The sequence below is a fragment of the Denticeps clupeoides genome, chromosome 2 (genome assembly GCF_900700375.1).
Source record: "Denticeps clupeoides chromosome 2, fDenClu1.1, whole genome shotgun sequence".
Lineage (NCBI taxonomy): Eukaryota > Metazoa > Chordata > Actinopteri > Clupeiformes > Denticipitidae > Denticeps > Denticeps clupeoides.
The window spans coordinates 9,483,266-9,626,369 of record NC_041708.1 but is presented as its reverse complement, the minus strand read 5'-3'; the positions used below and the strand labels follow the sequence as shown (position 1 = coordinate 9,626,369).

The following is a 143,104-nucleotide window of genomic DNA, read 5'->3' as shown; positions in this document are numbered from 1 at the left end:
ACTCCCCTCTTCCGCTCCACAAACTTTCTGAACTCTAAATCACACAAACTGACCATGCACCAGTCACTCTGTGCAGCTCTGGTCTGCCATCTACCTCACTTTCACTTCGTCACTTTAAACTTAAAACTCTGTTGCACTATTGGTTTTTGCACTCTCCTGATGTTGCACTCTCCACCATGTGCCCTTATTTGTACATGGTGTTTTTAAAATTGTATATTGTGCCTTTCTTTTTAAATTGTATTTATACTCTGTATTCGTTACTGTTACTGTTTTTGTATTTAATGTTATTCTTATGGGTCAGAGAGTAACGTAATTTCAATTCTCTGCATGTCCTGTACATGTGGCAGAATTGACAATAAAGTTGACTTGACTTGACTTGACTTGACTTGAAAGCGCTGCAGAATTTCAGCTCAGCACTGAACACAAGAGTGTCCTTTATTGTCTACATAAGAGGATTAAATTAACAACATGTTTCCAAATTAGATCTCACATAAATGATTAATCACGTTTGTACTTTCGAGAGTTTAATGTGTCATTAATTGCTGTTTATTTTCATTTGCCCAGCTGTATGAAAATCATTTCATCACTGTAGATAAGCCGTATCTGTGCCTGTCGCTGCAAATAAAAAAAATTAAATACAGCATGCAAATTAGTCTCTTCTCTTATAGGCAATTAAGAGTTGCAGGAGGACATTGTGCTGCAGCATGATGCTCTTTAATTACAGAAACAAAGCTGGGGTGGTTTTTTTGGGGGGAATCAAATTAAACCAGTAGCACGGTTAACGTAGGAGACATAAATTCTGTCAGTTCTGTCTGCTGGCAAGCAGATGGCTTGTGAGTTGGAGAGATGCCTGTGATCATACACACACATACACACACGCCACACTTGCACATTCTTCTGCAGAACCCATACACACTTACACTGATGTGCGTGATATGCAAAATTAATCATAATGATTCGCTTCATTCATTTCCCCTAACTAACGTGTGACTGAGTCACATTTTTGTCTGTTATTTTTATGTTTGATATTTATGTACACCATATTAAGCACTAAGCCTCTATAGATTTTATGGCTGGTGTGATGGCATCAGGTGGCACCGGTTCGCTGTTTGCGTTGTCCCTTATTGGCCACTGTCAGGTGTAATTGCTCTACAGTATGGATGTTGCGGCTTCCACTGTTGTGGCCCCACTGTGTGTTTCATTTGTTTCTGTTTTGAGCGTTTCCGGCCATCGTGCCATGTTTTCTTTTCATTTATTAGCAAAACCCACACTTTTCCAATGTCTCCTCTTCACCCTGTGACAGGTGTTCACGGGCTCTATATTGCAAGCACATCATCTAACAGGGCAATAGTTGGCCAGGGCAGTCTTTAATAGTCTTTATTAGTGACATCTCTACTCATCTAAGTATAGTCAATTTTCAGTTGACAAGAAGTCTGAGCATTTTAGTCATATTATATTTTAGTCTTAGTCAATGAAAATTTTACTTTAGTCATTTTTTAAGTGATGCAATTCTATTTAAACCAGTATAGACCAGAACATAGTAGGACAGACAAAGCAACATTTTCTTTTAGTCAAACCAATTTCATAATAAGAACAATGTTGTCTTATTATTATTAGCGTATAGCCTGTGCCACTGAACAAAGCACCGTTCCCACACACTGCGCCCTGGGCGTCTGTCCACAGCCCACCAAGGGTGATGGTTAAATCCAGTGGACAGGTTTTGTTGTGTCACCGTGTGCTGTATTTCACAATCACAATCACTTCACTTTTACTTCACTTTCAATACACGACATCCATTGCAGACCTGGAAGACGCTCTGATTTGATTCATGTATGTTCGTGTTTTTCCACTTCCTTGTAAAGAACAAAGAAATGTTTTGTTGACTAAAACAAGACTAGCGCTACCATGTTTGCTATATAGGGCTGTGTGGACACAACAAAAAAAGATGCAAAGACAGTCTGTTTTTGTCTATTATTCCCTATATAGGACAAATGCAACAGAAATCATAGTCTGTAATTAGAATGTATCAGTAAATAGACAAATGAAAAAAAAGAATTAAATAAAATGTAAAAATGATCAATTCAAAACAAGTAATTTAAAAAAGAACGTTTTTAAAAATCTGTTTTTAAATGATTATAGTTTGGGCAAAAATTACTTTAAAATTAATAACTTAATAAGAGGCTGCATAAACATCTGATGTTAGATGCTTTAATCATTTTGGTGCTATATGTTTCATATTCAAAAGCATTCACATTCTTATCCTCAGTCATTGTTGATTTTTTGTTTTAGGTCCTACAGTCTGGATTGTTCACACATACAGAGCATTGCGTTAACACTGCATTACTGCAGTACTATTACTGTTCAGGATATTGTTGCAGTTTCCCTTACTCTACTCTAACAGAATAACACATGTTGTCTGTGGTACCATGGAAACTGCAAATATCCAGAAACTGACCCTTTGTTTTGTGTCTCAGCTGATGAACTTACAGCTAACTGGGACATTGTGGTGGGAGCAGTTTTGGATTCTGGAATGTCCCCACAGTGAAGATGCAGCTTTTCATTTTATGTGCATAGGAAGAAGCCAAGGCAGACACTTTTAGGTCAACATTAGTCTCTCTTTTTTAACAGTTAAATTATTTACATAACTACACCGCTTATCAATGACCATAATTTCTTAATATATTTATTTCATATTTTACATTTTGAGTAAAACTATTATATTCACTGTATAAAGTAACCCTCTTTACTTTTGCCATAGTGAAACTCAGGTTTTGTCACCATTTTGTACTCAACTTTACATGTAGGGGTTCAAATCATTTTTCCCTGACTGTAAATGTACGTTAGAGTTGATGATTTTAGATGTCATATACAAGAATGAGCAGACATGAATACACAAACACACTGACACGTACATCATGATGTGCACAGCCTTCAGCATTCTTCACATGCCCAGATGGAGCACCATTCTCACCATCCAGTTCCTCGTTTTTTGTGAAACTCTGATAGTTGGAAGTGGTCATACAACCGGCGTGGTTGGACATTAAAAAGAAAAAAGTGCAGGACACAATGAGTCAGTGCTCAGTCCAACATCCTGGGAGGCAGAGGCCCATGGAGAAAACCTTTTCCCACAAGCCCAGTCACACGTTCTTAACAGCCAGCCAGCAGCCATCACCCCCTGTCAGACTACTGAGTCATTACTGATTCTCTGTTTTCCTTTTTGAAGTCCTTTCTCACTCCTTCTCTTCACTTCTCCAGGTGAAACATCATTCACCTTGAGTCCCGCTAATGAACATTTTTGCAACGCCCTTTGCCTTGAGTGTGGGGTGATTTGCAGGTGGGGACCTGCGGGGACCTGCGGGGACCTGCGGGGACCTGCTCGCTCAGCGCTGTAAACAGTGGTGCAGGAATGGGTCAAAAGAGCTGGTCTGTGCATCAGAGAAAAAAGTAGCCACCCCTTCGTACACAAGTACCAAATGGTCCAGTCTGCTAATGAAAGGCCAACAGGACATAGCAGGGCTGTTCACCTCTTCTGCGCACTCAATTTCTCCAATTATTGACAGCACTGGTGCTTAATTAGACTCACAGTGCTACTGGCACACTTGACTCACAGAAAAAAGGAAGCGCACAAATCACTGGTACCTGAACCAAGCTTTGGCAGCAGTATGTTCTCGTCCACTATAAAAGCTGACTTCTTTGAGGAAAATTTCATTAGAAAAACAAAAGGTTGAAGGAAGCTGTGCATTTCATTGTTTGTGGTGAACTAATGCCCTCATTGATGGAATATCAATTTGCCAGGTTGAAACAAATTGTGACGCATTGCACCTTTTACAAATATGTCACATTACCCTCAGAACGAGAATAAGGATCATATTTTTTGCCCAAGTATGTAACACATCAAGCAACACAATGCATAACTTAAAAAAAGGAACAAGTGATCTGTAATAACAGTTTTTTGTTATTTGTGAGTTTTCATGACCATCCATCCTCATTGAAAAACCATTCTGAGGGCAGCAAGCTCAGTCATTAGAACATGAGACTCATTGTTGTGTGTCCAGTGACATAACTCTGGTCCAGTGGTTATGTCACTGGGCTCGGCCGCGGGAGACCAGGGTTCTAGCCTTGGCTGTCCCACCTTTGGGGCAGTGGATGGCTTAGATGATAATGAAGCAGACTCGTGATTGGAATCCCAAACCGCCAAGGTGCCACTAAGAGCAAATTCCGTCCCCACACACTGCGCCCCAGGCTCCTGTTATGGCTGCCCACTGCTCACCAAGGGTGATGGTTTAAAAGCAGAGGACACATTTTGTTGTGTGCACCATGTGTGCTGTGCTGCAGTGTTTCACAATGACAATCATTTCATTTTCACTTTCATTTCATTAGCGTTCCCACAAACAGCTGCAGAATTCCAATATAACCACTGTCCTCAGTTCACATGAAGGTCTCTATTAACTCAGCTCCCTGTACCTCGGGCTTCCAGTGGGGTGACCTGCTATTCTGACAGGGTTACCGTCCCACACTGTGACATGATATCATTAACAGGACCTGCAAATGAGAGACCAAAACAGCATAAATGTCACCATGTCACATTTAGTTAAAGATGAGGACCCAAGTATGAATCTGAAGTACTATTATAGAACAAGATCTAGAGGAAGCGCTCAAAACAAAGGGACCCCACAACATTTACTAAAGGGAACATGAAAAGATAGCACAGAGAGTTTAGCACAAGTACTACACAATATACATACAAAGCACAAGTAACAGGTAACCTAACCAATTACTGTTTCCATCGTTACAGCTCTATTACTGTATTACAGTACGGCATTTAGTTACAGTAATGTGAAGCGTCGGTGCACAGCCATTTTAACATCTCTCCAGAGATGTTTAAGTCTGGGCTCAGGATGGGTCACTCAAGGACATGCACAGAGTTGTCTTAAAGCCACTCCTTGGATATCTTGGTTGTGTGCTTAGGGTCGTTGTCCTGCTGAAAGATGAACCATTGGATGGAGCAGGTTTTCATCCAGGATGTCTCTGTACATTGCTGCAGTCATCTTTCCCTCCATCCTGATTAGTCTCCCAGTTTCTGCAGCTGAGAAACATCGCCACTGCATAATGCTGCCACCACCATGCTTCACTGTAAGATAAGATAAGATAAGATAAGATAAGATAAGATAAGATAAGATAAGATAAGATAAGATAAGATAAGATAAGATAAACCTTTATTAGTCCCACAAAAAAAAAAGGTTTATTTAGTAGGGATGGTATTGGCCCAGTGATGAGTGGTGCCTGGTTTCCTCCAAATGTGACAGCTGGCAATCAGACCAAAGAGTTCAGTCTTTGTCTCATCAGACCACAGAATTTTGTTCCTCATGGTCCGAGAGTCCTTTAGGCAACTTTGTTGAACTCCAGGCAGGCTGCCATGTGCCTTTTACTAAGGAGTGGCTTTCCTCTGGCCACTCTACCATACAGGCCTGATTGGTGGACTGCTGCAGAGATGGTTGTTCTTGTAGAGTGCTCCTGTGTCCACAGAGGACCTCTGGAGCTCTGAAAGAGTGACCATTGGATTCTTAGTCACCTCCCTGACTAAGGCCCTTCTTCCCCAATCATTCAGGGTAAGAAAACAGACCTGTAATCAGAAGGTTGCCGGTTCTAGCAGTGCTTTTCATCTGCTGTGCTTTTCATCTGTGCTTTCTCAATGAAAATCACTTCACTTTCACTTAGGTGGTCTGATTGTTTTAAACTTGTTCCACACGATGGAGGCCACTGTGCTCATTGGGCCCTTCAAAGCAGCATCAATTTTTGTGCAATTTACCCCAGATTTGTGCCTTGAGATGATCCTGTCTTGGAGGTTTACAGACAATTCCTTTGACTTCATCCTTGGTCTAACATGAACTGTCAACTGTGAAATATATACTGGTGTGTGCCTTTCCAAATAATGTTCATTTAACTGGTTTTCCACAGGTGGACGATCAGGATGATCAGGAGAAACAGGAGGCACCTAAGCTCAATATTGAGCCAAGGCTGTGAATACTCATGTGCTTCCTCAGTTTTTTTTGTTTGTAATAAATTTTGCCATTCTGAAATGTGCCCAACACTGCACACCACTTTGATTTTTCATGGTCCCCATGTGAACAGTGCCTGAACCTGGCAATGGCTTTACAAGAATGCCTCAGCAACCTACGTTTCCTCATAGGAAAGTTCAGGACAAATAAATCAATAATAAACATACACCTCTTTCAGAATGCAAAACACACACCACCTAATATGTCTTATATAGTAAATAATGTGTAACTAAAGACAATAAAACATTGAAGATTATTCACTTATACTTCACTTTTAAGGTATTTTCTTGTTTTCTTACTGTTAAAGTTTTGAAAAAGCATCCTCTACCTAGAAGCACGTTTTGATGATCAGACAGCAAAAAAAAAAAACACATACCAGTTGGTTTTTGAAACCATTGCAGTTGAACTAAAAAGTTTAAAAAAATAGCAGCAGGTTTTAATGTGATCTCCCTTACGCTCTGTTAAATTTGACCATAGAGCATAAATGCTGTTTTTGCTGTTTCACTTTGTAATCTTCTTCGGATCAGCTGCGAAACGAGGTGAGGTCACCTCCTTCGGAACCTGGCTCTGCATATTCAGTGGCTTCCAAATTCAATTTAATGTGTTACCCTTTACTAATTCCATTAACCTCGAGCCATTTGAGTCATAAAAACAGAAAGAAAAATTTTACCCTGTGTTCAATAAAGGCCAGATTTTATGTGATTGAATTGCAGCTATTAAAAGAGGCTCCGCCAATTATTAGAAGTTTAAGATTTTATCCAAGCAGATTTTCATGTGCGACTCCTGGGCTGTAATGACTGTTAAATAGGCAGCTGCATTAAGAATGTGCCGTGTTTGTATGGAATCACTCATGCCTCGTACTCCCACACACTGGCAGGGTGTGTGAGAGCAAACATTTACTCTGCATTCTCCATGGCGACGCTAAGACTCACTCACCAGAACTGGCCTTTCATTACCGAGTCTCGATCACATGTGGGTGTCGTCCGGTCACAACGCTTACACACCATGGAGCATCATCCCTTGTGTCTATGCTTCATTCTCAGTGTTTAGCATTAACAAGGAATTATAGTGGCTGAGCCCTGTTGTGCTGTTAGATTAATACTTATTAATACTTAAGTATACTTATAGAATCAGTTGCGTCCCGCAGATTGTAGTAACGCTTTCTTTTAGAGAGTCCTCTCATTCCTAGAACGAGTTTACTCGAACTTAACCAACTGCATACTTAATATGAAACTCAATGTAAATTCGCACCATGACTTCACTTTGCAACAAATGCAAGTAGACAGGTTGGATTGCAAAAGTATTTCATATTTCTTTTTGTTTGTTTGTTTGTTTGTTTTGTCTCTGTTTAATATCTTAGGTTTCCTTGGAACTCAGGCTCCCTCTAGTGGGAAGCCAGTTTCATTCACTATAAGTAGACTTTCAGTATTCAGTTTCCAGTCATTATATAGGTTATAATTTTCTATTTCTTTCTTTGTTACTTGTCGAGAGTTGGCTGTGGATCTCAATCAATTTCACATTTACAGCATTTGGCAGACGGTTTTATCCAGAGCGACTTACATACAGTACAGGCCAAAAGTCTGGACACACCTTCTCATTCAATGTGTTTTCTTTATTTTCATGACCATTTACATTGGTAGATTCTCACTGAAGGCATCAAAACTATGAATGAACACATGTGGAGTTATGTACTTAGCAAAAAAAGGTGAAATAACGAAAAACATGTTTTATGTTCTAGTTTCTTCAAAATACTGCTTTACTGCTCATCTTGGCATTCCTGGATGGTGTGCGAGGGCTGAGAGAGGGGGGGGGCTGGAGTGCAGCGATGCAGCACCGGGTGAGGGTGCAGAGGGCTGCGAGTCGGCGGTGAGAGCACGTGGTGTGGTAATAAGTTCAGTCTTTACTGTGGCTGATAAGGGGGCAGGCGATAGAGAGGACTTCTGGTGAGGCTCAGCAACGGCGAGGCCCAGAACACAAAAGAGATTGAGCATAGACGGTGTTGGGGCAGCATGCGGGCGGTCGGAAGCATCGAGATGGAAACAGAAGACAGGCAAGGACGAATCCAAAAGACTAGTCAAACAAAGAAAAGTTGACGCTATGCAGTAGCCAATACGGGGAAAAAGGCCAGCAACAACAAAGGGACAAACCACAATGATGAGCGGACAAGGATCCAAAATGGCCGCCACTTATTTAGAGAGGACGCCGACCCCTTCGCAGGCACCCATGCGCCCCCTTCAGATGGGGAGGTGGAACGGGAGCCATGACAGCAAGGAAGGTTGAAAACAAGTCATACTGCAGTGTTCTGGATCATCTGGAGGGGTCGGGGAGCGCTAAGAGGAAGACCAGCCCGGAATGAGTTCGTCCGAGAAGTCTAGTCCAAGATGACCAGAGATTGGACAAGTATCTGAGTAGCCTCTGTTGATAAAAATGGACGAATCCTCCGAATGTTGTAGAGAAGGGACAAGTCGGAGAGGGAATTGTCTATAGTCACATGCGTGCAGTGCCAGAGGGAACGATTTGGAGAACTGTCCGGTGAGATTTTAAGGTCATGTTGAGCAGGGATGAATAGTTTTGCCCGGGTTGAGTTTCAGGTGATGCCATCCAGGATGAGATGTCGGGCTGGCAAGTAATAATAAGTCAATAATAAATCATAATTATAATTGGAAGAAAATTGTCTCCTGTATATCATGTATTGGAGCAAGTTGAAGGCTGAATAAATTATAAAATATTTTTGTCTTGACCCTGAACGTAAGACAACCACTTTCAGACTAATCTTTGAGAAACAATGTCTTATCCATGCCAGTGTGGTAGTTTATACGTATGCATGTACTGTAACAGAATGCATTTCTGAATACATTTATGGCAATGTATTCAGTATTGAATAAACTATTTACAAGTATGTCTCCAACCATGATTATTTATGTGTAACTGTATTTGTGGTATAATGTGTGTGTGTGTGTGTGTGTGTGTGTGTGTGTGTGTGTGTGTGTGTGTGTGTGTGTGTGTGTGTGTGTTTGTGCGTGTATACGCGCCATGCCTTGAAGCACTTGCAGGGTTTTGTCACTGATTAATCCCTGCATTTTGTCACTCTGATAGTGCTTTTGCAACATCAAAGCTGCTGCCAGCCAGAGTTTTAGCAGAGCTCTATACCTATGCTCATGTGAACTCTCTCTCTCAACCCACCACACACTCCAGCCTTCTCCACCCACTGCTCCTGTCTTATTGCTGAGAAGAACCCTCTGAATTATGCTCAATTTGGACTCGCAGAGATCTTTTTCTCAATCCTCCCTTCACGCTTTGAAGAGCCACGGTGCTCTCCACCCTTAGTGGCTTAACAGTGCTGTCCTTTCAGACTCACTAAAGAGGCTGTAGAATAAGATCAATAATGAAAATATGTGGGTCATACCATTTCAGTGTTGACGTTTGTGACCCCTGCACAAACCAAAGTTCTATGTACAGGAGACATCTATGGTTCTGATTGCATCTTTGATGTGAAGGGATTAGAAATCCTAATTTACCCATGCAAACATGTTTATTACTAACCTAGCTCAAGCATCGAGTAAGAAAGCAGACTCCTAAATGAGCACTTGCGGGTTCAGATCCACTGAGGTCCCTTTGAGCAAGTTACTGTCCCCACACACTGATTACTCGGTATTATAAATGCCAATTAATGTAAACCATATTCTCTGATGTGGATTAGCACTAGCATATACCAGGTACTAATGTACTACCGAGTGCTTTAAAACTAAGGCACATCTTGGTCTCAGCCTAGTTAATAGGGCCGCTGTCTCCCTCACTTCTTAGCATTGCTCGGCTGTTACCTCTTCCATGTAAAATTAATATCCATATTAAGAGGTCGTGTGTGGATTAATTTTTCAGATCTGCTGCTCTTACGCCTCCCTTCCTCCATCCTTGTCAATTTAAACTCTGTTTATCCTATCCATGTTTATCGTGTGATAGGTCTGATAGAGCAAAACTTTCTGTGCATGAATAAAATTGTGAGAGGGCAATTTTTTCTAAATCTGGCACACCCGTTCAAGTATTACAATATTAAATATTTTTCAGTTTGAGACTTTATTGGATGCATTTTTGATCATATGCCATGCATGGTCTGTATAAAGGGCTTTTTTGCAACAAAAATATCTACCTCTTGGAAGAACACTAAGAGACCCTGCAATGTGTGAACTACACTTCTAAATAAATGAACACATCCCTCACTTTTCCGAGCTTTCTGGTGATCCAGTCTTCATCCATCTGCTCATTGCCCTTGATCCCATCCCAAACCTGCTCTGGGACCGCCAAGCCTGCAGGGGGGGGCATAGATGGAAGCAAATCCTGCAGACGCACCAGACTTCAAAGTGCGTTGGGTAGTCAGGAGCTCACAGCAGATGTGGCTTTTCTTTTCTCGTCTACATTTATTCATTTAGCCAGACAACGTAGTCCTCGACCACTTGGCAGCTACCACGCATTACTTAAGTAGAATTTCCAAGTTCAAGTATAAGAGCAATCCGACTGCAAAAAATAAAAATATACATATTATAATATAAAAGAAATAAATAAGATTGCACAGAAATTGAAAACTTTTTACAGTATTTCTTTGCGGTATTGCTGGTGCATGTACTCATAAATGAACACTCTGTATTCATGATGGGCGGCACAGTGAGTTTTAATCATAGATCGGACCTTGTGTGTGTGTGTGTGTGTGTGTGTGCGCAGAGAGCAAGCATGCTCTCCCCATTTTGATGTGGGTTTCCTCCAGGTTCTTCAGTTTCCTCCCGTCTTCCAAAAGCATGTACACTATGTGGATTTGGCAACTCTGAAATGTCTGTTGGTATGTGTGTGTGCGTCCTGTGGCCCACTGTGATGTTATACTAGCTTGAGCACAATAATGTATGAGAACAAAATCAATAGGGGTGCGGCAAAATCTGGGATACTTTCCTTGGTGACACATTATAGACAAGCTGGAACCCAGTATTGATGTATCGCTTCCTGCCTTTTGTATCGAAACAAAAGGCAGGAACTGAAGCTTGTTTTCACCAGACAGCAGAAATGTATACATTTCTTCATGTTGAGTTGTGCACATCATACAAACCGTCCTGCAGCGTATCACGTTTTATCATGAACAATATATCAATATTTGATCTTATCATGTGTGAATATAAATATACAAACACACACTAGAACTAACATTAAAGGTCCCCTGACATGAAAAGTTCACTTTGTGATATTATTTGACATTAATATGTTCCACTAGTCTGTCTATGGTTCTGCAGTGGCCAGTGATGGCAATAGGTATAGATCATGCTTTGGTCATTCTGCTTCGCTGTTATTTTTATCTGCAAACAAAATATGTTTCTGTATTCAGTTTTCTTGATATGTTGCATGTAATGAATGGTGAAAATAAACCATTTTGGACCTTAAATGTCAGGACTGACTGCAGCTGGGCTCAACACCTGTGGCCAATCCTAACGGCGCATAAAAGTCGGAGATTTCCACCCCTTCGGGAGGGCCGACATCCTAGTGAACTTTCGTGGACTTGGTGCACGAACTTGAGTTTCTGTTCTATGTTTTGAGTTCTGGCAATCGCCACACGCCTGCGGGCTCATTTTTGTAGTTCCCCTTTATTTCCCTTTTCGGCCACTGCGCCATTGTTTATTTGTATTTATTTATTGCTTATTAATAAAAACTCCCTTCCCAGCATGTCCTGCTTCTGCGCTTCCCTCCCCCGTCAGCACGTCGGCGTGACATTAAACATAAACCTAAATTTATTGATTTGATCTCATCAATTGTTCTCTATAGGCTTTTCATCCAAATCATTGCTTCCCTTCTGTGCAATTAATTGTGTTTCAATTAGTAACAAGTAAAGAGTTTCTCTTAAATGCTAATTGGGCATGTGTTGGTCCACTAATGGACAGAAAAGATCATGGTCCTTGAGGAGATAAATACAATTATTCCAAACATTGCAGTCATGGACACTTCAGGGCAGGTCCACAATGGCACCTCTAGTGTTCCGTCCCAGCTGCTCATTCCCAGGTTCAGATGGGTGTACCTTATTGGAGCAACTCCAAAGAAACACTCATGAACATTTATTTCCAGCGTCTTCCAGACTTCAGCTACGGGCATAAAGGAAAGGGCATGACAATGTGCCCACTCAAGTGATTCCAAAAGATTTTCTCCCATCATACCGACTGCTCTGTTGTGACTTCGGGGGGGGGCTTCTCATTTCAGTCAGGTATCCTCTCCTGGTAACCTGAATGGTTCCCTCAACTCAATCAACGGCACCTTTCTTCTCAGGGAAAGAGCCATTGTCTGACGCAGAACCCAGTCCTCTGACATTTACGTTCAAATGGGGTTTTCATTAGAGTGGCTCATCCAGACAAAGTGTGTTGCACATTTAGCGCAGCAGAGGTGAGCAGGTCCTTTTTCCCTGGCAGGTGGAGGAATCCAGTGCCCAAGGACATTCTTTGAGAGCATGCGTATTGGTGAGTCTTTGGCCAAGGACATGTGTGTCGGTTGTCAAAGGTGAAGAAAGGACTCTTTTTTACTTTCAACAAAATAAATTATATTCATTATTGACAGCAGTTAACTGGGAAATGGATGGCAAGATGACCCGACTGTCATGTCTTTCAAACATGCCTACAATATGAAGGTAGAAATATTCTGTTTTCTTACTTCACCAAAGGAACCATGCCTCCACAAAGGGCCACATCAGTCCCCTAATATTTAATTTTAATAGTCCATTGCAGTAAAAACGCATATGAACACCAATTATATGAACACCAATTATCACACCAATACTTATTTGATTATTTACAGTTAAATCATTATTTTAATGATATAATAAAATGTTGTTGCTTTATTTCTGAATAAGACCTAAACTTGCTTAATGTGGGGTATAATAAAAATAGGATTAAGCTCAAATAGAACGTAAGCATAACTGCATTATGTAATTGTCCCAGAGGTTTACTATCATTTCCACCTTTGTGTAAAACAGTATTCTGTGAGTATTGTGTGTATTTCATGCTATAACAAGCATTAGCAAATCATCATAAAAATATATATTACAAAATGTCATTTCCACATCCTGTCAATGTTAGATTAAAATGTCAAATAAATATGTATTATATAAAAAATGTAAATCACAGCCACTATCAGGGTGTGTTTCTAGATACTGACTATACTGCACTGTAATTGTGTAATTAAACTAAAAAGTGGTGGTAAGATATGTACAGGAACAGGAATTTTGCATAATGTGATTCAGGTTGATCACTCCGCCCTGAAACATGTGGGGTTTATATTACGATCAGCTCATTACTGTATGATGAATGAGTTACATGCCAAAGCACAGTCTGCTGCTTTAGTGAAATCTTGCTCAGGCATTCTGATCCCGAACCTTGCAGCTTTGGAACAAAAAAGGATGGACAGCATTGGATTATGGATATGTTGCTGCTTCTGGGTTGGAAAATGAGACATGCATGTAAAATTTTCAGGTTTTAGTAGGATTCATAATTTCACTTTATCATTAAATCACAAAAAATTAACAAGGTCGCCAGGAAAAATGCAATTCTTAAACCCATAAATCCTTGATAAATCATCCATGTAAAAGTACCAACAGGAAGAGTCAGAGGTGGATGCAAATGTGATAAATGAAGATAAATCAGTATAGTAGAATACAGTGTAGTAGACTACAGCTCTACAGTTGTGGAACAGCTTGCCGGTCAATGTACAAGACAGTGTTTAAATCTAAACTGAAAAAACTTCTGTTTACTCTGACCTTCTGTTAAAAATCCCAGACACAGTGTCAATTATTATGTTCACTTTATTACACAGTCATCTCAAAAAGCAGAGGATCTTCAAATGGACCAATAGCATCATAATGGACACGTAATGTACACCATGACAGTGTACAACTACTCTGCACTGTCCAGTATCTCCAAACATGGACTTATTCTGTACTGCACTTTGGATTTTTCCACCACTACAACTGTAAGACTTTTTCTCTTCTTGGACAAATTATCACCTGCACTGACACCATTTGCAGGCTCACTCTACCCTGGAAGGATGTCCCTCTCAGTATCACTTCTTCCCAAGGTTTATTCCTTTCTTTTTTCTCTCCCCTAGAGTTTTTTCTTGTATTCAGAAGGATCGAGTAGGGGGGTGTCAACTGTAGGGCCGGTGAAAGCCCATTGATACATACTGTATGTTATTTTTGGCTATTTAAGAAATAAATGTTCCAATCCTGACACCTAGTGGTCAATATAAGAAGTGAACTGCCTCGTCTAGTTCTCTTTTACTCACATTCATTTACAATAGTAGCAGTCATTGGAATCAGATGTTTCATATTTGCTGTTTACTACACTGGGTTTTAAATATAGACTATGTCACTTCCTGTTCTGCTCTATAATTTGCACCCCAAATGGCTTGTGTTTACGTGTCTGAAAACCGATGATTATAAACGTCTTGACCTCAGCCGGGAATAAAGGAAGTTGTCTGAACAACAGAAAAGGTTCTTTTTATAGTCTGAACCATGCAATAATAATTAATTCCAGTGTGCACGCTGTAATTATGGTGATTATAGTAACGTAGCATTAAGTTTGGCTCTAAAATCTAATTGGCTGAGCCGTTGTATTGGCAGAACATCTGAACTCCACATTAATGCGCCCTTCTGGCTGTGCCATAATGCAAAAGAATTTAGTTTCATTAAAATTATGTAGTATATGAGCACATTATTCCAAAACGTTTAACAATAATGACAACAACTGATTCATGCTGCTTCTCCATAGCTTGTGTGGACAAAATGGACGGCAGGCTTTTCGTCATTTCCGTCTTAACAATTGATTATGCTTCGCTTTATCTTCTTTTTAAACTTTTGCAGAGGCTAATTTAACAAAAATGACGGTGACAGTTTAGTTTGGCAGACAAAGCACTCAATATTTTCTAAAATAGGCCCTCTACTTTAAGGCTCTTGAATTGTTACAAACAGTTGTGCAGCTTCAACACACCGTTACATAAAGTTTTATTGCTCTTTTGGCTTTAATCTGATGCAATTTGAGCATTGGCTAACATAAACTGCCTATATTGTGTGAGAAAATGTAACTTGCACAATCCAGTTTTAGAATAGCGATAATGGTATACGGGTGGAGCTGAGGTCCAGGGTTCATTCAGGGAGTTTAACACCATCCAAGCCTGGCATAATTCTAGCAAGTGTCATATATTTTAGATTTTCTAGATGTGTTTTAAAAAAGGTTTACAAAAAAAAACAGGAATGGTTTAGAAGAGAAGCTTCTCTTTGATTTGAAGGAGCAGTCCACATGCAGAAACATGCAAAGTAATAATTAAAGGACAACCTGAACCGCAAATCTTGCGGCCCATTTTGACAACATCACTGTTTTACTGCCATCTTTTTTAAAATAACAGTAAAAAATAACTTTCTGTGCACGTTTCCGGGTTTGATCATGAATAAGTTGTTTTGTGATCAGTCGGCTAATTAAAGGTTGTGAGCTGACCAGAGGTCAACAGAGGTCAAGGTTCAACGTCATGCACGTTATGACCTTTAAAGAGGTGCTGAGGGTGTGACCCCTGCTGTCTCGTCCCTCCTCATCTCTCCTGGGTATTGGTGGTCCAGGGCTTGCTCACCAACGTCTGAAAAATCGGCACGGGAGTAGGAATTGTTCCAACAGAACTAAACGTGGTTCATGGTGTAAACTGAAGTTCAGCCAATGGCCTGGCAGTGAGAACTGGATATTACTAAGGGTGAGAAATTGGACTGAGTCAAGGATTCACGCGACAATTTGACGGAAGTTTTGGGGGCTCAGCTGCGGCTCCTGCTGCGCCCGCCTAGTGATGGTGGGTGAATCGCACACACTCCAGCCATCTGCGGGCCTGGCAACGGCACAGGAAACGTTGGCATTTCCACCGTCTATAAATATCCCCTCTGTCTACCCACCACGCTCACCAACACTGAGCCTTTCAGCAGGGAACAGACAGGAAGTGATGCCATTTCCTTTCTCTCTCTCTCTTTCTGTGCATACTGCACATTGCTTTCCCTTTAATCCATGCCCAGGAGCTCTGGTAAAAGCACATTGACTGTAGTAAAGTGTAGTTTCTTCGCGGCCCATGCAGTAGCTATTTTAGAGGGAAAGAACATAGGTTGGTGAGAAGTGGGAATGTTCCGTGAATCAGATTGAAATTATTTAAACTCCAGCAAAATTCAAGGCCCAAAACCAAACGTTGACCTTGCTTATACAAATTACTGACTTACAAGTAATCAACCTTCACACATTTACATTTTACATATACATTTATCAGACGCCCTTATCCAGAGCGGCTAACAATCAGTAGTTACAGGGACAGTCCCCCCTGGAGCAATTTTAGGGTTAAGTGTCTTGCTCAGGGACACAATGGTAGTAAGTGGGATTTGAACCTAGGTCTTCTGGTTCATAGGTTCATAGTGTGTTACCCACTAGGCTACTACCACACAAACTATATAGTCATCGTGCCATATTGCAACACATTGCACACTATCTCCGAATGTATAAATATTAATTTTATTTTGTGTCTGTAAGCATGAATGAAGCTTGTCACAGAGGAATGTATGTGAGAGCACACACACACACACACACACACACACACACAATGCAGCACTGACTCCGAGTCAAGAAAAAAGAAAGAAAGAACAGGATGTAAAGTCAGCATGAGTTCACTTTACCAGAACACACACACCTCATGCACTGTTCCTGCTGTATCAGGAAAGTCACATCTGTCTTTTTTGCTGTTACAATTCTGGCGCGAATGCTGTGCTAGTTTGATCACATCCAGTTCTTTCACAAGGCAACGTTCCCCTTCTGGTTCTCATTAGCTAATGCTCGTGGAGCGGTTGGGGTGTCAGCCTTAACTTCTGCAGGTCGCTCGCTCCTTACTCATCGTTTTTTCCGTGCGCAGATCGCAGATGTCACTTCCTGCAATATTCCTTCAGGAAATCCTCAACATCAGTCGGCTTCTGTGAATATATTTCGTTTCTGTAACTTACAACACCGACACATTCCAAATTTCAGCAGTGGTCTCTGTACAGTTAACCACATAAAGACCCCAGTGTTCTCTGCAGCAGTGATATCACCCTGCCCAAGAACTGCTAATAAGTTAGTAGATGTGTGTGTGTGTGTGTGTGTGTGTGTGTGTGTGTGTCTCACATAGTGTCCACACACAGAGTCTCAGTTCAGTTCATACAAAAGGCCACATACATTTTTTGTTTTATTTCACAGTTCAGAAAACTGGTTCAAACCAGGTGGTTTCAGCAGATGCATCCGTTCCTTCTAGCACCAGTCCTGATGGAGCACGATCTGTACAGACTGCCTAAAATCGGCAAAGAATCCATTCCCATTCTGCCTCAGTGGTTGATCCGTTCCAGATCTTTCTCTCATGTGCAAGCTTGGATCTCTCAAACGATAAGGCAGGCTTTTCCATTTTACAATTGCAGAGACAACATATAAGCACCATTGTGATCTATGTAAAGATTTAGAATAGACTGCTAAAGAAAAGAAAGTATGCTTTATTTTCTTGTACATTTAAATAAGGTACAGGCCAAAAGTTTGGACACACCTTCGTATTCAATGTGTTTTCTTCATTTTCATGACCATTTACATTGGTAGATTCTCACTGAATGCATCAAAACTATGAATGAACACATGTGGAGTTATAAAAATAAAGAAAACACATTGAATAAGAAGGTGTGTCCAAACTTTTGGCCTGTACTGAATATGGTTTTGACATTTGCAAAAGTGCACAGGTGGTATGGATTGGGTACCGACACCAAGCGGTGAACTCACGTTCACATTCGCGCTTTTGCAAAATAAGTCATTCATTTTGTTCGGTAGCAACGAGAAGCCAGATGGAGTTAGGCAGACAGGGCGTAATGGAACTTCTGTTTTGACAATGTTCAGGAAATGTCTCGGTGCTTAAGTCCTTAAGGCAAATACCAGGGTAAATCTAACAAGGGCAAATATTGTCTAACTCAGGCATCTGCTTCAGTGGCCAAACGTGCTAAAGGGACGTCAGATAACTTACTTACTGTGCCAGAGAAAACATCTTCTATAAATGTTATGGTATGAACTCTGTTAATAACATGGCAGAGCAGAAAGAATTCACCAAGGACAGACGGTCAAAAAAGGAAAAAGAATGAAGGCTGCGGGGTTGCCATTTTAGGCAATCCACTCAGAACAAGAACATGTCTGAAGAGAACTTCCACATCCCACCTCAATCTTACTTCCCACTTCCTGTTTTCTGGGTGTGTATCTGGAGCTCAGATGTGTGTATGAGAGTGTTTTAGGGGGATTGGGATGGGGGGGTAGGATCCAGCTTTGAGGAGCTACTGCATGAAGACCACTAGGTGCTGGGATGGAGTTAGCAGATGAGCATGCGTCCGTGAGGGGTCGGGGATTTCTGATGGCTTCCAGATGTTTCTCGGAGGTAAAGGTAAGGGTGTCTGGACAGCAGGGGAGAGCCCAGCATGCTTCCGGCTTCTACTGGAATACATGCGTTCTTTACCGTAAAAAACACGCCTCCCTTTAGTATTAACCGTTTCATTCCTATGTCAGATGAATAAACACCACAGGTTTTCACAGCATTTAGATGGAGGTGTATTTTAAACATGAATTTCATTCATTCAGAAAGGCCAAAGTATGCTGGTATGTGAGTCCAGTGGCATGAACTGATATCCTGGTGTTGCTTTTCATATGGCAATGACATCAATTCCTCTGGATTTTGGCTGCAGGTGCAGGTTTGTTCCACACACATCAGTGTTTTTCACAGAGGGAACTGTCTGATAGTAGATGGCCTAAAGTCACCTGCAAACAAGATGACGATAAAATTTCATCTTAGAACCTCAAACAGGGTTCTTTCAGAAGGTCTGCCAATGTAATTACAATATGTAGCAGGATGAATCTGGTCACTCCATGATCTGGATCAATTGATCGGACAATTCAGCAGTGCTGGTCATTCTTTGCACACTTTTTCAGAGCAAGTGACATTTTCAGCAAATCTAGAAAGTCCATTATTCAAGATCAAAGTCCATTATTTCTGAAGCTTTCAACACTGAAGAGAGAACCAGAGAAATTGAAATTGAGATAAGGATATCAAATGAATGGTCTTTCTACTGCCAAATAAATTCAGCAAAGTTATCAAGTTGGTGAGAAGTATTCATCCATCAGCATGGAACTCCTAATTAATAACAATGCAGACAGATCATTCTGGTGCTCTGAGACTCTCGGATTTATTAAATGTGGACAGATTTTCACATTATTCCACCAGAATATTTTTTTTTTTTTTTTTAAAGGGCTTTTTAAAAATTTGCTTTACTTATAAAAACACACACACAGCGCTGTTATAAAATATCTATTTAGATAGGTATCTGAGTTACGAGGACATTAAATTACTGTATACATTTATATATAAAACTTTATATAGTCAACAAACCTGAAGGCCTGAGAGAAGGATGAATGCAACCCAATGTAGAGGGGAAAAAATGGATATATGATAAGTAGTCTCTCGCTCTATCTCTCTCTTATGTTCTTATTATAGGTTAAGGGTTCCTGTTGGTGTTCCACCGCCATCAGACAATGGTCTGCTCCCCCCGGCATTTCCTGATGATGCTGTAGACGGCGGAGAGCAGGTATGCGAAGGCGCACAGGCCGGTGAACACGGTGGCCGTGAGGTAGACCTTGTAGAGGCAGTAGTGCTTGTACTGCTCCAGGTTGCAGAAAGAGTTCTTCTCCGTCTTGTGGACCATGACGCCGATGGCCGGCAGGTACAGGACAGTGGCCGCGATGTCGTGCACCATGTTGCTCAGCAACCAGCGTTCCCCACCCACCAGGGGCACCAGGTCTTGCTTGTCCAGTAGCGTGACGAAGTACAGGGCCAGGGTCAGGAGCCAGAAGAGCACGGCCACGAAGAGCACAAAGTGGATGGAGCCCTCATACTTGTTGGCGGCGATGGTGACCCACAGGCCGGCTCCCAGAAGGATCTGCAGAAGGCGCACTATGCCCACGAAGCTCCTCGCAAACTCCAACAGGCCCCTTCTCACCTGCTGTGGAGGCTGTGGAGCCATCTCCCTCGGTCAGTGATCTCCCCGTCTCTCTGTCTCCCTCCCTCCTTTCCTTTTCACAGGGTGGAGGCTCCACAGGCGCTGACAACAGGGGGTCAAGAATGAAAAAAATGGGACTTGAAGAAATGGCAGAAGAACCTCCTGAGGAAGCGAAATGAAGCAGACAGAAGTGGTTCTCTCTCCCAGCGCAGTAGTCCCAGGGTTTTGAAATGAGAACTGTTCCTTTCGTCTCTTCCGTTTCCCCTGATCGCCCTCCCCCTCCCTCTCAGTCTTTCTCACTACTGAGCTGGAAGAGGAGGGAGCCCACAGGGGACACTGGGGCCGGCCGAGACATGCAGCCCCCTCCCCCGTCTCCACCTCCAACGGAAGGGAGAGAAGTAGAGGTTTATGGTGTGCGGTGTAGCGTGCCTTCGGCTGCACTCTTTTCTTTCCACCTGATGTCTGTAGTACAGTCTGTCTGTCCAACTTCAGGTCTGAGCTTCAGTCAGACACTTTTTTGCTTCATACCCAAATATCCACTCTGTTACGTCATCTGCGGATTTGCTTTTCAGTGTGTATCTGAGGTTAATGTACATTTTCTGCACATGTGATCATGAACTGAAGAGTTTGAAAGAAATTTAGATTTTATTGACATTGAATAAATTCTAATCAGATATGATTCTTTCTTAACCAAATTAACCAAAGAATTTAATCATTTTCACTAGTAAATGCAGAGCTCTCCTTCTGTTAGGGTGTGTGTGTGTGTGTGTTGAATTTCTTTTTGTTTTATGTTTCATACTTCATGCAGAACTGTGAAATGTATAGTTCTGTGTTAGTTAGAAAGAATGTGCAGAGCTCTGTAACCTGCTGAATACACGATCCTGAGTGGAACCCACACTCCATAATTCCTCCCACGGGTCAACAACAGGAACAAAATGACGAGATTTCATAATTTCCTGACGTCACAGCTCGCATCCGGCGCAGTGATCTCTCAAAAACCACATAATACGTGGCCAGGACGTGGTCACGCCCCCGACGCGCCCCTTGATGAATGGAGGGGAGGGGTCGAGAAATTGCTTGTTTCCTATTGGACCGAAGAGCAAAGCGCGCACGCACAAGCTCACAGGAGCGCCAGTTTTTTTCTTGCTGGGACATTTCGAAAAACATGTTTTTATGTGTGGTTCGGACCTTTTCATACATTTTGTGTGGATTCTCTGCCTGTTCAAAAATTTCAAACAAGCAGAAACACTTTACAGTAAGAAGAACTCATCTGAAAGTGAAGTTCTCTAGGACAGAAATTGGGGAGCAAGTTTTTTTTTCTTATATATATCATTGTATTTTTGAATGTGGCCTGAATAGACAAAGCATGTTGCAGTTCACACACAATCTATTTTATTATTAACATTAGTCAAAACCCACATGGACATTACCACAAAAAGACATTCTTGATGTTGTAAATTACTCTGGTAACTGGAAATGGCTTTTAATGGTGAAATATCTACATACATGTAGAGAGCAACTTTAAAAGCTTCGATCATTATTGGAAACATTATAGTACAGTATATAGCGCATCAGTAGATTTGGTTTCAACTACATCATTATTTCAAACTTTGTCAATGACTATTTCTTATTGTATTTTGTTGTCTATTAAAACTCTTTTGATATTTTTACATTTATTAAGTACAGTAGTGAATAAAAGTTTCTTGTCGCTGTGAGGTGGAGATATGCTCCGACAGAACCTTTTCTGTAAAAAGGTTGAATATATGTGAAATACAAGTTTTCAAGTTACTGTTTTGAAAAGAATTTGAAGTGTAAAATGAACCACCATTGACATGATTTAAATTGATGTTTAATGCGGCAAATCTTTCTGCTCTGTACTTCACAGCCACAGTTAAGGCTGCGATCATCTCTGCAACTAAATCGACAGAAGCAAATAGCTCGGATCAAAGTCTACAAATTCTCCTGTGATTGGCCAACACTGATGGCCCTAGTGCAAGATGCCAATAAGGCCATTCACTAGCATAGCAATAGGTGACGCTCACTTGTGAACCAGAAGTCACAGACCCTGAGCAAGACACATAATCCTGAGTTGCTCAGGATTCTTCCTGTAGTTGCTTTAGATGAGCGATAAATGCCATAAATACTACCTGTACATAATTTTTATACAAATATAAAAGTATTTACATTTACAGCATTTATCAGACGCCCTTATCCAGAGCGACTTACAATCAGTAGTTACAGGGACAGTCCCCCTGGAGCAACTTAAGGGTAAGTGTCTTGCTCAGGGACACCATGGTAGTAAGTGGGATTTGAACCCGGGTCTCCTGGTTCACAGGCGAGTGTCTTACCCACTAGGCTACTACCTGTTGGACAATTGCACTATAATTCTGTTTGCCATTTACATTTGTGAAGGATGCATGATGGGACAGATATTTTATGTACTCTTTATGACATCTTTGAACTAAATAAATACCTTGTTAAACAGCAGAATTGTGTCTAGTAGGGAAATTCTACTTTCAAACATACTCAAAAATGTTCACTTTTCCTAAGGTCAGAACATTAATCAGCATTGGTATACGTTTAGTGAATATTTGTGCAGCTGGATATTTAATATGATGTTCCTTAATAATTACGTTTTGTAATAAAGTGTAACGGTGAATGCTTTGTGGTCTTGATCAAGGAAGGTCACGCAGAGGAAGCCACTTCCTGGAACGGCAGCTCGGCACAGACTTCTATTGGCTTATAGAGCTGTGGGCGGGGCCTAACGCGTTACGAATAATGAAAACCCTCCAATCAGAAGCCGGCGTGTTCACTCGCTAATCTGCAGCACACAGTTTCACCATTGCTGCATGAGCACCGCGTCCGCTTCAGCGTTCTTGCGCCGTTACTAAACCGGACTCGGGAACCCTTGTCCTTTTAAAATGGCGGCGTACAAGCTGGTCCTCATCCGCCACGGCGAGAGCTGCTGGAACCAGGAGAACCGCTTCTGTGGCTGGTTTGACGCGGACTTGAGCGAAACGGGGGCTCAGGAGGCGAAGAGAGGTGGACAGGCCCTGAAAGGTGATTGATTTTTTTTCCTTCTTGCTCAGTCCCCCATTAAATTGTCAATGTATTCTGCGACATAGTTCAGAAATAGATAAATATGAATTATTTCACTGTTTCGCGTGTTATGCTTTCATTAAGTTATATATTTTAATGACAATCATCCCGTTCCAAAATAGCTATTTTTAAACAAATTAAACAAATTACTCTTTTTCTTTTTTCGAAAACTATTGCTACAAAACAGTGAGATATAATGTAGTTTGGAATGACCGGGGGCGTGGTCGTTCATTTTAGTCACGCCCCTGGACCAATCAGAAGCCAGACATGCTAGACGTACGTTTTTTTTTTAATCATGCGAACGTGCAGGAAGGAACGTGGCGCCCGATGTAAAAAGGAAGATGATAAATGCCTAAATGAATCACTCAGTGTGTGTTCTAAATGACTCAATTTTGCCAAAAAGACAGTTTGCAATTAGCGCACTGGCTAAACCACAAAATCTTGCATGTCCTGAAAATTCAACAGAAAATTTTGATTGTTTAGTTGTTTTAAGTGACCGGCAGTAGGTCAGATTGCAAAACATCTTTCTGATGACACTTCAGATAACAAAAGTACTGTATTAGATGAAAATGACACTCACCTGATGTACGCTGGTTCTGAACGTAACTGTTCTCCTGCTGTAGACGCTGGGTATGAGTTCGACATCTGTTACACGTCCGTGCTGAAGAGGGCGATCCGCACCCTCTGGATCGTAATGGACGAGATAGATCAGATGTGGCTACCGGTGCACCGGACGTGGCGTCTGAACGAGCGCCACTATGGTGGCCTGACCGGGCTGAACAAAGCCGAGACAGCCGCCAAGCATGGCGAGGCACAGGTTAAGATCTGGAGACGCTCCTATGACATCCCCCCGCCTCCCATGGATGCTGACCACGACTATTATGGTGTCATCAGCAAGGTGAATGACTCCGGAACAGCCAGCTCGTTTCTTTCCTGCATCTACACACACAGCTTGTGATCAGCAGATAGAATTTGTAGGTCTGGCAAGGTTTTATATAAAAAATAGGTCCACCCTGAAGAGGTTGGGACAAGTCTGAGGCTTTTGATTGGACAGATCCTGTAACTGTGGTGGGGCAGAGGTGGCCTAGGGAAACACTCATCGCCAAGGTGCCACTGAGCAAGGCACCGTCCCCACACGCGGCTCCCCGGGCGCCTGTCAAGGCTGCTCACCAAGGGTGATGGTTTCTCAATGACAATCACTTTCACTTTTGTGGGTGCCTCACTGATGTACTGAGGTGGACTAGCGGTTAAGGAAGCGGCCCTGTAATCAGAAGGTTGCCGGTTTGAATCCCGATCCGCCAAGGCGCCACTGAGGTGCCACCGTCCACTGCTCACTCAGGGTGATTGGTTAAATGCAGAGGACAAATTTCACTGTGTGTGCTGTGTATCACATGTGACAATCACTTCACTTTACTCCCTATTTCCATATTTGTCATTTCCTGAAGGTATGAAGTCAGGGGTTCAGAGGTTAAGTATTTAGCATAGGCCTGGCAAAATAAAATGATATTTGATAATCATTGTATAAGAGCCTTTTCATGGAAGGCATATTTTTTCCCCTCCTATGAATTGTAATGTCATCCCACAGATCCAGATCCATTCCTGTCTCTGAGTCCACATGAGGGTTAATGTGTAGTAAAAAGTGTAGGGGCAGAATCCAAAGTGCAAGACTATAATAAATCAATTATTTAGCACAGATCTTCAGTTTTTTTTTTACCTAAATATGCAAATGACTGATATTGATCCCAGAATAATATGAACCTATGGCTGAAATATGTTTACATGTTCTCAGACAGCCCAATTCAGAGGTTTTTACATTTACAGCATTTAGTTGATTCACTTACCCAGTGTGTCTTACAATCAGTAGTTACAGGGACAGTCCCCCTTGAGACACTCAGGGACACGGTGGTAGTAAGACTTGTGAACCTGTGACTTTGTGATCTTCTGGTTCCTAGCTGCATGTGTTACCCGCTAGGCTGAATTACATCTTTTTTTTTTTTTTTTTTGTTTAGTCAGTATTTCTAAACGTAGACCCTTTCTCAGCACTCCTAGAAAAATTAATAAATGGGATCACTAATATATAAATATATAAACTTTTTTTTTTATATAATTTCTTCAACCCTGACTCAACATAATTTCTTTTTATAGGATCGCCGGTACGCTGACCTGACTGAGGACCAGCTTCCATCTTGTGAGAGCCTGAAAGACACTATTGCTCGTGCGCTGCCATTCTGGAACGACGAGATTGTGCCCCAGATCAAAGAGGGCAAGAGAGTCCTCATTGCAGCCCATGGAAACAGCCTGAGGGGCATCGTCAAACACTTGGAGGGTACGACTTTTTTGCTTCGTTTTTTTGTTTTTTTTAAAGAATACTTTCTCTGCTCTTAATTCAGCTTAAATTGAATTACAGTAAATTAGTCTTTTTTTACTCTTAAATATAGTCTTATCAAATTTAATTCCAGTATAATGCCCGCTTCATTCTGGTTCAGTTTATTTGTCCCATACAGGGTACAACACTCAATGAAATGTATCCTGGACTGTGCAACTTAAACTGTGCCTACGCTTAAATCATGTGAAATTAAATGAAGTGCAAGTTACAGCCTCTCTTCTGCCTACAGGCATGTCTGAGGAGGCCATCATGGAGCTGAACCTTCCCACAGGCATTCCCATCCTGTATGAGCTGGACAAGAACCTCAAACCCATCAAGCCCATGCAGTTCCTCGGCGACGAGGAGACTGTGCGCAAGGCGATGGAGGCTGTGGCGGCCCAGGGCAAGGCCAAGAAGTAGAGTTAGACACATGGTGGTGCTCCAAACACCTTGCAACACCTGAACCTCGATACTGCGGAGTGTGTGGTGTGCGTGTTTGTCTGGGTGTGTGAATATTCTATCACTGCATGGAGAGTAAAGCTCTGATTTAGAGTAACATAAAGAGTATTTATTGACCAACTTGTGTGAAGTAGTGCGGGACCACAGTGTAATATTTAACAAATGCTAGTCATTCCCCTGAGCACTTTTTAATTTCATTTCCATATTTTGTCAGTCCACAATGAAATGAAATGTGTTATTTGTTATATCGATTTATCTCTGGAGAAAATCTGAATGTAAAGAAATGGCCACAAATTAGTACGCAATTTTGCCAGCATCTTATGTACGAAGTTGAAAGGGAAACTTTGAAAGGGATGGTGTTAAACGGGATTCTGATTATTCTCCCTCTGTTCAGCACTGCTGGTCCTTCGTTTCCCATAAACAATGTTGTCCATGTGGTTGTGTTTCTGCTTCTAATTAATTTTACGATCAGTGGCATCCCTGTTCCTGCTAGCTTGGTGTCGTCTTTTTTTTTTTTTTTTTTTTTTGACGTGCTGCTGTGCCTCCCGTCTCTGATGGTCCTTCATCTTACCAGCGCAAAAGGCCGCTTGTGTCTGTAGCAGCTTGTTGCCAGTTACTGACTGAAATCTGTGTGTGTTCTACACTGTTGTACCACTGTATCCTGGACTGGAAGAGTTCCCATTAAAAAGCAGAAGAGAGCAGGCTTTGTTCATTCCGTCACTAACACATTAGGCCTCATTTTAATTGCAATCGTTAATCGGATACAGATGACTAGACAGAATTTGTGAGTTAAAATACTAATAATCTGAGTGATTGGATAGTGTTGTTCACTGATTTATAAAAAGAGGTTACTCTTGTGACTAAAATTGTCCAGAATGAAGAAGAGAAAGCAGTCAGCCATTCACACTGGCTTTTCCCATTTTAAAGTTTTTGGAAAAACATGAGTGCTTAGCTGCTCCTGGAAATGTGATATTAGCAAATTCTCTTCATGTGTCATGTCTTTAAGTATTTTATTTAAAATGGATTTACATTTCTCAGTTCATCCTACCAAGTGATCTGTTCTACACGGGCCACACGGTGGGCTGGAGCCTATAGTTTTTTGTTTTTTTTTATACCAGCAGTGTTTAAAAAAAATTTTTTTAAGTCTCTGATTGGTATGAAAATATTTTATTACACATCAGTTCTTGTCCCACAATGTTCCACCCCCACCTGGTTTTCTTCACTTTCCCACAGACGATCCAGTGGATTGTATTACCGTCAGCTTTTTTTGAACCTCAGAGACACAACGTGCCTCTGGAGTCCGGTCTCTATGTCCTTCAGTCGTTTCACCTCTAAGACGTTCCTCTGGACCACAAACGTCTCAAACAGGTGTAGTCCTCCACCTACCCCAAAATAGTGTGATTTGGTGGACAAATAAACAACACCGTTGTTGGCCAACAGTTGTTCAAATACATCATGCAAGGCCTTATAATATGATGTGTTGTAGATGGTCTCAGAAGTGAGGATCATGTCATATTTGGGAGGTGGTTTCTCACTTAGCAACAGTGGCAGGAAAGACGTCCAGTCACCAGAGAAGAACCTACACCTGGCCATGTCTGGGGGGGGTGCAAGGTCCAATGCCCTCTTTTTGCTCGGTGGACTACCATGCTTTCCATCCTTCTCTTCATCGCTGTCATCATCATCATCATCATCATAGTCACAGTTCAGGAGGACGTTGGGCACAGTCAGCTGCTCGATCACTGTGCTGTTATAGTCCTGGAAGTGCACCCGAGAAGCTCCTCTCTTCAGGGCCAAAAGACCCAGGAGCCCGGCCCCACAGCCCAAATCCAGCACTCTCTTCCCAGAGAAGGTCTCGCCCTCCTGCTCTAGGTAGTCCAGGAGATCGTAGGTGCACTCCCAGACCTTCAGGCCGCCCTCGTACACCCCGGATATGAGGTCCGAGTGTTGGCCGATGGTCTGCGACAGGATGGCTTCGTCGTCCTCCCGTTCCGGAGCGGTCTGCTCGAACACGAACTCGTTTAGGTGACGGAGAGGCGGCAGCGCCCCGATGGAGAGGGTCTCGGGTACGGCATTGGCGAGCAGGGCTGCCGGGTCACGTGGCGCACCGTGCTCTTTAGCTTCTTTAGGCTGTTTCGGTGCACTGCCATGCTCCTCCTTTAAAACATGACCAATAAAACTAATATACCATGCAAAACCATGAAACTAATTCTGATTTTACATTTGATCATTTTTAATAAATTTAAACCTCATACCAACTGACAGAAACACCGCTAAATGCCGTAAACATCTGCTAGATGTAAATGCTAAAGGCAGAGGCACGTACAGTTCTTGTAGAATGTCCGTTTTCTTTTTCAAAGGTTTGTTCTTCTCCAGGAAGTTCTCCCGTCTCTGCCTGGATAGTGAAATTGAAGCTGAAAGCCATAAGGTTCAACAATGTAACAGATATGCTAGCACGCGTTGACACGCTGTTCACGAGGAAGAGTGAACTACGTTTCCCAGAACACTTTGCGGCGCTATTCATCTATATATTAGGGTTTTGTAGTGGATATTTTCTGAAAAAAAAATCAACTCACGACAGCATAATAATTATGGATTAATTAAATAGTTTTGAATGATACACAAAAATGAATCGGTGGCTTTAAATTCCCTTACACACTTCAATTCCCATGATGCACGTCGCCGAGTAGTAGACATGCGCACTACAAGGAGAATCTAAAGCCTGAAAGGCGCAAGTGTATCAATGATTTGTCTCCGCAGTCAGTCCCCATTATACACTATCTATCGGATATAATGAGCTGAGGGGCAGCGAATCGAGCGGTTTGGACCCGAGCGGACCCGACGTGAGTAAATACCCGAATCGGCGTGCTGCTTAAACCCAGATGCACTTTCGCTGATCCAAATACATGATGTTTGATCCTTTACAGGTTTTATTATTTTATTAGGAAATCATCCGTACCGCAATTGAATTGTTACTTGTTTATTATTCCCAAACGCGTATGTTATTTTTTTCGCTATTTATTTCCTTTTAGCAACATCTGCTCGTCGTTGGTTTTATTGTTTGCTCATCTGTCGGAGGGGGTGAAACCCCCGTCTTAATCTGCTGATCTGCCCGCGCTGCGTGGCGATGAAATGTTTTTGGATGATGGGGGTGGAGTAAGGGATGGGTGTTGCCGCTATCAGGTGCGGGCAGGGCTGGGCCGCCTGCCCAATTGTTCCACTGGAGCTTGGAATGCTGTTGGACAGGATCGCTGCGCATATGTGGGAAATCGTTGTCAGTTTAAGTATTATTTACTTCTTTGCGTACCCACTTCTGTCGCGTACCTGGGTTGTACTGTGTGGTCACGTGGCCTTTCAAATCTGATCTACTGTTCGGTTTTTTTTTTTAACTTTCAAAAAAAGAGCCCAGGTCTCTCCTTTTTAGTAGGCGTTACCCGACCACACCCTTAAAACATTCGGTGTTTCTAATGATTGATGCGTGGATGCAATAGCGGTGTGTGTGTGTGTGTGTGTATCAGGCACTAAGTAAGTAAGTAATCCTAAATTCTAGATGCACTTAGTATTGGATTTACACTGCGCCTGACCGAAGCCCCTCTGAAGCAGATTTAAGATCCCAACTAAACCCGCTGAGTGCCATTTAGAAAAGTGCCCCGGCAGTGTGTGTTCCTCAGCTTTCACTGCTTCCGCCCGGATTAAGTTAGTTTGTATAAGTAGATCGCATTATGATTATTTTGCTTTACATATAGTCCTTCACAGTGAGATGAAATTATTTTGCCTCCATTGGGGTCTGGTTCCCTCTCCTGCTGATCTGCTGTCAACATGACTGGAATATCAGGTATTGCATCAGTGCATAAATCCAGACCCAGGAGAACAAAAAGGCCAAAAGAAGGTCAGAGAATTTTTATGGGCACTCTATTATATGCATCTTTGTAACAAACTGTTCATTTCTTTTAGAAGTAATAACATTAATATTTCCATAGACACACAACGGGCATAACGGGCAGTCATTCATAAACTGTTTTTATCTCTATTTGCCCATTCATAAAGTTCCAGTATTGACTCACCATAGAAATTGATTCAAGATTCACAAGTAATTTTGTCATCCCAGCCACATACAGGTACACAGAGTGTGTGACAAATGGGGCAAAAACGGGACAAATTACTGCCACATCGCTAGTGGTTCTGAGAAAGCAGGATTTAATATTAAATAAGTTGGATATCAGGTGATCAGACAAAATGTTGTAACTACCATATTCTACCCCATTTCACTCAGTGCATTAATCAGGGTTGACAATTTTACTATCCGTGTATGTTATTTTGCACATAATTGAAACTCCATGTTGTAAGGTTCTTTTCTGCACATGAATATCCTAGGTTAATATTTTAATATGAATGGTTCCCAACACCCTGAATTAAAGCCATCTTGGGGGCACGTTGTGCGTCTTGGTGCTGCTCTGCTGGCATCACCTGCCCCTGAGCAGCTTATGTGGATCACAGGCTCCAGCGGCATAATTGGTTTATGGGTGTGATGCAAGGGACAAGAGCTGAGGAGACGATTGTTGCTGTGGATCAGCCGTCTCTCTGTAATTTATCAGGGCTAATCACTTTGGTGAACCTGGAAAATATAATTACATTATATATACATACACACGGATACATACATATATATAATAAAATCTTTATTATATTTACACTATATTATATTTACACAGCATTTATCAGGCGCTTAAAGTCAGGGACTTACAATCAGTAGTTACAGGGACAATCCCACTGGAGACACTCAGGATTAAGAGTTGTGCTCAGACACACAGTGGTAGTAAGTAGCGTTTGAACCTGTGACTTAGTGGTCTTTGTGCCCGTGTGTGGGGGGACGGTGCTTTGCTCAGGGGAACCTTAACAGTTCTGATATTAAACAGTCAACCATCTGTTAGGGGTCCATTTCCTTAGCCGCTAGGGCCACCACTGCACTCTATACATATAAATTATACAACAATATATACTTTGTTTTGCACAACATTTTGGCGCGTGTGTATAGTGTGTACTACCAGAAGTCAAAAGTTTGGACCCACTTATTCTATGGAGATGAGTGTCATTTTGAAGAATCCATTGCAAGAAACATATTTAGTATTTTTTGTAAATTGAGAAAGTGAAGAATGCTTGATGAATCTGTTTTTTTCAAAGTCACCATAATTTAGTCATCATTAATAACTGCTTCATGAGATGTTCATTATCATCATGAGAGAATGATGAGAAAGTGTTCAGCATAAACCATCAGGACTGTTGGAAACAGTGTCCGTTCATCATCTCCTGCTTTGGAGAGACTCAACTTTTTACTTTTTGTTGTTGTTATTGTTTTAGTCTAATACATAACTTCACGTGTGTTATATCATAGTCCTGTGTCTTCAGTCTTGTCCTTAATCTGAAAAAAGCAAAACCCATGAATGAGTAGGTGCATCCAAACGTTTGACTGCTAGTGTGTGTGTGTGTGTGTGTGTGTGTGATATATGAAATAAAGTAAGTACCATTTTATCTGTTCTATGTAGGCATAGATGTTTTTTTTTACTCATCATGCAGGAATCTTGTTTAAAACCGTAATACCCTATTTAATGTTCTTTAGTTTTGATTGCTTATTGTAAAAGGAGAGAAAAATAATACAATTCACTAAGACTAGACACCCACTAGGAAGTGGTGGCCTAGTAGGTAAGGAATTGGGTCCATTTTAAGACAAATGGAGGTATCAAAATAGATATGGATCAGATGAAAGCTCTTTCCACTGCTAAAATGACAAATGCATTATAATTCAAAAATCATTATTATTCTTATAAAAGATTTAAGTCCTTTTTTTTTGTACTCCTGTAAAATGGATTAAATCCTTCTGGGTTTCAGCCCAGTTATTTGAACACACAGTAAAACATGTTTCAGGGTTAACATACTTTTTGTCATGCTTATTTAGGGCAAAATATCTGGAACTAGTTGCCCAGATGGCCTTTTTAACCATTGTCTTTGTTTGTATAATTATTATAATAATAATACATTTTCCTCTCCACTATCTTATTTGGAAGGCCTTTGATCGAACAATGGTAGTAGAATAAAAAGACTGTTGCCCCTGGGACTGGTATGTCAGTACATTTGCAATGAATTATGTAAGAGATAGATGGACTGATAAACAAAACTCACAATATTACGAAATTCCAGTTAAATAAATCATAGTCAGTTTTTTATTTTGACCGTATTGCATTTCAGTAATAAATGTCTGCAGATGAATTTTTCAGTCTGCGTTTAGGATAACAAGTGAAAGTGAAGCGAAATCACTTCACTGTGCTGCAGTGTATCACAATGCCAGTGTGTCCTCTGCATTTAACCCATCACTCTTAGTGAGCGGTTGGCAGCCATGAAAGGCGAATGGGGAGCATTGTGTGGGGATGGTACTTTGCCCAGTGGCACCTTGGCGTCTTGCAAGGTGCCATTGAACCTGCCAAATTCCAATTAGGTGTCCACTTCCTTACCCGCTAGACCACAACTGCCCCATAATGGACAATGGACCCTTAAATGTGCATAACAAAATTACACATTTAATGCAACAAATCCCCTTCACTGCAGAATTGTTTAACATTTTGTGCAAAACCCCTGGACATTTGACTAAATAAAAAAAGATAATGTCCCTTGTGGCATTTGCTGTTGCTGCCTGTTTGTTAATCACATTGCATTTCTGCGTGTTTGTGTGTGTTCGCAGAATGCGGCCATGCCTCGGTGTCGGGCACCTCTTGCTGAGGTGGTTGCGCGTTTGCTCCAGACGCGCTCGAAACCGACTGCCCAAGTGCGTGAGGGAGAGGTGGGCCTACGCCCAGCTGCTGTGGCGCTCCCTCTTTTACAACTCGCTCACCAACTGCGACGTGGTGAGCGACTCGCTTTTGGAGCCCATCTTCTGGATGGTGGACATTCTCACCCGCTGGTTCGGCATGGTGAGTTGTTTCTCTCCTGTTTCTTTGAATTGTTTGTACGGGGAAAAAATGTTTAAACCAGCCATGTTTTTTTTTTTGTGCTCATTGGAGACCAAGGCTAATGTTGAACTTGCATTCTGTTTCACATCTACACCAATTTGTTCTTCAAAAATTTGCACATGGAAACTAAGGCTTGGACAAAAAATGTCCCACTAAAAACCATTAAATTATATTACAATATTTATCCTTAATTTTAAGGATAAATTTCACATTTTTACCAAAGCAGCTAAAATGAAACAATTAAACATTTATGTAAGGGTTCCTTTCCTACTGAAATATTTAGTGTGTTAAATTAAATAACTAGTTTATTGTTCCTATATAATAATCTAAAACATTTTTGAGTTCTGTAACCATACTGACCTCTAAAGCGTTGAAAACTCTAAAACATTATGAATATGTATGTTTCAGGCTGAAGAAGTTCTGAAAGATTGACTTGGCCTTACAGACAAATATGTCAGGATATTAAAGGGTCTCTTAAGGGTTAATGATGAACTTATGGTAATTAAGTATGTTTGGTATGTCCTCACTAGAATTTAAGCAGAGAGGTCTATAGAGAGGTCTATGGTACTTTGAGTCACATGATTGTGTTTTACTCGTCTGCCTCTGCAGGTCTTTGTGTTCCTGGTGGTGGCGCTGACGAGTTCCATCCTGATCATCTCCTACTTCTGCCTGCTGCCTCTGGTGCTGAACACCTACCCTCCCTTCTGGATTGTTTGGCATATCTGCTACGGCCACTGGAATCTGATCATGATCATCTTCCATTACTACAAAGCTACCAAAACATCCCCAGGGTACCCTCCTAAGGTGCGCTGCCAGAAAGAAATGTATGCAAGGTTTGGGCATTAATTTGGGGTGGTATAAACCAAAAGACCCAGCCTATGAACCAAAAGACCCAGGTTCAAACCCCATTTACTACCATTGTGTCCCTGAGCAAGACGCTGTCCCTGTAACTACTGAATGTAATGCGCTCTGAATAAGGGTGTCTGATAAATGCCATAAATGTAATTTTTTATTTGTTTTACTTGGGTGCGTCACACAGCAACGTATATTCTCTAGATTCTCTATATAGCAACATTCTGTTAGTAACTCGTTGTCTTTTTTTTTTTTTTTTTTTTTTTTGTTGTTTTCTTTCAAACAGATGAAGCCAGACATTCCGTTTGTGTCCGTCTGCAAAAAGTGCATCATTCCTAAACCGGCCCGAACACACCACTGCGGGATCTGCAACACGTACAGACCTCACTTTTTACACTTTTCTCTAAATATTTTCCACACAGCCTGGATATCAGAGCCTTTCTCTTCTTTCCTTTCTCCATGTAGGTGTATACTGAAAATGGACCACCACTGCCGTATCCTTTTCACTGGTGTGGGTTTTTGTTTTTCAAAACTTCACCTCCAGTTTGTTCTCCTTAACTAGTGAGCAGCATGGCTGAATAACTGTGTGGGTCATTTTAACCATCGCTACTTCTTCTCATTCTGCCTCTTCATGACGCTGGGTTGTATGTACTGCAGCATAAGTGGCCGAACCCTCTTCATTAATGCCTACCACGCTATCGAGGTACCAGAACCAGATATTCTTCCCCCTCTCAGCATGTGTCTATAAGTATGAAGTATGCACAGATCCTCCTTTCAGCCTCCACCCCCATCTGCATGCTTAGTTTGGTACTATAGACCTCAGTGACGTCCTCCTTCCCTGTGTCACTCGCCGACTCCACCCGCCATCCGTCCCTGTGTACTGAATGTGCACGCCGCAACCCCCGCCCCGCGACTGAACAGGCCTGGACCGGGTTCTTCTGACCGTGCTCACTCTCTTTCTCCCCGATCAGCACTTCAAGCATCTGGAGGTGGAGCAGCCGGGTGTCCCGGTGAAAGGGGTGGGACTGCTCATTGGCATTGTGCCTCCAGAGGCCATGACCAAGAAGGTAGAATGCTTTAGACCAGGGGTCACCAACGCGGATCCTGGAGGCCACTTGTCCTGCACATTTTTGTGATTTCCTTAATTTAACTCGCTTGATTCAACTTCTGTACTCATTATCATCACATTCTTGAATCAGGTGGGGTGGAAGATTGAAAGATCAAAGCTGTGCAGGATCAGGGTTGGTGACCCCCTGCTTTAGACAGGGATGGCTTTACACAGTATGAATATTTCATAAGTCACCCATTTGATAATCATTTAGCAGATTTTTTAAATACTATATGGTATATATATTGTAGTCCATCTAAGACTGGCATGTGAAAACCTTCCCAAAGTGACCAAGAGAAATTTGTTGAACCAACACAATTGTGAGCACCACATTGAGCATGGTGTGAAAGATTATGATACTAAATGGAATGTCCATCTACATTTACTGGAGCAAAGCAGACTGGAGATGTTACAGCATGGGTCTTTCAGGGTTACAGATTTGTAATTGTGAATCTTTTAAATCTCACTATTGTTGTTGCTGCCACCACTTTTATATTTCCTAGAGGATGGATCTTAAAAACCTTCTGGTACCCACCTGAACCTGTTATTTTAGTGACTACACTGGTTCATGTCCTCACAAGCAACAATAAACCTCTTTTCTTTTCCATGAACCAGAGCTCATACAATACCCCTCCACCTCCCTACACCTTCAAGGACAAAATGTTCCACAAGAGCATCATCTACATGTGGGTTCTCACAAGGTAAACTAAAAACTTGATTTTGCTGTACAGAATATGTTCAGAAGTTTGAATATGTCCAGAAGATCTATGTACTTTTTAAGGTGGACCAGTAAAATTCTCTTATCCCACTTGAATTCACTTTGTTAACATAGCCATCATCTGAGCCAGTGTCTACTTGTGGTTGACTAATATAATAAAGTTGGCCTTGATCTCCAGACATATAGAGTTCAGTCTGATGGTGCTTCCTTTTATGACACTAAATATAGATAAGTATCCACAGGCATGGGAAGGCATGTTCTGAGCTCTAAATTTGCAGTTAATAGCTCTTCTCTCCCCTGCAGTACAGTGGCAGTGGCCCTGGGTGGTCTGACGCTGTGGCATGCCATGCTCATCTCCCGCGGCGAGACCAGCATTGAGAGACACATCAACAAAAAGGAGGCCAAACGCTTAGCCAAGCACGGCAAGGTAAGAGTCAGGGTAGAACCTTGGGCAGTAGCCCTATTACAGAGAAAAGTGAACCACCCATGCTGTGTGATTAAAACCTTATCTTCTTGAAGGTGTACAGGAATCCATTTAACTATGGAAGACTGAACAACTGGAAGATTTTCTTTGGGGTAGAAAAGACAAGGTAGGTTTCCGGAAACATTTCATGATAATACAGATAGTACAGATGTGAAAAACTGAGGCATGAATCAAATAGAATCCTAGTGCCATCGTTTCTGGTTGTGGCTTGATTTGGTTCAGGTCCCTAAACCCAGGTTCTTGGGTTTAGATCTGAACCAACACCTCCATGCTTTTGAATATGGTGCACATTGCATGCAGCCGGTATACTACATTGTTGCATTGGTATTGCATCGTATGCCATATCAACCAACCCAAGGCATCTTTGGCATCCCTAGTCCTGTATGTATTGTGCCTGTAGGTATTTTCTTCGGGATATTGGTTCTCGACCAAAAAAAAGGGTGGCTTGCCAACTTCGTGATGCGGATGCTGAACCGATCTGTCGTGGTGAAGAGGTAGCTGAGCCAGAAAGCAAGGGTCTTGATTTCCCCGTTCAATCTACGTGCCAATCCTCACCTATGGTCATGAGATTTGGGTAATGACCGAAAGAACGAGATCACGGATCCAAGCACCCGAAATGAGTTTATTCTGTAGGGTGGCCGGGGGCAGCCTTAGAGATACGGTGAGGAGCTTGGACATTCCTCCATATCGATAGGTGGTTCAGGAATCTTATCAGGATGCCTCCTGGATGCCTCCCTGGGGAGGTGTTTCGGGCATGTCCTGCTGGGAGGAGGCCCCCGGGTCGACCCAGGATATGCTGGAGAAATTATATCTCCAGTCTGGTCTGGGAACGCCATTGGGTCCTGCCGGAGAAGCTGGTGGAGGTGACTGGCAAGAGGGCTGTGTGGGTTTCCCTACTTGGGATGCTGCCCCCGCGACCCGGACCCAAATAAGTGGAGGAAGATAAAGATCTTGGTTTATTTATTTAGGCACCCTCTCAAATTATGTCGGGAAAAGCCACAGTGTCTTTCTTAATGTTTTTTTTTTTAAACTTAATACCAGTACATGGTGTCAAATATGATCTTGTTTTAATTAGTCTTGAGAAAGGGAGACCATTTTCAAAATTGGAAATGTGGCATAGTCATGCTGGTTTGAAGTCCAGCTGTACTCAAGTCTGTCTCATTTTACTACTCATTACTGTTAAAACACATTTTAAAGATAAACAATTCTTTATTTCCTAACAGTCATTGGCTGACTCGAGTTCTCCTGCCTTCTAGCCATGCCCCCTATGGGGACGGGCTTACGTGGGACATCTATCCTCACCAGAAAGACATCATGCCTGTGTGAGCCCACCCTGAACACAGGTGAAAGGAGCCATGCCCCTCCCCAGCCAGGACACCATTTTGGACAACGCCTGGCTACAGAGGATTGTGGGAGAACTCTGGCACATTGAGCCTACTGACTTGCTGTCCAAAATGGACATATATTTTCCCACTTTTAACGTATTTATTTTAAAGTGTCATACATGTTGTATCCTTTGGATTGGATTCAGGGTGAGCTTTGGCGATGTGGACAGCTGCATGTCCTGCCCCTCCATGAGTGGTAGACAAAGAAAATCAGATGTTCTTCTACATCATATCTACTAACATTATGAAGCACAGGCCCATGGACATTTTCAAATTTCTGTTTATTTATTCAACAATTTATAATTATAATGACTACAGTTCAAAGTTAGTTTCATGTCAATGGACGAACGTATGCAACTTTCTATTATGAAAGTAATACTTTCACTAAGGCTGAAGTAGAAGACACTGGGGTGGTGTTCTACAAAATAGTAATTTATGAGTTAACTATATTCATGTAAATGGGACAGCTGGTGATGTGACTACACAATTTCATGTAAAGAGTGGTGGAATCACATTTGTAACATTTGCTACACAAAATTGTGGTTATTGTTGCTCCTTTGTTTTTTTCTGTTCTTTAGTCATTGAAGAGTGTTTCCAAGAGAGAAGTGGAAGATTTAATAATGCTTTGGTGAGATGAAATGACTGCAGCATCAGTAAATCAGTGGTCCAACAAATATTTATCTCTGCAAGCTCACCCAGCAGTAGTTTGTGAACCAAGGTACCATACATTAGCTGGTGGGTGGGGAGATTGTTATGTGCATAGGAGGCATGTATGGTACATGGGGAGAAGAAGACAAAGATGAGAAAGGCCAACCTGACAAAGAAGCTGGAGATGGAGCATTGATGGGACGGGAGCATCTGAAAGAAGAACTCTCTTCTTGGCATAACCAGCTGTTCACATGGTTTTGGGAAGACTTTATTTGCTGATGCAAGACAACTTTATATTAAAAAAAACAGTAAAATAAATACTGGAAGACTGTTTTAATATTATTATTTGGACAAGTTTTTTTTTAAAAAAAGATCACATGATCAGAATTAAACTACGTACTTGCGTCAGCGTGTCATCCAGCTCCATAGATTTACTATATGAGTGCATAATCTGCTAAATCAGGCTTAATACACACACACACACACACGTGCTCACACACAACCCACTGTCCAAAACCCAACCCTTTAGACAACAGATAAAAGACATTCCTACCTATCATGCCCTTCACACTCAAACTGTCTCTCACTAATTTATATCTGCCCATTTTGCAAGCCATGAGGGTGAGGAATTTCAGCATCATCAGGCAGCAGATGATTCCATGGAGCTGCAAGGACCTGTGTTGAGTGTCTGCTGGGTGATATGCTTATGGGTGTGCCCATTATGGCAGTCTCATGCGAACCAGTCACTCCTGACACCACTGAATGTGTACCTGGATCCCAGGGGTTGTGTCTACGCATCCCTATTGTCTAAACCAATTCCAATACACACTTAAAAAATTATGTTAAAGTTGGAAAGTGGGTTTAATGTTACAGTCTGGTTTAGGTGCAGTAGTTTTTTGCCTGCAAACTACACCCCCTTGCCGCCACACCACCAGACATCCTCCCAAACCAATCCACTAAAAGAACCCGAAAAAAATCTGCACACTCTTATTAAATGGCTGACATGTTCCACATTGGTCAAATTTCGGACCCTGGCCACTAAAACACCTCTGGACGGCCACACCCTCTGAATGATCTTTTACAATGGTCTGGCTCCAAGAATCTGCCACCTATAAAGCCCTCATTCAGCTGGCGCGCCGGATCGACTGCCACCTGTTGCCTCATCCTAGAACCACCACTCTAATTACCGCCGGACACCGGACCCCCCCCCAAACTTATTGTGCTACTCCATCGCGGCAGAAAACTTCATCGATCACGCCTTCATACAACAACAGCGGATTCCTACTGAACCCCTCCTGTCACCTCAAACCATCACCTTCGTGGACGAACTGCCTGTTGCACGAAGTCAAGAACATTGCGACAGTGAGTGTAGCTTTCACCAAGGTACTACTTCTGATTAGAGGTTCACTAGGCACAGCTTCTAACAATGGAAGATGGTGACAAACAAGATCAGTGACAAACAAGTTATCTGCATTGGGGAGCACGAAGTATGCATGGCACTGCAAGAAGTGAAGATGGCAGCAGGTCCAGATGGCATTGTGTGTGCTTTTCAAACACATTGTCCCTGAAAAACACTATAAGAAAGCTACGCACTAAAAAACACACTAGGTACTATATAGAGTATACAGTATATACAATTTAGTATGTACAATATACAGTGTATATAGCTATACTCTACATGCACTGAAACAAGACAAGTGCATCACACTGCACTAATGTTTAGTCACTAGAGAAAAGGCTGGATGATCGATCCGCGCTGCAGTGAACCCCCGGACCGCTGTTTGGACGTTGGTCTCACCACCAGCGATATGAGCACCTACAAAGCAGCGTCCTATGACATCAGATACACATTGAGATACACGAAACACCAGTAGTTTTTCTGAGAGCGTGAAAACTCTCACTTCCACCGAGGCAACTCACAGACTACAAGGACATCGCAACGGTGAGCGCCGACTCTGCTTTCACCGATGAACTTATTGCATACTATACCCATTTAGAGGTCAACCAAATGACAGGTTCTACCTACAGACTAACAAAACTAAAGACTGGGGGATGTCTGTTTCATGGTCAACAAAAAGAGGGATGTACTCAGAGCATTTCAAATCTCTTTCTCTGCTACTCACTGCATCTGGAACATCTGAGCATTAAGTGGCATCCATTTAACCTGCTGCTTGAGTTTACCTCAGTCATCACCACGTTGATCAGCATCCCTCCTCACGCATTCACAGGTATGGATTTGTCTGAGCTCAATGAAGTGTTGTGTGCATTAGAAACACTGAATGCATGGATGCTGCTCATTAACACTGGTCCCACCAATGGCTACATGAGCACCAACTAAGTGGCTTCCTATGGTATCCAACGCGTGGTGACAGGCGAAACTCTGGTAGCGGTACAGCGAGTATGATAACTCTTACTTCCACCGTAACAACTCACACAGCACGTGGCACAAAGTTCACACCATCACAGACTACAAAGTCAAGGAGAGATCGATCCACGCTGCAGTAAACACCTCAACCTCTTATAATGCAGGTCTCACCACAGTACACACTATGTACTGATCAAAAAACATTGTAACGCAACGCTAAGTCTACTTTGGCATACTCATTAATTGCATACTACATCCGTTTCAAAGTTGAAGTTATATACACTGGTAAGACGATCGAGCTGTGCTGCAGTGAACGCTCGGTACCCTGCTTATAATGCAGGTCTTACCACTGCTGATTGAGCGCCACGATTAATCTAATCGCAATCGTAATTGCGATGTCAGTCTGTGCGATTACATGAACGCAAAAAGCTGCAATTTAAATGATTAGTACATGGATTGAATCGGCAACATATCACTCATTCTCTCAAAGTTTGCGAGCTGACTGAAGTCTCACTTCAGTCGAATGTGACATGTTTGGTCACATGACTTTCGATTCGGTTCAATAGAGACCTCAGATTCGCGAATCACATAGACATACGGGTAGACGCCACATGACGAGCCGCATCGTACTGCATCGGAGTGAAGCATATACATGCCTATGGAGAAAAGTGCCTCACTCTTGTGCTGCTTGGGGCTGTACAAACCGCTGTACGCTTCTAACCAGATCCCGGGGGATTACATTTCATAAGTAAGGCTGGACAATTGTTTTGTCTATTATAAAATCCCGTTTTATAAGTCTTAACCTTAGTTAAGCTAGGCTAAGCTAGCGAAGCTATGCATTCCTGTGTTCAAGTCAGCCTCCAAACAACGTTTTGGCTAAACAGAGTCATTAACTATTTAGACTGTTCTTAGCTGTTTAGTTAACTTTTCTCAAACTTTGAAGGTTTCCTAAAGAAATTCACCTTAGTTTGCAAATTAACCTTAGCTAAGCTAGCAAAGCTATGCATCCCTGTGTTCAAGTCAGCCTCCAAACAACGATTTGGTTAAATGTAAAAACTATAATATGGGATTTTATAATGGCCAAATATAATCAAAACAGTTGTTTAGCCTTACCAGGGTTTGTCGTTCGACAGATTTTGAGAAAGCTGTCCTGTGTTGTGTGCCGTGCTAGTTTGCTAACATGCTGAACCGGTATCATATGATCAATCCAGCACTTTCTCACATGAAACACACAGTGGAGGTTTAACGATTCCTTCTGAGGGGACAGTCATCCTACAGTCAACATCAGGGCAAGCAGTCAGTGTATCTTTGATCAAACAGTTTCATTGAAATGGTGGAAGGTCCACAAAATAAACTTCTCAAGGCTGTGCAAACTAGCACAAAAACCAGCTCTGCGTCAGCGAGATCTTTTAGCACTGGTGGTAATGTAGTGTCAGCTCATCGCTCCTGTCTGAAACCAGATAAGGTGGACATGCTCGTTTTTTTGGCAAAGAATCTGTGAATAGATACATGGAACGTTTCTTAGAGATTAAGTTGGTTATTTCCAATAAGCTTGAGATGTGAAAAAACTAATATATTCCATTTATATCCACCAGTTGCTTTTTCAAGTAACTGTAGCAAGTATGTTGTATGTCTTTCTTAAAATGTACCTTTATTTTTGACAAAAATGTTTTCTTTATTGAAAGAGTAAGTTCTTATTTATTGTTTTATTTATTTTATTTATTTCCACTAAACTGCAGTATTAGGAAAATAACATTTGCAGTAATGTAAAGAGTTTTTTGTGATTATTTAATTTTGTAGAATATTGTATTTTGAAAGCACTGGACACTTCAAGTTGTTATAAGTAGTTTGTATGTTTCACTTTGAAATTAAACACTTTACTTAGCAGACGTGTACAGTGTACAGCGGTTTGTACAGCCCCAAGCAGCACAAGAGTGAGGCATTTATATGCACTTCTCTCCATAGACATGTATATGCTTCACGCCACAACAGAGCCTATCGCAATATGGCGGCGACATTAATGTATGATGCAGCGCGTCATGCGGCGTCTATCCATATGTCTCCGAATCAAAAGTCATGTGACCAAACACGTCACATCTCACTGGGATGTGAGATTTCAGTCAGCTCGCCAACTTTGAGAGAATGGATCAGCAACATATCCGATCCAATCCATGTTCTAATCATTTAAATAGCATCTTTTTGCGTTCATGTAATCGCACAGACTGACATCGCGATTGCGATTAGATTAATCGTGCAGCACTAATACCAATGTTTCTGCCTCAGTCATTTTTTCATAAAGTTGACTGTGATCTCTGAGTTTAACTGGAACAAGAAAGTTACAAGAATACGCAAACAATACTTAAAAAGACCAAGAAAACTGGGTGGGTTAGCCTTACCACATTTTAGGTTTTATTATTGGGCATCTAATATTAGGATCCTCAAATACTGGCTTCAGTCTGAACCATCAGATGCTCAAATCAATTGGTTGGCAATAGAAGCAAATTCGGTCAAACCTACATCTCTGAGAGCTTTAGTGCACTCTGCTATTCTGTCTTCCACTTTGCCTTATACTAAAAATAGGATTGTTAGAACTACTCTCAGAATTTGGGTGCAGTTTAAACTGTACTTTGGGTTACAAACTTCTTCCACCTATGCCCCACTGGCGGCAAATCACCAGTTCCCTCCATCTCTGGTTGATGATCTGTTCTCTATGTGGTCAAAAGCTGGAATTCACTGTTTTAAAGACCTATACATAGACAATGTCTTTGCCTCTTTCTCACAACTGCTTCATAAATATTCTCTTCCTCAACATCATTTCTTTAGATACTTGCAGGTGTGTAGCTTTGCTCATCATACCTTTCCCACATTTCCCAATTTACCCCCAGACTCTGTTTTAGATGACCTTCTTAAATTAATTCCATTTCTGAAAGGTTCGGTTTCATATACTTATAATCAGATTTTTAATATATGTGCTAATTCACTAACCCCTCTGAAGACACTTTGGGAAAAGGATTTAAGACAGGAAATTCCTAATTTGGGAGGAGGTTTTGCTGCGAGTTTATGGATCATCTATTTGCGCTAGACTTGGCCTCATAGAGTTTAAAATCTTACACCGTTCATATTACACTAAGGTGCGGTTATCACAAATCTATGAGGGCGTCAGTCCTTTGTGTGACCGATGTCAGCAGTCCCCTGCCAATATTATTCATATGTTCTGGCTTTGCCCTTCTATACACCAGTACTGGACTGAAATATTTGACATGTTGTCAGAATTTATGGGGAAAAGAATAGAGCCCAACCCACTTGGGGCATTGTTTGGAGTTTTCTCCTCACCTTCTTCATTATCTGTTCATCAAAGGAACATGCTGGCCTTCTCTACCTTACTGGCAAGAAGACTAATTACAACAAACTGGAAATCCTCGAAACCTCCCAGCCAAATTCACTGGATACGAGTTATGCTTTATTTTTTATTTTTTTCTTCTGTTTGGTTTTTTTATTGGGGTCTTGATTTGAGAGTTTGAGCTGTTTTTTTTTAACCTTTTTTTTAACCTTTTGAGAATATTGTTATTGCTTATGCTCTAATTCTAATAAACAAAGTAAAAAAAAAAAAAAGAAAGTGAGATTCATCGCTACCAGTGTTTTGCGTGTCTCACTGTGCATTGGACGTTGTAGGAAGCCGCTTTGTAGGCACTCATATTGCCGGTGGTAAGCGCTGCATTTTAAGCAGCGGTCCGAGTGTTCACTGCAGCACAGCTTGATAGTCCAGCCTGTTGTCTAGTGACTGAACATTAGTGCTGTGCAATAAGCTTGTCTTATTTGTTTGAGTGTATCTAGAGTATAGCTATATACACTGTATAGTATATATACTCAATTGTATATACTGTATACTCTATGATTTGTAATGCATAGCTATCTTACTGTGCCTTTCAGGGAGAGTTTTAGTGTTTGAAAAGCACACTCATGCCTTTACTTTACTTAGCAGACACTTTTATCCACTTACAAGAGGAAGACACCAGCATCCACCACATAATGCCATCATGCCCCACATAATGCCATCTGAACCCTTTGCCTTTTTGATGTTCATGCGCTGCAGTGCCGTGTATGCGTTGTTCTTAACGATGTAGATAAGTTAATTGGCGTAATTGGCACTTACGTCGCGCTGCGATTATCGTAGTGGTTTGCTTTCTTACTTAAACCACCAAATTATTTTGGGGTCAAACCAAGGACCTGCACGTATCCGACATGAGCCGCTGAACTGGACCGCGATCGTATTCACCTCTCAGCACACAGACCGCGTTTCAGGATCCTATACTATTTTTAAAATACATTGTGCAATGCATATGCAGTAATTGTGAATGTTTGTGTTGTAATACCTATATTATATTGTTTTGTTTCCCAGCTATAAGTCTGGCATGGTTTTGTCCTCTTACAACATGTCCTCTGTCGTCATGTTGTAAGTACAACCTGCCGCTTATTCCATCGTAGAAACTCACGCAACACGTGCCACAGATTGTGTACAGACTACAAATTCAAACAACATCGTAACGTTGAGCGCCGACTCTACTTACGCCAATTAACTTATGTACATCGTTAAGAACAACGCATACACGGCACTGCAGCGCATGAACATCAAAAAGGCAAAGGGTTCAGATGGCATTATGTGGGGCATGATGGCATTATGTGGTGGCTGCTGGTGTCTTCCTCTTGTAAGTGGATAAAAGTGTCTGCTAAGTAAAGTAAAGGCATGAGTGTGCTTTTCAAACACTATAAAACTCTCCCTGAAAAACACAGTAAGATAGCTATGCATTATAAACACACCATGCACTATACAGAGGGTCGGGGGACAGGATACAGCAAGCTACCCTTCCCGATGAGAAAGTTCCTCTGGTATGGCTTGGCGAAATACAGACTATGAATTGTACAAAACGAATAAATATAATAAATTCATATTTGAAAAGTGCAGTGTCACTGCAAACATGACTTTCCTTGTTGAAGCTGCTCCGTCTGTTTTCAGGTTTTACGTTGATGTGTTCTTCTACCGTGGTGTGGCGGAGCAACTGCTACAGTCCCATGTCACACGTCCTCTGGATGGCTGGGCATGGACTCAGGAGTCCCTGCACTGGAGGTGGGTCACCTGATACTTTACTCAAAACCTCCCTGTTTCCATCCAGTTTTCCAATTTTTTCGGCCAAAAAGTGAAGAGAACCACACTTTTACTGCCTTTATGGTTTTATTTATTGAAAATCTAATCTGCTGCCTGGCAGATTTAACCTTTTCTGGACATCCTGATGTGCCTGTCTGTGGACCTGATTGAGACTCGGTTTGTGAATCACTAGAGGCCAGGATGCAGTTCTCCAGTTGGCCCTCAGAGGACAGTAGTGAGGAGTGCCAGGGCTGTTCTGTGGAGGACCATGAGAGGATCCCTGCTCACCATGGGTGAGAATGGGCTGAGAATTCGACCTGGTCACCCGGTGTATTAAAGAGTCCCTGACATGGAATGTTTTTTTTTTTTTGCTTGTATATAGGTTTTAGTGGCCATTTAATGATAATGGGGAGAGAGGCGGGGGGCGAGGAGGAGAGCGGCCTATAGAAGTGAGCGGGCATTCGTGGAAATGTCGTCATTCAACAGTGTTTAGCGTAGACAGGATGTTGTGTAACCTTTCCTCTTATGAGGACAGTGGATTCAGTTATTAACACTTTTCCGGTTATACACAGGGCCAAGTTCGTGTGAATTCAAGTTGTTTGTTGTCGGGCTTGGACGTCACCTTATCCATCCCTGTCCAGCAGCTTCCACCAACCAGTGACATCATCATCCAGGGACACCGTCTGCAGTTGGGCGAACTGAAGCGGTCTGTTTTCACAGTGCTGGGGACTCATGACTGCAGGCTTCTCCTCCACATGAACAGAGGCCCAGTGGAGAGAGTGGACAGCTTCCGATACCTCACATCACGCAGGACCTGTCAGGGTCCTGTCACATCAACACCATGGTGAAAAAGGCCCTGGCAGCATCTCTACCGCCTCAGATGCCCAAGAGACTGCCCTCCAAGGTGCTCACGAACTTCTACTCCTGCACCATAGAGAGCATCCTGATGGGGAAACATCTCAACCTGGTTCGGGAACAGCACCATGCAGGACACGCGAGCCCTACAGAGGGTGGTTCGATCAGCCGAACGAATCATCCGTACCAAGCTCCCTGACCTTCAATCAATCTACAGCAAGCAGTGCAGGACCGGGGCCAGGAAGATAGTGAAGGACCTCAGCCACCCCAACAATGGACTCTTCTCTCTGCTGCGATCAGGGAAGCACTTCCACTCCCTGACGTCCACCACAGAGAGAATGAGGAGGAGCTTTTTCCCGCAGGCTATTCGAGCTCTCAGGCCACCCAACTACTGGTTCAGTCCTTAGTAATCTCAAGAATGGACTACTGTAACTCCCTTCTAGCTGGTCTACCACTATGTACCATCCGACCTCTACAACTACTACAAAATGCAGCAGCACGACTAATCTTCAACCTTCCCAAATTCTCCCATACCACCCCTCTGCTACGTTCCCTCCACTGGCTCCCAGTAGCTGCACGCATCAGGTTCAAAATACTGATGCTGGCCTACAAAGCCAGACATGGAGTAGCACCATCCTACCTCACAGCCCTTATTACACCTCGCACTGCACCTCATATACTCCGAACCTCCAGTACTGCTCGCCTGGTCCCTCTATCACTGACGGTAAAAGGAAAACATTCATCTAGACTCTTCTCCGTCTTGGCCCCTCGGTGGTGGAATGAACTTCCCCTCAAGGTCAGAACAGCTCAGTCACTGAGCACCTTCAAACGTCAGCTCAAGACCTTCCTCTTTAAAGAATATTTAGATTAAATTGTAATTTTCTTTGTGTACAGAATCTACAACAGAGTGAATAAAATAGATGTATTCATAGTTGGGGTCCTAGTGAACCGGAATTGATCTCTTCATTGATGGTAACTTGAAAGCACGTTGTAAGTCGCTCTGGATAAGGGCGTCTGCCAAATGCCATAAATGTAAATGTACATGTCTCAACAACCACAACACTACATAGAACTCTAAGCACTTTCTCTTCTACTTTCAATCACTCTGGACTCAATTTTTGAGTCAAAAACTCTTTTTACTTTTTTTTTTACTTTTCACTTTGACTCCACTCATTTGCACACCTTCACCCTACCTGTTACACATATTTTATGTTTTATGTTAAAGACATAAAAGTGTAATATTTGGTTATGTTTGCAATATTTGCATATTGGTTCATTGTATACTTGCAATATTTGCAATACTGTGGTCTGTAGCAGTCGCTAAAGCATTTCACTGCATATCATACCATGTATGACTATGTATGTGACAAATAAAATTTGAATTTGAAGATGTCAGGTGCAGTGAATAAATTGGGAGTGGCCTGCAATCAGACCTCCGGGAACCGTTGTCATGTGTGCCTGGTCTGTGATTGGAGATAAAGGATGGAGAGAATAAATATCAAACAGTTGCAAAAGTAGTAGTTATAGAGCTTGACTAAGCTAAAACTAAACTGCAGATTTGACAGGAGATGAGGGATCCAAATAAAGACCAATTAACTTTTATATATGGAAAACGGATGGAGGCAATAATTAATTAATTTTAAGGGACAATAGTAATGGTTGTAGGGTAGCAGGTGAGCAGTGGAAGCAATTTTAGAAGACACAGCAGTAGTAGCAGCTGTAGTAGTAAGTAGACTTATTATTATTATTATTTACTTGTGAATAGGCAGAAATACATTTTCTGCTCGGTTTGTGGTCTCCTATTTACATTGTCACCAGGTATTGGAAGATCTGAGGAATGCTGTACAATATGAGGGTTAGGATACATTCAATTACAACAAATTGTTACGTTCTTTGGACCGTAGAGTGGTTTGGGGATGCTCTGTGTGTGATTCCCTTTTAGGCTGTTTGCTGGGTGGAGATTTGGGATTGATGGTTCTGCGCCTACCTATTCCCTCATCATCAGTCTCATCCAACAGGAGCAGTTAAGGACAACTCCAGCCACCAGACGGGGCCCATTGTTGTGGAGCCGGAGAAGGACAGAGAGGAGAGTTTCGGAGTGTTGGAGAAAAGTTGGCAAAAAGCTTTGCGTGTTAGAATGGTCAGTGTTGTTAGTAGTGTTTTTATTGAGTAACCTGTATAGTCTCTCCTTTTATGGCGTGTTGTTCCTCATGTTGGTTCCTGTTGTTGTTGTGTACAGCACTGTACAGCTTTTGGTTGGTTGTTCACTTCTCACTGTAAATAAAAGCACAATATTCCACTTCAGCCTGGTGTGTGTGCATTCCCACCTCACACATCCTTCTCCTTCGTTGTCACGTTTCCCACCCCCCCTAGATGGGGAAGTGACACAAATATCTAAAAGAACGTTGTCTATACAGATGCTGTAGTGGCCTGAGGGCCAGAGCACTATGACAGTAAAATAAAGCTTTTTTAAAGGCTCGCTCTTACTCAGTCGCAGACAATTGCTATTTAAAGTTGAGATTGTCCTCAAGCAAGCAAACACACACATATACATACACACACACACACACAGTGCGCGCGCGAGCCTGTACACGTGCTTCCGACCGCATGCGCCGCAAAGCCGCAGGTGCGTCAGCGCGCATGCGCATTCGCCGCTCTCGACCGGCGGGGATTTAACGCGTCCGAAGCGAGACGCGACATCGCCGGACGGGCTTGGCAGAACGGGTTCGCGATGGAGGATTCGAGTGTGACGGGCGGGTACGTATCGCGCCCTCATCCACCGAGACCCTCGGCCGTAGAAGCAACTTTTTCTCCTTCCCGAACTCGGCATCGGTCGAACGTCATTTACCTTTAATGACCTGTGCACAGCCATTACTTCCAGCGACAGGTTTGGATGCTTTCATCCCACTGACGACGCGATGATGTGTTGCACTTTCAGCGTTTCCCAGTAAGTTGCCATGGGGGGCTGCGTCGGGACCGTGCGAGCTGCGCCCGGAGGGTCCAGGGGTCGCGGGCGGCGCAACAAGAAGCGCGGAGGTGAGACGGGAGTTGCCGCCCATCAAACGGCACCAATAATACATCATCGCAGGACTTTATGTCCACGGGTCGCCGTTATTGCCGCTTTATGACGTTGCGGCATCAGAAAATACACCTTGCCGCCCGACCAAAGGATTTTCCAGTGATGAAGGAGAGATTTACTGATCAGAGATTAGCTGCGCTAATTGGCATGGCATAGAGTCCTGTCACAGACCAACAAGTGCACTAATGCACACACATATACATACATACATACATACATACACATATACATACATACATACGTGTGTGCGTGCACACAGTACAGGCCAAAAGTTTGGACACACCTTCTCATTCAATGTGTTTTCTTTATTATGACCATTTACGTTGGTAGATTCTCACCGAAGGCATCAAGACTATGAATGAACACATGTGGAGTTATGTACTTAGCAAAAAAGGTGAAGTAACTGAAAACAAGTTTTATATTCTGGTTTCTTCAAAATAGCCGCCCTTTGCTCTGATTACTGCTTTGCACACTCTTGGCATTCTTGAGCTTCAAGAGGTCGTCACCTGAAATGGTTTTCCAACAGTATGTCTGTATATATGTGTGTGTGTGTGTGTGTGTGTGTGTGTGTGTGTGTGTGTGTGTGTGTGTGTGTGTGTGTGTGTGTGTGTGTGTGTATATATATATATATATATATATATATATGTGTGTGTGTGTGTGTGTCTATATATCGTAAATATTACCAGTTAGCTTTAACAGAACAGAGCAGAGCAGATGCACCTGTCACTATTAGACCCTATCTAAGGATAGTATAGGAGGGTGGCACATGGTGCCTGTTCCTGCCTGTAACTTCAGTCTAACATTCAGTCTTATATGTGTTTAAAAAATAGTTTCCAGTACACATTTGACCAGATGTTTCATAAATTATTTCATATAAGAATAAAGTATGAAGAGTCAGTGGAATAATTCCACTTTTTAATGTTATTATTAATAGTTTTGGTTGCATATCAACTAATGTGTTGTATTGTGGGGAAAGATATAAAAAAAATGTCAGGCTGCAATGATTCATCTCTGTGGTTAGGGTTATGTAAGTAATTCTGCGCTATGAATCACACTCACAAAGCTCAGCAGCCGAGGGCCTTGAGCAGTGACCCTCAGACTGGTGTATGTTCTGTTCTTGTTCTGTCCTCAACGGGCTTGTTTCGGCTCCAGGCCAAGCCACGGGATTCCCTGTTCTTATATCTAACCGGTCAGCTCTTAAACTGGTGGGGTGTTACATTTTAAGACCCTAAAGTCGTTGTTTACATCTTGTAAAGTATTTGTGTAATTTCACTTACCCTGGGATTTTTCTTGTAGACACTTTGCAGCTCCTGACGTGACTAAATCCGACATTTACGTACAATACGCACCATCGTACCTGGAATTCACGTAAGGTCCTGCAGGAGGTTGGATGCTCCCCAGGCCGGCACAAATTTACTCCAGCCTTTAAATAGCCCTGATTGGATTAGTGTTGTTGTGAAAAGTCACTTGCGTGACAGGCCATGCACCTCTTCTGTTGCTGTCTGCGCGGGACGGCGTTGCTCTGCCTTAGCTGTATATAATGTAGACAGTACGGCGTGCTGGAACGAGGATTTTGTCTGTGTGTAGTTTAGTGGGTTCGGACAATGAGGACTGGGGTACTCGCTCTGGAAGGGGGGACGGAACCGAAGTGAAGCTGATGTCACCGGTGTTTATATAGCCACTGTGGCGCTGGGGCTGGGTTGTTTGATATTCGACGTCAGGGGAAGGCAAGTGGAGACATTTTCTGGAGGATCCCACTGTTCTTCTGGAAACGCTTGCCATGGGAGTAACAAACTCCAGGGACTACCATCCATCTGTCGCCATGGTTCAGAAGAGTAAGTGCAGAGGTCACACTTCAAATGAAGGTGATTTCTATCAAGCTTGTTTCTCATGTTTTGTTTATTTATTGTAAAATTTTTACAGTTCCTTAGTCTCCATGAATGGTTTCATCGTGATTTAGTCCTCAGCAGAAGGTTTCCTGCATTTTTGACATGCCCTATCTATTATGAAATCATGCAAGATGATGTTTGATGTTTTATTATGTAAAAGGAAAGAAACCTGGTGCACAAAGAACAATTTTGTTTTATTTTTTGTTAATCTGTAGGTTTCTCTGTCTCATTCTCATTGGGTGATTTGTATTGGAAGCACACATTGGCAGACTCCCCACCTTGTTCAGCCCCCCTAACAGGTTCTAAGGCATTTATGAGATTATGAGCAGAATTTCATCCTGGCTTTCCAATCAGTTAATTGAGTGGTCACAGGCAGGATCCAGAAGTTTGACCCACACTTGGCTGTAGGCAAACAGACCTCTGAATTGTGGATAGAATGACGCAAGGCTAACGTTGCCACAACTTTCTCAGTGATCTCAATGTTGAACAGTGTGTGTGTGTGTGTGTGTGTGTATATATATATTACACACACACACACACATGTATGTGTCTGTGTGTGTGAGTAAGACAATTAACCATGAGTGTTTTCAGGGGGACGGTCTCTGTAATGACATATTGTAAATCACTCTGGTTAAGTGTGTCTGATAAATGCCGAAAATGTAAATTATTGTAGATACTATTTTTAATGTGAAATGACTAAACAGAGGTTGTTTGTTGAATGGGATGTATCCATACTTCTGATTAGGATTCAGAATACAAAAAACTGTATTTTGTATTCAGTCCACATGTTAGTTGGCAATACTAAGAATATAGTAAGAAATTAGAGAATACCTTTAGACAACATCTGCTGTGATATAAAACTAATTAAATGTGCTTTGCACACCCAAATGCAGATGTTCCCCGAAATACTTTTTATTGTAAACATACTGTGAACACATTAATTTATCTTATTTTTTCAATTTGTATAATACAATTTTTTTAATTGAAAAAGTATACAATTTGAAAGAGAAGAAGCATCAACACACTTCTTCTGATTTTACATCTGTTTCTCTCTTTTTTTTTTTTTTTTTTAATTCATCCCCCAAATGTGAGTTAACATGGTCACCTGTTCTCTCCGCCTCCACAGCGCCAAGCAGTGCATTGTGGGAGGCAGGGTGCTAAATCCCGTTATGTGTCACCCGATTAGGTCCGCTAATCCAAAGGACTATAAATAATCTGGTGATTTTATTTTCCTCTCATTCTCTCAGCAGTTTCAGAGTGACCTCCACAGCAGAGGGAAGATTACCCAGGGGGTGGGCAGCAAATTATCAAACTGCCCCCCTCTACCTCTGTCTGTGCAGTGTCTGTGCAGTCTTCTCGCCTTTAGCTCCTCTGCTGACGATTACGAGCACACTGGTTGGAACACTAAACGCCACGACCCTTTACACACTCACCCTGTAAAGTGTTTCATTTTGGAGAAATCTGTAAGAATGAATACATAAATCGGAACTGCTCCTCTAGCCTGTAGTTTTCTTGCTTGTGGAGATTAGACGCTGAAATCTGTGTTCTGTGAACGTAAGAGCTGTCTGGCTTTCCTGCGCTAATCTGTGGTGATTCTCCAGACGTGGCAGATCCTGTCCGCTGGCAGCTCAGAAGGAGAACCAGGGTGCTGAGGGCAGCAGTGATGAGGTGTTTGTCCGACATCTTCATATTTCTGCAAGTTGTGTGAGAAAGGGGTAGAACCGGGATCTCTCCTCACAGCTGTGGATAAATTGATATTTTTTGTATAAAATTGGTAACATAATTGGGGCATAATTTTGGGAAAAGGGGGCAGGATCTATGTCATTTTAACAGCTTAGGGTTAAGTGTCTTGCTCAGAAACACAATGGTCAGAAGTGTGGGTTTGAACCGGTGACTTTGTGGTCATCTGGTTAATCAGTTTCATGTCACCAAAGAAGGGGAGGGCCCAGGTGCAGGTGTTTAAACAGAAAACCATTTTATTTAAGTGAAGTGAAGTGATTGTCACTTGTGATGCACAGCAGCACAGCACACGGTGCACACAGTGAAGTTTGTCCTCTGCATTTAACCCATCACCATGAGTGAACAGTGGGCAGCCATGACAGGTGCCCGGGGAGCAATGTGTGGGGACGGTGCTTTGCTCAGTGGCACCTCAGTGGTACCTTGGTGGATCGGGATTCGAACCAGCAACCTTCTGATTACGGGGCCGCTTCCTTAACCGCTAGGCCACCACTTCCCCCCCAAACAAGCTCACACTCGCACCATACTGATACACATTTACGGACAGTTACTGGCCCCAGAACACTGGTGCAGGTACTCCTATAATGGAGGGTGCAGGGAATCAGGAAGGAGAGGGACGTGCACTCAGTGCACCGGCACCGATAATTTGCACCAAGCTGATGCTGGACACCGGGGAGAATATTTACAATCAGTGTCTTACCCACTAGACAAACTAGACTGTACATTTTACTGAAACCATCAGTACACTTACATTGACATTTTAAATACATATAAACATATTTGTAAATCTTCTCAGACAAACTAAAAAACCCTGATAAGTTCTGTTGGTTCCAAGGTGGACCAGGTACACTGTACATACTCCAGAATTTCCCTGTGTGAACCTGCAAAGAACTTCCATAACCTCAAGGAATAATGTGCGTCTCATTATCAAATGCTGTCTATCAGATGCTGTCTATTTCACCCCTCATGTACCAATTTGGCACCAACTAAACTGTCCTGTTTTCGAGTGTGACATTTATAGGTCAACGGGAAGAATAATACTTACAAGCTGAAAGTGGTGGAGTCTGATTTATCAATAATTTAAATCCTCTCCTGTGACCGTACACTGTGATAGGCACATTCGTTTGATTAAATAGCGTTGATTTATAACCGTAGCTTGATTTAGCTGTGAACAAAATGTACAGAGCGTCTTCAGAACTGCAATCATTAGTTTTTAAGGTGTGTTGAATTGGGGGCAATTCAAGGAAATAGTACATTAATAGAAAGAATATGCAAGCAGGTGTAAAATGCGGTGTTACTGTGTATATGTACGGTAAATATAAGTGTTTGATTTTGTGCTTAGGACGGAATGAGCCTTTGAAGAAGGACAAGCCCAAATGGAAGAGTGACTACCCCATGACGGAGGGCCAGCTGCGCAGCAAGAGAGATGAATTCTGGGATACGGCACCAGCGTTCGATGGCCGCAAGGAGATCTGGGATGCTCTGAAAGCTGCGGCCATGGCGCTGGAGTGCAACGATCACGAGCTCGCCCAGGCGATTGTGGATGGAGCCAACATTACCCTCCCCCATGGTACGATTACTGCCCCGCTTACTGAAAGGTTTAATATCCTGGCTAACCCTAAATAATGTTATTAGAAAAATCTATATGAAAAGATATAGCTTTGGTGTAAAAAAAATGATCTGCATAACTCCACTCTGTGTGTATCTCTGGAAATAACCTCTGTAATAACTCTTTAAACGCTGTACGTATTACGTAATATTGAATTTGTATCTTTATTTTCATATCCATAATCCTTCATCTTTTGATGTCAGTAATCCTCAGAATTTCACTCCCATTTGCTCCGCTTCCCTGAGGATATAATCCGAGCGGGAGCAGCTGATTGGCTGATATCTGACACATCTCTGCCTTCCCACCAGGTTCTCTTACAGAGTGCTATGATGAGTTGGGCAATCGCTATCAGCTCCCTGCCTACTGCCTGGCCCCCCCCCACAAACCTGATCTTGGAGAGAAATGAGAGTGAGGTGTCCGAGCAACCGGAGCCCCAGGCCCCATCCAGAAAGGAGTTCCCGCTGAAGGTCCGTCTCTCGACAGGGAAAGACCTTCGACTCACCGCAAGCATGGCCGACTCCATCTGCCAACTGAAAAAGCAGCTGCAGGTACAGGAGGACATTGATGCTGCCCACCAAAGATGGTTCTTCTCTGGGAAACTTCTTACAGACAAAACACGTCTGCAGGACACCAAGATTCAGAAGGACTTTGTCATTCAAGTCATCGTCAATTCACCCATTATTGTCAACTAAGAACTTTCAAAAAGGATGATGTGAATATTAGCCTACTAGTTAGCATGCCAACACCAGCACGACAACCATGGAGGCTGTCTCAGAACTCTGAGTTCTGTGATGTGAGGATGAAGAAGATGCACATCCCATCAATTTACACATACTGTATATTTAACGTGACTGTAAAACGTGACTGACAAATCAGAAATCAGGTTGTGCATCACAAACCACACATAGACAACTGTTAAATGGTAGACAGTTTAACATTTACATTTACAGCATTTATCAGTACAATCAGTAGATACAGGGACAGCCCCCCCTGGAGCAACTTAGGGTTAAGTGTCTTGCTCAGGGACACAGTGGTAGTAAGTGGGATTTGAACCTGGGTCTTCTGGTTCATAGGCGAGTGTGTTACCCACTAGGTCACTACCACCAATAAGGTTTAAGGTGTTCTTGGTAACTCATATTTACTCTTATGCAATTTTTTTTATTCCAAAAAAACTATTTTTGTACTGTTCAGATTAAAATATGTTTTTTCATTGTACAACCCCAATTACAAAAATGCAATGTATTACTATTGATGTGGAACTAAAGCTACCGGGAACAAGTGGTTTGTAATAAGGATTCCGACTAATCTGTGGCAGCATGGCCATGTAGAATTTTATGTTTTTTTTTCTATAAAAAAGGGTGTCTCATTAAGACAACACAACACGGGCTAGAATTGATTGGTGACTGAGGATAACGTTGTTCTGTAGAAATTCGTTGGCCAGATATTTTCCTGGAGTTGACTGTCTGATGTGGGCCACATGCTGGAAAGTGAGTGAGTGAGTCGGCGTGACTTTGTGAATTTTATGAACACTATGCAAATTTCTGAAAAATTGTTTCATTGCTATAATGACTTGACAATAAAACAAATGAAGCAGCAGCATTTGATTAAGATGAGTTATAATAGTGTATCATATTTGTTTAATTATTGAATGTGATGTTTTGTGTTTGTGATTTTTTTTTTTTTCACCATTGGTACTGTGATATGACCAGTTCTTGACTGCCTACCAGAACGATTAGATGCATATGCAGTCTCTTGCAAATACCCTGCAAAATATGAATGCTTTTTTAAATGCATTACATATCAATTGAGTGTTTAAATAATCTGGGACCTAATAATTTTGTACTAATTGTAAAATATTTACATTTTGTCTGTGTTTTTTCTGTCTTTATTCCATCTCTTTCCAATAGTGTGAATGAAAGTAACTAGACAAAGCCATTTTATACTTTTATATATATTTTAAGGGCAAATAAATGGAGAGTGGAAAGCAAACTATAATAAGGAGGATTGATTTGTCAATTTGCCATTCAAGTATTGTTTGAGTGTGTGTGAGTGTGTACACAATACTGACCATGGTGAGGCACATTGTCTTCTGGTCTAAAGAAAACAGCATGTCTACATCTTGAAATAACTGTACTTGTATGTTATTTGTAATAATACTAATAAAAAAGACTGATGAATTAAATGTTTCCTGCCAAACCTGGAATATAGTTCAGCTTTACATTGATATTTTAGTATTTTTTTTTTTTTATAAAAACTAATAATACAATGCTCTTTATCAGATATTTGTTTTTATGTTTCTGTGGGATCGGGGATCATTATACCCACAAATGAACTAATATTCATTCCAGCAGATTCTTCACCACATCAGGATCTTGCTATTTACCTAGACAACTCGCAACAGCCCGCAACCTTGGCGTAACTATAGACAACTAACTCTCCTTCTCGACTCACATCAGCAATCTTTCCCGCTCATGTAGATTCCTCCTCTACAATATCAGACGAATCCGCCCTTATCTGTCAACCCAGGCCACCCAGATACTGGTTCAGTCCTTAGTAATCTCACGACTGGACTACTGCAACTCCCTTCTAGCTGGTCTACCACTATGTACCATCCGACCTCTACAACTCAACAAAATGCAGCAGCACGACTAATCTTCAACCTTCCCAAATTCTCCCACACCACCCCTCTGCTACACTCCCTCCACTGGCTCCCAGTAGCTGCACGCATCATGTTCAAAATACTGATGCTGGCCTACAAAGCCAAACATGAAGCAGCACCATCCTACCTCACAGCCCTTATTACACCTCACACTGCACCTCGTATTCTCCGAACCTCCAGTACTGCTCGCCTGGTCCCTCCATCTCTGAAGGTAAAAGGAAAACATTCATCTAGACTCTTCTCCATCTTGGCCCCTCGGTGGTGGGATGAACTTCCCCTCGAGGTCAGAACAGCTCAGAACAGCTTCCTCTTTAAAGAATATTTAGATTAAATTGTAACTTTCTTGTTGTCGAACTTGTGTACAGAATCTACAACAGAGTGAATAAAAAGATGTATTCATAGTTGGGGTCCTAGTGAACCGGAATTGATCTCTTCATCGATGGTAACTTGAAAGCACGTTGTAAGTCGCTCTGGATAAGGGCGTCTGCCAAATGCCTTAAATGTAAATGTAAATGTAAATGTAAATGAAAGCCTGCATGGAGTTTGCTAAAAACACCTGAAGGACTCCAAGATGGTGAGAAACAAAATTCTCTGCTCTGATGAGACCAAGAATGACCTTTTGGCCTTAATTCCAAGCGGTATGTGTGGGAAAAAAACAGGCACCGCTCATCACCTGTCCAATACCGTCCCAACAGTGAAGCATGGTGGTGGCAGCATCATGCTGTGTTTTGCAGCTACAGGGGCTGGAGGACTGGTTGCTATCGAGGGAAAGATGAATGCGGCCAAGTACAGGGATCTCCTGGACTAAAACCTTCTCCAGAGTACTCAGGACCTCAGACTTGGTCGAAGGTTTACCTTCCAACAAGACAATGACCCTAAGCACACAGCTAAAATACTGAAGGAGTGGCTGTTTTTGAATGGCCCAGCCAGAGCCCTGACTTAAACCCAATTGAGCATCTCTAGAGAGCCATAAAAATGGCTGTCCACCAACGTCTACCATCCAACCTGCCAGAACCGGAGAGGATCTGCGAGGAGGAATGGCAGAGGATCCCCAAATCCAGGTGTGAAAAACTTACTTTCCCCAAAAGACTCATGGCTGTATTAAAATAAATAGGGTGCTTCAACTAAATACTGAGCAAAGGGTCTGAATACTTTGGACCAATAAATCTGCGAATTTCAACAGCTCTGTGTTTTTCTGTCAATATGGAGTGCGTACATTAATGAGGGGAAAAATACTTATATTGCAGCCATTTGCTAAATTAATTTAACCAAGAGTGAAATGTAGGTGGGTCCGAATACTTCCCGTACCCACTGTACGTCAGCGTTACGCGCGCAGTGATGACGACACAGAAAGAGCGACGCCACGCCACGCCGGACTCCATGCGTGTTCTGTAGCGACATGGTGAAGTCAGGAAAGCTGCGGTCCGGAGCGGCGCAGAAAGTGAAGCGATGGAAGAAGGGTCGCAGCAGCGATTCCAACCCCGAGACGTCGCGGCATCGTCAGGCCGCGAGGAGTCGCTTCTTCAGCCGCCCCTCGGGTAACGTCACACGCCGGTGCAGGCGGCCGTGGGTCGCCTTAACGCTCAGCTCCCGAGGCAACGTTCAGTTTAGTCCTTTGTACTTTATTCCCGGTCACCAGAACCCCGAAACTAATGTTCTAACCGCTTCCGCCTCACCTCGGTGGCTGTAAATAAACCAGGAGCTCGATCGACAGAGTTACTTATCCATCGATCACGCGACCTCCCAGGGTCAAAGTAAAGCTCGGTCGTCATTTAAAACATTTAAAACAGTTCTGTGCATTAGGACGCTTGAGTGCAAATGCAAAGTTACGGTAGATTAGTAATGACCGTAAATAGCCTGAATCGAATATTGGATCTATTAATGTGCAGATGTGTGAACCCTCTTCTGTCTGGTTGTTGTGTTGTGCAGTAGGTGGAAGACATCACATGTCTGTGATGTGGAGAGCAGCATGTTTTTTGTCTCTCCCATAATGCATCTTGGTTTTAATTACTGCACCACCCCTTATTCACAAACAAACAACAAACAAATATATACAGTCTCACATTCATATGTGGCCTAATGGCCTTAAATATTCAGCCAATTTTTCTCCAGTATAATGTGATTTATTTATTTTTTCCTAGCTACCAGTAAGATATTCATTGGATACTTCCCTTGTTTCAACAATTCTTGATCAATATTTCCACGTGCATGACATGGAAGAATATTTCGTAACGTTGTGAAGTTTTACCCAATAATCTTTGATGGCAGGACAATCCCAAAATAATCGTTTGCATTTTTTTTTCCAGAATTTCTTCCAACAAATTGGGGGCTGTTATTACAGTGAGATTTCTCAATTGGTGTAATTAAATTTCTAATCAATTTTTCCTTCCAAATTCTGTCTGCTTATTTAAACTGGGGCCATAAAACTTATAAAAAAGTTTTAATCTCCAGCCCTCCTCATGCAGTGACCATACAGCATAAATACTGAAACGATTGGTTAAATGTCGTTTCAAGAACCAAGAGAAATTCTTTTTTTTTTTATATCTATTTGACTTCTGAGAGCTGTTTGTTTTGCAACATCTGCCAAATGTAACACTGAACTGTCAACATACCATAATATCGCTGCCATGAAGAGGGTATAAATGAAAGAGCTTCATTTTTATACTGCTTACTTTGTTATACTTTTTTAAACTATAAAAAGTAGTTTTTATTTTTGTATTTATTTAATTGCCTTTAGTAGTCATCACAATATTTTCCCATGGTTATGCACATTTTGTTTTAGTTTTGGAATCATTTGTATTTCTATCTTTTTAAATAGATCCCAGTTAAAAGCAATGACATACCAGTGCAGGCAAATCACACTTAAAATGTGCACCTAGAGTTTATGAAATTGTTAGAAATGGTTCATATTATAGCTTTCGTCTGGGCAGATGTCAAAAGTGAGAATTGTTTTCCGCCCACAGGTAAGAGCGACCTGACTGTGGATGCACTGAAATTACACAATGAGCTTCAGTCGGGGACCCTGGAGAGAGAGGCGGAGGTCGAAGCGGGGCCGATGGAAGAGCATGCGCTGTCCGAGCGGACATCCGGAACCTTCCTGAGCGGCCTGTCCGACTGCTCCAACCTCACCTTCCGAAAGGTGCAGCGCTACTGGGAGTCCAACTCTGCCGCGCATAAGGAGGTGTGCCTGTTGTTCTTCAAAACGTCTTCAGTAAAAAGACCAAAAAAAAATGTATCAAGCACGTATTCCAATCATGTATCCAAACTGCTGATGTATCTGACAGATTTGTGCCGTGTTGGCAGCAGTGACAGAGGTGATTCGCTCTCAAGGGGGGAAAGAGACTGAAACGGAGTACTTTGCAGCACTGGTGAGTGTCAGGCGTTTCATTTGTTGATTTCAACCATTTAAAGGATCGATTTGGACTTTAGTTAACCTCTACAAGACACATTAAGTCTTTGTTTTAGTGATTTCTGGAATATAAATAAGAACATAATAAATGTATTCAGTTATATAAAGGTTAATGTCTTCTGATTACTTTGGAGATTCATATGTTTAAAACGCTTTTTGGGCACAATATTTGCAGTCTGCTAGTGTGTAAGAGCGGAGGTCTGTGTTTATGTGAACTAGATGACAACCCTGGAGGCCGTGGAGTCCAGCGAGTCCCTAGCAGCAGTGGCGTACCTGCTCAACTTGGTCCTAAAGAGGTCAGTGGAGAGGATGGTACAATAATGAAGCAGCAATCCGTGTTCTGTTCATGAAAACAGGACTGGCCACTAGCAGCATTCGTTGCCCTTGGGGGAAGGGGCATGAAATGAACATTTTCCAAGTTATTGTGATTGTGATGCACAGCAAGCGCAGCACCCGGTGACACAGCGAAACATGTCCTCTGCTTTTAAAACACCGTGGTTAACAACATGGTTTGGGACGGTGCTTTGCTCACTGGCACCTTGTCGGTTACAGGTCCGGTTCTTTACCTAATCTGCCCCTAACTGGTGAACTGCCAACTTGCTTGACTTAATTTTACCACCATTTTGTGCTGTAAAAAAAGGCCAGTGTTGTATCGATTACTACAAAAGAGTTCTTTGTGTGTGTGTGTTCGTGTGTGTGTGTGTGTGTGTTCCTGAAGGGTTCCTGCTCCAGTCCTCAAGAAGAAATTTTCAGACACCGCAAAGGCTCTGATGGACGTGATGTCGGCCCATGCCAGCGCTGACTCCACTGCTGCCCTGCGCTGGGTTTGTACCATTTTTACTGGTAGCTGTGGGCTTTTGGGCTTATACCAAATATCTTATGGGCTTATGAAACAAAACTTTCACAATACAAAATAATTTTCTTTCTGGTCTTTCAAATCTGATTCCATATGGGACTGCATATGATGCGCTCATATAGAATTGGAATCGTGTGCCTCATATTTACAGCTACTAACATGAAACGTGAAGGCTGTGGGGGAAAAAAAAGTGTTCCTTTGCATTTCCTGCTGGTAACTGTTAATATTAGGTACACACTGGGTCAGGGTGTACCTCCCTGAGGAAACGTACAGAACCGGAACCCAAGTGCCTACAGTCCATGATTGTTCCGGTTTTATACGTCCAGCCATGTCTGGAGGCATGTCTGGGAAGTCCTTGAGGGAAAATTCCAAATTTTAAGAGCCAAGTTTCAGTGGACGTCTGTGTTGTGCTGCAGATCGTGTCGTGTTTGGCTACGCTGCTGCGAAAACAGGATGCAAGCGTGTGGAGTTACCCATCCACCCTGCAGCTTTATCATGGACTCCTGAGCTTCACAGTGCACACCAAGCCAAAGGTATGTCTCATTACACACTCACAAACTAAGTTATTAGACCTGAATTTTTTTTTTTTTAGTAACCCTACCCTGGATTATGTAAACAAATGTTTGGGTGCTATAAAAAATATATATTGACAAAATGTGAGGGGACTGTCACAATAAAGAAAGATCTATTACCGGTCATTTCAGCCAGGTCATCTGCATATAATCATCTGTTGAAACTCTAGACCTGTTTTCTGATATGTGCTTCAGCCACATATCATGATTCACATAAAATGAACAAAAGGAGAGTAAGAGATGAAAAGGTGTATAAGAAAAAAGTTGTGGCTCTGGAATGTTTTTAATGAAGCAGTAATTAAGTGATGAACAACCCATGAACAATTATTTCTGACAGCCTGAAGATGAGCTTTTCTTAAACAGTTTAGAAAGAGAAGAGTCATTAGTGAGGACTGACTGATGTCACACACCCATGCCGGACCTTTATCCAGTGAATATTAATAAAATGATGTCTAATTCGCTTCCGTCTTGTTTTTGACTGTCCCAGAATATTATTACCATGCAATTTAAGGATCAGAATGAGAGAACTGATTCGAATTTCTGTCTAGTGTCTAGATTTTTAATAGCGTCTGTGTGTGGTTTGTCCTGCGAAGGTACGTAAGGCTGCACATCAAGGGGTGTGTTCCATCCTGAAGGGCAGTGAGTTCATGTTTTCTGAAAACGCCCCCGTGCACCACCCTGCTGCCGTGACCACTGCCAAGTTCTGCTGTAAAGAGATGGAGCAGACTGGAGGTAAGGATGCAAAGACACGCCCAGTCCATGGATATTCATGGATTAAAATTTTCCGTTGCTATGACTGATTTCAGCCGACCGTGCACATTAAAGTCCTTCACAGTCCGTACGTGTCCCGCGCTACAGTAGCAGTGATTAGGCGGAATGCTGGAGAAAATGCTCGGAATCTGTAGGTCTGCCAGGTGTGATTTGACAGGGAATGTTGCTTGTTGGCACTGTAGATATATCACATTATCCATATAGACCTACTTTTCAGTTTAGTTATAAAACTTATTATATACAGGGATTGTGAAGGTTGTGATGGTTCACAGCCCTAATCCATGAGTATTAGAGGTTTGAACATTCACTGGTCTTGTGATTCAATTTAAGAAAATTATCAGTGCATTGATTTATTGATTAATCAATTATTTCAACATTATTTCACATTTTCAAATACATCGGTAAGATGAGTTAAGACCTCGTTCTGCTGCATGCAACATTTTCTTGGCATCAGTTTCTGACGAAATCCTGAATGCCATTAAACAGCGTCAAGCAAACACCAATCAAATGCTGCTCTGAACACAGCAGAAAATCACCAAATATAGTCATTATGATATAATTATGTTCTGCAGAATCATCCATGGCTGCATCATGATTAGTCAATTATGATATTTAATCTCCCTTTTGAGGATCATAACTTTTTTTCCTCTAATAAATATAGAAGACACCACCACCCTGCATGTGTTGGGCTTGCTGAAAGACCTTCTTGCGTCACTTCCTGTTGGCTCAGTCAAAACATGCTGTGAGACGCTCCTGCGGGTCATGACCCTGAGTCACGTGGTGTGTACACATGAAATATTCACACCTAAATGCACACTGAATTCTCACACACACACACACACACACACACACACACACACACACACACACAAAAGCAGATATTCACTCGACTGATGGGCGATAAGGACAGAAATGCAGGTTGAACGTTGCTCCCTCTTCCTCAGCTGGTGACGGCTGGAGCCATGCAGGCCTTCCACAAACTCTTCAGTTCCAAACCCAGCAGCCTCACTCTGTCAGCCGAGCTCAACGCTCAGATTGTAACTGTAAGAAACATACACACACACACTAACCACTCTGGGATCAGTACTGCACTTATTAATTATTATTATTATTTTTTTAAATAAAATTTTAATAAATTACACAACTGAGTTATTATAAATAAAATTTCGATATCTTAAATACCTGCAAGTTTACCATGATACCTGCCTTTTCGTTATCTGCAGGTATTTTTATATACGGAAATCTTTTACAAGCACGTTTTTTAAAACCATGAATGTGTGATTTGTGTCATTTTTAGGCTCTGTATGATTACCTGCCCAGTGAGAATGACCTGCAGCCTCTGCTGGCGTGGCTTGCTGTCATGGAGAAGGCCCACACTCACCTTTCAACGTGGGTCTCATAAACAACCCTAAATGTCACAAAGAGAACTAGAATTGATAAGGGCCTAGGCCGGCTGGATTAGGAATGGGAATTGTTTGGTTTTGACCAATTACTACTGCTATTTTCTAGTGTGAAACTACCTGCACGGTTAAGATGAGAGAAACTAGACATGAGATTTGAGGTCGTTTGGAATGTTGGTTTTGTGAAATTTATGCATTGGCCCCAAAATCCGATAGAGACAGAGCTCACTGAACCATTTATTCGCTTATTTAGAATCAGGTCTGAAAAACTTTTTTTAATCAAATATCAATAATACACTCACACCCATCGGTGTTGAAAACCCCTTCAAGGGTTTCTGAGATGCTTTGTATTGTGAAATATTGTTGTCTGACTGTGTGTTTGTGTGTGTAGTCTGCAGAGCTCGCTGTGTCTGGCCCACCTCCCTCGACTCTTTTCCACTGCAATGTCGTGCATGTTGTCGCCACACACACAGGTCGTCTCAGCAGCAGCACAGACTCTCAAGGTGATGCAATATTTGGGGAAAACAGAATCAACCCTCCTCCAATCTGGGACCACGGGAATGATTAAATGTTTACTTGATTTCAGACGTTGCTGAATGAGTGCGTGGCGCCGCACATGGCCGACATCGGACCGGTTCTGCCCAGCGCCTCGACCGGGAACGCCGCTCACATCTGCAAGATGTTCAGGTGAGGAAGCTGTGCCTTGCATCAGTCATCCGCACCATCTTCACTAATTAGCCAATGTGGTCTCTCTCTTCTGGATTCTTTTGGTTATTAATAATAACCAAATAATAACTGGAAAAGTCACAGAATTTGAAAAGAGTTATCTTTGCTCGCTTTACATAGTAAACCACATCACTTAAAGTATTGTAAATTACAGCTGATTATCTGTGCCAATTTTACTCTGGCTTGTGCGAACCTGGAGGAAGAAAGGCTATGCGCTCATTCTGGCTGGAATAAGAGGATTTTATTTGTAACAGGGTAGATGGAGCAGACATTATAACACACCCAGTTCTGTGTTTAACACACATCCCATCATGCAACATTCAACTCCCTCAGTAGATTGGTTAAATGCAGAGACCACATTTCACTGTGTGCACAAAAGCTTGGTGGTAAAAGCTGATCACCAAGATTAATTTTATTGTGATTATATAATTATAATAAGATCATATAATTACCCAGCACTAGTGGTAATCACTTTTATGATCAGTTTCACTTATTTATATTTATTATTTTATTTATTGTTTCCTCCCTGTCATTTAAGTTATGCTTCTCAAGTTTATAATTTTGGTAAATTTTACTTTTTGTGGATTTTTGTCTCGGTTTTTTTGTAAAAATGTGTAAGAACCCTGTCTTTAGCCACTAGATGTTCTAATATGAGTTGGTCTGTTTCCAGGGCGGTAGAGGATGGTCTGTCGTACCGGTATCACTCCTCCTGGGCCTTCGTTCTGCAGGTCCTGGGTTGTTTCTATCGTGCTGCAGGGAATCAGGCACACGCCATCATGGCCAAGGTGTGTTGCTATTTTTTTATAAATTTTGTCTGTATTACATTAGACTGTAGATTTTAAAAGTGTGTTTGTACGCCACCCCCCTCCTTTCAGAGTCTTTCATCTCTTTGCGATCTGCGCTCTACCCCACGGTTCCCATATGCTGGGGAGCTGGATCAGGCCGTGGGGGGCGCTGTGGAGGGCATGGGTCCACAGCTGGTGCTTAAAGCCGTCCCGCTACTCATCACCGGGCAGCAGTGAGTTCTGGGCATGTTTGAGGATTTTGTTTAAAGAAACGGGCAAGGCAAATACACAAGCCATTAATTTTCTTTTTCAGGGACGACATGGAGTTTCCTCGTAGCTGGTTGGTCCCTGTCATCCGGGACCATGTGGGGAACACTCAGCTGGCCTTCTTCTCCTCCTACTTCCTCCCTTTGGCTGTTACCCTGAAGCACAGATGTAAGTTGGTTTAGGATCCTGGCCTGTTGGGAGTGTTGCACCAACATTTGTCACGGTAACAGTTTTCACTCCCCAGTGAAAGAGTTATATGTTCTAAGTAAGGTGATGACAATTTTTGCTTGAGTTAAATTAAGATGACTTCACTGACTAGCATGGTCCACGGATGCTATCCCAAATGATCACAAAATCGGTTTACTTTAAATACACATGGTAGAGCTGTGTCACTGTTATAACGGGTCTTAAATTATACTGAGTTGGGCGTGTGTGTGTGTGTGTGTGTGTGTGTGTGTGTGTGTTTGTGCCGTAGCGGCGGAGTTGGAGCAGTCTGGACTGAAGCTGGAGGCCAGAGTCTATGAGACCCTGCAGCTTCAGGTAAACCTGATTTCACAGGTTTTATTTTAATATACCTCTTGCAGATTATATGAAGTGTGTTACTGACATAAAAAATGTAATGGCATTGTAATCTTATTTTAGTGTGGTTTGATTTTTTAATTTATTTATTTATCTATCTCTCTATCTTTTTTGGGGTTTTAGATCTGGACAATGTTACCTGGTTTCTGCACCAAGCCCACAGACCTTGTAGGGTCCTTCCAGGGCATCGCCCGCACACTGGGCATGGCCATCAGTGAGAGGCCAGACCTCCGAATGCCAATTTGTCAGGCACTGCGCACGCTCATTAGCAAGGGCTGTGAGACGGGTGGGTACACAGACTCCCTTCCTGAGATAAAATCTGTATATATGTATGTTGCAGGCTACATTTTGTGTAATTTCTCATATTCATCATTACTGCACACATACATGTTGTGTGGTTCAGTCTCATTATAAAAAGCATCTAGGACTATCCTACTGATGCCTTTTTGCAATCCAGAGTTTTAAGAAGCGTGTGTGGGTGAATATGAATCTTTACTCTTTGCTATGTACTGCGTGACATCCAGATCAATTTCAACCTAAATGTATTCAGCTTCGAAACTCATGTAAACACGCTGATTAAGGTTTTAGTGTGATATGTTGAGGCCTTGAAGCATCAGCAGGATTAATGGAGGCAGTGGCAAATAGAGCTTCTTTTATGCATTGACACACTATGTAACGGTTCTTCACACTCAGTACCTTCATCAGCCTCTAGACTCAAGTTTTTCCTTTTCTAGTTTTTGATAAACAGTAGAAATTTCTATCACTTCATGGACCTTGTAACCCTGTTGGAACCCTGTTGTCGACCCCTAACCTCCTTCAGCTGAGATCTAATGCATTTTTTATTTATTTATTTGTCTTGCAGAGGAGGCGAAGGCTGAGGTGGGCCGCTTTGCCAAGAACTTCCTGCCTATCCTCTTCAACGTGTACAGTCAGAAACCCACGCCAGGGGACAGCGGCACTAGGATGGCCATTCTGGACACCATCCGTGTCTACCTCTCCATCACAGAGCCAAAGGTTACTCCACTCACTGCTTTGCTGCTAGATGTATAAGGACTAGTGCCAGAATGGTTATGCCCCCCATCCCATCCCTATGCTCTAACTGTGTGTGTGTTTTTATAGATGGTCTGCTCGTTCTTGGAAAAAGCATCAGAAAGGCTGGTCAGTGCTGAGAGTTCAGAGTTTACACGGTAAAAACAGTTAAGATATTTTGAAGCCACAGACACCACAAGGGTGTTCGCCACTAGTGACTGAATACTCTTTATTCCTCAGCCTCTCTGTGATGGACCTGGTGGTTGCCATGGCATCTTGCGTGGATGAGTCCACCATGAGCCACACTTTTGAGCTCATCAAACCCTACCTTGAGGTAATGGGCACTAAATATTCATATTTGAATAAGTCAAACCCGCCCCATTCATTGATAATCATATGATTTGTATCACAATGAATCAGAAAAATAAGACCGCTTTAATAAATACTGTGTACATGTGTGTGTAGAGTAAGGACACTAGCCTACAGAAGAAGGCGTACCGTGTGTTGGAGGAGATGTGTGGTGGACCGGGAGAGGCCAGCCGGGGCTTCGTCTCCAACAACCTGCAGAATCTGCAGGAAGTTCTGTTGGGCAGCCTGAAGAGTGCTGCCTCACCCGCCAAGAGGGTGAGCCTGGGCTTATCACCCATTTAACACGCTTTAAAAAAAAAAAAACTACACAGTAAAAGTTATTTATTTAATGTAGTCTATTTTCAGTTGCCTGTGTTGGCTGGTAATATCAAAATATTATCCCCTGCCTACCCTTTCATTATAATCTAGATGGATAAAAATCATGGACTAAAGGAAGTGTGGAAGTGTGTTTATGTACCCTCGTTGCAAAATGTATTTGGCATACCTTGGTATTTACTGGCATTAATGTCTTTGGCCAGAAACAAAATACAAGAGAAAGCTACTTTATCAGATATTTGTGCCAATGTGCTATTTAGTAATTCAGTTGTGGAAAAAAATCTGTGTCTCATAGCCTAGACTGAAGTGCCTGATCCACGTGGTCAGACAGCTGAACGAGGAGCACAAAGACTTCATCTCCACGCTGCTTCCAGAGGTATCGTGGGGCGTTGGCAGTGTTGCTATTCATGCAAACGCGGTCTATACTGCACTTAACTCATTGTGTTCCCGTTTCGTCAGGTTATTGTGTGCACTAAGGAGGTCTCTGTGGGCGCTCGCAAAAATGCCTACAGCCTGCTGGTGGAAATAGGCTCTGCCTTCATCCGTTTCTATGGGAACACGAAAGGTGAGGTCGCTGAGGGACTGGCAAATAGTGGAAATTGAAGTTTCAGGAACAGGCTAAGCTGATGCAGTCAATGTCCAAGGATTACTGTTACTATGGTTACTATATTTTTGTATCCTTTATATCAACATTTTGTTCTACAGACGCTACAGATCAGTACCTGGCGCTTGTCTATGTTGGACTCACGGGGTCTGTAACCATGATCACATGTACAATCTTGGCCCTGACCAGACTGGTGTTTCAGTACAAAGGTGAGAGTTTTCACAAGATTTTGGAGAAAACACAATTTTTAAGTCATTCGCCACCTACAAGGGCATTTTGTCTGAAATTAGAAAAAAATGTGTTCAGACTCGTAACTCGGACACCATCTGTCACAACGATGACTGTCCTGATGCCCAGAAGCATCCAGCAATGCAGTCAAATTAATATTTACCTTTCCCAACTGTGGCTGAATGTATTTGTTTTTTTTCTTTATGAAAGAAGGTATTTTATATGTTGACGTGACGTGTTTGCAGACTCCATTGAACCCTCCACCTTGGAGTTGCTTCTCCAAAACGTCTGCCTGCTGCTTTCCAGCCGAACGCGGGAAGTCATCAAAGCCTCTCTCGGCTTCATCAAAGTCATCCTCTTCATCATGGACGTCAAGGTCCTTGCCGGTCATGTGACCAGCATGGTGCGTCACTTTTATGAACCGTTTAGGACCTTTTGAAGTGTGTTTGTTCATTTTGTCTGATGAAAGGGTCCATAGTTGCTCTGATGTATGACTTTTTTTTTTTTTTTTTTTAAGATGGAGGCCATTGGGAACATTAAAGACGACATGAGGAGACATTTTAGGATGAAACTGAAGAGCGTTTTCACCAAGTTCATCAGGAAGTTTGGGTATGGCATGTAAATGAACAATACTGGCAGAAATGTGAGCTTTTTTGCTTTTAAAGTAATGTGAGAGAAGGAGAATTGTTGAGAAAGAAGTCATGTCTCTGATCAGGTTTGAGCTGGTGAAGAACATGCTTCCACCAGAGCACCACAAGGTCCTAGCAAACATCCGCAAGGTGGAGGCACGAACCAAGAGACGCAAGCAGCTGCAGCAGGCTGAGGAGGAAGGGTCAGAGAGCGAGGACGACGCACCCAAAGCCAAGGGAGACAGGTATGATTCAGACATTTTGTGATATAGTGATTTGGACTCTAGCTCAAGAAATTTCAGCATCAGTCATGTGTCAACTGCACAGCTTTTCAGTATGAAATCCCACCTTGGGATTGTTGGATTCATTACTGAGCTGTTGGAAGACCCATGTTGGATTGTTGTGTATTGATTATTCCAACATGTATATTACTGATTAATTATTTTTGGTCGATACACTTTCTAATGTAGCATTTTCTTGTGTATCTGAATGCAATTCAGAATCTGTAATCTGTTTATTCCCAGTTATCATTTGCTTGGTGTGTATACAGGCGTTTTTTTAATTATTATTTTTTAAAGGTTTTGGAAATTTGAGGTAAAGTTTTTACTGAAATGAACAGCATCTCTCCTGTTCTCAGTATTGAGGAGATCCTGGCTGAGATGGACTCAGATGAATCAGACCAAGAGGAAGCAAAGGCCAAGTCTGGCCAGAAGAAGGCGCCCCGACAGAAGGGCAAGGCCTGGCTAAAGGAGGGTCTCTCAGACGACCCACTGAACTTCCTCGACCCCAAAGCCGCCCAGAGGGTTCTCGGTATGACACTGTTCCGTCAGAGCTTTTAATTCTTTAGAAGCGACATCTTTTGTTAACACTTTGACTTCACCCACAGCCACAAACCCAGATTTGAAGAAGTCTAAAAAGATGGACCATGGGTTCAAGGTGACCTCAGATGGTCGTTTAATCATTCAAGAGGAGGGTGAAAAAAAGAATTCATCTAAAGGTATTACAGGATTATGCTGTATAAAGTTGTGTGTCGTCATTGATGTTCTACTGAGAAAGCTGTGTGTTTTATTTTTGTCCAGATGCTGAAAGTGAAATGAAAGATATTTTGGAAGAAGCTGGAGTAAAGACTGTAAGATACCTGATTTTTTTAAGCATTATTTAGTTATTGTTTAGTATTGCCAACTATAAACTTTTTTTTATTAACAGAAAAAGACCCAGAAGAGGAAAGTACAGGAAGCTGACTCTGATGATGACATGGAGGTGGAGGCACCGATGAAATATAAAGGTGTTTGTTGATTTATTTATTTTTTTTTCTATTACCTTTTTTCTTCATTTACTTAACAAAAAAAATCTGTTTGCCATATAGCATTGTTTGTGTTCTTATTGCCATTGGGGATTGTAAAGACTTTTAATGACCGTATTAGCCTTTGACACTGATTAAGTATCTGAATAATGTATATGAGTGCATATTACACACACATTTTGTGAGGAATAAAGTGAGAATGTGATTTGGCCTGTCTAGAACCCAGAAGCAATATTAATGTTAATGTTAATATTAAAAAGAACTATTTTCTCCTCAGCTGGGGGTGGTGGCATCCACCGGCCTCTCGGAGGAAAGGCAGAGTTTGGAACAGAGTACAAGTCTAAGGTAAGCAAAATGCAGAACACAACTATTTAAGCTGTAATCGCATCATAATGAGTGTCCTTGTAAAATCTACTTATTATTGTAGAAAGCCAAAGGTGACGTGAAGAAGAAGGGCAAGTGTGACCCATACGCCTACATCCCCCTGAACAAAACAAATCTGAACCGCAGGTACGGACATGGCACATTTACATTTACAGCATTTATCAGTCAAGTTGATCAGATGCAGCAGGAGTAGCCTCATGGTGATTCTTTTTTTTTCTGCAGGAAAAAAGCAAAGCTTCAGGGACAGTTTAAAGGGATTGTCCGCGGGGCCAAGAGGGGCGTGCTGGCGGCCAAAAGAATGCAGAAGAACAAGAGGAAAGCATGATGCTGCCAAGGATTTCTTTTGTGTGTGTGTGTGTGTGTGTGTGTGTGGAGACGAGCAGATGTGTGCCTGTTTGTGTCGATAGTGAGATGGTGGAAGACCTGCACTTTATGATCAAGAACAAGACAGCAGAAGACCCACCTGTCTGAACCTTCTCTCTCCTCAGAAGATGCTCCATAAATATGGATGCTTGAGTGTAAAGGCTTGTATTTGTGTTGCAGAACAGAAGACATGTATATGGTTTGCTGAAATGTATTTGTGTGTCTGACTATTAAAATGCGTGAGAAAATAAATGTGCTGATGATAAAGGACTTGGTACACATGACATGTCAAATTTGAGGACTTTTATTGGCAAGACAATGAAGTTGAAAGTTCAGATTTCATAATTAATTAATTTATAATTGCCACAGTACAAAAGGTTCATATTAGGAAAGCCGTAAGTATGACAGCTAGTGAGTGGTCCTGTAGTGGTTTGGTTCTGGAACAATTTCATATAAGGCTGGGATGCTGAGTCAAAGTTGACATGTAGAGAAAAATGGTGAAAGTGCATATTTTAATCATTTATTTATTCATAAAAGTCACAATAAATAGTCCATATTTGTTTGGAACCAAGTGTGAGAGCTCATGAGTGGACCTTTAGTGGTTTGCTACTGGAACTATCTCATTTAAGGTCATGTTGATGTGTCAAGATTGACATATTAAAAGACGAATGGTGGAGGTGCTGATTTCAAAATTAATTAAAAAATAAATACCAGAGTTAAAAAAAATTGTTTTGAGCCCTAAGTATGACAGCTAGTGAGTGGACCTTTAGTGGTTTGGTTCTAGAACTAGATCATATAAGAGATAAATGTGTCAAAATCGATGCATGTTGAGACAAATGGTGAACATGATTGAAAAGATTCTCCATATTGAAAGTGCAGTTGTCCAAAAACTTTATTCATAAATGCCACAGGAAAAAAGTCTCCATATTAGGTATGAACAAGTTCTGAGAGCTACCAAGTGGACCTGTAGTGGTTTGGTTCTGGTTTTACATAATTTTAAGAAAATCATGAGGTTGAAATAAACATTTTCTTTATTTGTACACAGGCAAAACATCACATTAAAATAATAATATATTTGAAATACATTAGAATATCTGTAGGCCCTGATTCAATTCAGTTCTGTCCTTGACAGACGTATTTTTGATCCAGAAAATACTACACAAGGTTTCCCTCAAAGAGCGTTGGGCTTTAAAAGAATACCGTAAACCTCCTAAAACCTGTGCGCAGCTTTCATGACCATTTACATTGATAGATTCTCCCTGAAAGCATCAAACCTATGAATTAACACATGTGGATTTACTTAACAAAACTGACCTGGCATCCAGAAACTAGAATATAAAACATATTTTCAGTTATTATTTGTTAAGTACAGAACTCCACATGTGTTCATTCATAGTTTTGATGCCTTCAGTGAGAATCTACCAATGTAAATGGTCATGAAAATAAAGAAAACACATTGAATGAGAAGGTGTGTCCAAACTATATATACTGTGTGTGTGTGTGTATATATATATACACACCCCTGAACATCATAAATGAGTCATAGGAGGACTGATGTGGTGAGATGAGACCAAAATCAAGAAGTTAGCCTTCAACTGAACGGGGGGTGTTATGGGGAATTCCTTTAAAACTATCTCCATGGTAGAGCTGCGCTACAAGCAACTGAAATGCTACTGAAAATATTATGAGTGACGCTTATTGTATTGACTTGTAATTATGAACATATCTACAGACATATCTAGTGGATGTGAATAGGCACGTATAATACCCACTACTTAACGAATGTGGGGAAGGATGGTGACAGCAGAGGCGGTGACTGCGCCCTGAACAGTCACCAAGTTGCAGAATAGGTCAGTTGAAGCCACTGCATATTTATTAAAGGTTCAACCACGAGTTTAAAGCATTGTAAAACTGCAGATTACGGTAATATTTTTCTAAATATAAGATGGAATATTACATAACAACAATACATGCATAATAGTGTATAACTGTAATAGCAGCAGTATTGTTACTAAATAATAACAGCGATTATTAAGTGAAAGTGAAGTGATTATCATTGTGACACACAGCAGTAGTGTAGTAGTGCAGTAGTAGGGTAGTAGTAGTGCTAGTATTTGTATTTCATTTGTATTTGTGTTTGTTTCAGATTTCATGTTTAATTTGTCATTCTTGTTCTATAATCGTTTTGTTTATTTATTTATTTTAAACTTTGTTTATTGGAATTAGAGCATGAGCAATAACAATATTCTCAAGAGGTTACAAAAGAAAACAGCTCAAACAATCCCCAATCTAGACTCAAAATAAATAAAAAAAAACAAAAACAAAAAAAAGAAAATAAACATATATATACACACATAGATTTACTACAAAAAATGCCCCTACAATCAACCTATACAACAACAACAACAACAAAAAATGAAAACCACCACTGTAGAGCTCCACCCAGACATGAACTGTAACACCCAGGAATGGAAGGAAAATTCTTACTCTCGACCAGATCGAGAAAAGGACCCCAAATCTTTTTAAATGTCTTAAGGGAATCCCTATGATTACGGTTTAGACTGTTGTGGACAAATATGCATTACAGATGCATATACCACTGGCAAGTTATTACCCTGACAGTTATCTAAAATACCAAAATATGTCAGGTGTGCAGAGGTAAGTGTGAAAGTGTAAAAGTGTGACTTGACTTCAGTCACGTGTGTGGAAGGAGCAACGGAAGTGTGAAGTTTTGAAATATTATTTGAATTTGAAATCGATATCTTATTATCATTATTAATATTATTGATTTGGGTTTAGAAGAGACGTTGTCATCGTCGTCATCCTCAGCTTATCCGTGCCGCGGGGCAGCATCCCAAGTAGGGAATCCCAGACTGCCCTCTCCCCAGCCACCTCCACCAGCATCTCTGGCAGGACCCCAAGGCGTTCCCAGACCAGACTGGAGATATAATTTCTCCAGTGTGTCCTGGGTTGACACGGGGGCCTTCTGCCAACAGGACATGCCCGAAACACCTCCCCATGGAGGCATCCTGGAGGCATCCTTACCAGACCCCCAACCACCTCAACTGGCTCCTCTCGATGTGGAGGAGCAGCGGTTCCACTCTGAGTCCCTCCCGAATGTCCAAGCTCCTCACCCTATCTCTAAGGCTGCCCCCAGCCACCCTACAGAGGAGCTCCTCAAAGTATTCCTTCCACCGCCCGACTATAGCCCCAGTCGACATCAGCAGCTCCCCATCCCCACTGTAAACAGTGTGAGCGAGTTGCTGCCAGAACCTCTTTGGAGCCGATCGGTAGTCTTTCTCTATGGCCTCACCGAATTCCTCGCATGCCCACTGACTGACACTGCTGCACCCTGCTTGGCTGTCCATTACCTGTCTGCTGCTTCTGGAGACCCACAGACCAGCCATGCCCTGTAGGCCTCCTTCTTCAGCCTGATGGCTCCCCTAACCTCTGGTGTCCAAAAGCGGGTACAGGGGTTACACGACTGGCACCGGCCACCTTGTGACCACAACAAGCAACAGCCGCCTCAACAATTGCAGAGTGGAACAAGGTCCATTTGGACTCAATGTCCTCAATGACTGCTCTCGGGATGCGGTCAAAGCTCTGCCAGAGGTGAAAATTGAAGACAATCTTGACAGGTTCTTCTGCCAAGCGTTCCCAGCAGAAGAAACTAGAATATAAAATATATACGTTTGGGTCTGCCAGGTCTATGTGGTATTTTCCCATGCCATCTGATCCAACTCTGCTCCTCTCTTCACCCGAGAGTCCAAAACATATGGTTGCAGATGATACGACTACAAAGTCAATCATTCTTGACTTTATCTTGATTTTTAAATCCCAAACGTTATTTATTTACATATCTGCAGGAACCTATTATTTAATTTTTATTATTATCCATATTATATTATAAATAAAACCTGCTGCTTTTCTTACATTCACAATAAAACTAAATTGATTTAAACTACCATTACAGAGAAATGGCACAGACAATTAACACATTTCACATGTTCTAGATTAGGGTTATGCATTGTCAATAATCTTGCAATATTTATCGCAATACAGGGGATGCCATAATATATTGCAATACTGCACATAATTGTATAATATTACCCCTTTTAGACCCAATAACAAAAACAATGAGAGTATAAAGAAGTTTTCCACTGTTTTTCTTTGAAATATTAATACAAATATAAATATAATACAAATACCAGGGGTATACCCCCCCCCCCCCAGAATTGATGTATGTCTGACCAGTTCTATTAAACAGCACAGTTTTAAATAGGTTTTGGGTCAGTGGGTCGTTTTGTCTTGAAGGTTTTGAAAAAAGAAAGAATTTTCCAATGTTTTTCTTTAAAGAAAAATAGAAAAATGGGTGCAGAGAACCCCAAACAATTGAGGTGTGTCTGACTAGTTCCATGCAGCTGTCACATCTGCATCGGCTCCATCCTCCACGACATGCTCCCCCTCCCCTGAGAATTAGGGTCTATTTCTGTGTCTGGGTGATGTAGCCACGGGTGTCCTGATAAGTCCCAATCCTGTAGTGTACAATTGCCATCTCCTCTCTTGCACTTCCGGGTTGTGGGTACTTCAGCACGTTCTCTTCCCAGGTCCTTTCAGCACGGTTGGGATCATCACTGGTGTAACGAATGGCGGGTGCGGCTTGTTGTATCTCATCTGCTCCCCTACATAAGCGCTGTGTAATTTGGAGTCTACAGAGCTGTTCTCCAACACAACATATTGAGCAGCCTGGCTAGAGACACTGACAGCCCAAGATGACACCTTCCTCAGCACAAGGCATGGTGGCTTGGTTGCACCCTTTTCATATCTGTGTGGTGTCAAAATAAACTTTGTTCATTTTTCCTTCACCCATCACCCACCATTCCCTTCTCCTTCAGGCGTCATAATAGCAGCACAGTTCTACACTGGTTTTGGATCACAGTGCCACTTCATATGGAAGCTATTGAAAAAAACGTGAATTTTCCACTGTTTTTTTTAAAAAATGTAATCTAAAAACTCATGGGTGCAGAAAACCCTCAACCTGAGTCATTTGCAACAGCACAGTTGCAAATGAAAGCAAAGTGCAAACCCCCATAGCCCCTTCCCCCCAAATTGAGGTGTGTCTGTTTTTTTATCCTCTGTACTTGACTCTGAGACACATTGAAGGTGTCTGCCACATCAGCAGTGGATCTGGTCTTCAGCCTCTTGATAATCAACACTTTAGTCTCAGGGTGAATTTTAGGCATGTTTGCAGAGGTCTAGTTGCAGTTGATGTGAAGGTCTAGTGTACTGGGCTTCTTTTTATACACCTGAGACCTAATTGATCAATAATTAGTCACATGTGAAGCTCATATGACAAGACGACAGCACTGAAACATTATTACAAAAGCTCTTGGGACTAAAATGAACCATTTCTTGTAAATTGTCAATTTTTGCACAAACGACAAGACTTTTGTCAGGGACTGTATGATACTGTACATTTTTCATAATCCTGATGTTTACAATAATGTTGCCCTTTTCAATGGAATATAAAATACATATTTATTTAATTGTATACTCGTCTGTCTTGCAATACTGTCATTGGTTACACTTCTGTCTGTGCAGTGCTGTCTTGTGTTGTTTGTATGTTGCCCCATGGTCCTGGAGGAATGTTGTCTCTGTACTGTATGGATGCAGACTTTGCTAAAAGGTGTTTGAATTGCTGACGCCATGTTTACACTGATTTTAGTTTATTCATTAAAAGTAAAAAAATGTATGAAAAAATTAACTATAAACTGACTATGTCTTGCATGACTCCCAGAGCATCCACTAGAGGGCATCCAAAGACCATAATCAAACCTTTAACTGGTGTGGTTCTCCTCACTGTAATGTGTGACCATGGTGTGGCTCAGTGGCTCACTTAATTCAGTCCTTTGCCGAGTGTATTAAAGTTTGCTTCATCAACATGAAAGCGTCACTGGTGTGCCTATTTTTTTCTGCAAACTGAATAATGGAATACAATGGTTTATGAAGAATCCACCCAGTCTGGAAGAAAGGACACATTTCTACTTTTGAACTGGGTCTTTGAAGTCTTTGAACTGGGACAGCCTTGCTGAACTGCTGTGTTGTATTTGCTTCCTAACATGGCCTGGTTCGGTTTTTAGTTTATTTTTACTCCACTGTAATCTTACTGTATATTCATTACAGCACAAAGAGAGGGAACTGAGTCAGAATTTAACAGTGTCAAAAGGATTAAAAAGCATTTAAAATGGCTCTCTGTCTGATGGATTGTCTCCAGGCACTCCAATTTCAATCTACCTTTCAAAGATTCGTCCCTCTGAGAGAGAGTTAGGTGTAAGAACATTGTTCGTAAGCCGACACGTTTTAACCAGTGTGCCAGTCAAACTGAACACTTGCTTGTAAGTGTTCTGATGGAGGTATTTAATGTGATAAGAGGTTAGAGCCTAGTTGCTGGAGCAGGGAAGGCTCTGGGTCATTAGGAGGATGTCTGCACTGCAGTTAGCATAATTTTGCTCTGTCCATAGGACACTTTAATTTCTATCGATTGGTTTCCCCCTGGGAGGCACTGCAATTAACCTCTGTCTTGGACATTTTTGGTGTCCTACCTCCGGCACAGTGAAAAAGCCATTAGGACTGAAGGAGAGGAATAATTTCTGAGCATTTTTTGTGAGCCCCAGTGGACCAATCGTGAGCTCCTTTCACTTTAAGGAGCACATTGGCCTGTAATTTAGGGGAGTCAAATTAATTTAAGAAATGGCCTGGAATGAAATGTGTTGCACTCCTTATTGAACTGGCTAAGTAATTTCCCAGTCGGAAAAAGTGAGAGGTCAGTACTCCAGGGCCTGTATTCAGGGTTCGGACTGGAGATTCATATTCATCCTGTGTTACTGTGATTCCTGATGTATGTGCCTGTGTATGTCCTGATGTGCCTGTGTATGCCTGTATAAAGATGCCCTGTTTGTGTCTGTTCTACGTCAGGTCATTGTTGGGTGACGTTTCCCCTGTCCTGTGTTCATGTAATAATTCTACTGTCTTGTGACAGAATGCTTTCGTGACAGAATGACCCGACCACTTCATACACAGACTTTCCCCGACGCCGCCTTCTCATCTGGATCCCAGCTATGCACCACAGGTCCATGCCAGGTCCAGGTCAAAGAGCTCTGTCACGCTGTCCATGTTTCTCCTGGCGATTCCTGAGGTGAGCAGTTACCGGCAGATTTGTGCGGTCGGACAGAGATGACCAGAGACGTGGTGCCCAGTCCCTTTTGGAAGTATCCTGGAGGCGTTAGGAGGGGTACAGTCATGGACTGACATTGTGGGGTGCTCCGGATCTGCATACAAATCTGCATGCGGACTGTTTTCCCCCTAATACTTTGCATGTGTTCAGTGTTCTATCTTGTATTGCCATGCATGCTTTGTTTCCTTGTTCGTAATAAATACCCCTTGTGTGTACAAGTCGAGCGATTGTGTCCTCCATTTCCACACCAGCATCTGCAGCCATGACAGTGACATTTACAAAGCCAAATACACACCTTCATCAAAACTCACAATGGATCTAGTATATATTAAAAATATGAACTCTGGTCATTATAATAGCATACGTTACCTTATTTAGAGTGCTGGGTACATTAACCTACATTAGATGTCCATTTTAAAAGTGCAGAGTTGCAGGCTGTAGCCCACCCCTCCCCACTCATCAGTGGTCAGCTTCTGACCAAAGGACCCTTGCTGACCAGATATTACTTTAAGTTACATTTTAATTACATGAACCATCTTGGACCATGGGACTGAGATTTTTGTGTTATCTATACTGGAGTAGATCTACACATATACACATTTATCTTGTATGATAAGCAACAGTGTCAAGCAGAAGAGACGTGTTTGCATTTTGCATTTTTTGTTTTGGTTGGCAATAAGCAGCATGATACCACATATCTACGAAATGTTTAAAGTTAGTTGTTACTGAGCAATATGAGTGGAAAATGGAAATACTGAAACAGAGCTAACAGACATGCGCCCCCTAAAACAATGTAAGAATTCTTCAAACTGGATAGCCACTTTTGGGAATGTTATTAAAATGAATGCTGAAGAGAATAAATCCTAGATTGTAATGTTTACACGCCCAATCCAGACTGCACAACAGTCTGGTTTTGTATGCTTGCTCACTAACAAAGAAATGATCAGTCTATAATATCAGTGGCAGAGAGACAGAACAATAACAAATGAATTTAATAATGCATCTCAAAATAGTTACAAATCAGTTTGCATTTACTTATTTATAAGTATTTGATCCCACATTGCAAAATGTGCTGTAGTACTTGGTGGCAATCACAGAGGCCAGAGAAACTGAAGATTTCTTGTGACGCCAAGGCTCCCTTGTTCTGCTTTGTTAATGTTGAGCTGCTTTTCAGTGTTTTTTTTTTTTTTTTTGGCCATCGTGCCGAGTCCTTGTTTTATTAAATTCACATGATGTTGAGTGCTTGACTCCATTTCACCGCATGGCACAACATTTCTTTGTAAGTGGGAAAACTCACAAAATCAGCAGGGGATCAATAATTATGAGTAGCGTTGCCAGATTGGATGGCTTCCTGCTTTTACAATTTTCCGCAGTCATTCATTAGGCCATCATATCCAGTGGTCTACTTTTTTTGCACAGTCTCTCATAGCGAGCTGTTTTTACAGTGGCGCTGCAGTGAAGTTCTTGAAAGCTCAGTATTGATGGTAGCAAGGGGGACATGCTCACAGTGGCCCCTCGCTGCAGCCCAGCGACAGTGCAGGAGTATCCCCAACATCTCCTGCCTGAAGTTCCTGTTGAGCAGGCCATAGATCACAGGGTTAACTATCGTGGAGCACATGGCCAGAAGATGGCAGAGTGAGAAGAGCAGGTCATGGTGGCAGGTAGACAGTGCCATCGGCTTCCAGTCCGCCACCAGGTTAAAGGCGTTCAGCGGCAGCCAGCAGAGCGCAAAGGCCATCACTAGGGCCACCAGCATGACAGTGATGCGTCTCCGGTTACGCTGCCGCTGACTGGTCTGGGGTCTACGCAGCCGCAGGAAGACACGTGCGTAGCACACCATGATGAGCAGCAATGGGACACAATACTGCAGCAGCAGCAACGTGGTTGTGTAGGCACGCCTGGCAGACTCCGATGGCCAACACTCCACACACAACTGGAACTCCGTATGCTGGTCTTCCATCAGGGACTGGAAAACCAGGAAGGGCAGGGAGGACAGGCAGGCAAGCAACCAGACCAGCAGGACACCAACATGAGCCTGGACAACGGTGGGCTTCCAGCCACCAGGATGGAGGATCAGTTGCTGGCGCTCTAGAGCAATTAGGGTCAAGGAGAGGATGGACACGTTGACTGAGACACATTGGACGTAGGGCAGCAGGTGACACAGCATGGGGCCAAATACCCACTGGTCCATCAGTGTGTAGACAACAGTGAAGGGCAGACAGAACAAACACACCAGGATGTCCGACACTGACAGGTTGGCGATGAGGATGCTGGTCACGTTGGCGCGGTCTCTCTGCGCCACAATGATAGCGACCAGACAGCCGTTTCCCAGCAGCCCCAGGCCGATCAGCAGACAGTACACTGCCACCACACAAGTGCTCATACTGTCAGACATCCAACAGGTCTCATTCAGTGGTGTGGAGTGGTTCCTGAGGTCAAAGGTCACGGAGCATGCGTTGCCACTCATCCCGAGAGAACTGTCACAGCCAACTGGTAATAAAAGAAAAGGAAATTGCATCACATTTTAAAAAAAACAGTTGAGCTTTTTTTTTTTTTTATAATGTGGTAACTTTTTTTGAGAGTCTGGCTATTACTTATTCATTCAAAGACATTTCCAGCTACCAGAGACAATAACATCAACAATGTCCACTGCTCACCAAGGTGCTGGGTTAAATGCAGAGGACACACTTCGTTGTTGCACTGTGTTCTGTGCTTCAGTGCTTCCGCAACGACAATCACACAATTTCACTTTCAAAGCTGGGAAGCATGCGGCTTTCAGAGTTCATTTCATTGGAAGTAAGGAGACCAGCCACACCCGACCTGGATGCGGCTGCTAAGCCATGGAGACCCATTCCATGAAGCACCCTGTGCACTGTTCATGAAGTTTGGAGATCTGAAACAATTGTAGCTTTGCATATATGATTTGCATATATGATGTTAAAGAGGCCTACACAACTATATTTTGGTAGTAGTATAAATATTTGTGAGTCAATGATATAGAGGATGCAAGTAATGGATTTTGCCCAAACCAAAAGCTGGGTGAATAAGACACATATTTCTAAGCATGCACTCCCACGCATCTGAAACTCCACCGTGGTGCTAACGATAGATGAGCAATTCTGTGTCAGTCTAACAGGAACAAAACTGCAGCACTCAACTCAATAGCACTGGTCAATACAGGCATGGACGGGGCTCGATTGTCTACAGAAACACAGTAGAGCAGGAACAGCAGGGACCATTATTGATGAGCGTTTGCCACTTTAAATAGCAAGAAACATTGAGAACAACAACAGTTCCTGTCTATACAATAATACTATTACAGACAAAAAAGAAAAAAAAACCAACACATACAAAGTAGAGTATTGGGTAAGAAATCTGATCACTGTCAGCCTGTGACTGCATTTAATTTTTTCCCCACAGATAAATGGTTGTTGACCTTACTTTGACACGTCCCTCACCAACGATGAGCTGTGTTAGAATCGACCATTTATCTTAAGTTTCCCGCTTGCACACCGGCCCTGCATATATAGTTTCCAGAGAGTTCGGGGTGAGTAAAGATCAAAATTAGTAATGTCTAGGCCAAAACCGACAAATTATCCGTACAAATGCTCTAGATATCTATCAATCGATAAATAAATAAAATGAAATGTCCTGTGAGTCACATTCAAATAAAATGCTCTTTGACCGGCACATGACCTTACTGTAACACTCTGAATGGGAGACCATTTGGATGAATATCTTACATAAAATAAAAGTACCATCTAAATCTATTTTATTTCTCATTTTTCAATACTTTATGTTTGAATTGCTATTTAGGTCATCTTATGTTTTATGTTTATTAAGCGTTTTTTATCTAAATACCTGAATAAGCATAACATTTAATTTTTTCTCATATCAACACAACCCCTTCCCTACAGACTACAGGGCAGCTGATCTGACTGGTTAAATAAAGGATGGAACCGCAACTGCAGAAACTAGCGCCCAAAACCTGAAAAGCATCTTTGTATCGCACAGACATAGAATAAAAAAGATGAGCCTCTCAATAATTTCCGCAGTATTTGCAAAACTAAAAGCGATAAGAGCACAGGAATATAACAGTACACATGGATTTAGTACAAAATATTAGACGTACAATGTATAACTGCCACTAAAAGAAGATATATTTTTAGATTAAACATTTGCTTACTACTAAAAAACAATTAACAAACCAAAAAAATACACACATTCACATGCATACATACACACACAAAGATTTTTACCTACCAATGCAGAGTTCCTCAATTCCCATGTCTGACTTGTACTGGACCAAAGAACAGAAAGCAAGGACTGATCCAGAGCCAGGCATTCGTTCTTACTGTCCATCTTATAGTCTTGAGACGGTCCGGTCCCTACATACCCATTAGTGTGTGATGAGTCTCACACACTAGCGTGGGTCTATGCTGCCATCGTGTGAGGGTACCGGTCACACCATGGGAGGAGGTAATGAAAAATAGGTTGTTTGATAAAAATAAGCTTTTCATTAACTAAAGTAATTAATTTAGTAATACAGAATAATTAGTAAGTGTCTAGAAGTGAAATTAGTCATTTCATTGCATTGAATGATGATTATGGGTACAGTAAAAATAAGGCTATTCTTCCTTGAAAACTAGGTGAACACACAATCGGTCATGATAAAATTCTATGAAGCAGAATCCTCCCCTTTTCCTTAAAGAAATAAACCTATTAGTATAAATGGAAGTCAAAGTAAAGTATGAAACACATAAAAAGAATAATAATATTAAAGGATTAAGATCAGTAGTAGCCACAACACAAACCCTCTCTAAAAAAAATCATATGCCAGTCAGTTGCATCTCTCAAGACTACACACACATATACACACACTTAGTATATATGCCAAGTTCAGCGGGCAAACAGTGATATGAACATGTTATGAAGACATAAATATTGACTGAGGAGCGAGCAAGTCACACGTCTTTGCAGGATATTTATTTTGCCATGTCATTTATTAATGGCTTGTCATAGCACTACAGGATTATATATGTCAATAGAGCTGTTTTATTTTATGTGCTCATCATTTGTAAGTTAGACTACAGATTGGTTCCTAAGGCTATATTTATCTATAGTCTCCTTAGTTTTTGAAGGAATGCGAGAAATGGCAGCACAATCGATTCAACACCACACTCAAAATTGTGCATTTGTTGCGTAACGCTGGCCAGAAAGTTCTCCACTAATTGGGATTCTGTCTACTGAATCGTCAAAAGGATAACAATTAGTCCATGTCACAACCTAGCAATGAACAATACATTGTTACAGTATATTGTCTTGTGAAGTAATAAAAAGGGCATAATGAAGGGCAGTGGTGAACCTAGCGAATTTCATAGGTTGTGGGATCAAATCCCAAAGAGCGAAGCATCGTCCCCACACACTGCTCCCCGGCCGCCTGTCATGGTGCCCACTGCTCACCAAGGGTGTTGGGTTAAAAGCAGATGAAATATTTTGTTGTATGCACCGTGTGCTGTGCTGCAGTGTTTCGCAATAACAAAAAGATCCACTTTCACTTTACAATTCACAAAAAATCTGCCAAACGTTCATCGAAGTGTGTGTTTATTTTCAAGATATTTTCCACAATAAGCCAAATTACTAAACATATCAATTTGGCAAAAGGACAAGGTCAACACATTCATTTCAGAAATTAAACGACTACAAATAGATAAATATCAAAAGAGGACAGAAAGCTAGCGTGCTGCTTACTTGATTGAATTTCTTTAATTTTTTTATTTCACAAAAACTGCACCATTTACACATGCAGACTTTGCCATGCCCAATTTTGTAAAACAATAAACGAAACCAGCAGAGACAAGGACAGAAGAAAGACATGCCATGAGCGCAGGATCATCTGCTCTTCAATGGGAGAATCGCCTGTCAGATCAGCACACACTCATTAGCCGGGTTAGTGTTCACCACCTCATATGTGCATTTCTCCATGTCCGCGTTGATCTTGCAATTGGTCTCGTCGACGACTGTTGGAATTCTAGGCGAAAAAGCACAATCTTGTTAACATCAGATCCTTAAAAAATGTAGGACTTGCAGGATTCCATGGGATTGTTGTAATTTAAAAAGAACTTCTTTTATACGTTTTTGATGTAAAACTAGATCTTCCAGTTTATAAGGGCCTAGAAGGATTTCAATTGGTAAGTATCTGTGTGCCAGCGGGTATGTAGGGGGATCCCTACTACATGATCCCTTCAGAAGCATAATTTCTCGATCATTAATTCAAATGTTAATGAATAGGCCACTATTCTTTTTTTGACATTTACAGTATTTAGCAGATGTTTGTATCCAGAGCCAGTTACAATCAGGGACAGTCATCCTGGATCAACTCTCGGTTAAGTGTCTTGCTCAGGGAAACAAAAGGAGACAGTGGGTTAACAACTTGTGACTTGTGACAGTTCTCGGGGGTGTTACCCACTAGGCTACTACCATTTCAGTCTACACTTTGTTCATAAACTGATTCAGATGTACGTTTGTACTGTTAGCACAAGCCATGCTGCATACAACCGAAGCATGTACAGAATCCATTCTCATTCTTTCTCAATGGCTGAGCCGCTCCAGATATTCCACAATGTGGATTGAGTTCTGACACCAGGCAGCGTGCAAGCACTACACTGGCTGCAACTTACTTGTTACAGCAGCTGATGCCTCCCTCAGAGCAGAAACATTCCATACAGTCTTTGGTCATCCAGCTGGCGCCAAAGACGTGGAACTTGTCACTCTCATCTGTACAACCTGGTGTCACAGAGTATTGTTTTACACACATATTCAATTTCTATATATGCACAAATGTCCCAAAAGTACAGTATACCAACATAAGATTGTTTAAAAAAATGAAAAGTTTAATTTCATGATCTAAAATACAGGCGTTGTAATGTATTTCTCCCTCTGACAGCTACCAATGAAAAGGTAGATCCTCCCTTAATATAGACTCATTGGCTATGGCTATGCTCTTTGCTGACAAGTTAGGCCTTATCAGGGCTCTTAGTTTTGTAAACTCAAAATTCTATAGAAACCGAATGAGAATTGCTGGTGTCTTCCTCTTGTAAGTCGCTTTGGATAAAAGCGTCTGCTAAATAAAGTAAAGTAAAGTAAAGTAACTATGGATTTGTCAACTAATAAGAAACGAAGACCTTTGTTGCAGGGTATAATTAAATTAATCAATGGCAGCAAGCTTACCCTATCCCATATCTCAAGGTGTGCTTGATCCTTTGCAAACCATTTTAACACACCCACGCACTCAGACTACACTCTTCCTTTGTCTATTTCACAGGTAGACGGGTGGAACTCACCTTTTGGTGGGTTTTCAAAGTCTAGGATTTCCAGCTGCTGAAAGACACACTGACCCCAGCACACAGCAGCAAGGGACAGTAGCACACATCCCCTGAGGAGAGAGCCCTGGCACAAACAAACACACAACTCACTTAAAAGCATATAATGATTTCTGATTTATATTTATATATATATATATTTGGAGCATTAGGAGATATACTCAACATGCATAAACCCAGCAAAGAAATTAGTAATTCAAAAATGTCACGGTTACAAAAATATGTTGGTATGCTTGCTTTGCATTTATGTGAAATAAATATAAGCAGGGAAAAAAGAAAAGTTTTTTTTTTACCATTGTGGTGGTCTTCTTGGTGGAGGCAGATCACAGGATGCAGGGAAGCACGGTAGCTGGAGAACTTTTAAAGTAGCCGCCTGACTTACCGCACAACCTTTATTTATTTTAGGCCAGTCCCAAAAGGCAAATAGCATGAAGCGACCTTTTTTTTAAGTGTTGATTTTTCCCACAGGCCCAGGTAGGTATGGGCGACGGTGTGTGGCATGTAGAAAACCAACAGCATGCCGCAACAGCACCTCTCTCAGGGGGGAGGTGTAGAGCTGTGGCCTGGCCCTCATGGAAAAAAAAACCTGTATCAGTATACTTGATTGTAGTATTTATTGGGTGAACATGTCCTTCTATAGACAAGCATTTATTTATAATTTTTACATTTATTTATATTTTGAGCACTGAGCGTTCTGTCGAAAAGTCATGCTGTAACACCACCAGTCAACATCTAAAACTCCAACTCCAACATCTAAAAAACAACTCTGGAGTGCAGCAGGGCATGTTGTCCTGCTCAAAACAGGGCACTAACATCAGTGGATATTGATTCCATGGAGTGGTATACGTGGTCAGCAACAAGGTTTACATTAAAGAACCACCAGGACTACATGATGCACTGTGGGAAGAAGGCGAACTGCTTCAGGCAGATGTCTTGGGCGACAATCTGCTGGGAAATGATGCAAATGAAAGTTTGATTCATCAGACCAGGACACCTTCTTCTTCACTTTTTCACAGTAGCTCTGGTGAACCATGACCATGTCACTGGTTCACCTTCCTTAGACCATACCTGGTAGGTTCTGACTCCTGCAGATCATCTAAAAATCATAATTTGGTCCTTGTCAAAGGCACTCAAATTCTTTCATTTTCAAAAAAAAAAATTGTACTTCCAACACATCAAATTCAAACTGTTTACTTCACTGGTCCTCATGTTATTTCAAAATAGGCCCTTACATAAAAGTACATCCACAATGTCAGTCAAATACTGAACTTCACATTTAATGGTAATCATACACAAAATCGATCACAAATCACAATTTGCGAAAAATGGCTGAGGAACTGCATGCAGACATCATTGTTTACATGGGATAAGCCTGGATTGAAACCTGACTGCAAGTACTGGAACGTTACAAATATTTAGTTACTGTGCATATCTTAAGTCATAAATTTACTATTATTCTGAAACATCTAGTCAGCAAACATGACACTTTAAAATGTTGTAATACTTGTTTACATTTGGATTCTTTCGCTTAACAGCAAAAATGCTCATATTCAGCAATGCAGCATATTTCTTTGAATAAAACACAAAAAATGATCACATATGATCAAATTCAATTTTTTCTTAAAATTATTCCTGTTTTTTGAAACAAAGCCACGGAATTGATCTGGAGGGATGTCTACCATTACGTTGGGGAGATTACATGGAAGGGTTTCTATAACCCCAAATATAGTTGGCTCTCCGAGTGTGAATATTTTTATTGTACGGTCGTAATCTGTTCACAATACTGCAGTTAAACCCATGCAGTACACACACACACACACACACACATATATATATATATGTTTATATATTATGACATACATGTTTATGACCCTAATGATACATATATTTGAGGGCAGGCAAACTATGAAGACTCGACAGGTATGACATGAGTCACTTATTGACAGAAGGAGGGGAAATAGACAAGTATGTTTGAACTACAAACAGAGTAAAGGTTTGGTGTGTTGGACTTGTACTGAATATTTCTACAAGGAAGTTGGCACTAAATGCTCTATATATAACATTTTGAATAAGGAAGCATGTTTTACTTAACTTAATTGTCTATAAACATAAAAATAAAAAGCACAAACACCAAACCCATACAAGGATTTATATTCTGAGAAAGGTGCTTAAAAGTATATCTTAGTTAAATTCATGCAAAATACAGAAAGATATTTTACTATTTGGCAGGGAAAAATAATTAAGAAAAAATGTCAGGCTCCTTTCACTGAAAAATATGCTTTTAATAAATTTTATGTTAATGTTTCAAGAAAAATCTCCATCATAAATTTCCAGAAATTCAGTGTTACATCACTGACCTGATGTTTCCATTAGTGTTGAACTATACTTCTCAATATGTGAAATATCATCGGGCAAACATAGCATATGATATTATGTATAATATCAGAGATACATGTACAAAATGGCACACACACTAATGTACACAAGTCCAGCAAAGGCCTTAACCAGCAGCAAGCTAGGACTAATACAGTGATGTGCAATACACGTACTGCAATAAACGCAAAGATGTAGCTGAGGTATCACATCCAATAGCATAACTGCACAGATTTCAGAGATCAAATATGCCTTCGCATTATGTTAACTGTAGCTAATTACCCAGCCAGCACTATGCTCTTCATTTCAGCTCTGTGTATTTCCTTTGCGCACACACACACACACACACACACACACAAAGACAAAGACAAAAAAAAAGTGCCCTTGACCGTTACATCAGTAATGCAAACATCCATATAATACTATACTGTGCATTTAACATATGCATGAGACTTTCTCTATAACGATGAACGTTTGACCCAATCACACCCTCAGTTTTAAGACAAAGTAAACAGAGGAAAACTCATTCAGACCTATCAGCGATGATAAGGCTTCTGAGGAACTGCGGTTGGGAAAACGGCCAGCTGTAAACATTGGGGATCGTCCCGCCAACATTGCACTCGAAAAACGAGAAGAGGGGAAACCAGATGCGCATGCGCCGGCTATGCTGGTAGGCACACGTGTTGGCCAGGGTGTGGTAGTACAGAAAGATGCGTGTGGTGAGGTAGAACGCCACAAATACGTCGATGGAATAGTGCTCATGGGCAGCGAGGATGAAGAACACGCCGAAAAGATTAAGAACCCAGGACAGGGTGTGTATAAAGTACCAGCTCCGTGGACTGTCTGCAACACACACACACAAAATACATTTACAGGATTTATCAGGCACCCTTATCCAGAGTGTCTTACAATCAGTAGTTACAGGGACAGTCCCCCAATTAATGTCAAGTGTCTTGCTCAAGGGCACAGCGGTGGGGTTTGAACCCATGAGTGTCTTACCCAATACCACCATATTTACCCATTTCTAATAATGCATCTCTAGGTGATTCACAATGTTTTAAAAAGAAAACACACATACTTACACTCAGTGATGAGGAAGTTGAGCATAGTCAGCACTACAGTGTGTCCACTGAACATGTAGTCCCCACAGGTCTGCACTCCGGCCAGGGTCATGCCAAACCCCAACCAGATGGTTGATGCCCTCCACAGCTTCGCCCATATATCCCCATACACCTAAAAGAAAAATAATTACACTCAGTGTAATATTTACTGCATGTAATGTGGCAGGACTATTAGTCCAAATGACACTCAATCCGGAGTCTCTGAAAAAGATACTTTCTCTCTCCATCCTTAAAAATGTGAACACACGGCATTCTCTCGGTATCCATACCTTCAGACTATTTAGAGTTGCCAATTTATGTCTGCAAATTAGCAGAATGTGCCCCCCCCCCATATTTCTACATTAAAGAAGTTGTTGTGCTGTATGTATCAAATAATGCAGTATATGTGAGCGGGTAGAGCAAGTACCTTTCGGGAGCACTGCAAATGAACCCCTGGTACAGACAGCGATGTGATCAACATAGTCACACAGCGGAGCAAGAAAACAGTCCCCATCAGAGAACACATGCGACGGAACAGGATGGATCTGTTCAAACACACACAATAACACACAAAGATATAAGCTAATCAATAAAAACATTCAGTGCAATGCCCTGCATCATGATGCTTATTATTATTAAAAAATATGAAAGAAAGATCAAGACAGGTGGCTACTCTTAGAAGAAAACCTAGGTTCAGTTTTCGGGCCCTTACCGTTTCCATTACACATGCTGCTGAGTACACATCTTACAAGCACAAATAGCAAATTCTACACAGAATTAATATGTACATATCTGTACTACACAACTTAAGGATGGCATAAATAATATCCAGTCCTTAATAAATAATATTTTTCTCCACAATATTCTCCAATAAGAAGTATGATTACTGGGCCCCAAAACCTTAGGTTTGTTCTCATAGTCAATGTTGATGGTTCAGGAATAAAGAATGTACACAAGACTTATGCAATACTGTAAAACTGAGGTGGATGCCAGCTATGTATGCTTTAAATAACAGACAGAACATTTTACTTCTTCAAGCCTCTGATCTTTATTCGCCCTGCTTGCCTGTGATATTTATCATACATTATGTACCGGGTATGCTTATTTCATGAAATACCCACACGTTTGTGTGTTGTGTGGGTGAAAAAGTAAGTTTTTGCTGCAGAAATATCCGGCTGGGCACCTGTATTTGTGCAGAAGCAGAACCAACAGCCAGATGGAACAGAGGATCAGCCCACAGGCCTCAGCCATCGCAAAAGCCCACGGAATTCTTGGTACACTGTCATCAAGAAGGGGACATAGAATTCATACTTCTTAAGATGCAAAAACAATATTTCGCTGGATTGACCCATTTTAGCAAATAATAATAATAATAATAATTCACCTTAATGGTAAGGCCCAATTAATATTTACAGCAAAATACATCTTTGCCGAGGCCCAATCAAATCCATCCACAACCTGACTTTGAAATGCCATGCTGCCCCCTGGTGGATGACCTCCACTATTGCGCTCACCTGTCCAGGAAAATATCGGGCAGGGGGGGGTAAGTTCGCATGTCAGGCACCCGCTCGTGGACGATGACCATGACGAAGGAGGTGATTCCGAAGACCAGCAGGACATACACCACGCTGAGAGCGGTCTTCCAGTACTCCGGGTCTAGCCTGACCGCACCCTCCCGCTGCCCCGGGGGCGAATCGGGGAGCTGATGCCACTGCTGTACTCCGATAGCCCAGTAGTGACCACGTGCCCCTGAGCTCCTCCTGTCACGGCCATGTTGTTCAACCCCATGCCTTTGGCAGTCACCGAAATGGCCCCCGGCGGAGGTTATCCCCAATTCCTGCAATGCAGCAGGGTTCTCTCTCTGTAATCTGCAAATAAATTTAGCTTTTTATAGGGGCTTCTACCATAGTGAAGTCACAGGTTCAAACCCCACTTACTACCATTGTGTCTCTGAGCAAGACATCTTAACCTGTTTCCAGGGAACACTACTGATTTTAAGTCACTTGTAAGTCACTCTGGATAAAGGCATGTGATAAATGCTGTAAATGTAGACAATGATATAATGATATAAAATCCAGCATTTACAATTCATTCACAATCCTATGTTCTGAATCAATTCGAGCGGTACATAGGAAAACTAATTTTGCATCCAGAAATGTTCTAAGTACAATACCTCAGCATGATCATGGAGTTCACTATACACAGCTTTCTGACTTGCAGATAAGAGCTCACAATCTTGATAAAAAAAAAAAAAAAACTGATAAAATGGGACATAGATGGCGATGGAGGTACACCTTTCAGTCATCCTGTGTTCTTGTTGGCTGTCGCTCCTCGCCAACTTGACTAGACATTCAGTAACAAGCTAGTGAGGTTCTAACAACGCTCACACATATCAAGCCGACAATTCGGTTAGGGAACGCTGGAGACCAGGAAAGTGGTTACCTGCGCACCGCCAGCACCAGCCTCTTAATGTCGCCCAGCACCTCCAGCCGCAGAGGCGGGGAGCACAGGTCCGCCTCGGTCAGACTCAGCAGGCCCGGACCATCCAGACGGTGCTCGCGGCACAGCAGGTCCACGTAGTCGGAGAAGCCTTCATTCTCCAGCCAGTGACCGACCTGCTCACAGGTCCAGGTGCCCACGCTGCATCCTGACCGTGGCCCCATTTCCTGCTCAGGGCATTAGCATTAAGCAAAGCATTTATTTTTTACTTATTTTCGTATCCAGGAGAGGATTGGGGTCAGGAACTGGAAGTGCTTTGATGAGTTGCATTCAAATTAACTTATTTTCTAATAATTTGATAATTCTTTTATTTCTTGTGAAAGTCTAATTGAAATAAAAAAAAAAGTGTGCATTATTGAAATAAAACATCACAAACACTAAAACTCAAACATTGGACTAAGTAACACAATTGTAAGGGGTTCTTCATGCAAACCAGAAGTTTAACAGTGTAACAGATCTGTGAAGTCCCTATTGCATAATGTTTTTTTGGTGAATGGACCACTTGCACTGTGTCTCGTTAAAAAAATGTATCTACGGATATAGTTTCTGTATAAGGAATCCTCACATTACACCCATATACCAATCCATCAATACCACGTGGCACAACTCCCGATCAGAGCAATCAATTAACTAGTGGAGGGACGAACGCGTTGAGATGCATGAAAGTTCCCGACTTACCAGGGACAGGGTTGTGGTGACCTGGGAGTTCTAGTTCAGACACATGAACGGTCACAGTAGAAATGTTGATTATGCAAACCAACTAAAGTCCAACACACGGTGCGGGTTAGGCAGCACCAACGCAACAGCACGGCAGACTCGGAGGTGTGCGCTTTGCCAAGTATCGCGAGATTTACGCGACAAGCTCCGTGAAGTGCACGGTCAATAATGATTTTTTTTGACCACGAATAGGTTTCCCTAGAATTCATTGGATGCGGCTTAATACACGACAGCGCTTTTGAAAAATATCTACACGATACAAAGTCGCTTAGTAACTCGTGGAAGTGCGACTAGAACGAACAGTTCTTTTTAAACGGCTCATTGAACGGCTCATGAAACGAACAGAATCGATGCTTTTTTAGTGAATGAACCACTTGCACTCTGTCTCTCACTCAAACGAATTAAACTACGCATGTAGGTCTGCGTGTAATGGATAATTAGACTGCGTGTAATTATAAAGCTAATTAAAAAAAAATTGTATGGGAATGGTGTAAAACATGACACATTTCTTTAATATTTGAACAAATATTGAACATATTTACATTTTTTTTTTATTTTTACAACATTTTTCAGATGCACTTCTCCAGAGTGACTAACAATCAGTAGTTACAGGGACAGTCCCCCTGGAGCAACTTAGGGTTAAGTGTCTTGCTCAGGGACACAATGGTAGTAAGTGGGATTCGAACCTGGGTCTTCTGGTTCATAGGCGAGTGTGTTACCCACTAGGCTACTACCACCCATATTTAGGCCTACATGAACGAAAAATTAAATGGTTGCACATGTTTGAAGCAAAAGGACACCAGACTTGGTGGCTGACATTAATGAAGTAAATGTAATTGGCTGCACTCAAGTATATCTGTTGCATATGCCGTTTTATATAGCATGTGTCTCTCTTTACAATTTACACAAAAATTAGTTCCTGTAAATCTGACTCGAATGGACACAGAGACGCAATGTAGTAAAGAAAAAAAATGTATGTAGTATATTTGCTATTTGCTCTTTCAAAATGAATTCAGAGGTTTGATGTTTAGGTTGGGGGACGTGTGCATCAGGCTGTTGCATGTTACTGTTGCAACTGTCATCATGTATGCATGCCTGAAAATACGCAACAGCCTGCACCTCAGCTCGCACATGCTATAGCGCAATATAAACTGAACGTCATAGAACAAGGTGTGTGGAAATAATGTGACTGTCACAGAAGTAGCTACGCCGGGTTTTAGAATTACTGTTTTCTGCACGTTTCAATTATCACTATAACAAAGCAAGGTGTGGTTGACATTTTAATTGTCTGAGAGGTATCCGGAGGGTGTCCCTCTCTAATGTCCCTCTAATGCAGAACACCAGTGCCATAATCTCATGGTACAACAGCACCTCTCATTTAATTAACACTTGATGATAATTGCAGTGGAAGTTGGACAGTTGTTAAATGCAGGGTTTAAAATAACTATTAATAGTTGCTAGTTGCTAAATGTCATTTTTAATCACATTGGAGCCATTATGTATTGGGTCTACATTTACATAGTCATCCTGGGAATCGCAGTCATATTCGTCCATCTCCTCATAGATGTTCTGGTCACTCAATGTCTCCTTGCTTGTCTGAAGTTCGTCGTCACTTTCAGCCATGTTAACGTAGTCTTCTTCCTCCACCACATCTTCTTCTTTGGAAATATTGTCTTCTTCCTCCTCATTTGCTTCTATATTGACATAGTCATCTTCTTCTGCTTGTTCATCAACATTTACATAGTCTTCTTCACCATCACTCTCCTGATTCTCTTGCTGGTCCTGATAAGTTTGCATGGCAACTAACAAAATCAGGGGGGAAAACAGATATGAACTTTCACATTTATAAAATTTTAGATATATTCATATTGTACACATCACATTTAAAAATGAATAAATGAAATGAATGGACACTTACACGTGTCCTCAGTTCTCTGTTGTGGATTGAGTTTTTGGTAGTGACAGCGTACACAGACTATGACAAGAATTATGACCAGGACAGCCAGCACACTTACTGCACCAACAGCAATGACAGGGATCCAATTAGCTGTGGGCAGCAGCAACACAATACACATGATCCACACCGTAAAGCACTTTACTATAAACAAAAATGCTCAAACATTTAGGTTCATTTAAAAATATGAACTCTTAAAGATGGAATATGTACAAGAGAGGAGCAATATCAGCAACAACTGAGTTAACCCAAATCTGTCACTTCATTCATTACTTTTCAATTCATTTAGCAGAGCTGAACAGTTACACTAATTAAAGAAGCAACTTGTCTTTATCAGTTGTTATTTGTTGTTCTTTTATATTTTTTTCAGTAAAAAATAAAATAATTAATGGACATACATTTTTTGAACAGTAATGTACACTGATCTAAACCCACTTGCCAGGCTGCACCATCTACTGAACATGGTACACCTCTGCTGACCAGGAGACTGTTCTCAAGGAATTGTAAGATGTCACTTTCATTGGCAAAGGACATGACCAGGCATAGACATTGGGAACTGAGGTTTATTTATAACTAAGGGTGATTCGCCACCAGGAATATTCAGAGGAAGTCCTGTGAGACAAAGCAATGCGCCCTTCGGCCAACATACCCTTGATGATAATGGTTAGCACTAAGCTCTCTTTCTTGAAGATCCGAGAAAAAACTTCCACCTCGTAGACACAGCTGTAGTTGCCCTCGTGTGAATAATTGGCTTTAGAGATGGTGAAAGTGACGGAACCATTGATTGCTTGAAGTGTGGAAATATTGTTAAACCCAGAGTACAGATGAAAGTAGCCACTCTTGAACTGTGAGGTAGTGTTACAGATGATGGAAAAGTTGTAGCCAAAGATGACCTCTGCTTTGTTTACACCCAAGGATGCTGTTTCTTCAGGATAAATGTTGGTCTGATTGAGGTCCACTAGAAGAGAGAAGTATTCCAATCAGTCAAAACTAATTTTTTAAGCTCACTTTAAATGTATAACCTTATTGTACATATGGATACATATATCTTGTTTAAATTTAACATGCTTGTTCAACAGGAAAAAGCACACACAGCCTAATCAAAACATTTTAAATTATATTATATATTATAAATTAGTTCTCCATGGTATTGAGAATACCTGCTATGAAAAGTATACTGACAACCCAGCACTGCCAGAGACTAAATTGAATGTCAAACATGGGTGTGTCTGTCAAGTACAGTTATGGATGATAATGTTCCCTCCCATCCTCCAGCACTGCTCGACCGGTACCTCTCAAGGAAAACATTAATCTAGACTCTTCTCTGTCTTGGCTACTAGGTGGTGGAATGAACTTCCATTAGATGTTTGATCAGCTGAGTCACTAAAGCTAGGACACAGAAATACGATGCCTTAGGGAAAGGCCTCAAGCGCAGTATCAAGTATCAAGAATCAAGAATCAAGAAAATATGTTGTTAATAAGAAAAAAAAAGTCAATTGATACAATGAATAACAAGCTTCCAGTGTTTGGATCAGCATGTTCAGCAAGCTCCATTCAGTGTTATCTTATTCTATACTTCAGTGCAAGGCATATACTTACCTACAGTGATTTTAACCGAGTTGCTGTTTGACGATCTATTTGAACCGCATGTGTAATTGCACAAGTATTCTCCGCTGTTGGAAGAGTCAGTGGAGTCCAGAGCAAATATCCCATCTGTATTTACATAAAGGGGTTTCAGATTTTTGTATAAGGTGAATGTGCATTGTCCTGAATGTTCACCAGAGCAAGTGAAAGAAAAACTCTCTGTAGGTGCGAAAGCGCTGTGCTGGGAGTTTAGAGTGAGATTCGCAGACAGGGCATGACCTAAAAATAAAAATAAAAATATGTCATTCTGACCTAGAAATGAACATGGACACATCCTTTAAGGCAAGCAATGAAGCTGTTTTTAAAAAATTGATAAGGAAACTGTAAAGAAACAGAAAAGAGATGTGAATAAAGACAAAATGTTGTTAATTCATATTCTAAAAAGGTGAACACATATTTAATCTCTGTAACCAATACTGTACCATAACTTGTTTTATGTTAAGCAATAAAAGCATATATTGCACAAATAACTACCATTATGACAGCAGATCCTGAACCTTCTTAAATTTAATGCACAGTTTCATACAACAAGATCCATAGAAATGCTTACTTGAAACTGTCGAGTCTTCTGGGAGGAATGCTGCTGGTGACAAACACAAATGAATTACTATTCTATTTGCACATGTAATTCTATTCTTGTAATATAAAAGAATATAAAATGTTGCGTGAATTGCCTAGTGCCAGAGTGAAGTAAATCCTCAGCTGGAAGGTCTTCAGTGTGGCGGCCATGAGGTATGCTCTTCAGAAGCAGCTCTGTCAGCAGTGAGCGTGCATCTCGCTGGAGAACCATGCTCCGGTTGACACTTGCCTGTGGTTTCTAACAATTGTGCTTGGTTCCCCATTTCTTCCGTGAACTGCAGCTCTCTTCAGGAAACGCTTTAATGTTCAGGTCTCTTTGGCTTTCAGCACTGAGCATTGTTTCTAAGCATGTATTTTCCTTGAAAACAATTCATTTCCAGCAATTATTCAGTGCCTCCAACAACAACAACAACAACAACGTTTATTTCTTATATACAGTATGTCTCAATGGGCTTTGACAGGCCCTACAGTTGACACCCTCCACTATCCTAGAACCTGCCGTTAGCTTGTTTGCAACAGTGCCATGCTGGCTCACTGCTACTCACTGCTACTTCGGAGGATGTGTGGTTGATGATAAGATACTTTAATTCAACATGTGAATTTTTTTTTTTTTTTTTTTTTTTTACCATCGAGCAGGTATTTCGCTTCTTTGATTTATTTCTACCATATATTATTATTGAAACTATTTGTTAAAAGGCGGAGAAGAGATTGCGAATTCCAACCGGTGGCTTTGCAGTCTCCTGGTTCATAGGCCACCACTGCCACTAACCTGCAAACTGAACTCAAAGCTGCATGAGTGTCTAGGTGTGGCTGTTCTCATGACGTTGATTTTTGGAGAAATTCACCCATATATCCTTTAATAGATCATTAATAAAACATTAATAGTGTGGTATTAGCCTAGTGGCCAAGACACTATGAACCAGAAGAGGCAGGTTCAAATCCCACTTACTACTATTGTGTCCCTAATAATGATACTCAACCCTGAGTGTCCCTGTAACTACTGATTGTAGATAAGGGCATCTGATAAATGCCGTAAAATGTAAATGTTAACTCAGACATTAATAGCACGTCGTTACTAGTTGAGATGCGGAAAAATGAACAAAAAAGTCCGTCAATAAACAAATTGTAGAACATGTGTGTTATTACTGGGCAACGGCCGCCGATGTGGGAATAATCTAATATAAGCATTAGTAAAATACCTCAAGAGCTGTGAAACATAAACAGCAGTGCTTGAAAAAGAAGAAAATTTATTACTACTAGAAGTAACATATTACCTTCATAAAAATTCAGTATTTCACATTATTAAGTGTATTGAATTTTTTTTCAGTGGATTTTTTTCACTAAAGATCTATCACACAGTTGCAAGGAGCATCTTCATCACAGCCCAGTGGGAGAATCATGAATCGCAGTTATACCACCATTTTACCGACTGGTATGAATGAAGTAAGCGTACTAGGATGTAGTTTTTACAAGGGGAAACATATACCAGCATGTTAGTGTTATGGCTTGGATTTGACTCCCTGCTTGCATATATTTCTAAAGACCCTGCAGAGAACATGGAAGCATGGAACATAAACCATAAAACAACTTAATACAGCTATTTTAATATTTTTGTTCATGCAAACTGTGGTTTATTACCACACAATCGTGAAATGTGTTTTATATCATGTGGAAATAGTCGCATGCCTCTGCTCTCACCCTATTGGACACCGCGCCGCCTGCCTCGTCACGTGACACACCAGCCTCCAGTCTGCAGGCGGAAGCGCGCAGCTCTGGCTCGGGGATAATAATTCAGTGCGGATCTTACGGCGGTCATGGCGCGCCGTCCCGGTCTCGACGCGCGGATCGTGGTCGTGGGCTGCGGCATCGCCGGCCTGGGCGCCGCACAGAGGCTCGTGCGGCGCGGCTTTCGGGACGTGCGCGTGCTCGAGGCCACGGCCCGGAGCGGCGGGAGGGTGCACACGGGCCGCCTCGGTGAGTGGCTTCACTTCGGCCATGGATCCAGTAGATCGGTGATCTCGGTCCGTAAAGTCACCGTCAGATCAGGGACCGTATGGGAGTTGCGTGGAAAGAACATCATATCTTTGTTTCTAAATAAATAATTACATAGAACGACCCTGACCTTGTTTATATTACTTTTTTTTTTATGAATCTGCTAGTCCTGAACTATTTCCAGAAGTCCAAACTCCACCAAGCCTGATGGTTATAGGGAGTAAATGTTTGACTATAAACCTTTGGTGTAGACTTCTGCTGTTTAAGTGCAGTGCCGTTATCCAGTCATCCTGTTCTAAACGTAGGGAATTATAACAGCTTTGTGCTCTTGTAATATATGTATATACACACACACACACACACACACACACACACACAGTGAATCTAGATTCTCACTGAAGGCATCAAAACTATGAATGAACACATGTGGAGTTATGTACTTAACAAAAAAAGGTGAACTAACTGAAAACATATTTATATTCTAGAATAGTTTTGATGCCTTCAGTGAGAATCTACCAATGTAAATGGTCGTGAAAATAAAGAAAACACATTGAATGAGAAGGTGTGTCCAAACTTTTGGCCTGTACTGTATGTGTGTGTGTTTGTGTGTGTGTGTGTGTGTGTGTTTGAAGGCAGCAACATTGTAGAAATCGGGGCAAACTGGATTCATGGCCCATCGCAGGAGAACCCCGTGTTCCGCCTGGCCTGTGGCTACAACCTCCTGGACCAAGAAGCCATGTCTGAGGAGAACCAGGCCGTCGACGTCGGTGGCCACCCTCCGTTCGTGCCCAGCTTCCTCTCCAGTAACGGACGTTGGCTGTCTGCGGATGTGATGGCGCCTGTCATTCAGCTGTATACCAGTCTTCTGGATAAGTGTCAGAGTTTCCATACCACCGGTGGCGAGCCCGTGGAAAGCGTAGGGGAGTTTATTCGGCGGGAGCTGCCCAAATTGGCAATGCAGGAGTGGCAAGACCAGCCGGCGGCTTGGGACGCGAGGATGGCTTTTGCCAGGACTCTGCTGAAGGTTGAGTGTTGTGTCTGCGGGACCCACAGCATGGACCACGTTGGCCTGGGAGCCTTCGGCATGTACACCACCCTGCCTGGCCTGGACTGCACCTTCCCTGGGTGAGTAGAGACTAGGGATGTTCCGATACCCAGTGTTTTCAGTATCGTCCTATCTGACGTCTTGTCGTGACTATTTGTAGCTAATTATGACTTTGTAGCAAGCGTGAAAAACCTTCATGTAGATTTCCATTTTATTGTTGGCTCCCTCCATGCTGAAAGTCAGCTGAACAAAACTTGCAGTGCACGTACGCATATTGGAGAGCGCATTTCCATGATGAAACACACAGATGAACCTACAATTTAAGGGCGCTCACACCTTAGTACGTTTGCTTTGGTCCAACTCAGTCTTTGAGTTTTGAACATTGTTCATCATTTTCCTCTTGATTGGGTTTCCTTTCCCCTGGGAAAAATCCAAGCGAACCGAAATGCATTGTTTCAAGTCTCGCAAGAACTTTCTGTCTTGGACTCTTCTCTCTGCTGCGATCCCTGAGAGAATGAGGAGGAGCTTCTTCCCGCAGGCTATCCGATTCCTTAACAACAACAGTACACAGAACGCCAATACACTCCAGCACTTTCTCTTTCAATCACTCTGGACTCTTTGCACAAAATCTTTGCGCTTTTTACTTTACTGCTCTTTTTTTTATACATTGTCTTTCACTCATTTGCACTCCTTCACCCTCCCTGTTACACATATTTTATGTAAATGACGTAAAAGTGTAATATTTGGTTATGTTTGCAATATTTGCATATTGGTCTTCATTGAATACTTGCAACATTTGCCATACTGTGGTCTGTAGCAGTCGCAAAAAGCATTTCACTGCATATCATACCGTTGATGACTATGTATGTGACAAATAGATTTTGAATTTGAATTCTGATTGGTCAGATGTGCCACCGCAGGAACCGCAAAAGTAAATACCGGAAGCTGATCTGCTGACGTGGTCTGTGTCTGTGTGAAATTGGAGGGAGATGATTGAAGTAAATTTACACGGTTTGGCTGCTGCCCTGGCGAAAACAAACTATTGAAATTTACCCATAATTCACTGTTCTCAAAACCGCTTTTGGTCCTTGTTTTTGTTTCGGTACGCATTCTCAGCAGGCGGGCCGCACCAGAGTTCGCAGTTTGATTCGGATTTGGACCACTTCCTTTGGTTGATCTCGGTGCGGTTGTTTTGATGCGCACTCGAGTATGATTACTGTGTTCACACCGGACAAAGCGAACCGATTTAAAGGCCCTAAAGCCTCCTCTTTTTTTTTTTTCTCTCTCTCTTTCTACCTTTCCTCACTTTTTTTTTTCCTCCCCCAGAGGATACGAGGGCTTAATAGACCACATGATGGCAGAACTTCCCAAAGACATTGTGTCCTACAACAGGCCAGTGAAGTGTATCCACTGGAATGAATCAGGATCAGCATTGCCGGTTCGAATTGAGTGCGAGAACGGGGAGATGGTTCCCGCAGATCATGTGATCCTCACTGTTCCACTGGGTACGGTTACTTGTTCTGGTTCTGCAGCCCTGTAAATTCCTAACCAGCCATAACAGTGTAATAGTAATTAAATATTGTTGTATGGCAATTATGATTTTTTTTTTTTTTTGAAGGGTATCTGAAAAAGCACCAGAACACCCTGCTGGATCCCCCACTGCCACTTGGGAAAAAACACTCCATCCAGAGGATGGGCTTCGGCACAAACAACAAAATTTTCCTGGAGTTTGAAGAGCCATTCTGGGAGCCTGACTGTGAAATCATCTATTTGGTCTGGGAGGATGAGGTGGGGCTGACAGACGTGGTGACAGATATCAGGACATCCTGGATAAAGAAACTGTCTGGATTCACTGTGCTGAAGCCAACAGAGAGGTGCGTGGCCGCACTGAAATAATATTTTTAGACACACATAAGTGTTTGTGCACATATTTGTATATATGTGATGTGTGTGTGTGTTTGGGTGCACCTACTCTGTAATGGTTATGGAGAATAAGATAAATGCCGTGTTGAAGAATCCAATGCAAGAAACGTATTTGTTGTAGCAGGAGAAAGTGAAGTATGTTTTTTCAGAGTGGCCTCTTTTTACCTTCATGGCTGCTTTGTTCACTGTTGTCATCATTAAAACTGCTTCATGAGATGCTCATTAACATGAGTTTATGATAAGAAAGTGTTCAGGATAAATCTTCCGGACTGTTTGGAACCATCCCCGTTATCTAACTGAAGGTGGTGGAGAGAAAACAAGAGCTTTAAAAAACAGAAAAAGCTCCCTGCTTTGTACACTCAGATGTTCAACTTTTTGCCTTCTTTGCCAAATTTTTTTGTTGTTTATTACATGTGTATTATTTTATAGTCCTGAGTCTTCTGTTTTTTTATAGTTGAAAAAAATGCAAAACCCATAAACGAGTAGGTGTGTTCAAACTTGCTTATGAAGAATAATGTTGTCTATTTTAAATGTGCTTCTAATTATATATGAAACTCATTGTTTTATCAGATTTCTCTGTTGTGTCTGATGAAGGTATGGTCATGTGCTTTGTGGATGGATTGCTGGTCATGAGTCTGAGTACATGGAGACTCTGTCAGAGGCAGAAGTGCTGCACACTGTCACCCAGCTGATCCGTAGGTTTACAGGTAGGTGCAGGAATCCCAGTAGCACCATGTATACACCTAATGCTGTAACGTCCAATATATTGCAGCCAATTGTAAGCACTGTACATCAGCATGAGCCTCCCAACCACTATTCTCCGTAAACTATTAAACCCAGCGGGACCCTTTATATTAACCATCGGTATATCACCACCGGCACCCACTGGTCCTCGTTTTTTACACCTGGCTGGACCCCCCCCACTCTCAATGTGGACCCCCATACTCCCACGTGTACAGTGTGCCCCGAACCCGAAGTCCGGAGGGGGCTGTAGGGATATGTAATGGGAATTTTCTTCTTGCTGGGAAATATCCCAAAGTGTCGTTGGACCAGAATTAAGAAAGCATTTATTCTACAAGTAGACAAGTGGTACAGGATGGGCTGAAGAGGAGCAGGCTGTTCCTTTTATAAATCGGATATTAAAAAGGCGGTATTAGGACTTTTGATCATGCGTCATTGAGACAGACCCAGGTAGGGTTAATGTGACCCTCATATATGAAAAGAAGGTTAAAAATATATGCTGGATAGTTGAATGTAGTGGATTAAAATTAGTACAGGACAACAGAAAATGAATATAAATGAATAAAGGATAACGTCAAATGAAATTCCCTAACAGGATGATTTCCTGACTATTGACCATGTGCTCCCAACCACTGACAGAAGAGAGATGTCTGTGCAGGCCTGTGCAATGATTTTCTTCAAAATGTCTCCTGCCTGTGTCCTCCAACTCGTCCTTAGGTTTAAACTGTAATTTCCAGGTAATCCAATCATTGCTCCAAGGATGCTGCTGCGGTCCCAGTGGCACAGTCAGCCATACACCTGCGGCTCCTACTCGTACCTGGCCACCGGCTGCTCAGGCTGAGACATCGACAACCTGGCCCAGCCTCTTCCTCTGAGTGGCTCCCATTCCAAGGTAAAAACAGATCAAGGGCACGGCCGTGTAGAAACATGCATCAAGGGTGCTCTTTGCGATTATGGAACAAAAGACCGGGGTTGAGTGAAAACTGACTGCATTATTACGTTTACATAATTTCAAGAAGTGTTCTTTTTTCTTTTTTTTTTAAATATACATTTACTACTTACTAGTTGGTAGTAAAATTTCTTATTTTTATATAATCTTGTCAGCAAACGTAACGTTTTATATCTAGTGTTAAGATCGATAGTTTCAGGATTTTGTAAATGCTGATATATGGTCATACTTGAGCTTCTCAATCAACTATTACTGACACCTAAAGTAAGTTTTTATTTGTAACAATTTTTGATGTCTGTGGGTGACCCACTTTTTATTACTAACTTGCTCATCTCCATAAGAGGAGCACTTGAATGCTGTTATGAAGTTTAAATGTCTATTGATCATTTTTCTTTGCAGCCTCTGCAGGTGCTGTTTGCAGGAGAAGCCACACATCCGCGGTTCTTCTCAACCGTCCACGGAGCGCTGGAGTCCGGCTGGCGGGAGGCCGACAGGCTCATCCACCACTACGACCCCTCACCAGCACCCCTCACCTCCAGACTCTAGAGCGGGGCGGGGTACACAGAGTTACACATAGGTGGACATTGTTCTGTCCAGCGTATGTTTTGGTCTGTTCAGTATCCCTGTACACTGTCTGGTGATGTAGGGGTAGAAAAATCTTCAAGCCAAAAGAAATGATTACTCTATATGATGTAAGGGAAATTATGATATAATTTATATTTAATGAAGCAAGCACTCTATAAACTACATCATATTGCACTTATTTTCACTGTTCTTACCCATTGTTTTGTTGTAATACAAGCTTTGGCCATGAAGTCCTGAAATCCATCCGGTAGCTCAGGATGAAGATGCTCCTTGGAACTGCCTTACCTTACCTGCATTCATATGGCGGTCCACTGAATGTGTTCATTAATTAATATTGAATCAGTTGTTTACGTACTAGTCACTGACTATGAAATGCTTTTGCACAACAAATTTTTTATATCTTTAACAATGTGAAATTATTATTCTTAAATAAAGTTAAATATTTTGAAGCATCAGTACATTTCTCTCTCTCCTTATTAATAAATTATTCAAGCTACATGTATGACCTGTATTTTTATAATTGTTAAAAATCATTCGTTTTCAATTTGATGACACATTTTGGCTATGAAGAAGAAAATAATAATTATCATTCAGCAATAATTCATTTCTTATAACAGTTGCATGTGGTAATTAATGAACATGAACTGGATTTTGATGATTACAGTGGTCGCGTCCACGGGCTGACGGGGGAGGGTAGCGCAGAGACAGGACATGCAAATGGGATTTACTGAGAACAAGGGAAAAACCAGGGCCAAAACAAAGGGGACAAACGAAACGAACCCGCAGGCGTGTGGCCATTGCCAGGAACTGAAAACAAACATAAAGTAAGTAACAGAGTCCACTTCAATGTCGGAGCCCTGAAATACTGCCATCACAGCAAATGCTACCTGATTTGTCTTTGTTATCTTACATGTAAAAAATGCAGGAGCCATGAATGAGTACGTCTGTACAAACCTTTATCTCGATTGGTGGATACGTAACAAGTATAGAAGACAAATGACCGAACCAGGTGCGGGACACAGCATGGTTACATATATACTAAATGTACCTATACTATATACTATAGGCATAACAGATGGAAACAATCAGAGCAACAAGGATGCACAAGACGATGCAAACCTGAAATCCCGCCCGGAGTAGCGGGAAATGTCCGTATCTTGACAGTTGGGTATGTTGTGCATGTGTGTATGTTGGTAGGTAGGTAAGCATGCATATGATGTGTATGTCTGCATAGTACAGGTGACCCGGGTTCTAGTCTGGGTTTCTTCTGTGTTGAGTCTGCATGTGCTGCCAGTGTTCTCCTGTTTCTCCAACACTCAAAAGGCATGCAGGCAGTCAGGCTGTCTGATGTTGATTACTTGTAATCTGTCATGTTTAATTAGTTTCAATTAGCATCTAAATTTAGACTGACTTCTGGTCTTTCTTGGCACGCCATGAATTGGCGAACCAAAAATCAAAACCCTGGTGGGGCAAGACCTTCATCTTCCTGCTAAAAGTAGCAGTTTGGAGGCCTGGTCAGTGTGGGATTGGTGGTTTGCTCTCAACATTGATCCCGTTACAGACAGAGTCCTTTTGCTCATGACCACGTGGCCTTGTCTTTGGCCATTTTACACACAACTGAATGAGTGCACTTCCTACATTTAGTAAATGAAAATTGTAGTCTTGACTGTTGCAGTTCACATAGGTAATGAAGAACCAACCATAGAAGAACCCCACGGATGTGTTAACCAAAGCATGGTTCTCTTCCTGCTAGATGCATGTTCAGTGCTAACAGCACGGCTTCATTCTTCTGAAGAATAATGGTTGTTAGAAGTCACTTCTTTCCAACAGTTTTATAGTGTTATGGAACAAGATTTGACTAACAAAACCCCTGTGTGCAACTGGAATTGTGTTGAAATGTATAATTCCCATCTTGTCATATTTCTTATAAGCAGCATTCTTCTTAAATCATGTTTCATTTCACAAACATTCTGAAATCATAGCAGAATCAACTCAGAAATGGTTAAATTGTGAAGATGCATTTAAATGCATTTATAATGCAGAACCAAAGACATTGTAACCTTATGTGATTTAGCTGATGATCTCTTCAATCCTTTTCAATATGTTAAAAAATACGTCATGTGAAAAACAACATAAAAACAGTGTTTCCTTCTGAAAGTGAAATGATTGTCATTGTGAAACACTGCAGCGCAGCACACTGTGACACAACGAAATGCTTTTAACCATCACCCTTGGTGAGCAGTGGGCAGCCATGACAGGCGCCCTGGAAACAGTGTGTTTGGATGGTACCTTGCTTAGTGGCACTTGAGTGGCACCTGTCAGTGTATGGGATATACTCCTAAGTGAACATTTTGACCTAGATGTCTATCGCGTTCAAGTTGAGGTGACCAGGGAATTCATGAATTTCACGCAATCTACTCTACCAGCGTGCGTTCACTCTGCATAAATCTGAATAATGTGTATGGTTTGTAAAGTGTTGCACTATGCTGTATAAGTTTTTACAGTCTTGTGTATAGTCTTGAGGCCCTTGCCTAAAAACCAGAATTTATGTATTGTCATTCATGCCAACTATCTTACTGTGATGGTTGGTTTTAAGTTTGCACCTTTTTATCACTTGCACTATCAGCCTTTGCATTGCAAATATGTGTGAAAGTAATTCCTTAAAAGGTTACTGAAGTCAAACATTTGGATGTCAAATTTAATTAATAAAAAAAAAGAAAAAAGAAATTAAATAACTTAATTTCTTCTTTGTTGTTCTATGGTCCATCCGAACATGAATTATGTTTGTGATTCATAAAAAATAATTTAACATTTATATGTATGAATATGATAGCTATAAATGATAGCTATAAATAGATGGCGCCATTGCTCGTTATTAGATTTTTTCTGTTTTTCAGCAGATGCACAAACCGGGGCTTTCATATAATGGTTTATCTATTTTTTTCTTTACATATCACTTTAAACCCAAATAGAATTTGGTGTTAAAATGTAAACTGGTAAAAAAAGACACTTTTTTCATTTGATTCATGACAGATGTCAAAGAAAAAGATGAAAACGATTAAAAAAAAGAAAATGTTAAAACGATTAGCATTTACCGGTCACAAATTACATGCTTAAAAGAAAATTAAACTGGCAAAAGTTATTATTATTTGCTAATTTGCAGGATCACACGTCTACAATTCAACACCAGGGGGCGCACTTGTAACCTCAATTCGTTGATAACAGAATTACAGGAAAGTGTTTCATCCTTTTAAAAAAAGATTTTAATATTCATTATAGTTTCTGTCCTTTAGTAATGTTAGATTTATGTTGCGCTACGACACTGTGCTCTGTGTTTTAAACGCCTCGGTGGGGGCGCACAGAGGGACCCTTGTGCGGCTCTTGGTGGGCGGGGCCTCGCCTCTCGGAACCACGTGACTTGGAAGCCGTGGTCGACTTCGTTTTCGAGCAGCACGGCGGCGCGCTGCCGTATTCATCCGGCAGCTGGGTGCAATGACATATATATATTTTTAAACATTTTCTTTCAATAGAATATATATATTTTTTTTTACTTTTCTCTGGTAAAATCCCGAACATGTCTAGTTCACCTTCTATTATCTTTATTAGGGGACGCCAGAATTAAGTGACTTATCGTACCTTTTGCTGCATAGTTTTCTTCTAAACTCTGATGTATTTTAAGCTTATGGCACGGCAAAGATGCTTTTTTCTTCTTCTTCTCATTGTACGGACCCATATCATAGAGGACCTCCAGCCAGCACTAATACAGATGTGAAGTGCACTCGACACCTCTGGTAAAGTAAACCTTTGTGTAATACGCGTGATGTTGCGTTATTAATATTGCTGATGGGATTTTATATTGCGGGTATTATAATGATCGGAGAGGATGACGGGAAAAAACCAGACGCGCGCCGATCGCATCGTCACGACAACGATAGAAAATTAACGTCGCACGGAGCTTGACGCGAGTGAACTAGGACCCTGTCCGGTTTGATCTGATCCGATCTGTATCGTCCTGATCGATTTAATCCCAGATGCGGCGAAATCGGAACCGGCTGAAAACCGCTGGTCCCACAGCATCCCGGTCCCGGAACCTGATTGGTCAGCCCAAGCCCGGGGATGCGCGTAAGGACCGATATCTTAAAAAAAAAAAAAAAACAAAAGCACCTATTGCACGGTTAAAATGACAGCCTGCGGTACAGAAACCAGACGGATGCCACCACCCCCCAACCCCTGCAGATGCCTCCATTCCAAGCTGGCTCTCAAAAGTCCTACCCTCTCCCCGCAGAAGGACAAGTCCCCGCACGCCGCGTGGAAAGGACCTGAGACTGCGCACCGTGCCCTCCACACCCCCGATTCTGGAGTTCTGCAGTGCCGTGTAATTACGCCACAACAAGCCTGCACTTACAAGGGCTTGCGGCCGCCGTTGCTTCTTTGGCGAGGTGTGGCACTGGGTGCGAGTGTGGCAGACACCCCGGTGGTGCCGTGGTGCCGTGGAGGTGCAGTCTGTGCCCTGCTGCGTCTGGGCGATTGTGGTGGTGCCGAGCGGAACTGTAATTAGTGTTCAGTCTGTACCAGCAGAATGCCCTTTCCTGAGCTACTTTCTCTTTTTTCCCCCAAGGAAGTCATTTCCTCCTGGAGGGCGGATTTATTCGTCTCCGTGGGCCGTTATTGTTATGCAACCCCCACCTTCCCCCATCCTGTAACTTGGTTCCAGATATTAAAGGCCGGTCGATGGCTCTGGGGACACTGGGGCTCTGCTATTCATCACAGGTCTGGGTCTTAAGGTGACTGCAGGCCTGTTCAGGTTTGTATATGCAAAAGAACCGAGACTATTCAGTTCCTGGAATGCCCACATGTAAAAAAAGATAGAATCTTGAACCCACTGTGACCTTTGTTGAAATTCATTGTGGTGTAAATTTACACTCAGCACCCTGAGCACGTTTGGATGTGTTTTTTTTTTTTATTACTTTTTCATAGTCACAATGCAGGCATGTGCTGGCCTAGCAGATAATGAGGAGGTGCTGTAATCGAAATCCTGAATCGCCAAGGTGGCACTGAGTCACCGTCCACACACACTTCTCCCCGGGCGCCTCTTATGGCTGCCCACTGCTCACCAAGGGTGATGGGTTAAAAACAGGGGACACATTACACTGTGTGCACTGGGTGCTGTGCTGTGCTGACAACGAATCACTTTTATTTTCATGAATCCACTCTACCCATCTTGGACCCCGTGGTGATATTCCTATTTTCTTTTTTAGTTTTTTTTTTAATCCATGAGTCCAGGTACTACGCTCCCTCCAGCCGTCTGAAGGCATGTAGGTTTTTTTCTTTCAGAAATCTGCAGGCACCATTTGCCTTTGTGCACCAGTGGGTGTGAATTTGTTCAGCTTGTAATGAACCGACAAGCTTTCCTGAATTTGTTTGTGGATCGGCGATTGTTGGAATAGGCTTTGAATTCATTGCATCACGTTTGTTTGCTTAAATAGCTGGTTTTGGGTGATTTATGGATGCATCCTGTTTGAACTTAAGATAACAACTCATATGGTCCTTTAAGAGTCCAAAAGAAATACTTTCCCCTCTCTCCCTCATATTATAGACAGTCACACAATGTTTTATGGGACACAAGCATCTTATTAGTATTAGTTTTCCACAGTGATGACTGTATGATGGAGTTTGGAATGTCCAAGCAACTTCTCTGGAGTCGTTTTCCTTCTGAAGATGAAACTGATTGGTTCCTCCAGAGCTCTGGTAAATATACAAAGAGATGAGATGCGTACCGGTTGGCTAAAGGAAGAAAAATGAGGAGTTTCTTTGAGAAGCCTTTCAGCAGGAGCTTTTGTATGGTGAAACGGATAGATAAACTTTCAAGTGAGCTCTAATCGGTACACGGCGTGTTCCCGTCCAGTTGCTTAATCAGTTTGATTCAGTGACAGTATTTGAAGTAATCTCTAATTTAGCCATTCCCACTTTAATAAACTGGTGACAGAATTGGGGGCAGTGGTGGCCTAGTGGTTAAGGAAGCGGCCCCGTAATCAGAAGGTTGCCGGGTTCGAATCCCGATCCGCCAAGGTGCCACTGAGGTGCCACTGAGCAAAGCACAGTCCCCACACACTGCTCCCCGGGCGCCTGTCATGGCTGCCCACTGCTCAGTCAGGATGATGGGTTAAATGCAGAGGACAAATTTCACTGTGTGCACCGTGTGCTGTGCTGCTGTGTATCACATGTGACAATCACTTCACTTAAAAAAATTCACAAGGTTCACATGTATACATACATTTTTCATCTTATCATTTCTTTTTGTGACTTAAGTCATGATATTTATATTGATGTTTTCATATAGTAATAATAATAACCAATAATAGATTTATTTATAAAGCACAGATACTAAAACAGAGAACTGTTCACCAAAGTGCTGTTTAGTCAAACAAATAGTAATTCAATAAATAAAAACTATAACTATAACTACATAACAACAATAAGTAACAACAGATAAAACCAGTAACTAAAACATGCCCTTAAACTGGCCACAGTTCATTTTCTATAACAATAAAACATTTAATACCTAATTGGTTTCGTGGCTTAAAAGAAAATTACAAAGCCATAAGAGCAGGTAACTGAAATAGTTCTCAGAAAGGTATGTTTTCAGCAGTTTTTAAAAAGCTGGATGGCGAGAGTTTAATGAACGGTAAAGAGTTCCAAAGTTTCGGAGCTATGGCTGCCAAAGTCCTATCACCCTTTTTTTAAGCAAGATGATTTTAAGGCTCTGGTTGAATATTTATTTTTCAGTAATTTAGCAATTTAGGAGAGATTCTGTTTATTTAGAACTTATTTTAGAACTAAAAAAATGAATTCTAAAATCAACTGGAAGCCAGCGCAGGGATGCTAAAACTGGTTTAATATGATCTCTGGTATAACTGGTTTAACTGCTTTAATATGATATTGCCATGCTTTTGTAACAGTGTTAAAGCAACAAAAGTCAAAAGCAGGAATAATTGGCAATTTAAAGTAACTTAATAATATTCTCATGAAAAGGATAGTATCATCCTTCATATCTGGTTTAGGTCACATGTCTCCGGTTGAGATATGGAATGACAGTTATTATAGGGGTTCCTCTTCATGGAGGATGGTCGGTTCTACATGTCTGCCAGGCTTCTTTCCACTCTTCTGTCCTTCCCTTCCTGTGATTGGCTAGTGGAAATCAAATCGTTTATTGGACAAGTATGTTAGTGAACACATAACACAAGGAATTTGAGTCTGGTCGATGGTGTCTCTCAAGCACAGCATAAAGAACAACAATCGACAATATAGTAAAAATCTTATATACAGAAAAATAGAAGGATTGGAGTGTACATATAGTGCAGTTGCAATGTTGAAATGTTGTGATGTTGTGTGAAAGGTGATTAGCATTGTAACAGGTTGTAACATTTCAGATGTTCAGGAGGGCGAGGGGAATAAACTGTTCCTGGTCTGCAAGCTTCTATACCGTCTCCCTGAGGGCAGCAGTCTCTCTGTGTCAAAAAGTCCGTCTAGGTGGAGAGGTCAGTCTCCCACTTCAAGTCCCGGGAGATGATGGTACCCAGGAACATGAGGAGCTCCACAGAAGACACTGGCTTGTCTGATATAGTGAGGCGGAGCAGTGTTGAAGGACGTCTCCTGAAGTCAACTTCATCTCTACAGTCTTGAGCATGTTCAGCACCAGGTTGTGCTGACTGCACCAGAGGGCCAACTGCTCAACTTCCTGTCTGTATGCAGATTCTGAATGAGTCCAATAACGGTGGTGTCGTCTGCAAACTTCAGGAGTTTAACAGCAGAGTTCCTGGAGGTGCAGTCATTGGTGTAGAGGGCGAAGAGGAGTGGGGACAGGATACGTCCTTGAGGGACACCAGTATTAAGGGACAGCCTTACTTGCTGCTTCCAGTCTGTCAGGAAGCTGGTGATCCGCTGACAAGGTGAACTGATCGCTATTGAAACTGTGCTTTATAAATCAATATATTATTGGTTATTATTATTACTATATGAAAACATCTATATAAATATCATAACTTAAGTAACTTAATTATAAGATCTATATTTATGTATATCTTGATATTGAAGGGGCAGATGATTGATATGAACCTTCTGTCATCCGGTAAAATAAAGCGGGAATGGCTAAATGACAGATTACTTAAAATTCTGTCACTGAATCAAACTGCAAACTTGCATGATCAAATCGAAGAGAGTCAGGAATAGGGTGGGAACACGCCGTGTATCGATGCTGCTTATAAAAAGGTTTGGGAATTTCAAGACAGCACTTATTCCAGAGTAACCGTTTACATACACCTCCCAGCGGACCGTACCATAACCATCAAACGGCCCGTTCATCTATCAAGTGGATTAAATAAAATCTATTTTATCGACTTTTTCTCCTAAAAACACAACTCCTCTTACACTTGCTCCGTGTGTCACTACCAGAGAACAAATCCAAAGAACAAATCGCTCCTGTCCTCGAGCAACTTACATTTACATTTATGACCTTTATCCAGAGCAACTTTCAATCAGTAGTTACCGGGAGAGTCCCCAGAGACACTCAGGGTTAATGGTCCTTCTCAGGGACATGATGGTAGTATGTGCAGTTAGACCCTGTGTCTTTGTGGTCTTCTGGTTCATAGGCCAGTGTCTTACCCACTAGGCCACAACTACCCAAACTAACGGCATCATGCCAATTAATGGCAACTTCACTTCACTTTCGAGACTCTAGCTAACCAAACACCTCAGTGTCTTTCTGATCTCCTTCACACCTGCACACCCTCCAGTTTACCCTTCTCCTCTTCCTCCTTCTTCATTAGTCCCACTATACCCACTGCCCCAATTTAAAACCTTGTGTTTGTGCCTTGCCCCATGGATTAATTAAATGAGCTATTTTTTACTCATTGTCTTTTTTTCAATGGCTGAGCAGCATATATGCAAACAGTCTCAAATTAGATTTGGATACAAGCATGTGCTAATTGTGGGAAGGGTCAGATTTAGATGGGAGTTTTAATGAAACTGACTGTATTCCATAATAAAAGGTATGCAAGAGATTTTCTAGATAGCTATAGACAGTTGTCATTTTGCTAACATATTATTTGTGCCCCAAGGGATGCACAACTCTTCTTGGGGAATTGAAAATGAGGTACTCTAGGCTTCCGTGGGGACACAAAAGCTGGGTTCTCAGGAAATCTCACCACACTGTTGATTCCAGGAAGCAGATGGTCGATGTTTCTTGCATTTAAAGTGGGCTCTTAAACAAGCTGTCAGGGGTCAAGTTTCAAAAGGGGGAACAACATTAACATCTTGACCATTTTCCATTTCCTAATCAGCGACACACAATGCAGAGACAGGAATATTTCTCTTTCATGAGTTTCAGGTTGCCAATGCTAACTGGGATTGTTTATCAGTATTTGTCATTTGTTATGTGACAGGAAGCCAATTGCAGAGGAAACCACTTTCTGCTTTGTGGCGTTGGTGGAAGGGGGGAGGCTCCACCCATTAACACTTGTGTGTGGTCCTGCTGTTCAAACACAGCAATGCATTTGTAGTACACAGAGAGTGACCTGGGACTGATTAAAAATATTCAGTTGTCCCAGGACTATAGTCACCCGAGATACGAAGCTGTCACTATAATGGTAAAATGTTCAACCCAATTAAATGGGAGGATGCTCAGTTTAGTACTGGTTTCCCCACGCCACATTTCCCTTATTGTCGCCTCAGATCAGCTGTGTGTTGAAGTGAGATGGCAGCCCTGAACTTTTTTTCTCTTACATTTCAGACCAAAGCATTCCATTGCGAGGAGTGCAAGGAAGCAGCGTGGCATCTGAATCGCTCGACTCTAGTTGGAGATTGGCACCATTCATTGATGTGTGGAAGTATGAGGACTAAATACACCATCTGCTTCGTCTGTATTGTGGCCCTGGTTATCATTGAGAAGGAGAACAACATCATCTCTCGGTAATAGTTTATGCTATGCCATGTTCTACACACGTGCACACTATTTCATGAAAAAACTGCAAATTGAAACCCAATGACCATGTTAATGCATTTTTCTATTAGCCATTGACTTTTAAACAAATAAGATTTTAATAGCAACCAGCCTGGAAAATCATTTTTCACTTGCTTTTCTGGTAAAAATGACCAAAAAGTGTGGAGAATAAAATGATCATCTAGCAAATATTTGCTAGATGATTAAAAAAAAAAAAACATAAAACATAATAATTCTATAATCTATTATGTATGTGGCACTGATGGGATATATAAAATATAGCTGGCATCTTATTAATATGTGCTTTCCACTTCAATCTGTTTTCCTGCTGTATAATTATGTCAGGATTATTAGCAGTTGGGATGAGATTAAATCTAAAGGCCAAACCGACAGACTCCAACTATTGCAGCCTCCTTATGTGAAACGGAACACCCCTGAAAAAAATGTTTGTATTATCAAACTATATGAAAAGGCCTAGACCCGTTATTTGAAACAGACCACATGAGTAGAGTTTACTGTGACATTTACCGGTGTGATTTGATCTGTAGGGTTTCGGATAAGCTGACTCTACGGCAGACGCCCCAGACCCCTTTGCTGCCCAATGCCTCAGCTCTAGCCGAGGAGCTGCTGAACTCGGCCGAGTCGTCCGAACAGGAGAGAGCATCTCTGGACGGGACAAAGCACATCCTCCTGCTGGCCACCACAAGGACAGGCTCTTCTTTTGTGGGCGAGTTCTTTAACCAGCAGGGGGACAACATGTTTTACCTTTTTGAGCCATTGTGGCACGTTGAGCGGATGCTCACGCTGGAGACAGGTGGCACTAACGCCACGGCGTCAGCTCCGGCGTACCGCAATGTTCTCCAGCAGCTCTTCCTGTGTGACTTCAAGCTGCTAGAGACCTTCATTGAGCCTCCACCTGTCCACCACGTCACCCCGGCTCTGTTTCGCAGGGAGTCCAGCGCCTCCCTCTGTGATGACCCGGTTTGTACCCCTTTTGTAAAGGGCGTCTTTGAGCGCTACCACTGCAAGACCCGGCGCTGTGGCCCGCTCAACCTCACTCTGGCCTCCGAGTCCTGCAGACAGAAACAGCACCGGGCCATCAAGTCGGTCCGGGTCCGGCAGCTGGAGACCCTCCGGCCCCTTTCCGAGGACCCGCGGCTGGACGTGAAGTTCATCCAGCTCGTCAGAGACCCCCGGGCCGTGCTGGCCTCGCGCATGGTGGCCTTCTCCGCCAAGTACAAGCACTGGAAGCAGTGGGCTGCGGACGGCGAGGTGCCCGCCGATGACGAAGAAGTGAAAAAGCTGAGGGGGAACTGCGACAACATCAGGGTGTCGGCGGAGCTGGGCCTGCAGCAGCCCGCGTGGCTGAGGCGCCGCTACATGCTGGTGCGCTACGAGGACATCGCCCGCTTCCCCATGAGCAAGGCGGCTGAGATGTACACGTTCACCGGCATCCCCTTCACGCCTCAGGTCAAAGACTGGATACTTAAAAACACCCAAGCCTCCAAGGAGGCGAGTGGCGTGTACTCTACCCAGAAGAACTCCTCAGAGCAGGTGGAGAAATGGAGGTTCACCATACCCTTCAAGCTCGTCCAGGTTGTGCAGAAAGTCTGTGGACCAACCATGAAGCTGTTTGGATACAAATTTGCAGAAAGCGAGGAAATGTTGACCGATAAATCGCTCAGCCTGATTGAAGAAAAGAGCTTTGTTTAACTCGTATGCCTTTCTTTTACGGACCTACGAAAGCTGCTTTAAAAAAAAAAAGAGAGAAATTCGCCTCTTTCTTTCTATTTATTGAACCATTTTTGTGCCGCAAGCAGCATGCGTCAGCGTACAACTCAGTAACAAGTTTCACTGCAGGTTACGGCCAGTTTCTTAGGAACTTAGGAATCTCAAGTAAATCTCATTTTCAACTCTCATCTTCCTCTCAGAAGCTTTGCGTTCTGTTGCAAAGGTGTTGTGTCCCAACCCTTTTTGGTTGCCTCGCGCTAGCGTTGACATGCCTCACAGTAATTTAGCTTTTTGCGTTCTCATCGTAATGCTTTTGCATTCTCGCGACAGTTTTGCATTTGCCAAAAACACTTCATTTCTTCAAATTACTTTGGGGTTCCACAATGCTGTTGCATTCCTCGAAGTATTGTATTCCCTTGCAATAGTTTTGCACTTGCACAAACTCTTCTTGCGTTTCTTTGCAAAGGTTTACGTTCACGCATGTCTGCGGGCAAGGTTCAGTTTCCCACGCTAAATGTTTTGTGAGGGAATGCATAAGTCTTGCAAGGGAACACACCTCCAAAGAAAAAAGAATGTCCCCAACCTGACCTTGAAGGGACTCAGTACATATGCAAACTTGACAGGAACGTAACTTTAAACAGGGATCCTAGAATTATTTATATGACATATTATTATATATGATGTCACACGGAAAGCGGGTCAACGCTGTTACCAAGCACATTCCAATATTGTACATTTCTCGTTGACTTTGAAAGTCATTTTTTTCCCTTGCTAGGCCGTGCGCAGAAGAGAGTTAAGAGAAGAAACCTGCGTTTTAGACCTGCTGTGTGACTTTACTTGGCGCTTGAAAACCCTCAGGACATTTTTTGGGGTCTCGCATTTTCTAGAATCAGGTGTTTACCAGGCCAATGTTTGCCTGTACTGACGTTTGTCTGCAGCTGGCTTGCAGAACAGTGTGAGACTGATCTCCAGTTGGTCCTTGTTGACAGAGGACACCTGGCTGGTGACTGAGGACTGGCTCTTTTTCCCTTCACCATCTGCCTTATTTTTGGAACAAAAAATATTTTAATAAATATGTGATTTATGCAAATTGTATAAATTAAAATCAGTTGTTGAACTTGAAAAAAAAAAAAAGAAAGTGTTGCATCTGTGACCTGCTGATCTTTTCATACTTTTTCACAAGTCGTCTCATATCTGTGAGTGGGCGTCTCCGTAATTTTATTACAAACTTTAACGAGTTCCCAGACTGCTCCCCCCAAAAAATATACCAGCCTCATCACCCCGAACGAGTTTAATTATCTTAATTTGAAGACTGCATGTGTATTTTTATGGTGAATTGTAAACATTTTCTTTACGGCTGTGTTCTTTTTTTTTTTTTTTTGGTCCTGTGATTTAAACAAGGATTCGGCAACTGGTAATTTAATGCCATGTCACAACTAAACTCAGAGCCGAGAGTGGCAGCGGCCTTGGTGAAGTGCACTTGCCCGTTTTTTGGGGGGACTGTGGCTCATTTCAAAAGCATAATTTTCCTTTTTAGCCGGCTCTGAAAGGACTTTTCTCTTTTTTTTTCTTTTTCTTCCTCCACTTGCTGTGTTGCACTCAGCCCAGCCCAGCCCAGCCTTCGAGGAAGACTGTGGTGACAGCTGCTGGGAGACCAGAATGTTTACTGGTGTAGTGACTTAACTATTTAAATCTTCCTGCAAAACTCCAACCTAGCAATTTTACCCCCTGACTTTACATCTGTGGTTGGCTTCGAGTCATTCGTCCCCACTTTGCCACACCCTCTGACACACACTCATGCACACTTAAAGACTCTCACTACACACCTATTAAGGTCACATATTGGTCATTTCAGAATAAACCAAACCTGTAGCTGAAACGAAAGAGCACTTTTGGTTGGAGCTCCTGTGATCCCAATGATGTTCTCCATGAAGATTTCCCCTCGTGCTGGATCAATAACTCTTCCCATGTGTTTGGGCTGCAGTGGACAAGGCTGAAGCTTGGCATCGTGGAGAATCCGGGTTTCTGTGGGCCATTGTGCCGAGGGTGGAGTTTGACTATGGTCAGAGGAAAATATAGGATACACTAAACCACGTTCTGCCGAATTAAGCCCCCCGTTCGCAACTCCACCCTCCTTCATGCCTTGCCACCTCACAACCGCAGGCATCAGGGTCAAACAGGGTGACAACTTTATTCAGTTTTCACCTTTTGTTTTCAGGGTGATACTAGAGGTGAAAAAGATCATAATATTTTCTGTTCATGTCATATGCATATAATTGTATATATAAACTATAAAAAATATAAATGTTAGTCAGCATGTGAACCAAGCCAATAGCTATCCAAAAATACCTCTATCGACCTTCTCTCTCGGTTTGTGTGTGTTTGGATGCACTGGTTAGTAGCCATATCAACACTGCTGCGTTTACTTCACAGACATCAGAAGCTGGATCAAAAAAAAAACCAAAAAAACCCGCCAATCATCAGCAGGGACCCCTGTTATTCATTAACAAAGACTTTACATCGAAAAGACTTCAGAAATAAGGCTGTGCCCAGTAAAACCATCTGATGTCTGTTTAATAAGAATCTCTGTTTGTCATCGTCATACCATGTTTAGCCCACATGGATACCAGAACTTTATGACAACCGAATATATGCACTGGGACCCTTTGAAGGGCATCAGGATTTATAAACTCCTTTGGGGCACAAAAATCACCCTCTTAAAGGGGTGACGTGGCAAGCAATTAAATATATCTGAGATTAAATTACCCTCTTATATACAAATATATGTTTATAGAAGTGTAATCTTGGTCTGTTTTTCCTAACTGACTGAAACTGTGTTCAAGACAATCATTGACAGTCTTAACTCACAGGTAAACTGTGACATATCATTATTTGCTATGAATTTACAAAAGGTATGGATAGAAGGTACTTTATGTGTGCCATTCTTAGTGCCCATTGCATGTTTAATCTAATGGAGGACCTGAAACTATATTTAAATTTTAAAAATTGTAGAGTGCCTTTATCCTTGTACAGGATCCCCAATAAATGTTCAAAGAGAGAGTTATATTCCATGATGAAATATTATTCTCTTATGTCGCTGTTCCTGAGCAACATTATTCACTTGTTCTCAGCCAGTCTGCTGACTCCAGTGTAATTGTTCTCAAATTTACCGAATGCATTTGCAAATCTTCAATTCATCCCAAGGACATAATTACAATATAGAACATTCCCCCATTGGCGATTGCATAACCTTTTTGCAATCTAAATATGGAAGTTGGCAGTTCATTGCATTTGGTAATCATGTGTCAGCCAATTATTAACAGTAGTACATTGATATTGCCTATTTTGTCAAATTCTTTCCTGTATTGTCATTTGTCACCATTGTAATACCTATTTCAGACTGTACCCTTCAGCACCTAATCCTCTGTTAGAGAAAAGGAAAAGGGAGTAAAAATAAGCACATTTTTGTGTGTCCGCCGCTTTAGTGGAATTGTTTTTGGTTTAACAGCCCTTTCCAGAGCAGTGCCGAGGCTCGGGGTAAATGCAGCCATCATGGCCCAGAATAAAGGAAGTGGCCACAGACATTTATACTTTACCCAATTCAGACATGTCTGCATCATTTGTCCCGTTTTCTCCACCTCACTCTGAAGCAAACCGAGGCATTTAATGGAGGGCCTTGAGCGAGACCTTGTTTTTTCACACAGGGAAACATCCGAGGAGAACAGTGGTGCTCTTGATTCTGGAAATAGATGCCACCGGAGACAAACAGCACACAGTCGACAGAGATGATGCTAGAACAGTGACTAATTCGTGAGGGGAATAATTTAGCATTACGCAGGGTGCGACTGTGCTTATGTTCTATTTGGGTTTTTAATTCTCTGAAGAAATCGGCCTGTTGGTCGTCAGTAGTTCTGGAATTTAAGAACATTCCTGGCTAAAAATGTATCTGTGCATCTGTCATTACATTTGTGTAATTATATGTTGGCTGTCTAGACCCCTCTTATGACCACATGCTTTCTGTCTCTCTAACACACACACAGACACACGCTCACTTCCTTTTTCACACCTACATTGAAAAGTTGTTCTACAAACACATTCCTATCATTATTGTGCCCAGCATTGATGTGTGAACCATTGGCCAATATCGCATTTTCAGAAATTACCAGATACACATTGGCATAGCAATGTGTTTTTGACATGAGATTCTTCCAGAAATATCCAGAAAATTTCCATAAATAGCCAGAAAAGATAGACATTTGATTGTACTTCACTGTTAGAAAGGCTTTCTAATGTTTTTCAGTGTAAATGTAACAAAATATTTTGTAGATGCCGGTACATTTAGCAATTATGCTAAAATGCACATCACTAATAAACATCACCATAGCGCTACAATGCTAACGTTACTACTAATGCTAGCAGTTGCCAAGAATCGTATACTCCCAAGAAAAAGCAGAATATGTATTGCTTTTATTGTAAGTTTTTTTCCAGTTGTACAGTGATGTGTCCTGGTGAAGAGTGAAGACACGCCGTAGAGAAAAGCAGAGCCATTAAGCACATGGATGTGTGAACGGGGATGCTTGCATGGAAACTGATAGGCCGTCCTTAGTTCACGTGTGTCCGAGTGAGCGAGTCAAGATGTGAAAATTTCAATTGGTCAACGCACCATTACCCATTCCTGTCAGGCCCACAGCTGTCATGGCCCACAGCTCACAAAGCACCGAGGCCTGGGAAAGCCAGCTGAGGCATCTATTTCTTCATCACATTGTGTTTGAGTGTGTGTGTGCGTGTGCTCCAGATTCATGAACAGAAACAATCAGATTCATGAACAGAAACGATCAGATTCATTTCCATTGTCGTCACAGATTCATAGACTGACACAGATCTGTAACTGGAATCTAAAACTGAAACTGAGATCAACTGCAGCTCAACTAGTTCGCCTGTAAACAGAAAAACGTTAAACCTTAAAGAGCATCAACACAAACACTCACTTTTGGACGTATATTCTTTCATTATGTTTAATCTAGTTTTCATCTGTCACTGCGATAACAAGACACGTAATGGTTTCAGCCTCAAATTGCTTCAAAAACGTACCAAAACACATACAAAACTGACCAGAATGGTAAGTTCATTGTGCAGAACCAAAAATCATGCTAAATCTTGTGCAGAAATAACACATTCAGGGGACCTTTTACAGCAATTAGCAATTAGCCAATTAGCGGTAATTGGAAGGTTGCAAGTTCAAATCCCGTACCACCAAGGTACTGTCCCCACACACTGCCCTTACATGGCTGCCCACTGCTCACTCAAGTGATGGGTTAAATGCATAAAACACATTTCATTGTGTCACCGTGTGCTGTGCTTGCTTTAGCGCCCCAGGGAGCAGTGTCTGGGGACAATTACTTTAGATTACGGGTCTGTTTCCTTACCCACTTGGCCAACTACTGTGTAGTAAGCCTAGATTAACATGTCACAGCATATTTTTTTAGACTAGTTTATTGAAGATGAGGAAATATTGAAATATGCTGCAGATACAGACATTTAGATTTACATGTACATTTACAGCATTTATCAGACGCCCTTATCCAGAGCGACTTACAGTCAGTAGTTACAGGAACTACTAGGTACTGTGTGAAAAAAATCCTCTATCCTTATATGGGAATATAAATAGACTGTATTATAGGAAGATTTGTTCTCTCAAAATACAGTACAGGCCAAAAGTTTGGACACACCTTCTCATTAAATTTCTTTATTTTCATGACCATATACATTGGTAGATTCACACTAAAGACATCAAAACTATTAATGAACACGTGGAGTTCTGTACTTAACAAAAAAAGGTGAAATACCTGGAAACATGTTTTATATTCTAGTTTCTTCAAAAGAGCCACCCTTTGCTCTGATTACTGCTTTGCACACTCTTGGCATTCTCTCGATGAGCTTCAAGAGGTCGTCACCTGAAATGGTTTTCCAACAGTCTTGAAGGAGTTCCCAGAGGTGTTTAGCTCACCCCAAACCATCTCAATTGGGTTCAGGTCCAGTGAATGTGGAGGCCAGGTCTCCACTTTTTGTTAAGTACATAATTACCAATGTAAATGGTCATGAAAATAAAGAAAACACATTGAATGCAAATGTGTGTCCAAACTTTTGGCCTGTACTGTACATCTGAAAAAGTGGTATCATCTTACATTTGTAGTCTAGACAAGGCAATAAGATAAGCAATGTGATGCATTTTAATTTTTTTCAATACCACAAATACCATTTCCAGGGCGGAAAAAAAGTTGTCTACTTCAGTATTGGAATTGAACTGTCTGAAGGCATGGTACTACTTTGTCACACTCTTTCTCGTTGTTGTTGGATGATGGTACATTGCAAACATAGCAATAGCCTTCCCGCTTACTATAACATAGGGCCATTTCCCCGTATTGGCACTTCATGACAACGTATCCTTGATAGGGATTATCGGACTAAGAAAGCAAGGTTAAATGTGTTGGTGACAGGAAGTTAGTTAGCCTATAAAATCCATTAATTAGCCACATCAATGTAAAGGCCTCAGTTCTCAAAGTGTGAGAAAAAAGTATTGGCTTATAGTCCAGAACTTACGGTACTGTCAGTGCAAAATATCATATTCAGTAACAAGAAAGAAAGGATTAATTGTACAGAAAAGGACAACAAACTTTTATATAAGTGACATTTTTCATCATATTCAGATTGTTGTGGTACACATCAATATGTTGTTGTCAGTAAAGTCCACACTCATTCATTTAGCTAAATTTTACTACTGTTATTATAGGCCTCTTACCATTCTCTCTTAAATTACCAAATAAGGGTCTTAAAAATTGTTTGATGACGTCAGAAGCTGGTGGGCGGAGTGTTTCAACACAGATAAAATTGGCCTCTTTCCTGGATGTATGCTGGTGCTCAGGCTGACGTCACTTTTCTAATCTTGCCCACTCCAAGCATCTTATCATTGCCATTTTTTACGTGCTTCAGACATCGTTGGGAAAGGCAGCAGCTATTGCTCTGTGAGACAGTGAAGTGGGTGGCAGGAGGGCAGGATAAATATTGGCCATGCTAAAAATATCCTGGAAACCGAGACATTGGAATGACAGACGCTTAATGTCATGGGGGTTCCTCCTGTGCAAGTATTGATTTGGTCATATGAGATAGGATGGAAAAGTGCTATTTATGTAACCTTAAACATTCAAGTCCTTCATTTAAATGTCACAGTAGTTTCTGCTTCACATGGCCATTGCATTACTTAAATCAGATCTTTATGATACAGAGCCATGAATCAGGTAATTTTCCTAAATCAATCCACCTAGTTTCTACCATGCTGGATATGGGACTAAATAAACCTATCAACAGTTATATCATTTTTGGCAAACATTTGACTATCATTAAGCAAACATTTTGAGCAAGCACTGTTGATTCAAGCCACGAACTGAAGAACTTCGCACATTGCCATTTCATAAAAGAAAAAATAAATCAGTCTGCACTTAACAAACAGTCTTTGGGAAGCAATTGTGCTTCCTCTTTTCTCAGGCCTCCGTGAAATGTTCCAGCACTGTGGGATGGAGAGTGCACGGCATGCAGGAGCTGCGCCTGAGCCGGTCGGAGGTGATCCTCAGCTGTAGACCCACACAAAAGATAGCATTGAGGTGCCGCTAGGTAGGGAATGACTGAGGCCCTGTGTTCTCCTCTAGTACTCGAACTTAAATAAACTCCTTGCCAGGCTGGAAAAGCTCCATGAAGGTTCCAGTTAGTAAAAAAAAAAAAAGATGCGTGAAAAAACCTCTCATTTAGTAGAGGTTATAATTCTGCAATGTTTAAAATTATGAATGACATTAGGACAACATTTTACATCTGTTCAGATAGTCTTAATTATTAATCAAAGCTGTTGAATTTGGTGATGCTGAAAAGGAATTCATTAACTCCTAACTAGCTTTTTTTCCAGAATTAAACATTCTCTGTACATCCTTTACATATTGCTGAACTTGGGAGAGGCTCAAATGATAACTGTGAACCCCTGTGACTAATAATGTGACTTACAAAAAAGTGTTGTTAAACTATGCAGTGTACAAACTGATTCATGATCTGGTAACATTGCTTGCACTACTACATTGCTTACTCTGGTCTCCTTACATGACATATGTAGTCTAGAGACACATTTCTGGATGAAAGAAATAATCACTCCAACAGAAGTTGCTGGGTGGATAGGTAATCTGTCCTCTCTTTAATATTGCTTTGCCAGTGGCTGTCAATGGTATTCAATTCAGTCACTGCCTAAACGTGTGTGAAAAGGGTCTTTCTAAGCTTTTAACTGGGTCCAGTTGAGGTATTAAAAAGCACAGGCTGCTATTGTGTCCCATGCTGGCACAAAGTAATGTAAGGGATGCCTAAGTGGAATGAACTATGGGAAAGGCCTAGAGCCTTACCTGCAATTTAGTTGCACCGTGGTCCAGAGTGATTCTTTTGAGGAGGACTGAAAATCGTTCCCTACGCATGAGATAAGTGTGGCCTGTCAATCAAAAAGAATGGGACAGAGTAGACTGTGCAAAGTCCCCATAAGATGTATAAAAAGGAAACAAAGTGCAGAATATGCTGCTCATGACAGAAAGGTTTGTGGTGAGGTGTGTGGAGGAAATACCACAGCCTCTTCATCTAGTTTCTGTGTGACTGATGCCATTTTTCTACAGCTATTTATACTTGAAGCCTCTCTCTCACACACACACACACACACACACAGGCCTAGAGTGTAGCAGGAAACGCTCACCCACATCTCTCTGCGCAGTACACTCGTACCTTCAAGAGAACTCTGTGTTCACCAGTACGGCGACAAAAAGGCCCAGCATTCATATCTCCAAGCCAGGCTGCTCCTTGCTTTCAAAGCCTCTCTTCAGGGTGCACATAAGGCCCGGAGTCTTCTGGTTTCAGTTGAACTGAGGGTCGCTTTCAAGAAAAAAGGCAAAGACGTTAAGATCAGTCAGAAACCATACCCAGTAGAAGGTTTAATTTTTCTTCTTGAGATTCTATCAAACCTGTTGTGCAGGCATTTCTATACAAAACCTGCATCACTAAACCTAAATTGCCATTTGGCACAATATAGTATACAGGAGAATCTTTTGCAACTTCTGTGAAACTTCCAACAACTTGTTTCTTCTTCTGCCCCTGCACCATTAAAATGAACCAGGACTAGATCACGGATGTCCATAGGCTCTGAACAGGAGGTATACTAAGGCCATTTAGAGCAGACAGGTGGGTGAAGGACATCAGGGTCATGTCCTGCAGTGACAGTAGCTGTCAGCGAGGCCTTGTGGCAGAGGAAAGAGTTGATTTAATGAACAGAAACATCTGAAATGCAACAAGAATCACTTCAAGGAATTATTTTTATGAACCCTGAGTGTCTCCAGAGGGAGTGTGCCTGTAACTATTGAATGTAAGCGGGTAAATTGGGGTGTCTGATAAATGCCATAAATGTATAGAGAGCTTTCATACCCAGCATGTACACAGTCAGACCCTAGGTGGTGCTCAAGTGCCTGCCCTTTTAGCCTCTGCTTTCATATTTGCCCATTTAGCCAGACTTTTTTTTTATTAATTAAAATTGGCTAATGGCATCATTTCCCATTTAAAACGTGTTTGGATGAAAACAGTATTTTAATAATTCTGCAAAAACACATGTGCCCTTCCCACCATCTGATTTCCTTGTTGTCACAGCAGCTTTTACACTTTACACAACAATTCAAACACCCTGTAACACCCCCAACACTACACCCCAATTACAACACAGCTAAGGTTTTAAATTTGAATGACATTTTTTATTGTTGGTTTGAACATCTGCCCCCAAAAAGAGTCTATGCAGACTGATGTTACTTTAACGTTGAAGAAATATCTTCTCAATAAATGCCCCAGGAATCTAGGCTTTCACACCAAAACAGCTACTTGCTCTATAAGTGCTAGCAATGTCAGTGGTAAATCAAAATTAATGTTCTATTATGGTATTTCTTTTTTATTTTTCTATTTTTAGTTTTAGCTTTAAGTTCCTATGTAAAAAGCGTTGTTAACATTGCAATTAAATTGTGCAGTAATATAATTAATCATTAAATGGGGGTTTGTTTCTCCACGTACAATACGGAACAAATGATACATTTCTTTTGTATGTATAACAACAGTGACAGTTCTTTGTGGCCGAATGAAGCTCTCATAGGACCCACGTGATGATGGCGTGAACCCTTTTTAGAAGTTAATGAAAGGGTTTCCCTCTGTGATTACAGTATATGTGCCCACTGCACATGGCTGTTATGGGCTTGGAGGGCCAGCCTGGTACCAGCTATTCGTTAAAAATGCCCAGAGCTCTGGGTGGCACCGGGGTGCCCAATTTAGTCTGTTATTGAGAGGCGGTGTAAAACAAACGTGTGATGACTTTAGAAGGCAGACACCTCATGACAGAGGGCTGTATAAAGGGAGGCCGGTGGTTGCATAAATAGTGAGGCACAGCACTTCCTTATTTATCAGCCCATCAGACTTGCAGGCATTTGGCAAAGATTGTCACCAGGGAGCCATCATTTTACCCCAGTAATGTTCTGGAATGGCCGCTACCCGATGCTACACTTGTAATTTTCAGTGGGCGGATGGTGGCGAAGAGTCTGACTCAACGCCGGCCAGCTCCGTGTGGCCGACTGTGCCATCAGCTTTCGGGCTGTGAGCCATTTTTGACAGACAGCATCAATCCAATTGTGACCGGCTTCATACACACTTAGTGGTAGGAGTCACAGAAAATCCAACAATACGATGCATTTATACAGAGCATCCAGAAAGTATTCACAGAATGTCACTTTTCCTACATTTTGTTATGTTTCACCCATTCCCCTTTGCAGGGGCAGTGGTGGCCGAGCAGTTAAGGAAGCGACCCTGTAATCAGAAGGTTCGAATCCCGATCCGCCAAGGTGCCACTGAGGTGCCACTGAGCAAAGCACCGTCCCCACACACTGCTCCCCGGGCGCCTGTCATGGCTGCCCACTGCTCACTCAGGGTGATGGGTTAAATGCAGAGGACAAATTTCACTGTGTGCACTGTGTGCTGTGCTGCTCTGTATCACAAGTGACAATCACTTCACTTTCACTGTTCACTGTTATCAAGCTCCATCAGGTTGGATGGGAAGCATCGGTGCAGCCATTTTAAAATCTCTCTGGCTGGGTCACTGGGACATTCACAGTGTTGTCTTGAAGCCACTCCTTTGATTTCTTGGCTGTGTGCTTGGGGTCGTTGTCCTGCTGAAAGATGAACCGTCAACCCAGTCTGAGCGCTCTGGAGATGTCATCTTTCCCTCTATCCTGACTAGTCTCCAGGTCGTGCAGCTGAAAAATGTCCCCTCAGCATGATGCCACTGTAGGGATGGTATTGGCCTGATGAGTGGTGCCTGGTTTCCTCGAAACGTGACACCTGGCATTCACACCAAAGAGTTTAATCTTTGTCTCCAGTGACTAGAGAATTTTGTTTCTCATGGTCTGAGAGTCCTTCAGGTGCCACTAAGACGTGACATTAGTCTGGCCTCTCTACCATACAGGTCAGATTGGTGGATTGCTGCAGAGATAGTTGTCCTTCTAGATGGTTCTTCATGGCAAAGGCTGTGAATACTTATACATGTGATTTCTCAGTTTTTTTTTTTAATAAATTAGCAAAATCCTCAAGTAAACTTTTTTTCACATTACCATATTAGAAAATGTGCTACCGTCTCATCTCCCACTCTGTGCATGTGGATTTAATGGAAAAACCTATTCTAATCATAGCTTCTCATCATAGATATGAAATAAAAAATAAAATGCATTTGAACTTGTTTCGCTACTGGGAAATACAAACAATGTTAAATGGTGTTGCTGTGGAAAAAACAAAGGTTGCTTCTCCTCCTCCTTTAACCTTTACCTTTAACAGCAATCGTTCATTTTGGTGTCATTTCCAGCAGTGTGTGTCTGACTTGTGTATATTTCTGGAGGGATGTGAATGCTCTCTGACTTTTAATGCTGCTTTTGACTGGGTATTTGCAGCCAGTAACACATTTTAGCTCTATGCAATGAGCATGGGGCTTGTTGAAACCGCAAAAAAAGTGATTAGTTGTTACCTGTGACACAGCACAGCACAGCACCCAGTGCACACAGTGAAGGCGCCCGGGGAGCAGTTTGTGGGGACGGTGCTTTGCTCGCTGGCACCTTGGCAGTTTGGGACTTGAACTGGCAGCCTTCCGATTGCGGGTCCGCTTCCTTGCCGGCTAGACCAACCTGTGACTGTGATTTACATAATTAAACTGTTTTTTTTTTTTTGTGAGCCAAAAATGTATCTGCGCAGGATTCTTTCAACTGAAGATCTTTAAATCCCTTTGACTTAAGTTTATTTACTTAATTCCTTGATCATTTAGATGTTGAAGGCACTACCTGCTTAGTCCATGTATACATATTATATATGTGTATATATGTATAGTATGTTTGGCAGATTCCACAGAGGATGTTTAAGTAGAGATACTTTAAGGTATCTGCAGAAAATATTAAGAATATGAGAATCAGAGTGTTCCTAAAGTACCAAAATAATGACAGAAAAAAAACAGAAAACAGATTGGTAGGATCTCGGAACTTCAGGAAGCACAGTTATCTGCGATGGAACACGCAGACAATAAAATCCCAGAGAACATGGCAGTCAGGTCAATTAAACACAAACCCCAGGGCAAGGCCAGGCAAGATGCTACATCTGGAGCATGGCAGCATGCTGAAGGGAAACACGGACACTGATCACTGGAGAAGAAAATACGGATATGGAGCACTCCATGCTTGGAATGAAAGGATTAGTAAAGTTAAAGTGATTTGAACCCACAACCTTCCGGTCACAAGTCCGCTTCCTTGCCCGTTAGGCCCAAGAGACGCTGGAAAAAGGTGCGATAGGCAGTCTGAGACCAGGGTGAAGGAGAGGTGTAGGGACATACAGGGAGCCACTGTGCAAACGTGCCACAGCTCGGAATGGAAAAAGGCCGTCGGGAGCACAGGCAGGTCTTTCAGCAGATCTCGTCTTTTTACAGCCCCCACTTAGAACTCGGCACATCCACCTGGACGTGGGCTGACAGATATATTAGTAGTTTCAGTCGAGGACACTCTGCCAGGTGCGAGCCATGGTGCGAGGGGGTGGTGTTAAGATCAAGAAAGAACAAGTTCTTCCAAATGGAAGTTAGCTGTGCCGTTTACTGTTTTCTCAAGCAAATAGTAATGAAAAGTTTTAATGTCAAAAAAGTTTTAATGCGGTCATTCCGCAGTTACACACATACAGAGAGAGAAAGAGAGAGAAAGAGAGACACTCGGCACTCTGAAAGTGCGATTCTCTGCACTTTCTCTCATAATTAGTACTAGTGGAGGATAACATCAAAGGGAGACCCTACCCCCAGGCTGGACCGGATTGGTCACTCGCTGCTTCCAGATTTTATGACCATCATTACAGGTCATTAGCACACGTTGCTTTCTTGACCACGGGGTGCTTGGACATTATTTATCTTTAACGGCCAATCAGTGACAAGCTAATAAATAAATACAGCAGGGCTGCAGCCACACTGGGGAAATATGCATTCTGCATTTAACCTATCTAGAAACTGGGGTCGGGGCTCCCTCAAGTGGTGGTTCGGCGCTACTGACTTACTTACGCTCTCATTCATCTCATAAGGAACAAATGTTGTCTAATGTGTCCACTGGACTGTAGTTGTGGCAGTCAAATATGCCATTAAAAATGTCATTTTTCCGTAAAAAGAAAACATGAAAAGGAATAATAAGTTGTTATTGACAACATGTGAAATAATGATGTAGTCGAACCCACATCTGATTTTTTGCAGCCATTTACAACATCAACAATGTATGGCCTTTTTTTCATCTTCATTATGTCATTTTAAAGCACCAAACGGTTGTCCTCTACCAAAAATTAGAACATTTGTAAATGACCCTAAACCTTTGAACAGTACAGTACCTCTTGTAACATTGTTTTACTAGTGTAAAACACACTAGTTCTTAGTGTGGTTCCAAATAAGCATTTTCAAATGCATCTTACATATAGTATGTTTAGCATCTAAGATCTGAGATAACATACTACAGTGCTATTAATGTTACCATCTAGGTAAAAATTACAGTTTTATATCCTGTATTATCTAATGCTTGTTGGCTACAATACTATGTGTAAGCGTGAATCCATGCACACACACAAACACACACATGGTCTTTAACAGGCCCCTTTTCTAGTTGATCCCAAATTACTTGTCAATCTACTGTTTTAAACAATAAAATCAAAACTATTGAAACAACACCTATGGTAGGATGGTTATATTCTAAACATGTTTATAAGATGTGTTAATAGAAATTACATATTTATTGCAAGGCATGGTAATAGAAATGATTCCTTATTAACCATGTGTGAAATGGAAATGCATTATGCATCCCAGTGCATAAATTAACTCAAAAAGTTAATGAAAACTTTATCCGGCGCGTCCCTGCTTATTACATTCGTTCTCGACATCATTCCAACTAGTAAATGCTTGAATAGGCAAATGTTCCAAAATTTAGCTTAAACAGATCACTGTTAACAAAGAGCTGTCAATCACAGCAGGTGGGGGGGGTCTTCCTCCTTCCGTCTGGCCTCAGATGTGATCAGTCATTCCTACTTTATTGGGCAGCTTCCTCCAATATTAATGGACTAAGTAATGGATATGACGACACTTTTTTTTTTTCTTTAACTAATAGGGACGGAAATCCTACCCAAGCTGGAATGGCCATTGCTCGCCGTGGCCTGTGGGTGAGGGGGAAAGGCGGAGGCTGGAGGGGAGGGCCACCCTTGAATTTTTAATCGCTCTACCTTTCGCATGATCCATAATTTAGGGAACAGGAAGGGGAGCGTTTAGCTCGGGTTGGTCATGCTCTGGTGGAGGAAATGGTGGGGAAAGTGTAAGGTCATTAACCTGTTCCAGGTAGGTTCCCCTGTTATATGAGGGTTAATGCAACGCAGTCGTGCAGAACCGCACGAGAGGGGGAGAGCGAGGGGAGGAGGTACGCGTGCAAACTCGATGATGCCCAAATGACCAGGGGAGGCTAAATTTGATTTATTTAGAAACTGAAACATTAATATAAATACAGAAACTGAAATTTCATAATAAATGTTTTGCTGACTAACTCAAAGACTATGTGTTGTTAATAAAATACCTCTTACATGTATGCAGATATTCCATCTCTAACAGACATTTCCAGCCTTTTCAGCTGTCTGGACACAATTTGTTGTCATTTAAATTCCATGATATTTCTAAATTATTCTAAATATGTGAATAGAAGTGGATGTGTGGGTGAGATGTATGGTTTGTGGGGACACCTAGGGTTGAAATTCCTATACGCATAAAACAATAAAAAGTAGTATAATACAATAAAACTTTAATATAAAATAATAAAGAAAAACTCTTAGGTATATTGTAGGTATATTTAACCTGTTTATAGATTCTGTAACAAATCCAACAAAAACCCAGCATACTATGATTACTTCTACTTCTAGTGATAAAAAAAAAATCATATTAATAATAATATCATTACTATTACACTCAATAAGATTAGTCCATTTCATGACATTTTAAGGGTGTGATAGTGTCAACATCAGTACAGCAAGAAATGACTAAGAAATAGTACATATTGGGCCCATTGGCCTTGATTTCTTCGTAATTTCTTGTATTGGCATATGTGTTTTTAGATTATATAATTGTTATAATTTTTATAATTTTAGACATTGATTTCTGGCCTTTAAGTGAACATGTGAAGGGAGTGTTCAGATAAGGGCTTCCTCCTGTCTTGGTGTTATTGAATTACCTGGTCCTCTTAAAGCATTCATCATGGTGACAGCTGAACATACCAGGGTAATTTCCTAGAGCAAACGGCAATTCTGCACATCTATGACAAGAACTTTATGGATTCTGCCCAGGTGCCATGCAGCACTGTCCTGCATTATGTATGTATAAACGAATCCAGCCAACTGAGGTCAGTGTGATTTGCACAGATATGATATAAATTCATATTTTCAACATATTAAAAGTCAGATTTTATAATGTCTGCTATTTTATTTATTTATATATAGTTTTTTATACTTTCTTAATAAATTATTCGGGATTAAATGTTGTCCCAAACTATGTATATAACTATTTATTGGACAGAATTTTTTATATTTAAGAAAAAATTTACAGAACTACATGTCTCAGAAAAAAAGATTTTTCAAAATATATCGTTTCCTATAAAATAAAAAAGTTAACTTACAGGTAAACAAATTTCAGTTTTTTGGCCTAAGGCTTTTGCACTGTAATGTATAATATATAACTATGAATACTGACTATTAACTCATTGTCATGTTATATTGTGGAAATTTACTAAAATTGTATGCAGTATTGCTGAATTAAACAGTGAAAAAGTTCTCGGGTGTGGCCATCAGGTGGCAGTCTTCTCCACGATACTTCATGCATCAAACTCGGTCCTGCCTCAGGGTCCAGTACAGAAGAAGATGGAAACAGATACTGAAGAACAGCAGACAAACGCTCAACTCTTTTCCAAAATTGTTATATATTTTGCAGTTTAAAGAAATGCTAATCATATCATAGCAGAATGCAATATTGATTGAAATCGCATAATGAAACAGGTACCTTTTCATGAGTGATATTAACATAGAGACACTATTTTCAACACTTTTCAACCACAACACACCAATAAGCAGACGCATAAAATGGAGAAGTTATGTCAGTTTATGTGGTCTGTATCATCATCACAACTAGGCATTGCCATTACCGGCCACTTTAATATAAACACTCATTTATGTTGTACAATCTTTTGCCCAGTTTATTAGGTAGACATACCTCACAAGCTGTAGGCCCTTTTCTGCACCAACCCATTCATCGGTGATCAGTTTCTGACCAAAGGACCAAATTTGAAAACAGCACTTACTACATAGAAGTGAAGGTAGCAGGAAGGCTGGGTTATAGATAATGCTTAGAAATAAGTTTGGCAGATTGAATTTTGCTAATGTTTCACATTGTACAAATTGCTTCAATATGTGTTTGTTTACTAGGTTCCATTTTCCTGCGCTAATCTGTAAGTATGGTGTCCAGTATGGTGGATTTAAAAAAAAAATATTAATGCACCCAAAATATGAATGCAACGAAAGGCTCTTAAGCTCAATGCATAAAGTACATTTGAAGTCTGTGCAGATTTGTGTGTTTTATACTCTAAAGGTCGGACCGCCGGTGCATATGGTTAAGACCCTCACACCATTTAACTGCCATTGTGTCCTGGAACCTGTTGCACAAATGCCCACCCCTCTCCCCAACGTCATTCGGAGAGAAACAAGATTGTAATTAGCCCCCCCCCGCCAAAAAAAAAAAAAAAAAAAAAACTTTAGCAAAGAACTCCAGCAGCATCCCGCATAAGCTGTCGGCAGGATGCGCTTTAATTGGATCGGCACTTTTTTGGGATATTCTGTGTTGTCGGGAATCCCATTAGAGCCTCCCGTCCTGGACCCCGAAGTGGAAGCCGGTTCTTGGTCTTGGTGGGCTTTAGCTCCCCCATTAAGGGCTTAGGACACTTACTTAAGCAAATCCCATTGTAGTCTATGCTGAGTCTCTGTTGCTCAGTTCCAGTCTTAAGAAGTTCTTTCTTCTGAAGTTCTTATGCTGATGAAACCTTATGCTTAAGGTTTCTTTGGTATGTTATTCCCTGACATCTTAATAAAAGAGCTGTCTTTTTTTCATTAGCCAAGACAACACAATAATTTTGCAGACTGTAGATAATAATAAATAATAATATTTACATCAAATAAATGCTAGGTTTTGAAAAATCTATACAGATGCATGCATCAGCTTATAAAGTCCCACTTAATCATTTGTCTACATAGAGACTAATACAGATACACTGTACATTTGTCTACTTAGACACACGTATTGACACACTCACAAATAACTTTACAAATTGTTGCTAAACAAATTTACAACCAGAAATGAAAAATGACAAATAAGAACAATTAACTAAAAATTGCATTGTTAACCAGGCCCAAACCAGTAATTTACTGTTTTAACAGGCTCTAGTGCTTTTATTTTAAAATATGTGACATCAAAAATGTTGGGCCATGCTACGTGAATATGTAAAGTTTTTGGATCGTTCAAAAATGTGATGCCCTCTGACACTTTTCAGACTAGTAATTCTACAAGGAATAGTTTAATCGAAGACATTTCTAGTGATTTAATTATGACTTGGGGCTTTAATTTAATCAGGCTGTTTTGCTACAAAATACAATTAGAGCTATTAGAGACGATAATGAATTAGTCGCTGTTTTGTGTGGTTATCCTTCAAGTTATAACAGCAAGTGAACCTCAGAAGCACTGAACACTTCTAGGGATACTGTGGAAAGTTTTACTGCTTTTCCTCATTAATTGACATGACATTGCATTAAATGGTATTATGCTCATATAGCAAATCCTTTTATGAATTTATTAGAAATAAGGATTAACATTCCGGTTTTCGAATTTAAAAAAGATAAAATGAATTTATTTCTCAGTCTATGCAGTTTACAGATGAGGTGATCTATGAATATATGAAAAAGCACAAAGTTCATATATCGATTGCCCTACCTTGTTCTGAAGTGTGTTAGATTTACACCATAGGGTTTTCTGGGTTATTCCAGAGCACATGGACTGCCATTGCACAGGAACACAAAGCACATTGCTGCTGTTGCTGGATTTGAAGTTCTGTCATCAGGAGGGCTTTACAAACAATTTGTACATGTATGGACAGCTTCTATAGAATTTCATGAAAACTGATGCTACAAAAACAGTGCCAATTTTGACATTTTATTTGATGTCACTGATTCCGTTTTGCAAACAGGAGATGGCCAAATCTACAGACATGTACACAAAAGAGTGCCCTGAGCCTCGCTACTTAGCGCACTTGTCTTAGTTTTTGAACAACGCCTCGGTGGCGGTTCCTCCAGACAAGGTCCCAGTGCTCGGTGGAAGGGTCGGCCCGGCAGGCAGCGCCTCACAGTGATGGGTCTCTAACCCCCCCAACTGGTCCCACCCGCGCTCAGAATTGTAATTTTCTGTGGCTGGGGGTGGGTGAAAATTGGATTAGGGAGGTGAGACTCAGCTCAGTGAATTACACCCCCCTCCCCAATCTTCCCTCGGTAGGCTACTTGCTGATAAAGTGCCGAAAAACGGATTTGGATTCGGCCTTATAGCATTCATGGCTTCCTTGTGGAAAAATGAAATTTTCCGTCAGACGGGTCTGGCGTGCCGGTGGTATCTGTCCTCGGCATGTTTCATCTGGTCCTGCTCTTCTGGAAATGCAATTACCTGCGTTATCGGCAGCTAAATTTGGCAGTTTGGCAGAGTGGGTGCTTCACTTGCCAGAACCAGAACAGTCACTCTGCTCTGTTTTTGTTGGGTGGAGAAGCCACACCCATGCATGGCCAGAATAAAGTTCTTGCCTCAGGTCCAGGAGGAACTGTTAAGTTCTTGTCAAGACGGAAAGTAACGCAATCCTTTGGGTTATGGAGATAATTTATCACATAATTCTATGGTGTATATAATATAAGCGTCCCAGGTAAAAAAAAAACATGCATCATTAACTCATAATCATATCTTGTTTATGAACAAATCAACTAACATTACTTGACTGTGACTTATATATTTGTTAGATATAGATAACATTGTTTTACATTTTATTTTTATGGGCATTGGTTGATCTTGTTAAAATAAAACAAATCACAATTTCTCACACACTCAAACGTCAATAGATTTGTTTAAAAAATCACCTCCGTTAGCAAATTTCAAACATCGCGGCAACGCAGGAAAGTAAACTGCGGGAGGAAATGAGAGGATTTCATTAGACAGTGGTCTGTGTGCTCTTTTCATCCTCTGTTTCCTGCTGTGTCGTCTGAGGGGACTGATCAAACAGCAGACACGCCGAGCGTCTCCCTACTCGGAGTCGCTATTAAACAGGCCCCTTGTTTCACAGCTTCCTTCTCCTTTAGCCTCCCGCTGGGTTCGCTCCCTGAAGGTGGATAAAGAGTGGTGACAAAAGATAATTAAATCTAAAAAGGGAGAAATCTTGGCTTTCGCCGGCGAAACAGTTGGGGAGAGACTGCAGCGGAGTTAGGAGGGATTCACGCCGTGCCCAGTGGAAATCAAGAATTTTCATTCTCTTCGTTTGTCCTGAGAAGCCTAGAAAAAGTAAAGTACGCCACTCTTCACATGATTACCGACCATTAAAACTGTTTAAGTGTATGTATTATTTAAATTCCTGTAAGAATAAAAATTGTCGTGAAAAGCTTACTTTGATTATTTCAGTGGCATTTGCATAAACACAAAAATTTCCACATTTTTTAAATTTCTGCATGGGATTCCACACTTGATCGCATCCACATATTTCAATACAGAATTTATTTTAGGTGATAATTGGAAGGCTTGTGATTTGCTGAAACACAAAAAAGTTACATTTTTTTCAGTTTCTTTATTGCTCATTTCTTAAGGATGCATACATCACATTTTTGAAATTGCATTTTTGAACTGATAAATTGCAATTTGCCCACTGATGAATTCTCACTAACAGCATTTATAAAAAGTTAATTATGCCAATATTTATACTCTAAAGTGCAAATCGCAGCGCTAACAAGAGGGGTCAGAGGAGGTCAGGAAGAACATGCTTCATCATGTCACCGCTGATGTGATTGGCTCGATGAGCAGTGTACACTTTCTGATGCTCACCCGCTGCTGGGCCGTTGCGCCACGTTGTTCGCGGCGGAACGGCGGCGTTGATGACAAATCTGAAAGTATAATAGCGCCAACGCCTTGCCTGGACCACAGCTATTTAGGCCTAGATTTAATATTCATGACTTTTGCAGCTTGGCTGGTTTTAAGGCAGTATCGCCCTCGACCACCCCCACCCCGTCTCTGCCCACCGCGCACCACCCCGAGCTTCCAAGCACGGGGGGCAAACGTTGGTGTAAGGGCCATGCTAATCTCCCCCCACCCCCTGTCCCCATCACTCTTCCCGTCCTTGTTTTTTTGATCTTCAAACCCTGGTCGGGGTAATGACTACAAATCAGGGATGAAGGTGAGTGATCACAACGTGGCCCACCCATCCCAGCTGGCCTTTCACACTCCCTTCCCACGAGGCACCTCCCCTCTCGGGATCTTCCTAAGAACCTGGTGAGCTGCCGTGGCGGGATGAGGATCAGATTTCCTGACCTACCAAAATGGCCTCTTTGTTCCACTTTTAAGGCCGTCAGTGATTAACATTTAGGTTTCCAGTTTACACAAGCCCTCCGGCTTTAAAAATCATTATCCTCTTTATTATACAGTAACTACAGGATATTAATGCCATTAGTGCTAAATATATGGTGTTTTGCTCCTAGATGTATTATGATGTTAATAAATGCAAAAAAAGATTTTAAATCTGGGTATTGTCATATCATATGATCAAAATCATAATACGATATTATTATAATATTATCAATATGATTTGCCTATATAAGATACATATTTCTACAATGATTTTCTACTGCTATAAACCATTTAGTTGGGTCTAGTTAGTGAATACCAACTTTCACTGGAACCATGATTTTTAGTTGTTCCAAAACCATTATAAACATTATGCATATGATGTGGGATGATCATTACCTCTTCAAGCCAAACACTTTGGATTCATACTCTGAAAATCGGTATGTGCTAGTTGGATCACTTTTTTTATTTCATTTTTTACAATCCCAGTAGTGCACCAATAAAACCAATCATGGACAGTAAAGGTTATTTGATATTTCACCCAATAAGAGGCCGCCTTGTACCTAGGGAAGCATAATTAAAAAGTGCATCTAATTAAACGTGTGTCTCCCTTTCAGATCCCATTCCTGTCCAGCCGTCAAAACAGTTATTGAAAATTCTCCCGCTATCCACTCACATCATAACTTTTTAATAGGCCATTTAGATGATTCATGCCAATCAAGCATCTGTTCTGCATTCCACCCTTCACGAGGAGCACCTGCTGACCTCTATTTGACCTCAGTAGGTGAGCTGACTCTGTGCTTGTGTGTGTGTGTGTGTGTGTGTGTGTGTGTGAGCTAGAGAGAGTGTGGTCTTATCGAAACTGTTTACCTCTGAGAAAGCTTCATTAAGAAAGTCCACCTTTTTCTTTCTTTCCTTCTTTTTTCTTTTGACGCTTCCGAGGGTGAGAAAAAAAAAAAAAAAGTTTCACTGGGGAGCGGGAGGTGAAATTTTTCTCGTCCAAATGGATAGCAATTTCCCTCCATTTAGCACCTGAACATAATTAGCTTGAAGAGATTGCGGAGTGAGCAACACGTTCATGGAACATTAACTCTCGTACATTCTCCAGTTGCAGGGAATTAATAGGAAAGATTAAAGTTTAAAGGGAGCAAATGCCATTACCGCCAAAACCCACCTCCCAGCTGCAAGATTGCGTACCAGAGCTTTGCTTTGTTTTTCCCTTCTTTTCTTGAATAAGAGTGTATGTATGATGACTAGTTGTCATTACATATATATGTACATATGCACATACATATGTGTACATATATCAAGCATCCCAAAAGCAATTTTTATCAAGAATTACATTGCTGTTTTTTTATTGTTAGACACTAAGAAGTTTTTACTCTTAGCATATTCTGTGTAGTGTATAATTCATTTTTACCAAGTTTTGGATCAGAGATGAGATACTATAAATGCTAAATTGGTCTTAGGTCGCTGGGTAGGTCATCAGGATTTACTTAGATAGATAATACAAGAACCGCTTTCCAGTATTCAGTATCGTGAAACTTGCTGCATTTTAATAAAGAGTTTTAAATGGGAGGAGCCTGGTGATTGGCACCTCTGGATGATTTAAACCAGCACCCATCAGTATGTCACACGCATTTCTTTCTTGTTTTACCTATTGTGTTCTGCAAATCCTTCCACTAGCAAACAAGCCTCCAAAAATTGCAAATAGTGGTGCACACATGGCAAATTGCTGTGAAAAAAATTGTATTGCCATCTCCCTGCTCCACCATGACTTATCAATGTGACATGGTGTGTGCATGTTTATTTACTCAATAGTGTAAAACAAGAGTAGACCTCAAGAATGGCAGAGACAGAGATTTGAGCAATTTAGCATCCAGAAACCAAAAGATCCCATTTTACCACTTTATTTCTGGACCGAAAATCTATTTTCCACATTTTAATTCTCTACATAGCAGTCCTCATAATTCATTTGAGTGTGTTAAGTGCAGTTTTATTAGATCTGAAACAAATTTTGGTGGGGCATCCTATAGGTCATTAACCATGGGGTAATTTTATCCTTGTTTCCTTAATGATGCCATAATGGTGAGAGAATTTCTTAACTAAAGACCAAAAGAACGTTGTGAAGGTCAGCTTCATCTGCAATGCTCCTTCAAGCGCTTCTGAGAGAGATTGGAAAAGCGGACCTTTTTTTTTTTTTTTGCCCGAGCAGTCATTAATAACGCTAAAGCTGAATGCCTATTTTGCGCCCTCGTCCGCTACCTCTTAAATGCAAAAATCCTTCCATCGCACTCTGCCGTTCGCTCTCGTACCGTTTGGCGCGTTCCCCTCATGCAGAAAGAACGGGTGAACGAAAGGGAGGCAGCAAATGGCAGAGCAGTGACATACAGATCCCAGATGTGGGGCCTCAATCATTTACATTTTATGCCTTTGTTATCGCTTTAATCATTTTCTTTATTCGTTTTGTTTCAGTGACCAGTGAGGAGAAGGAGGGAAAAGGGGGGAGTGGGAGCGCCGACGGGGCCCAAATGCCACAGGGAGCAATTTTTGATTTGGATTTGCGGTGAAAAGGGCCTAATCAGAATTAGAATTTTGCTGAGCCTTGAAATGGCCGGTGCTTTATCCTGATCGCCTTAGATATTGTTCACAGTCAATCATTTGTCATGGCACGGGCTGCTGAGGCGCGCTGCCGCTAATCAACTCTCCGTCTCTGTTGCCGTTTTTTCCTCCTTTCTGCTGCTGGTGCATCTCTGTCCAGATAAATATGGCTGGGTAAGATGAATGGGAGTCGAGTTCTGACACTGATACGCTCTGCGTCTAGTTCACCACCTCATGGCACTTTAACTGGCCTGTTATACCCCTCGTGGCCACTTTACTAAAATCGGATACCTTACAGAGAGTTACAAGTTTTTTTCCCCACACTTTTTCAATTTGGTCAGTTTCTGACCAAAGTGCCACAGCTGACCAGAACTGATTCAAGTGTGGGAGCATTCTCAACACTAATGCAGGCTTAGAAGATACGGAAAACAAGCTGTACATTATAATAATCTTAATGCAACTTAATGTTAGTAATAATGATCAGAATCACATTTACTGGTCAAGTATACCAAGAAGAAACTTATTTAAACACAATACATAATTAAATATCCATTAGCTGTGTTACTTGTCCAAATAACATAACTCAGATTCTATACATACAATAAAATACTGTGGGGATGGATGGAATAGTGTAACAAGTGAAATTATGGTATTGTTGAATTTGCTCAGCATTATATGGGGATTCAGTATAGTAAATTGCATATGAAAAATTATTATTCGCTAGAAAGTGTGCTGGTTTTGTCTAGAACTGATAGGCTACTGGGACTATGAAACCCTTAGCAAGGTAATACAGTAATACCTTGCTAAGGGTTTCATAGTCCCAGTAGCCTATCAGTTCTAGACAAATCCATCACACTTTCTAGTGATTAATAATGTTTTTACTGTATTGGTTTAACTAAAACACAACCCCAGCTTTAACTAAATTAATTCATCACAATGTTGTGCTTATAAACCGTGACTATAAGTTGTATTTTATGAATGTAACTTGTGTTATATTTAGGGACAACACTGTTTTTTTTTTTTAGAAATGTTACACTTTACAGCATTCTTTTAGATGTACAACATATCAAGTGATTTTAGTTACACCTTTTGATTTTCAATCTATTTTTTGTGCAAAGACATTGCAGCCTTCATTGATAAGAGCCAAAGTCTCCTTGAGGTTACAAGTTGTGCCCAAACAGCCACTTGAAAATGACACCTTCTGAGTAGTGGCCCAGAGATTATCCACATAAATAAATTAGACCGAGGGAAGCGGCCGCTGTCTGCCCCTCACCGGTGCGGCGACAGGCCAATTGCAATGGAGTTTCTGTCACCGTCCATCAGAGGCTGGAACTGGAACACTTCCCCCCTGAGAGCCACACGGGCGTCCTGTCCCCCAAGTGTGCCAAGGGCCCCTCGCAAGAAATCAAAGCTGACAACCGTTAACGTTCAGAAATGTACCCATAAATGGCTTTTATGCGGAGATATTCCATGCTTTAGTGGAACGCACGTTGTCGGAGTTCTTCTGAGGCGGCCCGTGTCAAAGTGAATGAAGCTTCCGGAGAGGTAAGCGAAAGCTGCGGCCTCCAGGGTCCCTCAGGCCGCGCTTACGAAAAAGTGACAAAATGAACCGTTTACATCTGCATGTTGAAATCTGAACATACCCATTCCATTTATGGAGACTGAAATAACAGGAGAAGATCATTAATATTATTAACAAACATTGACATTCCTTGCAGTGTCACCTGCTGGACACCTCTGCTTCTGGAAAAATTCACCTAGAGACCACAATGTCCCGTGGGTCTCTTCTCTTCTAAATTACTTGGGGGACATGATGAGGGGAAAGAAACAACATGGTAAAAATGTTCCTTTTAATAGCTGAACACATTTTTTCCTCCTTTTCAGCAACAAGTTTAATTGGAAAAAAAAAAAAGAATAAGGAATTCTCTTTGAAGCAGCGGGAACAGAAAAAAAAATTGTCCTGACAAGATGATCGATTAGTTGCAAGTCTACCTGACACAGAAATTAGGCCTTTTCTTTTCTTTTTTTTTTAATGACGACCTGCCTCCTCGTGGACATGGAATTCAAATCCTCTCGTGAAGTCTACCTTCAGCCGTCACCTGTCACCCCCCCACTTCTACGCTCCGAACTCTAGCACTTTGTCTTTGTCACTGCAGAAAGGACATTGTTATTACCGGCGTGCTTTTGTATTAACCGGTTTCGATCCTAATGGAAGACACATTCCAATGGGTTCACTTACGTCGCTGGCACTTATATAAATGCTCTGGTGGAGAGGGAACATTGGGGGGGGGGTATTTTTGGATGGTTTATGTATATACAGATTCCAGAAAGCTTTCTTCCAAACCCCTAGCCTGGCTGAAATTATTAAAATAATTAGTAATATAATTGTGCCAAAAATATGGTTTATTTGTGCTCTCTTACAATGGCTGGAAAGTGACTTTTTAATGATCGCTGGAAAGTGGAAAGTTATAGAAAGAAGGATAATCGGACAAACAACTAAGCGTGGTGCTGACCAGGCACAATTGCGCCAACTCTCATTTTAATTTAATACATCCTGACACTAAAATAAGCAGC

The 143,104-nt window shown here is 41.6% G+C and overlaps 10 protein-coding genes and 1 pseudogene across 21 annotated transcripts; 6 read left to right on the top strand and 5 right to left on the bottom strand.

The window, feature by feature from the left end:
- Positions 1-18,183: 18,183 nt before the first annotated feature.
- marveld1 (MARVEL domain containing 1) lies at positions 18,184-20,388 on the bottom strand. 2 transcript variants are annotated; one of them, XM_028970511.1, is made up of 2 exons: positions 19,530-20,388; positions 18,184-18,901 (listed from the first exon to the last, which is right to left on the bottom strand). In XM_028970511.1, exon 1 carries the CDS (start codon positions 20,158-20,160, stop codon positions 19,666-19,668), a length of 495 nt encoding a protein of 164 aa, XP_028826344.1. In that variant the 5' UTR covers positions 20,161-20,388; the 3' UTR covers positions 18,184-18,901; positions 19,530-19,665. The 2 variants fall into 2 exon arrangements, with proteins under 2 accessions (XP_028826344.1, XP_028826345.1); XM_028970512.1 differs by lacking the exon at positions 18,184-18,901 and adding an exon at positions 18,945-19,148.
- Positions 20,389-22,948: 2,560 nt separating this feature from the next.
- On the top strand, positions 22,949-26,496 carry pgam1a (phosphoglycerate mutase 1a). The gene is made up of 4 exons (XM_028970510.1): positions 22,949-23,196; positions 23,859-24,133; positions 25,381-25,561; positions 25,851-26,496. Exons 1-4 carry the CDS (start codon positions 23,058-23,060, stop codon positions 26,018-26,020), a joined length of 765 nt encoding a protein of 254 aa, XP_028826343.1. The 5' UTR covers positions 22,949-23,057; the 3' UTR covers positions 26,021-26,496.
- Positions 26,497-27,210: 714 nt separating this feature from the next.
- LOC114784612 (histidine protein methyltransferase 1 homolog) lies at positions 27,211-28,575 on the bottom strand. Its single transcript, XM_028970115.1, has 2 exons — positions 28,383-28,575; positions 27,211-28,213 (listed from the first exon to the last, which is right to left on the bottom strand). The coding sequence occupies exons 1-2, from the start codon at positions 28,479-28,481 to the stop codon at positions 27,317-27,319; spliced, it is 996 nt and encodes a 331-aa protein (XP_028825948.1). The 5' UTR covers positions 28,482-28,575; the 3' UTR covers positions 27,211-27,316.
- Positions 28,576-28,750: 175 nt separating this feature from the next.
- On the top strand, positions 28,751-38,594 carry LOC114784890 (palmitoyltransferase ZDHHC16A-like). Of its 2 annotated transcripts, XM_028970721.1 has the most exons (11): positions 28,751-28,899; positions 32,790-33,018; positions 33,667-33,861; positions 34,196-34,284; positions 34,375-34,403; positions 34,479-34,612; positions 34,881-34,976; positions 35,633-35,718; positions 36,039-36,162; positions 36,255-36,325; positions 37,443-38,594. In XM_028970721.1, exons 2-11 carry the CDS (start codon positions 32,791-32,793, stop codon positions 37,543-37,545), a joined length of 1,155 nt encoding a protein of 384 aa, XP_028826554.1. In that variant the 5' UTR covers positions 28,751-28,899; position 32,790; the 3' UTR covers positions 37,546-38,594. The 2 variants fall into 2 exon arrangements, with proteins under 2 accessions (XP_028826554.1, XP_028826555.1); XM_028970722.1 differs by lacking the exon at positions 34,881-34,976.
- A 10,683-nt stretch (positions 38,595-49,277) lies between these two features.
- Positions 49,278-57,111, top strand: LOC114784916 (ubiquitin domain-containing protein 1-like; annotated as a pseudogene).
- A 1,828-nt stretch (positions 57,112-58,939) lies between these two features.
- Positions 58,940-72,534, top strand: LOC114780052 (RRP12-like protein). Its single transcript, XM_028967559.1, has 34 exons — positions 58,940-59,126; positions 60,552-60,769; positions 60,873-60,956; positions 61,217-61,293; positions 61,716-61,821; positions 62,270-62,386; positions 63,019-63,157; positions 63,858-63,976; positions 64,141-64,239; positions 64,494-64,585; positions 64,988-65,099; positions 65,183-65,283; positions 65,993-66,107; positions 66,198-66,340; positions 66,421-66,542; positions 66,850-66,914; positions 67,077-67,239; positions 67,816-67,967; positions 68,073-68,140; positions 68,223-68,316; positions 68,448-68,606; positions 68,962-69,042; positions 69,126-69,231; positions 69,372-69,479; positions 69,744-69,901; positions 70,016-70,107; positions 70,214-70,372; positions 70,765-70,937; positions 71,014-71,124; positions 71,207-71,256; positions 71,334-71,412; positions 71,708-71,775; positions 71,858-71,940; positions 72,037-72,534. Exons 1-34 carry the CDS (start codon positions 58,988-58,990, stop codon positions 72,137-72,139), a joined length of 3,855 nt encoding a protein of 1,284 aa, XP_028823392.1. The 5' UTR covers positions 58,940-58,987; the 3' UTR covers positions 72,140-72,534.
- An 8,300-nt stretch (positions 72,535-80,834) lies between these two features.
- npy4r (neuropeptide Y receptor Y4) lies at positions 80,835-83,685 on the bottom strand. The gene is made up of 2 exons (XM_028970101.1): positions 83,675-83,685; positions 80,835-81,901 (listed from the first exon to the last, which is right to left on the bottom strand). Exon 2 carries the CDS (start codon positions 81,876-81,878, stop codon positions 80,835-80,837), a length of 1,044 nt encoding a protein of 347 aa, XP_028825934.1. The 5' UTR covers positions 81,879-81,901; positions 83,675-83,685.
- Positions 83,686-85,200: 1,515 nt separating this feature from the next.
- Positions 85,201-87,235, bottom strand: msmb (microseminoprotein beta). The gene is made up of 4 exons (XM_028970091.1): positions 87,087-87,235; positions 86,755-86,860; positions 86,092-86,197; positions 85,201-85,442 (listed from the first exon to the last, which is right to left on the bottom strand). Exons 1-4 carry the CDS (start codon positions 87,087-87,089, stop codon positions 85,334-85,336), a joined length of 324 nt encoding a protein of 107 aa, XP_028825924.1. The 5' UTR covers positions 87,090-87,235; the 3' UTR covers positions 85,201-85,333.
- A 2,454-nt stretch (positions 87,236-89,689) lies between these two features.
- LOC114768202 (sphingomyelin synthase-related protein 1-like) lies at positions 89,690-92,994 on the bottom strand. Its single transcript, XM_028960372.1, has 6 exons — positions 92,709-92,994; positions 91,781-92,134; positions 91,450-91,545; positions 90,694-90,811; positions 90,249-90,399; positions 89,690-90,009 (listed from the first exon to the last, which is right to left on the bottom strand). The coding sequence occupies exons 1-6, from the start codon at positions 92,927-92,929 to the stop codon at positions 89,690-89,692; spliced, it is 1,260 nt and encodes a 419-aa protein (XP_028816205.1). The 5' UTR covers positions 92,930-92,994.
- Positions 92,995-99,401: 6,407 nt separating this feature from the next.
- Positions 99,402-105,349, top strand: paox (polyamine oxidase). 3 transcript variants are annotated; one of them, XM_028968547.1, is made up of 7 exons: positions 99,402-99,633; positions 100,284-100,776; positions 102,023-102,201; positions 102,315-102,570; positions 103,214-103,326; positions 104,098-104,252; positions 104,709-105,349. In XM_028968547.1, the coding sequence occupies exons 1-6, from the start codon at positions 99,474-99,476 to the stop codon at positions 104,199-104,201; spliced, it is 1,305 nt and encodes a 434-aa protein (XP_028824380.1). In that variant the 5' UTR covers positions 99,402-99,473; the 3' UTR covers positions 104,202-104,252; positions 104,709-105,349. The 3 variants fall into 3 exon arrangements, with proteins under 3 accessions (XP_028824380.1, XP_028824379.1, XP_028824381.1); XM_028968546.1 differs by lacking the exon at positions 104,709-105,349 and having other exon boundaries at positions 103,214-104,230; XM_028968548.1 differs by lacking the exons at positions 104,098-104,252; positions 104,709-105,349 and having other exon boundaries at positions 103,190-103,326.
- Positions 105,350-108,319: 2,970 nt separating this feature from the next.
- On the top strand, positions 108,320-117,824 carry LOC114784910 (carbohydrate sulfotransferase 3-like). Of its 8 annotated transcripts, XM_028970778.1 has the most exons (5): positions 108,320-108,685; positions 108,926-109,016; positions 109,180-109,698; positions 114,682-114,860; positions 115,440-117,824. In XM_028970778.1, exons 4-5 carry the CDS (start codon positions 114,769-114,771, stop codon positions 116,602-116,604), a joined length of 1,257 nt encoding a protein of 418 aa, XP_028826611.1. In that variant the 5' UTR covers positions 108,320-108,685; positions 108,926-109,016; positions 109,180-109,698; positions 114,682-114,768; the 3' UTR covers positions 116,605-117,824. The 8 variants fall into 8 exon arrangements, with proteins under 8 accessions (XP_028826611.1, XP_028826614.1, XP_028826612.1 ...); XM_028970781.1 differs by lacking the exon at positions 108,926-109,016 and having other exon boundaries at positions 109,513-109,698; XM_028970779.1 differs by lacking the exon at positions 108,926-109,016.
- The last annotated feature ends 25,280 nt before the right edge of the window (positions 117,825-143,104 follow it).

Coding starts and splice junctions, on each gene's coding strand:
- marveld1 (XM_028970511.1), bottom strand. CDS start 20,160: ATGGCTCCACAGCCTCCACAGCAGGTGAGAAGGGGCCTGTTGGAGTTT.
- pgam1a (XM_028970510.1), top strand. CDS start 23,058: ATGGCGGCGTACAAGCTGGTCCTCATCCGCCACGGCGAGAGCTGCTGG. Junction 24,134..25,380: donor ATTATGGTGTCATCAGCAAG/GTGAATGACTCC, acceptor TTCTTTTTATAG/GATCGCCGGTACGCTGACCT. Junction 25,562..25,850: donor CATCGTCAAACACTTGGAGG/GTACGACTTTTT, acceptor TTCTGCCTACAG/GCATGTCTGAGGAGGCCATC.
- LOC114784612 (XM_028970115.1), bottom strand. CDS start 28,481: ATGGCTTTCAGCTTCAATTTCACTATCCAGGCAGAGACGGGAGAACTT. Junction 28,214..28,382: donor ACGGACATTCTACAAGAACT/GTACGTGCCTCT, acceptor CATGTTTTAAAG/GAGGAGCATGGCAGTGCACC.
- LOC114784890 (XM_028970721.1), top strand. CDS start 32,791: ATGCGGCCATGCCTCGGTGTCGGGCACCTCTTGCTGAGGTGGTTGCGC. Junction 34,285..34,374: donor CACTGCGGGATCTGCAACAC/GTACAGACCTCA, acceptor TTCTCCATGTAG/GTGTATACTGAAAATGGACC. Junction 36,163..36,254: donor GCTTAGCCAAGCACGGCAAG/GTAAGAGTCAGG, acceptor ATCTTCTTGAAG/GTGTACAGGAATCCATTTAA.
- LOC114780052 (XM_028967559.1), top strand. CDS start 58,988: ATGGTGAAGTCAGGAAAGCTGCGGTCCGGAGCGGCGCAGAAAGTGAAG. Junction 68,607..68,961: donor CTGCCTCACCCGCCAAGAGG/GTGAGCCTGGGC, acceptor TGTGTCTCATAG/CCTAGACTGAAGTGCCTGAT. Junction 69,902..70,015: donor CCGGTCATGTGACCAGCATG/GTGCGTCACTTT, acceptor TTTTTTTTTAAG/ATGGAGGCCATTGGGAACAT.
- npy4r (XM_028970101.1), bottom strand. CDS start 81,878: ATGAGTGGCAACGCATGCTCCGTGACCTTTGACCTCAGGAACCACTCC.
- msmb (XM_028970091.1), bottom strand. Junction 86,198..86,754: donor CTTTGAAAACCCACCAAAAG/GTGAGTTCCACC, acceptor CTGTGACACCAG/GTTGTACAGATGAGAGTGAC. Junction 85,443..86,091: donor GGCATCAGCTGCTGTAACAA/GTAAGTTGCAGC, acceptor TTTTTCGCCTAG/AATTCCAACAGTCGTCGACG.
- LOC114768202 (XM_028960372.1), bottom strand. CDS start 92,929: ATGGGGCCACGGTCAGGATGCAGCGTGGGCACCTGGACCTGTGAGCAG. Junction 92,135..92,708: donor CTGGTGCTGGCGGTGCGCAG/GTAACCACTTTC, acceptor ATTTATTTGCAG/ATTACAGAGAGAGAACCCTG. Junction 91,546..91,780: donor CCCGATATTTTCCTGGACAG/GTGAGCGCAATA, acceptor TCTTGATGACAG/TGTACCAAGAATTCCGTGGG.
- paox (XM_028968546.1), top strand. CDS start 99,474: ATGGCGCGCCGTCCCGGTCTCGACGCGCGGATCGTGGTCGTGGGCTGC. Junction 99,634..100,283: donor GGTGCACACGGGCCGCCTCG/GTGAGTGGCTTC, acceptor GTGTGTTTGAAG/GCAGCAACATTGTAGAAATC. Junction 100,777..102,022: donor CTGGACTGCACCTTCCCTGG/GTGAGTAGAGAC, acceptor TTCCTCCCCCAG/AGGATACGAGGGCTTAATAG.
- LOC114784910 (XM_028970775.1), top strand. CDS start 114,646: ATGGCAGCCCTGAACTTTTTTTCTCTTACATTTCAGACCAAAGCATTC. Junction 114,861..115,439: donor GAGAACAACATCATCTCTCG/GTAATAGTTTAT, acceptor TTTGATCTGTAG/GGTTTCGGATAAGCTGACTC.